This window comes from Rhipicephalus microplus, chromosome 1, assembly GCF_043290135.1.
Source record: "Rhipicephalus microplus isolate Deutch F79 chromosome 1, USDA_Rmic, whole genome shotgun sequence".
NCBI lineage: Eukaryota > Metazoa > Arthropoda > Arachnida > Ixodida > Ixodidae > Rhipicephalus > Rhipicephalus microplus.
The window spans coordinates 39,796,593-39,940,771 of record NC_134700.1 but is presented as its reverse complement, the minus strand read 5'-3'; positions in this window follow the sequence as shown (position 1 = coordinate 39,940,771).

The following is a 144,179-nucleotide window of genomic DNA, read 5'->3' as shown; positions in this document are numbered from 1 at the left end:
AGGCAGCTGATTATTTGTCCCTCTTATACAACCTAAACACACCAAGTCAGCCAGTACGAGGCCCTCGTTCAATGAAGTAAGGGAAAGAAGTGTATACCTAAGGGCTCGTTTTTCCGTGCTATGACACACTATTAATGAGGTCTAACAGACAGTAATGCCAAGGAATGTACAGGGGAAGTTATGAGAACCAATGGAATGTAAAGAAGAAAGAAAAGTGGATGAAAAAATAATCAGCCGTGAGCAGTAATCGAACCTACGACCTTCGAATAACGTGTTCGATGCTCTAACCACTGAGCTACCACTGCGGCCTTCCCGCCATCCACTTTTTTGAATTTATATCTGAATTTAGAAGTAGAAGCGACAGTCAGCGCCATCTATAGGCCAAACGACGAGTGTGAAAACACTCTTATGCGCATGTTTGGCGTCACATAGCACGTGAACTTATTATGAGTGGGCAGCTGATTAATTGTCCCTCTTATACAACCTAAACACACCAAGTCTGCCAGTACGAGACCCTAATTCAATGAAGTAAGGGAAAGAAGTGTATACATAAGGGCTCGTTTTTCCTTGTTTTAATACAATATTAATGAGGTCTAACAGACAGTAATGCCAAGGAATGTACGTAGAATTTATTAGAACCAATGGAATGTAAATAAGAAGAAAGAAAAGTGGATGAAAAAATAACCAGCCGTGAACCTACGACCTTCGAATAACGCGTTCGATGCTCTAATCACTGAGCTACCACAGCGGCCTTCCCTCCTTCTACTTTTTTTGGGTTTGTATGTGAATTTATTAGTAGTAGTGACAGTCAGCGCCATTTATAGGCCGAACGACGAGTGTGAAAACACTCTTATGCGCATGTTTGGCGTCACGTAGCACGTGAACCTATTATGAGCGGGCAGCTGAATAATTGTCCCTCTTATACAACCTAAACACACCAAGTCTGCCAGTACGAGACCCTCGTTCAATTAAATAAGGGGAAGAAGTGTATACCTAAGGGTTCGTTTTTCCTTGTTTTAACACAATATAATGAGGTCTAACAGACAGTAATGCCAAGGAATGTACAGGGGAAGTTATTAGAACCAATGAAATGTAAATAAGAAGAAAGAAAAGTGGATGAAAAAATAACCAGCCGTGAGCACGAATCGAACCTATGACCTTAGAATAACGCGTTTTATGCTCTAACCACTGAGCTACCACAGCGGCCTTCCCTACATCCACGTTTTTTGGGTTTATATGTGAATTTAGAAGTAGAAGCGACAGTCAGCGCCATCTATACGCCGAAAGACGAGTGTGAAAACACTCTTATGCGCATGTTTGGCGTCAAGTAGCACGTGAACCTATTAGGAGCGGGCAGCTTAAAAATTGTCCCTCTTATATAACCTAAACACACCAAGTCTGCCAGTACGAGACCCTCGTTCAATGAAATAAGGAAAAGAACTGTATACCCAAGGGCTCATTTTTCCGTGTTTTAACACAATATTAATGAGGTCTAACAGACAGTAATGCCAAGGAATGTACAGGGGAAGTTATTAGAACCTATGGAATGTAAATAAGAAGAAAGAAAATTGGATGAAAAATAACCAGCCGTGAGCAGGAATCGAACCTATGACCTTCGAATAACGCGTTTGTTGCTCTAACCACTGAGCTACCACAGCGGCCTTGCCTCCATCCACTTTTTTTGGGTTTATATGTGAACTTAGAAGTAGGAGTGACAGTCAGCGCCATCTATAGGCCAAACAACGAGTGTGAAAACACTCTTATGCGCATGTTTGGCGTCACGTAGCACGTGAACTTATTATGAGTGGGCAGCTGATTAATTGTCCCTCTTATACAACCTAAACACACCAAGTCTGCCAGTACGAGACCCTCGTTCAATGAAGTAAGGGAAAGAAGTGTATACATAAGGGCTCGTTTTTCCTTGTTTTAATACAATAATAATGAGGTCTAACAGACAGTAATGCCAAGGAATGTACGTAGAATTTATTAGAACCATTGGAATGTAAATAAGAAGAAAGAAAAGTGGATGAAAAAATAACCAGCCGTGAACCTACGACCTTCGAATAACGCGTTCGATGCTCTAATCACTGAGCTACCACAGCGGCCTTCCCTCCTTCTACTTTTTTTGGGTTTGTATGTGAATTTATTAGTAGGAGTGACAGTCAGCGCCATTTATAGGCCGAACGACGAGTGTGAAAACACTCTTATGCGCATGTTTGGCGTCACGTAGCACGTGAACCTATTATGAGCGGGCAGCTGAATAATTGTCCCTCTTATACAACCTAAACACACCAAGTCTGCCAGTACGAGACCCTCGTTCAATTAAATAAGGGAAAGAAGTGTATACCTAAGGGCTCGTTTTTCCTTGCTTTAACACAATATAATGAGGTCTAACAGACAGTAATGCCAAGGAATGTACAGGGGAAGTTATTAGAACCAATGGAATGTAGATAAGAAGAAAGAAAAGTGGATGAAAAAATAACCAGTCGTGAGCACGAATCGAACCTACGACCTTAGAATAACGCGTTTTATGCTCTAACCACTGAGCTACCACAGCGGCCTTCCCTACATCCACGTTTTTGGGTTTATATGTGAATTTAGAAGTAGAAGCGACAGTCAGCGCCATCTATACGCCGAACGACGAGTGTGAAAACACTCTTATGCGCATGTTTGGCGTCAAGTAGCACGTGAACCTATTAGGAGCGGGCAGCTTAAAAATTGTCCCTCTTATATAACCTAAACACACCAAGTCTGCCAGTACGAGACCCTCGTTCAATGAAATAAGGGAAAGAACTGTATACCCAAGGGCTCATTTTTCCGTGTTTTAACACAATATTAATGAGGTCTAACAGACAGTAATGCCAAGGAATGTACAGGGGAAGTTATTAGAACCTATGGAATGTAAATAAGAAGAAAGAAAATTGGATAAAAAATAACCAGCCGTGAGCAGGAATCGAACCTATGACCTTCGAATAACGCGTTTGATGCTCTAACCACTGAGCTACCACAGCAGCCTTCCCTCCATTCGCTTTTTTGTGTTTATATGTGAATGTAGAAGTAGGAGTGCCAGTCAGCGCCATCTATAGGCCAAACGAGAGCGTGAAAACACTCTTATTCGCATGTTTGGCGTCACGTAGCATGTGAACTTATTATGAGCAGGCAGCTGATTATTTGTCCCTCTTATACAACCTAAACACACCAAGTCAGCCAGTACGAGACCCTCGTTCAATGAAGTAAGGGAAAGAAGTGTATACCTAAGGGCTCGTTTTTCCGTGCTATGACACACTATTAATGAGGTCTAACAGACAGTAATGCCAAGGAATGTACAGGGGAAGTTATGAGAACCAATGGAATGTAAAGAAGAAAGAAAAGTGGATGAAAAAATAATCAGCCGTGAGCAGTAATCGAACCTACGACCTTCGAATAACGTGTTCGATGCTCTAACCACTGAGCTACCACTGCGGCCTTCCCGCCATCCACTTTTTTGAATTTATATCTGAATTTAGAAGTAGAAGCGACAGTCAGCGCCATCTATAGGCCAAACAACGAGTGTGAAAACACTCTTATGCGCATGTTTGGCGTCACGTAGCACGTGAACTTATTATGAGTGGGCAGCTGATTAATTGTCCCTCTTATACAACCTAAACACACCAAGTCTGCCAGTACGAGACCCTCGTTCAATGAAGTAAGGGAAAGAAGTGTATACATAAGGGCTCGTTTTTCCTTGTTTTAATACAATATTAATGAGGTCTAACAGACAGTAATGCCAAGGAATGTACGTAGAATTTATTAGAACCAATGGAATGTAAATAAGAAGAAAGAAAAGTGGATGAAAAAATAACCAGCCGTGAACCTACGACCTTCGAATAACGCGTTCGATGCTCTAATCACTGAGCTACCACAGCGGCCTTACCTCCTTCTACTTTTTTTGGGTTTGTATGTGAATTTATTAGTAGGAGTGACAGTCAGCGCCATTTATAGGCCGAACGACGAGTGTGAAAACACTCTTATGCGCATGTTTGGCGTCACGTAGCACGTGAACCTATTATTTATTTATTTATTTATACAAATACCCTAAGGGCCCAAAGAGGGCATTACATAGGGGGGGATGCAAGTGAGTTTACAAAAACGAGGTGTGTACATATAATGGTAAAAAATGCACACAAAAACCATGAAATACTTTAGGTGACATTATAAAAATAGAGCACAATGCGAAGTGGTAACGAGAAAGTTTGGGACAAAAATACACAAGGCAAATACAACAGTAGTGACAAGTTCACAAGATATGCGAATATATTGGGCTAAGGAGGGTTTCCATCGAAAAACACTGTTAGAGCAGCTTGAAATAGAGTTGATTCTGTAAGCGACACTAGAGATGAGGGCAAGGAATTCCATTCTGTAATTGATAACACTAGCGGCGAATTTTGATACAAGTTCGTTCGTGCAAATATTGGTTTTATTTTATGAACATGGTCTCGCCGAGTAGATACATTGGGAGCAGGCAGAAGGTTAGCTCGAGCAAATGTGGAGTTTCCATGATGAAGATTATGAAAAAACACCAGACGTGCAAATTTTCTGCGTGAGCCAAGACTGACAAGATTTAGCCTTTTCTTCAAGGCAGATACACTTACGTAGTGAGAATATGAAGACATGATAAATCGGGCTGCTTTATTTTGAACTGATTCGAGTAGATTGGACAAGTAAGCGTGATGAGGGTGCCAAATTATAGAGGCATATTCCAAAGAAGGCCTTATGAGTGAGATATACGCACGAAGCCTCATATCAGTGTTTGCGACATGTAGGCGTCGTTTAAGGTATCCTAGTTTTTTGCATGCTTTGGAGGTGACGTGTTCAATGTGCGCATTCCAGTTTAAGTTTGACGTAAAAAGTACACCAAGGTATTTAATCGAGGATACTGAGCCAATGTTAGCACCACGTATTTTATATTGATTAGCGTTCTGGCGAATAGTTGAAGCGAATTGCACGTGTTTAGTCTTTGAAATATTGATTTCCATTTGCCATATGTTGCACCATTCTGTTAGCCTATTTAGGTCTAATTGTAGAGAAATGACGTCACTGTTGCTGGTTATGGGTTTGTAAATGACGCAATCGTCTGCGAAAAGGCGTATTTGAGATGCGAGATTAACGGCTATGTCATTTATGTATATCAAAAATAATAATGGGCCAAGGACGGAGCCTTGGGGAACTCCCGAGATGACGTCAGCACGGGTAGAAAAGCAATCTTGCAAACTGATTACCTGAAATCTATTACTAAGGAATTCTTCAATCCATCGCGTACAGTTGTAATCAAGTTGTAAATTTCTGATTTTAAGTTTGAGGCGATTGTGAGGCACGCGATCAAATGCTTTAGAAAAGTCAATGAAGATGGCGTCTATGTAAAGTTGATTGTGTATTGAAGTGTGAATATCTGTGACGAGTTCGAACAGTTGAGTTTGACATGAGCGATGTTGACGGAATCCATGTTGGTTATCAAGAAGCAAGTTGTTTTGGTTGAGGTAAGTTATAATGTGGGTATACAAAACATGCTCAAGCAGTTTGCAGGAGATGCATGTTAGAGAAATTGGTCTGTAGTTGGTGGGATCTGTGGAGTCACCTGATTTAAAAACTGGAATCACTAAGGCAGATTTCCAATCTTCTGGTACGCATCCTGTATCCAGCGATTGTTGAAATATTAAAGATAGCAATAAAGACGAGTATTGGGACGTAAATTTTAGAAGTTTGGCGCTTATACCATCCGGACCGGGGCTGGTTTTATTAGGGAGCCTGTCAATGGCACGAGATATGCCATTTTGTGATATTACGATGGGCAAGAAAGGGTACTGGATGAGCGGTTGATGAGATATATGAGCATCATGAAGTGCGTGTTCCCTAGTAAAAACGTCGGAAAAACATTTACGAAACTTGTTTGCGCTATCTATAATGCTCAAAGTCACGCCATTTTCAGTAAGTAAGGGAGCTGCATGATTATGTTTGGGGTTTACAACTTGCCAAAACTTTTTTGGGTCAGTTTTCAGCATATTTGGAAGGATAGAGTTGAAGAATTCGTTTTTGGCGTTAGCAATAGCTGTTTCTGTAAGACGTGATATGTTCTTGTAGTTTTCCCAGTCTGCTTGAGTCTTTGTCCGAGAAAACTTTCTGAAAGCTCTTTTTTTCTTGTTTATGCATTTTTTTACATCGTGGTTAAACCAGGGGTCGTTCGGCCTTGAGGTGATGGTTATCTTAGGTATACAGTTAGCTTCAACTTCCTTCAGTCTGTCTCGAAACAAACACCAATTGTCATTTGCAGATCTATTTTGGAATTCATTTGAAAAGTCTGCTGCAAATGGTGCTAAAATGGCCATCATTTTTTCAGTATTAGCGCGAGCGTAACTGAGAATACACTTCTTCATTTTCTTTTGTACGGTGGATTTCAGTGCAAACGAGCAGTGTACGACATTATGGTCACTTATTGGATCAAGCACTCGGACTTCACTGAATTCAGGATGATTTGTCAAGATTAAGTCTAAGATATGATTGCCTCGTGTTGGTTTTTGTACAACTTGAGATAAATGATGAAAATGCAGAGTATGCAAGAAATTAACACATTCAGATCTATTGCTGTTTTCTTTCAGAGAAGAGTTTGACCAGTCGATATAAGGGTAGTTAAAGTCTCCCCCTACTATCAAAATGCATTTCGGATATTGAGAAAAAATATGTTCAATGGCGGTATTAAATAAGTGTACAAAGTCTGACCGATTGTCAGGCGGGCGATAGCATGCAACAATCACACACTGCGCATGACCAATACGCGCGGTAATCGCAACTAGTTCTAGGGGAGTATCGACAATCAAAAGTGAAGGATTATAATCTCCTCTGATAGCAATGATAACTCCGCCTCCTCGAGAATTTTCCCTGTCTTTGCGAAATATCTTAAAAGACGGGTGCAGAGCTAGTTCACTGTCCGCGACGTCGCTGGATAGCCAGGTTTCAGTACCAATTATAACATCAGCAGAGCAAGTATGCATCAGTGCCTTTAAACTGTCTAGTTTGTGATACAGGCTGCGGAAGTTGGCCAAAAGTAACGAGACAGTATTTGAAGATACAGCTTTGGATTTTTCTGCAAGTTTTTGTCAAGTACGCGATGACTGGTTGCGTGTAGGAACTTCTACGATGTTATCTTTGACAGGGTCATATCGGTAGATGGAGCCTTTCAAGTGCAGAGAGTTATAACGTATAGAAAATGGTTCTGTTCCTTCACGATTACTCCTGGCATATTCACGCAATTTTCTGCGAGCCAACTGAACTTTGGGAGAAAAATCTTCTTCTATCCATACCTTCGGGAAATCGAGGTTTTTCAGTTTGGGGGCGTTCCGTAAAACTTCTGTTTTGGTTTTGAAATTGAGGAACTTAATGATGATAGGCCTATGAAAGCCAGGACGGCGCTGACCAATACGATGAGCGCGTTCGATGTCGCCAACGTTAATCTTCAAGTGGGTAGAACAGAAATCTTTCACGATGGTTTCGGATTCGGCATATCCCTCCTGACCATTTTCAGGTATGCCTTTAATTATTAGGTTGTTACGCCTCATTCTGTTACTGATATCGTCTACGACATCAATGAGCTCATCATTAGTTTTTCTTATGTTAGCCTTAACTTCATGAACGGATGTCCTGACTGCGTCAAAGTGATCCTGTATTTCTTGTACACTACTAATTTTGCTTTCAATAGCGGTGATCCGGGTGTTTAGATTAGCAACTTGTTCTTTCACATCGTTTATGTCTGTCGCGACTTCTTCACGAAACTCCCTAAGGAAGACTAGGACGTCGTCAATCTTGGGACCTGGATTGGTTTCAACGTCTCCCGCTTGGAGCAGTAGCAAGGCGAAGCATACTGATAGTAATCCTAGCGAAGGTCTAGGGCAAAGAGCGAGGATGAAGTGCGAACTGTCACTGAAGGGAACGACACTGCTGTACCGGGGCTTATGGCGCACAGAGAACAGACCAATGCGTGCCCGGTGAGTGCACAGATCAACACCCATTTGAACAACAATCAAAGTACAGGAAGGGGGATAAGCAGCCACAAACAATTGCACTTAGCTAAGTCACAATAACAAGCACAAAATTCCTACCTATGATAGAAAAGTGCACAACTTAGCACATGCTGCGTGTGGCCGCAAATCCCGATGAATTCCCGTTGAGGCGATGCTTTTATAGGCGTAGGTGGCACTGTTTCTGATGGCGCAGGCGCAGACTCCGTGAGGTTATCTCCGCAGTCAGCAGGTTCTTTACGTCATGCAGATGCGCGGAAGAAGTTGATGACGGACGGCCAGGCAGCGTACAGCGGCAAGCACGAGTCAACCTATGATAGAAAAGTGCACAACTTAGCACATGCTGCGTGTGGCCGCAAATCCCGATGAATTCCCGTTGAGGCGATGCTTTTATAGGCGTAGGTGGCACTGTTTCTGATGGCGCAGGCGCAGACTCCGTGAGGTTATCTCCGCAGTCAGCAGGTTCTTTACGTCATGCAGATGCGCGGAAGAAGTTGATGACGGACGGCCAGGCAGCGTACAGCGGCAAGCACGAGTCAACCTATGATAGAAAAGTGCACAACTTAGCACATGCTGCGTGTGGCCGCAAATATGAGCGGGCAGCTGAATAATTGTCCCTCTTATACAACCTAAACACACCAAGTCTGCCAGTACGAGACCCTCGTTCAATTAAATAAGGGAAAGAAGTGTATACCTAAGGGCTCGTTTTTCCTTGTTTTAACACAATATAATGAGGTCTAACAGACAGTAATGCCAAGGAATGTACAGGGGAAGTTATTAGAACCAATGGAATGTAAATAAGAAGAAAGAAAAGTGGATGAAAAAATAACCAGCCGTGAGCACGAATCGAACCTACGACCTTAGAATAACGCGTTTTATGCTCTAACCACTGAGCTACCACAGCGGCCTTCCCTACATCCACGTTTTTTGGGTTTATATGTGAATTTAGAAGTAGAAGCGACAGTCAGCGCCATCTATACGCCGAACGACGAGTGTGAAAACACTCTTATGTGCATGTTTGGCGTCAAGTAGCACGTGAACCTATTAAGAGCGGGCAGCTTAAAAATTGTCCCTCTTATATAACCTAAACACACCAAGTCTGCCAGTACGAGACCCTCGTTCAATGAAATAAGGGAAAGAACTGTATACCCAAGGGCTCATTTTTCCGTGTTTTAACACAATATTAATGAGGTCTAACAGACAGTAATGCCAAGGAATGTACAGGGGAAGTTATTAGAACCTATGGAATGTAAATAAGAAGAAAGAAAATTGGATGAAAAATAACCAGCCGTGAGCAGGAATCGAACCTATGACCTTCGAATAACGCGTTTGTTGCTCTAACCACTGAGCTACCACAGCGGCCTTGCCTCCATCCACTTTTTTTGGGTTTATATGTGAACTTAGAAGTAGGAGTGACAGTCAGCGCCATCTATAGGCCAAACGACGAGTGTGAAAACACTCTTATGCGCATGTTTGGCGTCACGTAGCACGTGAACCTATTAGGAGCGGGCATCTGAAAAATTGTCCCTCTTATACAACCTAAACACACCAAATCTGCCAGTACCCGACCCTCGTTCAATGAAATAAGGGCAAGAAGTGTACACCTAAGGGCTCGTTTTTTCGTGCTTTGACACACTATTAATGAGGTCTAACAGACAGTAATGCCAAGGAATGTACAGAGGAAGTTTTAAGAACAAATGGAATGTAAATAAGAAGAAAGAAAAGTGGATAAAAAAATAACCAGCCGTGAGCAGGAATCGAACCTATGACCTTCGAATAACGCGTTCGATGCTCTAACCACTGAGCTTCCACAGCGGCCTTCCCTCCATCCACTTTTTTTGGGATTATTTGTGAACTTAGCAGTAGGAGTGACAGCCAGCGCCATCTATAGGCCAAACGACGAGTGTGAAAACACTCTTATGCGCATGTTTGGCGTCACGTAGCCGGTGAACTTATTATGAGCGGGCAGCTGATTGATTGTCCCTGTTATACAACCTAAACACACCAAGTCTGCCAGTACAAGACCCTCGTTAATTGAAATAGGGAAAGAAGTGTATACCTAAGGGCTCGTTTTTCCGTGTTTTAACACAATATTATTGAGGTCTAACAGACAGTAATGCCAAGAAATGTACAGGGGAAGTTATTAAAACCAATGGAATGTAAATAATAAGAAAGAAAAGTGGATGAAAAAATAACCAGCCGTGAGCAGGAATCGAACCTACGACCTTCGAATAACGCGTTTGATGCTATAACCTCTGAGCTACCACAGCAGCCTTCCCTCCATTCGCTTTTTTGTGTTTATATGTGAATGTAGAAGTAGGAGTGCCAGTCAGCGCCATCTATAGGCCAAACGGGAGCGTGAAAACACTCTTATTCGCATGTTTGGCGTCCCATAGCACGTGAACCTATTAGGAGCGGGCAGCTGGAAAATTGCCCCTCTTATATAACCTAAACACACCAAGTCTGCCAGTACGAGACCCTCGTTCAATGAAATAAGGGAAAGAACTGTATACTCAAGGGCTCATTTTTCCGTGTTTTAACACAATATTATCGAGGTCTAACAGACAGTACTGCCAAGGAATGTACAGGGGAAGTTATTAGAACCTATGGAATGTAAATAAGAAGAAAGAAAATTGGATAAAAAATAACCAGCCGTGAGCAGGAATCGAACCTATGACCTTCGAATAACGCGTTTGATGCTCTAACCACTGAGCTACCACAGCAGCCTTGCCTCCATCCACTTTTTTTGGGTTTATATGTGAACTTAGAAGTAGGAGTGACAGTCAGCGCCATCTATAGGCCAAACGACGAGTGTGAAAACACTCTTATGCGCATGTTTGGCGTCACGTAGCACGTGAACCTATTAGGAGCGGGCATCTGAAAAATTGTCCCTCTTATACAACCTAAACACACCAAATCTGCCAGTACCCGACCCTCGTTCAATGAAATAAGGGCAAGAAGTGTACACCTAAGGGCTCGTTTTTCCGTGCTTTGACACACTATTAATGACGTCTAAAAGACAGTAATGCCAAGGAATGTACAGAGGAAGTTATAAGAACAAATGGAATGTAAATAAGAAGAAAGAAAAGTGGATAAAAAAATAACCAGCCGTGAGCTGGAATCGAACCTATGACCTTCGAATAACGCGTTCGATGCTCTAACCACTGAGCTTCCACAGCGGCCTTCCCTCCATCCACTTTTTTTGGGTTTATATGTGAACTAAAAAGTAGGAGTGACAGCCAGCGCCATCTATAGGCCAAACGACGAGTGTGGAAACATTCTTATGCGCATGTTTGGCGTCACGTAGCCGGTGAACTTATTATGAGCGGGCAGCTGATTGATTGTCCCTGTTATACAACCTAAACACACAAAGTCTGCCTGTACAAGACAATCGTTAATTGAAATAGGGAAAGAAGTGTATACCTAAGGGCTCGTTTTTTCGTGTTTTAACACAATATTATTGAGGTCTAACAGACAGTAATGCCAAGAAATGTACAGGGGAAGTTATTAGAACCAATGGAATCTAAATAAGAAGAAAGAAAAGTGGATGAAAAAATAACCAGCCGTGAGCAGGAATCGAACCTACGACCTTCGAATAACGCGTTTGATGCTATAACCTCTGAGCTACCACAGCAGCCTTCCCTCCATTCGCTTTTTTGTGTTTATATGTGAATGTAGAAGTAGGAGTGCCAGTCAGCACTTCTATAGGCCAAACGAGAGCGTGAAAACACTCTTTTCGCATGTTTGGCGTCACGTAGCATGTGAACTTATTATGAGCAGGCAGCTGATTATTTGTCCCTCTTATACAACCTAAACACACCAAGTCAGCCAGTACGAGACCCTCGTTCAATGAAGTAAGGGAAAGAAGTGTATACCTAAGGGCTCGTTTTTCCGTGCTATGACACACTATTAATGAGGTCTAACAGACAGTAATGCCAAGGAATGTACAGGGGAAGTTATGAGAACCAATGTAATGTAAAGAAGAAAGAAAAGTGGATGAAAAAATAATCAGCCGTGAGCAGTAATCGAACCTACGACCTTCGAATAACGTGTTCGATGCTCTAACCACTGAGCTACCACTGCGGCCTTCCCGCCATCCTTTTTTTTGGGGTTTATATGTGAACTAAAAAGTAGGAGTGACAGCCAGCGCCATCTATAGGCCAAACGACGAGTGTGAAAACATTCTTATGCGCATGTTTGGCGTCACGTAGCCGGTGAACTTATTATGAGCGGGCAGCTGATTGATTGTCCCTGTTATACAACCTAAACACACCAAGTCTGCCTGTACAAGACCCTCGTTAATTGAAATAGGGAAAGAAGTGTATACCTAAGGGCTCGTTTTTCCTTGTTTTAATACAATATTAATGAGGTCTAACAGACAGTAATGCCAAGGAATGTACGTAGAATTTATTAGAACCAATGGAATGTAAATAAGAAGAAAGAAAAGTGGATGAAAAAATAACCAGCCGTGAACCTACGACCTTCGAATAACGCGTTCGATGCTCTAATCACTGAGCTACCACAGCGGCCTTACCTCCTTCTACTTTTTTTTGGGTTTGTATGTGAATTTATTAGTAGGAGTGACAGTCAGCGCCATTTATAGGCCGAACGACGAGTGTGAAAACACTCTTATGCGCATGTTTGGCGGCACGTAGCACGTGAACCTATTATGAGCGGGCAGCTGACTAATTGTCCCTCTTATACAACCTAAACACACCAAGTCTGCCAGTACGAGACCCTCGTTCAATTAAATAAGGGAAAGAAGTGTATACCTAAGGGCTCGTTTTTCCTTGTTTTAACACAATATAATGAGGTCTAACAGACAGTAATGCCAAGGAATGTACAGGGGAAGTTATTAGAACTAATGGAATGTAAATAAGAAGAAAGAAAAGTGGATGAAAAAATAACCAGCCGTGAGCACGAATCGACCCTACGACCTTAGAATAACGCGTTTTATGCTCTAACCACTGAGCTACCACAGCGGCCTTCCCTACATCCACGTTTTTTGGGTTTATATGTGAATTTAGAAGTAGAAGCGACAGTCAGCGCCATCTATACGCCGAACGACGAGTGTGAAAACACTCTTATGCGCATGTTTGGCGTCAAGTAGCACGTGAACCTATTAAGAGCGGGCAGCTTAAAAATTGTCCCTCTTATATAACCTAAACACACCAAGTCTGCCAGTACGAGACCCTCGTTCAATGAAATAAGGGAAAGAACTGTATACCCAAGGGCTCATTTTTCCGTCTTTTAACACAATATTAATGAGGTCTAACAGACAGTAATGCCAAGGAATGTACAGGGGAAGTTATTACAACCTATGGAATGTAAATAAGAAGAAAGAAAATTGGATGAAAAATAACCAGCCGTGAGCAGGAATCGAACCTATGACCTTCGAATAACGCGTTTGTTGCTCTAACCACTGAGCTACCACAGCGGCCTTGCCTCCATCCACTTTTTTTGGGTTTATATGTGAACTTAGAAGTAGGAGTGACAGTCAGCGCCATCTATAGGCCAAACGACGAGTGTGAAAACACTCTTATGCGCATGTTTGGCGTCACGTAGCACGTGAACCTATTAGGAGCGGGCATCTGAAAAATTGTCCCTCTTATACAACCAAAACACACCAAATCTGCCAGTACCCGACCCTCGTTCAATGAAATAAGGGCAAGAAGTGTACACCTAAGGGCTCGTTTTTCCGTGCTTTGACACACTATTAATGAGGTCTAACAGACAGTAATGCCAAGGAATGTACAGAGGAAGTTATAAGAACAAATGGAATGTAAATAAGAAGAAAGAAAAGTGGATAAAAAAATAACCAGCCGTGAGCAGGAATCGAACCTATGACCTTCGAATAACGCGTTCGATGCTCTAACCACTGAGCTTCCACAGCGGCCTTCCCTCCATCCACTTTTTTTGGGTTTATATGTGAACTTAAAAGTAGGAGTGACAGCCAGCGCCATCTATAGGCCAAACGACGAGTGTGAAAACATTCTTATGCGCATGTTTGGCGTCACGTAGCCGGTGAACTTATTATGAGCGGGCAGCTGATTGATTGTCCCTGTTATACAACCTAAACACACCAAGTCTACCTGTACAAGACCCTCGTTAATTGAAATAGGGAAAGAAGTGTATACCTAAGGGCTCGTTTTTCCGTGTTTTAACACAATATTATTGAGGTCTAACAGACAGTAATGCCAAGAAATGTACAGGGGAAGTTATTAGAACCAATGGAATGTAAATAAGAAGAAAGAAAAGTGGATGAAAAAATAACCAGCCGTGAGCAGGAATCGAACCTACGACCTTCGAATAACGCGTTTGATGCTCTAACCACTGAGCTACCACAGCGGCCTTCCCTACATCCACGTTTTTTGGGTTTATATGTGAATTTAGAAGTAGAAGCGACAGTCAGCGCCATCTATACGCCGAACGACGAGTGTGAAAACACTCTTATGCGCATGTTTGGCGTCAAGTAGCACGTGAACCTATTAAAAGCGGGCAGCTTAAAAATTGTCCCTCTTATATAACCTAAACACACCAAGTCTGCCAGTACGAGACCCTCGTTCAATGAAATAAGGGAAAGAACTGTATACCCAAGGGCTCATTTTTCCGTGTTTTAACACAATATTAATGAGGTCTAACGGACAGTAATGCCAAGGAATGTACAGGGGAAGTGATTAGAACCTATGGAATGTAAATAAGAAGAAAGAAAAATGGATGAAAAATAACCAGCCGTGAGCAGGAATCGAACCTATGACCTTCGAATAACGCGTTTGTTGCTCTAACCACTGAGCTACCACAGCGGCCTTCCTTCCCTCCATCCACTTTTTTTGGGTTTATATGTGAACTTAGAAGTAGGAGTGACAGTCAGCGCCATCTATAGGCCAAACGACGAGTGTGAAAACACTCTTATGCGCATGTTTGGCGTCACGTAGCACGTGAACCTATTAAGAGCGGGCAGCTGAAAAATTGTCCCTCTTATACAACCTAAACACACCAAATCTGCCAGTACTCGACCCTCGTTCAATGAAATAAGGGCAAGAAGTGTACACCTAAGAGCTCGTTTTTCTGTGCTTTGACACACTATTAATGAGGTCTAACAGACAGTAATGCCAAGGAATGTACAGAGGAAGTTATAAGAACAAATGGAATGTAAATAAGAAGAAAGAAATGTGGATGAAAAGATAACCAGCCGTGAGCAGTAATCGAACCTACGACCTTCGAATAACGCGTTCGATGTTCTAATCACTGAGCTACCACAGCGGCCTTCCCTCCTTCTACTTTTTTGGGTTTGTATGTGAATTAATTAGTAGGAGTGACAGTCAGCGCCATTTATAGGCCGAACGACGAGCGTGAAAACACTCTTATGCGCATGTTTGGCGTCACGTAGCACGTGAACCTATTATGAGCGGGCAGCTGAATTATTGTCCCTCTTATACAACCTAAACACACCAAGTCTGCCAGTACGAGACCCTCGTTCAAATAAATGAGGGAAAGAAGTGTATACCTAAGGGCTCGTTTTTCCTTGTTTTAACACAATATAATGAGGTCTAACAGACAGTAATGCCAAGGAATGTACAGGGGAAGTTATTAGAACCAATGGAATGTAAATAAGAAGAAAGAAAAGTGGATGAAAAAATAACCAGCCGTGAGCACAAATCGAACCTACGACCTTAGAATAACGCGTTTTATGCTCTAACCACTGAGCTACCACAGCGGCCTTCCCTACATCCACGTTTTTTGGGTTTATATGTGAATTTAGAAGTAGAAGCGACAGTCAGCGCCATCTATACGCCGAACGACGAGTATGAAAACACTCTTATGCGCATGTTTGGCGTCAAGTAGCACGTGAACCTATTAAGAGCGGGCAGCTTAAAAATTGTCCCTCTTATATAACCTAAACACACCAAGTCTGCCAGTACGAGACCCTCGTTCAATGAAATAAGGGAAAGAACTGTATACCCAAAGGCTCATTTTTCCGTGTTTTAACACAATATTAATGAGGTCTAACAGACAGTAATGCCAAGGAATGTACAGGGGAAGTTATTAGAACCTATGGAATGTAAATAAGAAGAAAGAAAATTGGATGAAAAATAACCAGCCGTGAGAAGGAATCGAACCTATGACCTTCGAATAACGCGTTTGTTGCTCTAACCACTGAGCTACCACAGCGGCCTTGCCTCCATCCACTTTTTTTGGGTTTATATGTGAACTTAGAAGTAGGAGTGACAGTCAGCGCCATCTATAGGCCAAACGACGAGTGTGAAAACACTCTTATGCGCATGTTTGGCGTCACGTAGCACGTGAACCTATTAAGAGTGGGCAGCTGAAAAATTGTCCCTCTTATACAACCTAAACACACCAAATCTGCCAGTACTCGACCCTCGTTCAATGAAATAAGGGCAAGAAGTGTACACCTAAGGGCTCGTTTTTCCGTGCTTTGACACACTATTAATGAGGTCTAACAGACAGTAATGCCAAGGAATGTACAGAGGAAGTTATAAGAACAAATGGAATGTAAATAAGAAGAAAGAAAAGTGGATGAAAAGATAACCAGCCGTGAGCAGTAATCGAACCTACGACCTTCAAATAACGCGTTCGGTGCTCTAACCACTGAGCTACCACAGCGGCCTTCCTTCCCTCCATCCACTTTTTTGGGTTTATATGTGAATTTAGAAGTAGGAGTGACAGTCAGCGCCATCTATAGGCCAAACGACGAGTGTGAAAACACTCTTATGCGCATGTTTGGCGTCACGTAGCACGTGAACTTATTATGAGCGGGCAGCTGAATAATTGTCCCTCTTATACAAACTAAACACACCAGGTCTGCCAGTACGAGACCCTCGTTCAATGAAATAAGGGAAAAAGGTGTATACCTAAGGGCTAGTTTTTCCGTGTTTTAACAAAATATTAATGAGGTCTAACAGAAAGTAATGCCAAGGAATGTACGGGGGAAGTTATTAGAACGAATGGAATGTAAATATGATACAGAAAAGTGGATGAAAAAATAACCGTCCTTTAGCAGGAATCGAACCTACGACCTTCAAATAACGCGTTCGATGCTCTAACCACTGAGCTACCACAGCAGCCTTCCCTCCATCCACTGTTTTGGGTTTATATGTGAATTTAGAAGTAGGAGTGACATTCAGCGCCGTCTATAGGCCGAACGACGAGTGTGAAAACACTCTTATGCGCATGTTTGGCGTCACGTAGCACGTGAACCTATTAGGAGCGGGCGGCTGAAAAATTGCCCCTCTTATATAACCTAAACACACCAAGTCTGCCAGTACGAGACCCTCGTTCAATGAAATAAGGGAAAGAACTGTATACTCAAGGGCTCATTTTTCCGTGTTTTAACACAATATTATCGAGGTCTAACAGACAGTAATGCCAAGGAATGTACAGGGGAAGTTATTAGAACCTATGGAATGTAAATAAGAAGAAAGAAAATTGGATAAAAAATAACCAGCCGTGAGCAGGAATCGAACCTATGACCTTTGAATAACGCGTTTGATGCTCTAACCACTGAGCTACCACAGCGGCCTTGCCTCCATCCACTTTTTTTGGGTTTATATGTGAACTTAGATGTAGGAGTGACAGTCAGCGCCATCTATAGGCCAAACGACGAGTGTGAAAACACTCTTATGTGCATGCTTGGCGTCACGTAGCACGTGAACCTATTAGGAGCGGGCAGCTGAAAAATTGTCCCTCTTATACAACCTAAACACACCAAATCTGCCAGTACCCGACCCTCGTTCAATGAAATAAGGACAAGAAGTGTACACCTAAGGGCTCGTTTTTCCGTGCTTTGACACACTAATAATGAGGTCTAACAGACAGTAATGCCAAGAAATGTACAGAGGAAGTTATAAGAACAAATGGAATGTAAATAAGAAGAAAGAAAAGTGGATGAAAAGATAAGCAGCCGTGAGCAGTAATCGAACCTACGACCTTCAAATAACGCGTTCGACGCTCTAACCACTGAGCTACCACAGCGGCCTTCCCTACATCCACGTTTTTTGGGTTTAAATGTGAATTTAGAAGTAGGAGTGACATTCAGCGCCGTCTATAGGCCGAACGACGAGTGTGAAAACACTATTATGCGCATGTTTGGCGTCACGTACCACGTGAACCTATTATGAGCGGGCAGCTGATTAATTGTCCCTGTTATACAACCTAAGCACACCAAGTCTGCCAGTACGAGACCCTCGTTAATTGAAATAGGGAAAGAAGTGTATACCTAAGGGCTCGTTTTTCCGTGTTTTAACACAATATTATTGAGGTCTAACAGACAGTAATGCCAAGAAATGTACAGGGGAAGTTATTAGAACCAATAGAATGTAAATAAGAAGAAAGAAAAGTGGATGAAAAAATAACCAGACATGAGCAGGAATCGAAACTACGACCTTCGAATAACGCGTTTGATGCTATAACCTCTGAGCTACCACAGCAGCCTTCCCTTCATCCGCTTTTTTGTGTTTATATGTGAATGTAGAAGTAGGAGTGCCAGTCAGCGCCATCTATAGGCCAAACGAGAGCGTGAAAACACTCTTATTCGCATGTTTGGCGTCACGTAGCATGTGAACTTATTATGAGCAGGCAGCTGATTATTTGTCCCTCTTATACAACCTAAACACACCAAGTCAGCCAGTACGAGACCCTCGTTCAATGAAGTAAGGGAAAGAAGTGTATACCTAAGGGCTCGTTTTTCCGTGCTATGACACACTATTAATGAGGTCTAACAGACAGTAATGCCAAGGAATGTACAGGGGAAGTTATGAGAACCAATGGAATGTGAAGAAGAAAGAAAAGTGGATGAAAAAATAATCAGCCGTGAGCAGTAATCGAACCTACGACCTTCGAATAACGCGTTCGATGCTCTAACCACTGAGCTACCACTGCGGCCTTCCCGCCATCCACTTTTTTGAATTTATATCTGAATTTAGAAGTAGAAGCGACAGTCAGCGCCATCTATAGGCCGAACGACGAGTGTGAAAACACTCTTATGCGCATGTTTGGCGTCACGTAGCACGTGAACTTATTATGAGTGGGCAGCTGATTATATTCCCTCTTATACAACCTAAACACACCAAGTCTGCCAGTACGAGACCCTCATTCAATGAAATAAGGGAAAGAAGTGTATACAGAAGGGCTCGTTTTTCCTTGTTTTAATACAATAATTATGAGGTCTAACAGACAGTATTGCCAAGGAATGTACGTAGAATTTATTAAAACCAATGGAATGTAAATAAGAAGAAAGAAAAGTGGATGAAAAAATAACCAGCCGTGAATCTACGACCTTCGAATAACGCGTTCAATGCTCTAAACACAGAGCTACCACAGCGGCCTTCCCTCCTTCTACTTTTTTGGGTTTGTATGTGAATTTATTAGTAGGAGTGACAGTCAGCGCCATCTATAGGCCAAACGACGAGTGTGAAAACACTCTTATGCGCATGTTTGGCGTCACGTAGCACGTGAACCTATTATGAGCGGGCAGCTGAATAATTGTCCCTCTTATACAACCTAAACACACCAAGTCTGCCAGTACGAGACCCTCGTTCAATTAAATAAGGGAAAGAAGTGTATACCTAAGGGCTCGTTTTTCCTTGTTTTAACACAATATAATGAGGTCTAACAGACAGTAATGCCAAGGAATGTACAGGGGAAGTTATTAGAACCAATGGAATGTAAATGAGAAGAAAGAAAATTGGATAAAAAATAACCAGCCGTGAGCAGGAATCGAACCTATGACCTTCGAATAACGCGTTTGATGCTCTAACCACTGAGCTACCACAGCGGCCTTCCCTCCATCCACTTTTTTTTTGGTTTATATGTGAACTTAGAAGTAGGAGTGACAGTCAGCGCCATCTATAGGCCAAACGACAAGGGTGAAAACACTCTTATGCGCATGTTTGGCGTCACGTAGCACGTGAACTTATTATGAGCGGGCAGCTGATTATTTGTCCCTCTTATGCAACCTGAACCCACCAAGTCTGCCATTACGAGACCCTCATTAAATGAAATAGGGAAAGAAGGGTATACCTAAGGGCTCGTTTTTCCGTGTTTTAACACAATCTTATTGAGGTCTAACAGACAGTAATGCCAAGGAATGTACAGGGGAAGTTATAAAAACCAATGGAATGTAAAGAAAAAGAAAGAAAAGTGGATGAAAAAATAACCAGCCGTGAGCACGAATCCAACCTACGACCTTCCAATAACGCGTTCGATGCTCTAACTACTGAGCTACCACAGCGGCCTTCCCTCCATCCACTGTTTTGCGTTTATATGTGAATTTAGAATTAGAAGTAACAGTCAGCGCCATCTATAGGCCGAACGACGAGTGTGAAAACACTCTTATGCGCATGTTTGGCGTCACGTAGCACGTAAACTTATCATGAGTGGGCAGCTGTATAATTGTCCCTCTTATACAACCTAAACACACCAAGTCTGCCAGTACGAGACCGTCGTTCAATGAAATAGGGGAAAGAAGTGTATACATAAGAGCTCGTTTTTCCTTGTTTTAACACAACATTAATGAGGTCTAACAGACAGTAATGCCAAAGAATGTACAGTAGAATTTATTAGAACCAATGAAATGTAAATAAGAAGAAAGAAAAGTGGATGAAAAAATAACCAGCCTTGAACCTACGACCTTCGAATAACGCGTTCGATGCTCTAACCACTGAGCTACCACAGCGGCCTTCCCTCCATCCACTTTTTGAGTGTACATGTGAATTTAAAAGTAGGAGTGACAGTCAGCACCATCTATAGGCCAAACGACGAGTGGGAACTCTCATGCGCAAGTTTGGCGTCACGTAGCACGTGAACCTATTATGAGCGGGCACTGAATAATAGTCCCTCTTATACAACCTAAACACACCAAGTCTGCCAGTACGAGACCCTCGTTCAATGAAATAAGGGAAATAAGTGTATACCTAAAGGTTCGTTCTTCCTTGTTTTAACACAATATAATGAGGTCTAAAAGACAGTAATGCCAAGGAATGTACAGGGGAAGTTATTAGAACCAATGGAATGTAAAGAAGAAGAAAGAAAAGTGGAAGAAAAAATAATCAGTCGTGAGCACGAATCGAACGTACGACCTTCCAATAACGCGTTCGGCGCTCTAACCACTGAGCTACCACAGCGGCATTCCCTACACCCACGTTTTTTGGTTTATATGTGAATTTAGAAGTAGGAGTGACAGTCAGCGCCATCTATAGGCCAAACGACGAGTGTGAAAACACTCTTATGCGCATGTTTGGCGTCACGTACCACGTGAACCTATTATGAGCGGGCAGCTGGTTAATTGTCCCTTTTATACAACCTAAATACACCAAGTCTGCCAGTACGAGACCCTCGTTTATTGAAATAAGGAAAATAAGTGTATACCTAAGGGCTCGTTTTTCCGTGTTTTGACACACTATTAATGATGCCTAACAGACAGTAATGCCAAGGAATGTACAGGGGAAGTAATGAGAACCAATGGAATGTAAATAGGAAGACAGAAAAGTGGATGAAAAAATAACCAGCCGTCAGCAGTAATCGAACCTACGACCTTCGAATAACGCGTTCAGTGCTCTAACCACTGAGCTACCACAGCGGCCTTCCCTCCATTCACTTTTTTGGGTTTATATGTGAATTTAGAATTAGGAGTGACAGTCAGCGCCATCTATAGGCCAAACGACGAGTGTGAAAACACTCTTATGCGCATGTTTGGCGTCACGTAGCACGTGAACTTATTATGAGTGGGCAGCTGATTAATTGTCCCTCTTATACAACCTAAACACACCAAGTCTGCCAGTACGAGACCCTCGTTCAATGAAATAAGGGAAAGAACTGTATACTCAAGGGCTCATTTTTTCGTGCTTTAACACAATATTATCGAGGTCTAACAGACAGTAATGCCAAGGAATGTACAGGGGATGTTATTAGAACCTATGGAATGTAAATAGGAAGAAAGAAACTTGGATAAAAAATAACCAGCCGTGAGCAGGAATCGAACCTATGACCTTCGAATAACGCGTTTGATGCTCTAACCACTGAGCTACCACAGCGGCCTTGCCTCCATCCACTTTTTTTGGGTTTATATGTGAACTTAGAAGTAGGAGTGACAGTCAGCGCCATCTATAGGCCAAACGACGAGTGTGAAAACACTCTTATGCGCATGTTTGGCGTCACGTAGCACGTGAACCTATTAGGAGCGGGCTGCTGAAAACTTGTCTCTCTTATACAACCTAAACACACCAAATCTGCCAGTACCCGACCCTCGTTCAATGAAATAAGGGCAAGAAGTGTACACCTAAGGGCTCGTTTTTCCGTGCTTTGACACACTATTAATGAGGTCTAACAGACAGTAATGCCAAGGAATGTACAGAGGAAGTTATAGGAACAAATGAAATGTAAATAAGAAGAAAGAAAAGTGGATGAAAAGATAACCAGCCGTGAGCAGTAATCGAACCTACGACCTTCAAATAACGCGTTCGACGCTCTAACCACTGAGCTACCACAGCGGCCTTCCCTACATCCACGTTTTTTGGGTTTAAATGTGAATTTAGAAGTAAGAGTGACATTCAGCGCCGTCTATGGGCCGAACGACGAGTGTGAAAACACTCTTATGCGCATGATTGGCGTCACGTAGCACGTGAACCTATTATGAGCGGGCATCTGATTAATTGTCCCTCTTATACAACCTAAACACACCAAATCTGCCAGTACGAGACATTCGTTCAAGGAAATAAGGGAAAGAAGTGTATACCTAAGGGCTCATTTTTCCGTGTTTTAACAAAATATTATTCAGGTCTAACAGACAGTAATGCCAAGGAATGTACAGGGAAAGTTATTAGAACCTATGGAATGTAAATAGGAAGAAAGAAAAGTGGATAAAAAAATAACCAGCTGTAAGCAGGAATCGAACCTATCACCTTCGAATAACGCGTTCGATGCTCTAACCACTGAGCTTCCACAGCGCCCTTCCCTCCATCCACTTTTTTGGGTTTATATGTGAACTTAGAAGTAGGAGTGACAGCCAGCGCCATCTTTAGGCCAAACGACGAGTGTGAAAACACTCTTATTCGCATGTTTGGCGTCACGTAGCATGTGAACTTATTATGAGCAGGCAGCTGATTATTTGTCCCTCTTATACAACCTAAACACACCAAGTCAGCGAGTACGAGACCCTCGTTCAATGAAATAAGGGAAAGAAGTGTATACCTAAGGGCTCGTTTTTCCGTAATTTAACACAGTAATTATGAGGTCTAACAGAAAGTAATGCCAAGGAATGTACAGTGGAAGTTATTAGAACCAATGACGTGTAAATAAGAAGAAAGAAAAGTGGATGAAAAAATAACCAGCCGTGAACCTACGACCTTCGAATAACGTGTTCGATGCTCTAACTACTGAGCTACCACAGCGGCCTTCCCACCATTCACTTTTTTGGGGTTTATATGTGAATTTAGAAGTAGGAGTGACAGTCAGCGCCATCTATAGGCCAAACAACGAGTGTGAAAACACTCTTATGCGCATGTTTGGCGTCACGTAGCACGTGAACTTATTATGAGTGGGCAGCTGATTAATTGTCCCTCTTATACAACCTAAACACACCAAGTCTGCCAGTACGAGACCCTCGTTCAATGAAATAAGGGAATGAAGTGTATACATAAGGGCTCGTTTTTCCTTGTTTTAATACAATAATTATGAGGTCTAACAGACAGTAATGCCAAGGAATGTACGTAGAATTTATTAGAACCAATGGAATGTAAATAAGGAGAAAGAAAAGTGGATGAAAAAATAACCAGCCGTGAACCTACGACCTTCGAATAACGCGTTCGATGCTCTAATCACTGAGCTACCACAGCGGCCTTCCCTCCTTCTACTTTTTTTGGGTTTGTATGTGAATTTATTAGTAGGAGTGACAGTCAGCGCCATCTATAGGCCAAACGATGAGTGTGAAAACACTCTTATGCGCATGTTTGGCGTCACATAGCACGTGAACCTATTAAGAGCGGGCAGCTGAAAAATTGTCCCTCTTATATAACCTAAACACACCAAGTCTGCCAGTACGAGACCCTCGTTCAAATAAATAAGGGAAAGAAGTGTATACCTAAGGGCTCGTTTTTCCTTGTTTTAACACAATATAATGAGGTCTAACAGACAGTAATGCCAAGGAATGTACGGGGGAAGTTATTAGAACGAATGGAATGTAAATAGGAGGACAGAAAAGTGGATGAAAAAATAACCGTCCTTTAGCAGGAATCGAACCTACGACCTTCGAATAACGCGTTCGATGCTCTAACCACTGAGCTACCACAGCGGCCTTCCCTCCATTCACTGTTTTGGGTTTATATGTGAATTTAGAAGTAGAAGTTACAGTCAGCGCCATCTATAGGCCGAACGACGAGTGTGAAAACACTCTTATGCGCATGTTTGGCGTCACATAGCACGTGAACCTATTAAGAGCGGGCAGCTGAAAAATTGTCCCTCTTATATAACCTAAACACACCAAGTCTGCCAGTACGAGACCCTCGTTCAATTAAATAAGGGAAAGAAGTGTATACCTGAGGGCTCGTTTTTCCTTGTTTTAACACAATATAATGAGGTCTAACAGACAGTAATGCCAAGGAATGTACAGGGGAAGTTATTAGAACCAATGGAATGTAAATAAGAAGAAAGAAAAGTGGATGAAAAAATAACCAGCCGTGAGCACGAATCGAACCTACGACCTTAGAATAACGCGTTTTATGCTCCAACCACTGAGCTACCACAGCAGCCTTCCTTACATCCACGTTTTTTGGGTTTATATGTGAATTTAGAAGTAGGAGTGACAGTCAGCGCCATTTATAGGCCGAACGACGAGTGTGAAAACACTCTTATGCGCATGTTTGGCGTCACGTAGCACGTGAACTTATTATGAGCGGCAGCTGAATAATTGTCCCTCTTATAAAAACTAAACACACCAGGTCTGCCAGTACGAGACCCTCGTTCAATGAAATAAGGGAAAAAAGTGTATACCTAAGGGCTCGTTTTTCCGTGTTTTAACAAAATATTATTGAGGTCTAACGGAATGTAATGCCAAGGAATGTACGGGGGAAGTTATTAGAACCAATGGAATGTAAATAAGAGGACAGAAAAGTGGATGAAAAAATAACCGTCCTTTGAAAGGAATCGAACCTACGACCTTCGAGTAACGCGTTCGATGCTCTAACCACTGAGCTACCACTGCGACCTTCCCTCCATTCACTTTTTTGAATTTATATGTGAATTTAGAAGTAGAAGCGACAGTCAGCGCCATCTATAGGCCGAACGACGAGTGTGAAAACACTCTTATGCGCATGTTTGGCGTCACATAGCACGTGAACCTAATAAGAGCGGGCAGCTGAAAAATTGTCCCTCTTATATAACCTAAACACACCAAGTCTGCCAGTACGAAACCCTCGTTCAATGAACTAAGGGCAAGAAGTGTACACCTAAGGGCTCGTATTTCCGTGCTTTGACACACTAATTATGAGGTCTAACAAACAGTAATGCCAAGGAATGTACAGAGGAAGTTATAAAAACAAATGGAATGTAATTAAGAAGAAAGAAACGTGGATAAAAAATAACCAGCCGTGAGCAGGAATCGAACCTATGACCTTCGAATAACGCGTTTGATGCTCTGACCACTGAGCTACCACAGCGGCCTTGCCTCCATCCACTTTTTTTGGGTTTATATGTGAACTTGGAAGTAGGAGTGACAGTCAGCGCCATCTATAGGCCAAACGACGAGTGTGAAAACACTCTTATGCGCATGTTTGGCGTCACGTAGCACGTGAACCTATTAAGAGCGGGCAGCTGAAATATTGTCCCTCTTATACAACCTAAACACACCAAATCTGCCAGTACCCGACCCTCGTTCAATGAAATAAGGGCAAGAAGTGTACACCTAAGGGCTCGATTTTCCGTGCTTTGACACACTAATTATGAGGTCTAACAGACAGTAATGCCAAGGAATGTACAGAGGAAGTTATAAGAACAAATGTAATGTAATTAAGAAGAAAGAAAAGTGGATGAAAAGATAACCAGCCGTGAGCAGTAATCGAACCTACGACTTTCAAATAACGCGTTCGACGCTCTAACCACTGAGCTACCACAGCGGCCTTCCCTACATCCACGTTTTTTGGGTTTAAATGTGAATTTAGAAGTAGGAGTGACAGTCAGCGCCGTCTATAGGCCGAACGACGAGTGTGAAAACACTCTTATGCGCATGTTTGGCGTCACGTAGCACGTGAACCTATTATGAGCGGGCAGCTGATTAATTGTCCCTCTTATACAACCTAAACACACCAAGTCTGCAAGTACGAGACCCTCGTTAATTGAAATAGGGAAAGAAGTGTATACCTAAGGGCTCATTTTTCCGTGTTTTAACACAACATTATTGAGGTCTAACAGACAGTAATGCCAAGAAATGTACAGGGGAAGTTATTAGAACCAATGGAATGTAAATAAGAAGAAAGAAAAGTGGATGAAAAAATAACCAGCCGTGAGCAGGAATCGAACCTACAACCTTCGAATAACGCGTTTGATGCTATAACCTCTGAGCTACCACAGCAGCCTTCCCTCCATCCACTTTTTTGTGTTTATATGTGAATTTAGAAGTAGGAGTGCCAGTCAGTGCCATCTATAGGCCAAACTAGAGCGTGAAAACACTCTTATTCGCAAGTTTGGCGTCACGTAGCATGTGAACCTATTATGAGCAGGCAGCTGATTATTTGTCTCTCTTATACAACCTAAACACACCAAGTCAGCCAGTACGAGACCCTCGTTCAATGAAGTAAGGGAAAGAAGTGTATACCTAAGGGCTCGTTTTTTTGTGCTATGACACACTATAATGAGGTATAACAGACAGTAATGCCAAGGAATGTACAGGAAAAGTTATGAGAACCAATGGAATGTAAAGAAGAAGAAAGAAAAGTGGAAAAAAAAGTAACCAGCCGTGAGCACGAATCGAACCTACGACCTTCCAATAACGCGTTCGACGCTCTAACCACTGAGCTACCACAGCGGCCTTCCCTCCATCCACTGTTTGGGTTTATATGTGAATTTAGAAGTAGAAGTGACAGTCAGCGCCATCTATAGGCCGAACGACGAGTGTGAAAACACTCTTATGCGCATGTTTGGCATCAGGTAGCACGTGAACCTATCAAGAGCGGGCAGCTGAAAAATTGCCCCTCTTATACTACCTAAACACACCAAGTCTGCCAGTACGAGACATTCGTTCAATGAAATAAGAGAAAGAAGTGTATACCTAAGGGCTCATTTTTCTGTGTTTTAACACAATATTATTCAGGTCTAACAGACAGTAATGCCAAGGAATGTACAGGGAAAGTTATTAGAACCTATGGAATGTAAATAGGAAGAAAGAAAAGTGGATAAAAAAATAACCAGCCGTGAGCAGCAATCGAACCTATGACCTTCGAATAACGCGTTCGATGCTCTAACCAATGAGCTTCCACAGCGGCCTTCCCTCCATCCACTTTTTTTGGGTTTATATGTGAACTTAGAAGTAGGAGTGACAGCCAGAGCCATCTATAGGCCAAACGACGAGTGTGAAAACACTCTTATGCGCATGTTTGGCGTCACGTAGCCGGTGAACTTATTAGGAGCGGGCAGCTGATTAATTGTCCCTGTTATACAACCTAAACACACCAAGTCTGCCAGTACGAGACCCTCGTTAATTGAAATAGGGAAAGAAGTGTATACCTAAGGGCTCGTTTTTCCGTGTTTTAACACAATATTATTGAGGTCTAACAGACAGTAATGCCAAGAAATGTACAGGGGAAGTTATTAGAACCAATGGAATGTAAATAAGAAGTAAGTAAAGTGGATGAAAAAATAACCAGCCGTGAGCAGGAATCGAACCTACGACCTTCGAATAACGCGTTTGATGCTATAACCTCTGAGCTACCACAGCAGCCTTCCCTCCATCCACTTTTTTGTGTTTATATGTGAATTTAGAAGTAGGAGTGCCAGTCAGTGCCATCTATAGGCCAAACGAGAGCGTGAAAACACTCTTATTCGCATGTTTGGCGTCACGTAGCATGTGAACTTATTATGAGCAGGCAGCTGATTAATTGTCCCTCTTATACAACCTAAACACACCAAGTCAGCCAGTACGAGACCCTCGTTCAATGAAGTAAGGGAAAGAAGTTTATACCTAAGGGCTCGTTTTTCCGTGCTATGACACACTATTAATGAGGTCTAACAGACAGTAATGCCAAGGAATGTACAGGGGAAGTTATGAGAACCAATGAAATGTAAAGAAGAAAGAAAAGTGGTTGAAAAAATAACCAGCCGTGAGCAGTAATCGAACCTACGACATTCGAATAATGCGTTCGATGCTCTAACCACTGAGCTACCACTGCGGCCTTCCCTCCATCCACTTTTTTGAATTTATATGTGAATTTAGAAGTAGAAGCGACAGTCAGCGCCATCTATAGGCCGAACGACGAGTGTGAAAACGCTCTTATGCGCATGTTTGGCGTCAAGTAGCACGTGAACCTATTAAGAGCGGGCAGCTGAAAAATTATCCCTCTTATATAACCTAAACACACCAAGTCTGCCAGTACGAGACCCTCGTTCAATGAAATAAGGGAAAGAACTGTATACTCAAGGGCTCATTTTCCGTGTTTTAACACAATAATAAGGAGGTCTAGCAGACAGTAATGCCAAGGAATGTACAGGGGAAGTTATTAGAACCTCTGGAATGTAAATAAGAAGAAAGAAAATTGGATAAAAAATAACCAGCCGTGAACAAGAATCGAACCTATGACCTTTGAATAACGCGTTTGATGCTCTAACCACTGAGCTACCACAGCGGCCTTGCCTCCATCCACTTTTGTTGGGTTTATATGTGAACTTAGAAGTAGGAGTGACAGTCAGCGCCATCTATAGGCCAAACGACGAGGGTGAAAACACTCTTATGCGCATGTTTGGCGTCACGTAGCACGTGAACTTAATATGAGCGGGCAGCTGATTATTTGTCCCTCTTATGCAATCTGAACACACCAAGTCTGCCATTACGAGACCCTCGTTAAATGAAATAGGGAAAGAAGGGTATACCTAAGGGCTCGTTTTTCCGTGTTTTAACACAATCTTATTGAGGTCTAACAGAAAGTAATGCCAAAGAATGTACGGGGGAAGTTATTAGAACGAATGGAATGTAAATAAGAGGAGAGAAAAGTGGATGAAAAAATAACCGTCCTTTAGCAGGAATCAAATCTACGACCTTCGAATAACGCGATCGATGCTCTAACCACTGAGCTACCACAGCGGCTTTCCTTTCATCCACTGTTTTGGGTTTATATGTGAATTTAGAAGTAGATGTGACAGTCAGCGCCATCTATAGGCCGAACGACGAGTGTGAAAACACTCTTATGCGCATGTTTGGCGTCACGTACCACGTGAACCTATTCTGAGCGGGCAGCTGATTAATTGTCCCTCTTATACAACCTAAACACACCAAGTCTGCCAGTACGAGACATTCGTTCAATGAACTAAGGGCAAGAAGTGTACACCTAAGGGCTCGTTTTTCCGTGCTTTGACACACTAATTATGAGGTCTAACAGACAGTAATGCCAAGGAATGTACAGAGGAAGTTATAAAAACAAATGGAATGTAATTAAGAAGAAAGAAAAGTGGATAAAAAATAACCAGCCGTGAGCAGGAATCGAACCTATGACCTTCGAATAACGCGTTTGATGCTCTAACCACTGAGCTACCACAGCGGCCTTGCCTCCATCCACTTTTTTTGGGTTTATATGTGAACTTGGAAGTAGGAGTGACAGTCAGCGCCATCTATAGGCCAAACGACGAGTGTGAAAACACTCTTATGCGCATGTTTGGCGTCACGTAGCACGTGAACCTATTAAGAGCGGGCAGCTGAAATATTGTCCCTCTTATACAACCTAAACACACCAAATCTGCCAGTACCCGACCCTCGTTCAATGAAATAAGGGCAAGAAGTGTACACCTAAGGGCTCGTTTTTCCGTGCTTTGACACACTAATTATGAGGTCTAAAAGACAGTAATGCCAAGGAATGTACAGAGGAAGTTATAAGAACAAATGGAATGTAATTAAGAAGAAAGAAAAGTGGATGAAAAGATAACCAGCCGTGAGCAGTAATCGAACCTACGACTTTCAAATAACGCGTTCGAAGCTCTAACCACTGAGCTACCACAGCGGCCTTCCCTACATCCACGTTTTTTGGGTTTAAATGTGAATTTAGAAGTAGGAGTGACAGTCAGCGCCGTCTATAGGCCGAACGACGAGTGTGAAAACACTCTTATGCGCATGTTTGGCGTCACGTAGCACGTGAACCTATTATGAGCGGGCAGCTGAATATTTGTCCCTCTTATACAACCTAAACACACCAAGTCTGCAAGTACGAGACATTCGTTCAATGAAATAAGAGAAAGAAGTGTATACCTAAGGGCTCATTTTTCCGTGTTTTAACACAATATTATTCAGGTCTAACAGACAGTAATGCCAAGGAATGTACAGGGAAAGTTATTAGAACCTATGGAATGTATATAGGAAGAAAGAAAAGTGGATAAAAAAATAACCAGCCGTGAGCAGGCATCGAACCTATGACCTTCGAATAACGCGTTCGATGCTCTAACCACTGAGCTTCCACAGCGGCCTTCCCTCCATCCACTTTTTTTGGGTTTATATGTGAACTTAGAAGTAGGAGTGACAGCCTGCGCCATCTATAGGCCAAACGACGAGTGTGAAAACACTCTTATGCGCATGTTTGGCGTCACGTAGCCGGTGAACTTATTATCAGCGGGCAGCTGATTAATTGTCCCTGTTATACAACCTAAACACACCAAGTCTGCCACTACGAGACCCTCGTTAATTGAAATAGGGAAAGAAGTGTATACCTAAGGGCTCGTTTTTCCGTGTTTTAACACAATATTATTGAGGTCTAACAGACAGTAATGCCAAGAATAGTACAGGGGAAGTTATTAGAACCAATGGAATGTAAATAAGAAGTAAGTAAAGTGGATGAAAAAATAACCAGCCGTGAGCAGGAATCGAACTTACGACCTTCGAATAACGCGTTTGATGCTATAACCTCTGAGCTACCACAGCAGCCTTCCCTCCATCCACTTTTTTGTGTTTATATGTGAATTTAGAAGTAGGAGTGCCAGTCAGTGCCATCTATAGGCCAAACGAGAGCGTGAAAACACTCTTATTCGCATGTTTGGCGTCACGTAGCATGTGAACTTATTATGAGCAGGCAGCTGATTAATTGTCCCTCTTATACAACCTAAACACACCAAGTCAGCCAGTACGAGACCCTCGTTAATTGAAATAGGGAAAGAAGTGTATACCTAAGGGCTCGTTTTTCCGTGTTTTAACACAATATTATTGAGGTCTAACAGACAGTAATGCCAAGAAATGTACAGGGGAAGTTATTAGAACCAATGGAATGTAAATAAGAAGAAAGAAAAGTGGATGAAAAAATAACCAGCCGTGAGCAGGAATCGAACCTACAACCTTCGAATAACGCGTTTGATGCTATAACCTCTGAGCTACCACAGCAGCCTTCCCTCCATCCACTTTTTTGTGTTTATATGTGAATTTAGAAGTAGGAGTGCCAGTCAGTGCCATCTATAGGCCAAACTAGAGCGTGAAAACACTCTTATTCGCAAGTTTGGCGTCACGTAGCATGTGAACCTATTATGAGCAGGCAGCTGATTATTTGTCCCTCTTATACAACCTAAACACACCAAGTCAGCCAGTACGAGACCCTCGTTCAATGAAGTAAGGGAAAGAAGTATATACCTAAGGGCTCGTTTTTCCGTGCTATGACACACTATAATGAGGTCTAACAGACAGTAATGCCAAGGAATGTACAGGAAAAGTTATGAGAACCAATGGAATGTAAAGAAGAAGAAAGAAAAGTGGAAAAAAAAATAACCAGCCGTGAGCACGGATCGAACCTACGACCTTCCAATAACGCGTTCGACGCTCTAACCACTGAGCTACCACAGCGGCCTTCCCTCCATCCACTTTTTTGGGGTTTATATGTGAACTTAGAAGTAGGAGTGACAGCCAGCGCCATCTATAGGCCAAACGACGAGTGTGAAAACACTCTTATGCGCATGTTTGGCGTCACGTAGCCGGTGAACTTATTATGAGCGGGCAGCTGATTAATTGTCCCTGTTATACAACCTAAACACACCAAGTCTGCCAGTACGAGACCCTCGTTAATTGAAATAGGGAAAGATGTGTATACCTAAGGGCTCGTTTTTCCGTGTTTTAACACAATATTATTGAGGTCTAACAGACAGTAATGCCAAGAAATGTACAGGGGAAGTTATTAGAACCAATGGAATGTAAATAAGAAGTAAGTAAAGTGGATGAAAAAATAACCAGCCGTGAGCAGGAATCGAACCTACGACCTTCGAATAACGCGTTTGATGCTATAACCTCTGAGCTACCACAGCAGCCTTCCCTCCATCCACTTTTTTGTGTTTATATGTGAATTTAGAAGTAGGAGTGCCAGTCAGTGCCATCTATAGGCCAAACGAGAGCGTGAAAACACTCTTATTCGCATGTTTGGCGTCACGTAGCATGTAAACTTATTATGAGCAGGCAGCTGATTAATTGTCCCTCTTATACAACTTAAACACACCAAGTCAGCCAGTACGAGACCCTCGTTCAATGAAGTAAGGGAAAGAAGTGTATACCTAAGGGCTTGTTTTTCCGTGCTATGACACACTATTAATGAGGTCTAACAGACAGTAATGCCAAGGAATGTACAGGGGAAGTTATGAGAACCAATGAAATGTAAAGAAGAAAGAAAAGTGGATGAAAAAATAACCAGCCGTGAGCAGTAATCGAACCTACGACCTTCGAATAACGCGTTCGATGCTCTAACCACTGAGCTACCACTGCGGCCTTCCCTCCATCCACTTTTTTGAATTTATATGTGAATTTAGAAGTAGAAGCGACAGTCAGCGCCATCTATAGGCCGAACGACGAGTGTGAAAACACTCTTATGCGCATGTTTGGCGTCACGTAGCACGTGAACCTATTAAGAGCGGGCAGCTGAAAAATTGTCCCTCTTATACAACCTAAACACACCAAATCTGCCAGTACCCGACCCTCGTTCAATGAAATAAGGGAAAGAAGTGTATACCTAAGGGCTCGTTTTTCTGTGCTTTGACACACTAATAATGAGGTCTAACAGACAGTAATGCCAAGGAGTGTACAGAGGAAGTTATAAGAACCAATGGAATGTAAATAAGAAGAAAGAAAAGTGGATGAAAAGATAACCAGCCGTGAGCAGTAATCGAACCTACGACCTTCAAATAACGCGTTCGGTGCTCTAAACACTGAGCTTCCACAGCGGCCTTCCCTCCATCCACTTTTTTGGGTTTATATGTGAACTTAGTAGGAGTGACAGCCAGCGCCATCTGTAGGCCATACGACGAGTGTGAAAACACTCTTATGCGCATGTTTGGCGTCACGTAGCACGTGAACTTATTATGAGCGGGCAGCTGAATAATAGTCCCTCTTATACTAACTAAACACACCAGATCTGCCAGTACGAGACCCTCGTTCAATTAAATAAGGGAAAAAAGTGTATACCAAAGGGCTTGTTTTTCCGTGTTTTAACAAAATATTAGTGAGGTCTAACAGAAAGTAATGCCAAAGAATGTACGGGGGAAGTTATTAGAACGAATGGAATGTAAATAAGAGGAGAGAAAAGTGGATGAAAAAATAACCGTCCTTTAGCAGGAATCGAATCTACGACCTTCGAATAACGCGATCGATGCTCTAACCACTGAGCTACCACAGCGGCCTTCCTTCCATCCACTGTTTTGGGTTTATATGTGAATTTAGAAGTAGATGTGACAGTCAGCGCCATCTATAGGCCGAACGACGAGTGTGAAAACACTCTTATGCGCATGTTTGGCGTCAAGTAGCACGTGAACCTATTAAGAGCGGGCAGCTGAAAAATTGTCCCTCTTATATAACCTAAACACACCAAGTCTGCCAGTACGAGACCCTCGTTCAATGAAATAATGGAAAGAACTGTATACCTAAGGGCTCATTTCTCCGTGTTTTAACAAAATATTAATGAGGTCTAACAGACAGTAATGCAAAGGAATGTACAGGGGAAGTTATTAGAACCTATAGAATCTAAATAAGAAGAAAGAAAAGTGGATAAAAAATAACCAGCCGTGAGCTGGAATCGTACCTATGACCTTCGAATAACGCGTTTGATGATCTAACCACTGACCTACCACAGCGGCCTTGCCTCTATCCACTTTTTTTGGGTTTATATGTGAACTTAGAAGTAGGAGTGACAGTCAGCGCCATCTATAGGCCAAACGACGAGGGTGAAAACACTCTTATGCGCATGTTTGGCGTCACGTAGCACGTGAACCTATTATCAGCGGGCAGCTGATTAATTGTCCCTCTTATACAACCTAAACACACCAAGTCTGCCATTACGAGAACCTCGGTAAATGAAATAGGAAAAGAAGGGTATACCTAAGGGCTCGTTTTTCCATGTTTTACCACAATCTTATGGAGGTCTAACAGACAGTAATGCCAAGGAATGTACAGGGGAAGTTATAAAAACCAACGGAATGTAAAGAAGAAGAAAGAAAAGTTGATAAAAAAATAACCAGCCGTGAGCACGAATCGAACCTACGACCTTCCAATAACGCGTTCGACGCTCTAACCACTGAGCTACCACAGCGGCCTTCCCTACATCCACGTTTTTTGGGTTTAAATGTGAATTTATAAGTAGGAGTGACAGTCAGCGCCGTCTATAGGCCGAATGACGAGTGTGAAAACACTCTTATGCGCATGTTTGGCGTCACGTAGCACGTGAACCTATTCTGAGCGGGCAGCTGATTAATTGTCCCTCTTATACAACCTAAACACACCAAGTCTGCCAGTACGAGACATTCGTTCAATGAAATAAGAGAAAGAAGTGTATACCTAAGGGCTCATTTTTCCGTGTTTTAACACAAGATTATTCAGGTCTAACAGACAGTAATGCCAAGGAATGTACAGGGAAAGTTATTAGAACCTATGGAATGTAAATAAGAAGAAAGAAAAGTGGATGAAGAAATAACCAGCCGTGAGCAGGAATCGAACCTACGACCTTCGAATAACGCGTTTGATGCTATAACCTCTGAGCTACCACAGAAGCCTTCCCTCCATCCACTTTTTTGGGTTTATATGTGAACTTAGAAATAGGAGTGACAGCCAGCGCCATCTATAGGCCATACGACGAGTGTGAAAACACTCTTATGCGCATGTTTGGCGTCACGTAGCACGTGAACTTATTACGAGTGGGCAGCTGAATAATTGTCCCTCTTATACAAACTAAACACACCAGGTCTGCCAGTACGAGACCCTCGTTCAATTAAATAAGGGAAAAAAGTGTATACCAAAGGGCTTGTTTTTCTGTGTTTTAACAAAATATTAGTGAGGTCTAACAGAAAGTAATGCCAAAGAATGTACGGGGGAAGTTATTAGAACGAATGGAATGTAAATAAGAGGAGAGAAAAGTGGATAAAAAAATAACGAGCCGTGAGCTGGAATCGTACCTATGACCTTCGAATAACGCGTTTGATGCTCTAACCACTGATCTACCACAGCGGCCTTGCCTCTATCCACTTTTTTGGGGTTTATATGTGAACTTAGAAGTAGGAGTGACAGTCAGCGCCATCTATAGGCCAAACGACGAGGGTGAAAACACTCATATGCGCATGTTTGGCGTCACGTAGCACGTGAACTTATTATCAGCGGGCAGCTGATTAATTGTCCCTCTTATACAACCTAAACACACCAAGTCTGCCATTACGAGAACCTCGGTAAATGAAATAGGAAAAGAAGGATATACCTAAGGGCTCGTTTTTCTATGTTTTACCACAATCTTATGGAGGTCTAAGAGACAGTAATGCCAAGGAATGTACAGGGGAAGTTATAAAAACCAACGGAATGTAAAGAAGAAGAAAGAAAAGTTGATGAAAAAATAACCAGCCGTGAGCACGAGTCGAACCTACGACCTTCCAATAACGCGTTCGACGCTCTAACCACTGAGCTACCACAGCGGCCTTCCCTACATCCACGTTTTTTGGGTTTAAATGTGAATTTAGAAGTAGGAGTGACAGTCAGCACCGTCTATAGGCCGAACGACGAGTGTGAAAACACTCTTATGTGCATGTTTGGCGTCACGTAGCACGTGAACCTATTCTGAGCGGGCAGCTGAATAATTGTCCCTCTTATACAACCTAAACACACCAAGTCTGCCAGTACGAGACATTCGTTCAATGAAATAAGAGAAAGAAGTGTATACCTAAGGGCTCATTTTTCCGTGTTTTAACACAATATTATTCAGGTCTAACAGACAGTAATGCCAAGGAATGTACTGGGAAAGTTATTAGAACCTATAGAATGTAAATAGGAAGAAAGAAAAGTGGATGAAAAAATAACCAGCCGTGAGCAGGAATCGAACCTACGACCTTCGAATAACGCGTTTGATGCTAAAACCTCTGAGCTACCACAGAAGCCTTCCCTCCATCCACTTTTTTTGGGTTTATATGTGAACTTAGAAGTAGGAGTGACAGTCAGCGCCATCTATAGGCCAAACGACGAGGGTGAAAACACTCTTATGCGCATGTTTGGCGTCACGTAGCACGTGAACTTATTATGAGCGGGCAGCTGATTATTTGTCCCTCTTATGCAATCTGAACACACCAAGTCTGCCATTACGAGACCCTCGTTAAATGAAATAGGGAAAGAAGGGTATACCTAAGGGCTCGTTTTTCCGTGTTTTAAAACAATCTTATTGAGGTCTAACAGACAGTAATGCCAAGGAATGTACAGGGGAAGGTATAAAAACCAATGAAATGTAAAGAAGAAGAAAGAAAAGTGGATGAAAAAATAACCAGCCGTGAGCACGAATCGAACCTACGACCTTCCAATCACGCGTTCGATGCTCTAACCACTGAGCTACCACAGCGGCCTTCCCTCCATCCACTGTTTGGGTTTATATGTGAATTTAGAAGTAGAAGTGACAGTCAGCGCCATCTATAGGCCGAACGACGAGTGTGAAAACACTCTTATGCGCATGTTTGGCGTCACGTAGCACGTGAACCTATTAAGAGCGGGCAGCTGAAAAATTGTCCCTCTTATACAACCTAAACACACCAAATCTGCCAGTACCCGACCCTCGTTCAATGAAATAAGGGAAAGAAGTGTATACCTAAGGGCTCGTTTTTCTGTGCTTTGACACACTATTAATGAGGTCTAACAGACAGTAATGCCAAGGAGTGTACAGAGGAAGTTATAAGAACCAATGGAATGTAAATAAGAAGAAAGAAAAGTGGATGAAAAGATAACCAGCCGTGAGCAGTAATCGAACCTACGACCTTCAAATAACGCGTTCGGTGCTCTAAACACTGAGCTTCCACAGCGGCCTTCCCTCCATCCACTTTTTTGGGTTTATGTGTGAACTTAGTAGGAGTGACAGCCAGCGCCATCTGTAGGCCATACGACGAGTGTGAAAACACTCTTATGCGCATGTTTGGCGTCACGTAGCACGTGAACTTATTATGAGCGGGCAGCTGAATAATAGTCCCTCTTATACTAACTAAACACACCAGATCTGCCAGTACGAGACCCTCGTTCAATTAAATAAGGGAAAAAAGTGTATACCAAAGGGCTTGTTTTTCCGTGTTTTAACAAAATATTAGTGAGGTCTAACAGAAAGTAATGCCAAAGAATGTACGGGGGAAGTTATTAGAACGAATGGAATGTAAATAAGAGGAGAGAAAAGTGGATGAAAAAATAACCGTCCTTTAGCAGGAATCGAACCTACGACCTTCGAATAACGCGATCGATGCTCTAACCACTGAGCTACCACAGCGGCCTTCCTTCCATCCACTGTTTTGGGTTTATATGTGAATTTAGAAGTAGATGTGACAGTCAGCGCCATCTATAGGCCGAACGACGAGTGTGAAAACACTCTTATGCGCATGTTTGGCGTCAAGTAGCACGTGAACCTATTAAGAGCGGGCAGCTGAAAAATTGTCCCTCTTATATAACCTAAACACACCAAGTCTGCCAGTACGAGACCCTCGTTCAATGAAATAATGGAAAGAACTGTATACCTAAGGGCTCATTTCTCCGTGTTTTAACAAAATATTAATGAGGTCTAACAGACAGTAATGCAAAGGAATGTACAGGGGAAGTTATTAGAACCTATAGAATCTAAATAAGAAGAAAGAAAAGTGGATAAAAAATAACCAGCCGTGAGCTGGAATCGTACCTATGACCTTCGAATAACGCGTTTGATGATCTAACCACTGACCTACCACAGCGGCCTTGCCTCTATCCACTTTTTTTGGGTTTATATGTGAACTTAGAAGTAGGAGTGACAGTCAGCGCCATCTATAGGCCAAACGACGAGGGTGAAAACACTCTTATGCGCATGTTTGGCGTCACGTAGCACGTGAACCTATTATCAGCGGGCAGCTGATTAATTGTCCCTCTTATACAACCTAAACACACCAAGTCTGCCATTACGAGAACCTCGGTAAATGAAATAGGAAAAGAAGGGTATACCTAAGGGCTCGTTTTTCCATGTTTTACCACAATCTTATGGAGGTCTAACAGACAGTAATGCCAAGGAATGTACAGGGGAAGTTATAAAAACCAACGGAATGTAAAGAAGAAGAAAGAAAAGTTGATAAAAAAATAACCAGCCGTGAGCACGAATCGAACCTACGACCTTCCAATAACGCGTTCGACGCTCTAACCACTGAGCTACCACAGCGGCCTTCCCTACATCCACGTTTTTTGGGTTTAAATGTGAATTTATAAGTAGGAGTGACAGTCAGCGCCGTCTATAGGCCGAATGACGAGTGTGAAAACACTCTTATGCGCATGTTTGGCGTCACGTAGCACGTGAACCTATTCTGAGCGGGCAGCTGATTAATTGTCCCTCTTATACAACCTAAACACACCAAGTCTGCCAGTACGAGACATTCGTTCAATGAAATAAGAGAAAGAAGTGTATACCTAAGGGCTCATTTTTCCGTGTTTTAACACAAGATTATTCAGGTCTAACAGACAGTAATGCCAAGGAATGTACAGGGAAAGTTATTAGAACCTATGGAATGTAAATAAGAAGAAAGAAAAGTGGATGAAGAAATAACCAGCCGTGAGCAGGAATCGAACCTACGACCTTCGAATAACGCGTTTGATGCTATAACCTCTGAGCTACCACAGAAGCCTTCCCTCCATCCACTTTTTTGGGTTTATATGTGAAATTAGAAGTAGGAGTGACAGCCAGCGCCATCTATAGGCCATACGACGAGTGTGAAAACACTCTTATGCGCATGTTTGGCGTCACGTAGCACGTGAACTTATTACGAGTGGGCAGCTGAATAATTGTCCCTCTTATACAAACTAAACACACCAGGTCTGCCAGTACGAGACCCTCGTTCAATTAAATAAGGGAAAAAAGTGTATACCAAAGGGCTTGTTTTTCTGTGTTTTAACAAAATATTAGTGAGGTCTAACAGAAAGTAATGCCAAAGAATGTACGGGGGAAGTTATTAGAACGAATGGAATGTAAATAAGAGGAGAGAAAAGTGGATAAAAAAATAACGAGCCGTGAGCTGGAATCGTACCTATGACCTTCGAATAACGCGTTTGATGCTCTAACCACTGATCTACCACAGCGGCCTTGCCTCTATCCACTTTTTTGGGGTTTATATGTGAACTTAGAAGTAGGAGTGACAGTCAGCGCCATCTATAGGCCAAACGACGAGGGTGAAAACACTCATATGCGCATGTTTGGCGTCACGTAGCACGTGAACTTATTATCAGCGGGCAGCTGATTAATTGTCCCTCTTATACAACCTAAACACACCAAGTCTGCCATTACGAGAACCTCGGTAAATGAAATAGGAAAAGAAGGATATACCTAAGGGCTCGTTTTTCTATGTTTTACCACAATCTTATGGAGGTCTAAGAGACAGTAATGCCAAGGAATGTACAGGGGAAGTTATAAAAACCAACGGAATGTAAAGAAGAAGAAAGAAAAGTTGATGAAAAAATAACCAGCCGTGAGCACGAGTCGAACCTACGACCTTCCAATAACGCGTTCGACGCTCTAACCACTGAGCTACCACAGCGGCCTTCCCTACATCCACGTTTTTTGGGTTTAAATGTGAATTTAGAAGTAGGAGTGACAGTCAGCACCGTCTATAGGCCGAACGACGAGTGTGAAAACACTCTTATGTGCATGTTTGGCGTCACGTAGCACGTGAACCTATTCTGAGCGGGCAGCTGAATAATTGTCCCTCTTATACAACCTAAACACACCAAGTCTGCCAGTACGAGACATTCGTTCAATGAAATAAGAGAAAGAAGTGTATACCTAAGGGCTCATTTTTCCGTGTTTTAACACAATATTATTCAGGTCTAACAGACAGTAATGCCAAGGAATGTACTGGGAAAGTTATTAGAACCTATAGAATGTAAATAGGAAGAAAGAAAAGTGGATGAAAAAATAACCAGCCGTGAGCAGGAATCGAACCTACGACCTTCGAATAACGCGTTTGATGCTATAACCTCTGAGCTACCACAGAAGCCTTCCCTCCATCCACTTTTTTGGGTTTATATGTGAACTTAGAAGTAGGAGTGACAGTCAGCGCCATCTATAGGCCAAACGACGAGGGTGAAAACACTCTTATGCGCATGTTTGGCGTCACGTAGCACGTGAACTTATTATGAGCGGGCAGCTGATTATTTGTCCCTCTTATGCAACCTGAATACACCAAGTCTGCCATTACGAGACCCTCGTTAAATGAAATAGGGAAAGAAGGGTATACCTAAGGGCTCGTTATTCCGTGTTTTAACACAATCTTATTGAGGTCTAACAGACAGTAATGCCAAGGAATGTACAGGGGAAGTTATCAAAACCAATGAAACGTAAAGAAGAAGAAAGAAAAGTGGATGAAAAAATAACCAGCCGTGAGCACGAATCGAACCTACCACCTTGCAATCACGCGTTCGATGCTCTAACCACTGAGCTACCACAGCGGCCTTCCCTCCATCCACTGTTTGGGTTTATATGTGAATTTAGAAGTAGAAGTGACAGTCAGTGCTATCTATAGGCTGAACGACGAGTGTGAAAACACTCTTATGCGCATGTTTGGCGTCACGTAGCACGTGAACCTATTAAGAGCGGGCAGCTGAAAAATTGTCCCTCTTATACAACCTAAACACACCAAATCTGCCAGTACCCGACCCTCGTTCAATGAAATAAGGGAAAGAAGTGTATACCTAAGGGCTCGTTTTTCCGTGCTTTGACACACTATTAATGAGGTCTAACAGACAGTAATGCCAAGGAGTGTACAGAGGAAGTTATAAGAACCAATGGAATGTAAATAAGAAGAAAGAAAAGTGGATGAAAAGATAACCAGCCGTGAGCAGTAATCGAACCTACGACCTTCAAATAACGCATTCGGTGCTCTAAACACTGAGCTTCCACAGCGGCCTTCCCTCCATCCACTTTTTTGGGTTTATATGTGAACTTAGAAGTAGGAGTGACAGCCAGCGCCATCTATAGGCCATACGACGAGTGTGAAAACACTCTTATGCGCATGTTTGGCGTCACGTAGCACGTGAACCTATTATGAGCGGGCAGCTGAATAATTGTCCCTCTTATACAAACTAAACACACCAGGTCTGCCAGTACGAGACCCTCGTTCAATTAAATAAGGGAAAAAAGTGTATACCAAAGGGCTTGTTTTTCCGTGTTTTAACAAAATATTAGTGAGGTCTAACAGAAAGTAATGCCAAAGAATGTACGGGGGAAGTTATTAGAACGAATGGAATGTAAATAAGAGGAGAGAAAAGTGGATGAAAAAATAACCGTCCTTTAGCAGGAATCGAATCTACGACCTTCGAATAACGCGATCGATGCTCTAACCACTGAGCTACCACAGCGGCCATCGCTCCATCCACTGTTTTGGGTTTATATGTGAATTTAGAAGTAGATGTGACAGTCAGCGCCATCTATAGGCCGAACGACGAGTGTGAAAACACTCTTATGCGCATGTTTGGAGTCACATAGCACGTGAACCTATTAGGAGCGGGCAGCTGAAAAATTGTCCCTCTTATATAACCTAAACACACCAAGTCTGCCAGTACGAGACCCTCGTTCAGTGAAATAAGGGAAAGAACTGTATACTCAAGGGCTCATTTTTTCGTGTTTTAACACAATATTATCGAGGTCTAACAGACAGTAATGCCAAGGAATGTACAGGGGATGTTATTAGAACCTTAGGAATGTAAATAGGAAGAAAGAAAATTGGATAAAAAATAACCAGCCGTGAGCAGGAATCAAACCTATGACCTTCGAATAACGCGTTTGATGCTCTAACCACTGAGCTACCACAGCGGCCTTGCCTCCATCCACTTTTTTTGGGTTTATATGTGAACTTAGAAGTAGGAGTGACAGTCAGCGCCATCTATAGGCCAAACGACGAGTGTGAAAACACTCTTATGCGCATGTTTGGCGTCACGTAGCACGTGAACCTATTAAGAGCGGGCTGCTGAAAAATTGTCCCTCTTATACAACCTAAACACACCAAATCTGCCAGTACCCGACCCTCGTTCAATGAAATAAGGGCAAGAAGTGTACACCTAAGGGCTCGTTTTTCCGTGCTTTGACACACTATTAATGAGGTCTAACAGACAGTAATGCCAAGGAATGTACAGAGGAAGTTATAGGAACAAATGGAATGTAAATAAGAAGAAAGAAAAGTGGATGAAAAGATAACCAGCTGTGAGCAGTAATCGAACCTACGACCTTCAAATAACGCGTTCGACGCTCTAACCACTGAGCTACCACAGCGGCCTTCCCTACATCCACGTTTTTTGGGTTTAAATGTGAATTTAGAAGTAAGAGTGACATTCAGCGCCGTCTATGGTCCGAACGACGAATGTGAAAACACTCTTATGCGCATGATTGGCGTCACGTAGCACGTGAACCTATTATGAGCGGGCAGCTGATTGATTGTCCCTCTTATACAACCTAAACACACCAAATCTGCCAGTACGAGACATTCGTTCAAGGAAATAAGGGAAAGATGTGTACCTAAGGGCTCATTTTTCCGTGTTTTAACAAAATATTATTCAGGTCTAACAGACAGTAATGCCAAGGAATGTACAGGGAAAGTTATTAGAACCTATGGAATGTAAATAGGAAGAAAGAAAAGTGGATAAAAAAATAACCAGCTGTGAGCAGGAATCGAACCTATGACCTTCGAATAACGCGTTCGATGCTCTAACCACTGAGCTTCCACAGCGGCCTTCCCTCCATCCACTTTTTTTGGGTTTATATGTGAACTTAGAAGTAGGAGTGACAGCCAGCGCCATATTTAGGCCAAACGACGAGTGTGAAAACACTCTTATGCGCATGTTTGGCGTCAAGTAGCACGTGAACCTATTAAGAGCGGGCAGCTGAATAATTGTCCCTCTTACACAACCTAAGCACACCAAGTCTGCCTGTACGAGACCCTCGTTCAATGAAATAAGGGAAAGAAGTGTATACCTAAGGGCTCGTTTTTCCGTAATTTAACACAGTAATTATGAGGTCTAACAGAAAGTAATGCCAAGGAATGTACAGTGGAAGTTATTAGAACCAATGACGTGTAAATAAGAAGAAAGAAAAGTGGATGAAAAAATAACAAGCCGTGAACGTACGACCTTCGAATAACGCGTTCGATGCTCTAACTGCTGAGCTACCACAGCGGCCTTCCCTTCATTCACTTTTTTGGGGTTTATATGTGAATTTAGAAGTAGGAGTGACAGTCAGCGCCATCTATAGGCCAAACAACGAGTGTGAAAACACTCTTATGCGCATGTTTGGCATCACGTAGCACGTGAACTTATTATGAGTGGGCAGCTGATTAATTGTCCCTCTTATACAACCTAAACACACCAAGTCTGCCATTACGAGACCCTCGTTCAATGAAATAAGGGAAAGAAGTGTATACATAAGGGCTCGTTTTTCCTTGTTTTAATACAATAATTATGAGGTCTAACAGACAGTAATGCCAAGGAATGTACGTAGAATTTATTAGAACCAATGGAATGTAAATAAGGAGAAAGAAAAGTGGATGAAAAAATAACCAGCCGTGAACCTACGACCTTCGAATAACGCGTTCGATGCTCTAATCACTGAGCTACCACAGCGGCCTTCCCTCCTTCTACTTTTTTTGGGTTTGTATGTGAATTTATTAGTAGGAGTGACAGTCAGCGCCATCTATAGGCCAAACGACGAGTGTCAAAACACTCTTATGCGCAAGTTTGGCGTCACATAGCACGTGAACCTATTAAGAGCGGGCAGCTGAAAAATTGTCGCTCTTATATAACCTAAACACACCAAGTCTGCCAGTACGAGACCCTCGTTCAATTAAATAAGGGAAAGAAGTGTATACCTAAGGGCTCGTTTTTCCTTGTTTTAACACAATATAATGAGGTCTAACAGACAGTAATGCCAAGGAATGTACAGAGGAAGTTATAGGAACAAATGGAATGTAAATAAGAAGAAAGAAAAGTGGATGAAAAGATAACCAGCCGTGAGCAGTAATCGAACCTACGACCTTCAAATAACGCGTTCGACGCTCTAACCACTGAGCTACCACAGCGGCCTTCCCTACATCCACGTTTTTTGGGTTTAAATGTGAATTTAGAAGTAAGAGTGACATTCAGCGCCGTCTATGGGCCGAACGACGAGTGTGAAAACACTCTTATGCGCATGATTGGCATCAAGTAGCACGTGAACCTATTATGAGCGGGCAGCTGATTAATTGTCCCTCTTATACAACCTAAACACACCAAATCTGCCAGTACGAGACATTCGTTCAAGGAAATAAGGGAAAGAAGTGTATTCCTAAGGGCTCATTCTTCCGTGTTTTAACAAAATATTATTCAGGTCTAACAGACAGTAATGCCAAGGAATGTACAGGGAAAGTTATTAGAACCTATGGAATGTAAATAGGAAGAAAGAAAAGTGGATAAAAAAATAACCAGCTGTGAGCAGGAATCGAACCTATGACCTTCGAATAACGCGTTCGATGCTCTAACCACTGAGCTTCCACAGCGGCCTTCCCTCCATCCACTTTTTTTTGGGTTTATATGTGAACATAGAAGTAGGAGTGACAGCCAGCGCCATCTTTAGGCCAAACGACGAGTGTGAAAACACTCTTATGCGCATGTTTGGCGTCAAGTAGCACGTGAACCTATTAAGAGCGGGCAGCTGAATAGTTGTCCCTCTTACACAACCTAAGCACACCAAGTCTGCCTGTACGAGACCCTCGTTCAATGAAATAAGGGAAAGAAGTGTATACCTAAGGGCTCGTTTTTCCGTAATTTAACACAGTAATTATGAGGTCTAACAGAAAGTAATGCCAAGGAATGTACAGTGGAAGTTATTAGAACCAATGACGTGTAAATAAGAAGAAAGAAAAGTGGATGAAAAAATAACCAGCCGTGAACGTACGACCTTCGAATAACGCGTTCGATGCTCTAACTGCTGAGCTACCACAGCGGCCTTCCCTCCATTCACTTTTTTGGGGTTTATATGTGAATTTAGAAGTAGGAGTGACAGTCAGCGCCATCTATAGGCCAAACAACGAGTGTGAAAACACTCTTATGCGCATGTTTGGCATCACGTAGCACGTGAACTTATTATGAGTGGGCAGCTGATTAATTGTCCCTCTTATACAACCTAAACACACCAAGTCTGCCAGTACGAGACCCTCGTTCAATGAAATAAGGGAAAGAAGTGTATACATAAGGGCTCGTTTTTCCTTGTTTTAATACAATAATTATGAGGTCTAACAGACAGTAATGCCAAGGAATGTACGTAGAATTTATTAGAACCAATGGAATGTAAATAAGGAGAAAGAAAAGTGGATGAAAAAATAACCAGCCGTGAACCTACGACCCTCGAATAACGCGTTCGATGCTCTAATCACTGAGCTACCACAGCGGCCTTCCCTCCTTCTACTTTTTTTGGGTTTGTATGTGAATTTATTAGTAGGAGTGACAGTCAGCGCCATCTATAGGCCAAACGACGAGTGTGAAAACACTCTTATGCGCAAGTTTGGCGTCACATAGCACGTGAACCTATTAGGAGCGGGCAGCTGAAAAATTGTCCCTCTTATATAACCTAAACACACCAAGTCTGCCAGTACGAGACCCTCGTTCAATTAAATAAGGGAAAGAAGTGTATACCTAAGGGCTCGTTTTTCCTTGTTTTAGCACAATATAATGAGGTCTAACAGACAGTAATGCCAAGGAATGTACGCGGGAAGTTATTAGAACGAATGGAATGTAAATAAGAGGACAGAAAAGTGGATGAAAAAATAACCGTCCTTTAGCAGGAATCGAACCTACGACCTTCGAATGACGCGTTCGATGCTCTAACCACTGAGCTACCACAGCGGCCTTCCCTCCATTCACTGTTTTGGGTTTATATGTGAATTTAGAAGTAGAAGTTACAGTCAGCGCCATCTATAGGCCAAACGACGAGTGTGAAAACACTCTTATGCGCATGTTTGGCGTCACATAGCACGTGAACCTATTAAGAGCGGGCAGCTGAAAAATTGTCGCTCTTATATAACCTAAACACACCAAGTCTGCCAGTACGAGACCCTCGTTCAATTAAATAAGGGAAAGAAGTGTATACCTAAGGGCTCGTTTTTCCTTGTTTTAACACAATATAATGAGGTCTAACAGACAGTAATGCCAAGGAATGTACAGGGGAAGTTATTAGAACCAATGGAATGTAATAAGAAGAAAGAAAAGTGGATGAAAAAATAACCAGCTGTGAGCACGAATCGAACCTACGACCTTAGAATAACGCGTTTTATGCTCTAACCACTGAGCTACCACAGCGGCCTTCCCTACATCCACGTTTTTGGGTTTATATGTGAATTTAGAAGTAGGAGTGACAGTCAGCGCCATTTATAGGCCGAACGACGAGTGTGAAAACACTCTTATGCGCATGTTTGGCGTCACGTAGCACGTGAACTTATTATGAGCGGCAGCTGAATAATTGTCCCTCTTATAAAAACTAAACACACCAGGTCTGCCAGTACGAGACCCTCGTTCAATGAAATAAGGGAAAAAAGTGTATACCTAAGGGCTCGTTTTTCCGTGTTTTAACAAAATATTATTGAGGTCTAAAGGAATGTAATGCCAAGGAATGTACGGGGGAAGTTATTAGAACCAATGGAATGTAAATAAGAGGACAGAAAAGTGGATGAAAAAATAACCGTCCTTTAGCAGGAATCGAACCTACGACCTTCGAATAACGCGTTCGATGCTCTAACCACTGAGCTACCACTGCGGCCTTCCCTCCATTCACTTTTTTGAATTTATATGTGAATTTAGAAGTAGAAGCGACAGTCAGCGCCATCTATAGGCCGAACGACGAGTGTGAAAACACTCTTATGCGCATATTTGGCGTCACATAGCACGTGAACCTATTAAGAGCGGGCAGCTGAAAAATTGTCCCTCTTATATAACCTAAACACACCAAGTCTGCCAGTACGAGACCCTCGTTCAATGAAATAAGGGTAAGAACTGTATACTCAAGGGCTCATTTTTCCGTGTTTTAACACAATATTATCGAGGTCTAACAGACAGTAATGCCAAGAAATGTACAAGGGAAGTTATTAGAACCTATGGAATGTAAATAAGAAGAAAGAAAATTGGATAAAAAATAACCAGCCGTGAGCAGGAATCGAACCTATGACCTTCGAATAACGCGTTTGATGCTCTAACCACTGAGCTACCACAGCGGCCTTGCCTCCATCCACTTTTTTTGGGTTTATATGTGAACTTGGAAGTAGGAGTGACAGTCAGCGCCATCTAAAGGCCAAACGACGAGTGTGAAAACACTCTTATGCGCATGTTTGGCGTCACGTAGCACGTGAACCTATTAAGAGCGGGCAGCTGAAATATTGTCCCTCTTATACAACCTAAACACACCAAATCTGCCAGTACCCGACCCTCGTTCAATGAAATAAGGGCAAGAAGTGTACACCTAAGGGCTCGTTTTTCCGTGCTTTGACACACTAATTATGAGGTCTAACAGACAGTAATGCCAAGGAATGTACAGAGGAAGTTATAAGAACAAATGAAATGTAATTAAGAAGAAAGAAAAGTGGATGAAAAGATAACCAGCCGTGAGCAGTAATCGAACCTACGACTTTCAAATAACGCGTTCGACGCTCTAACCACTGAGCTACCACAGCGGCCTTCCCTCCATCCACTGTTTTGGGTTTATATGTGAATTTAGAAGTAGAAGTTACAGTCAGCGCCATCTATAGGCCGAACGACGTGTGTGAAAACACTCTTATGAGCATGTTTGGCGTCACATAGCACGTGAACTTATTAGGAGCGGGCAGCTGAAAAATTGTTCCTCATATATAACCTAAAAACACCAAGTCTGCCTGTACGAGACCCTCGTTCAATGAAATAAGGGAAAGAAGTGTATACCTAAGGGCTTGTTTTTCCGTAATTTACCACAGTAATTATGAGGTCTAACAGAAAGTAATGCCAAGGAATGTACAGTGGAAGTTATTAGAACCAATGACGTGTAAATAAGAAGAAAGAAAAGTGGATGAAATAATAACCAGCCGTGAACCTACGACCTTCGAATAACGCGTTCGATGCTCTAATCACTGAGCTACCACAGCGGCCTTCCCTCCTTCTACTTTTTTTGGGTTTGTATGTGAATTTATTAGTAGGACTGACAGTCAGCGCCATCTATAGGCCAAACAACGAGTGTGAAAACACTCTTATGCGCATGTTTGGCGTCACGTAGCACGTGAACTTATTATGAGTGGGGAGCTGATTAATTGTCCCTCTTATACAACCTAAACACACCAAGTCTGCCAGTACGAGACCCTCGTTCAATGAAATAAGGGAAAGAAGTGTATACATAAGGGCTCGTTTTTCCTTGTTTTAATACAATAATTATGAGGTCTAACAGAGAGTAATGCCAAGGAATGTACGTAGAATTTATTAGAACCAATGGAATGTAAATAAGGAGAAAGAAAAGTGGATGAAATAATAACCAGCCGTGAACCTACGACCTTCGAATAACGCGTTCGATGCTCTAATCACTGAGCTACCACAGCGGCCTTCCCTCCTTCTACTTTTTTTGGGTTTGTATGTGAATTTATTAGTAGGACTGACAGTCAGCGCCATCTATAGGCCAAACGACGAGTGTGAAAACACTCTTATGCGCATGTTTGGCGTCACGTAGCACGTGAACTTATTATGAGCGGCAGCTGAATAATTGTCCCTCTTATAAAAACTAAACACACCAGGTCTGCCAGTACGAGACCCTCGTTCAATGAAATAAGGGAAAAAAGTGTATACCTAAGGGCTCGTTTTTCCGTGCTTTGACACACTAATTATGAGGTCTAACAGACAGTAATGCCAAGGAATGTACAGAGGAAGTTATAAGAACAAATGGAATGTAATTAAGAAGAAAGAAAAGTGGATAAAAAATAACCAGCCGTGAGCAGGAATCGAACCTATGACCTTCGAATAACGCGTTTGATGCTCTAACCACTGAGCTACCACAGCGGCCTTGCCTCCATCCACTTTTTTTGGGTTTATATGTGAACTTGGAAGTAGGAGTGACAGTCAGCGCCATCTATAGGCCAAACGACGAGTGTGAAAACACTCTTATGCGCATGTTTGGCGTCACGTAGCACGTGAACCTATTAAGAGCGGGCAGCTGAAATATTGTCCCTCTTATACAACCTAAACACACCAAATCTGCCAGTACCCGACCCTCGTTCAATGAAATAAGGGCGAGAAGTGTACTCCTAAGGGCTCGTTTTTCCGTGCTTTGACACACTAATTATGAGGTCTAACAGACAGTAATGCCAAGGAATATACAGAGGAAGTTATAAGAACAAATGGAATGTAATTAAGAAGAAAGAAAAGTGGATGAAAAGATAACCAGCCGTGAGCAGTAATCGAACCTACGACTTTCAAATAACGCGTTCGACGCTCTAACCACTGAGCTACCACAGCGGCCTTCCCTACATCCACGTTTTTTGGGTTTAAATGTGAATTTAGAAGTAGGAGTGACAGTCAGCGCCGTCTATAGGCCGAACGACGAGTGTGAAAACACTCTTATGCGCATGTTTGGCATCACGTAGCACGTGAACCTATTATGAGCGGGCAGCTGATTAATTGTCCCTCTTATACAACCTAAACACACCAAGTCTGCAAGTACGAGACATTCGTTCAATGAAATAAGAGAAAGAAGTGTATACCTAAGGGCTCATTTTTCCGTGTTTTAACACAATATTATTCAGGTCTAACAGACAGTAATGCCAAGGAATGTACAGGGAAAGTTATTAAACCTATGGAATGTAAATAGGAAGAAAGAAAAGTGGATAAAAAAATAACCAGCCGTGAGCAGGAATCCAACCTACAACCTTCGAATAACGCGTTTGATGCTATAACCTCTGAGCTACCACAGCAGCCTTCCCTCCATCCACTTTTTTGTGTTTATATGTGAATTTAGAAGTAGGAGTGCCAGTCAGTGCCATCTATAGGCCAAACTAGAGCGTGAAAACACTCTTATTCGCAAGTTTGGCGTCACGTAGCATGTGAACCTATTATGAGCAGGCAGCTGATTATTTGTCCCTCTTATACAACCTAAACACACCAAGTCAGCCAGTACGAGACCCTCGTTCAATGAAGTAAGGGAAAGAAGTGTATACCTAAGGGCTCGTTTTTCCGCGCTATGACACACTATAATGAGGTCTAACAGACAGTAATGACAAGGAATGTACAGGAAAAGTTATGAGAACCAATGGAATGTAAAGAAGAAGAAAGAAAAGTGGATAACAAAATAACCAGCCGTGAGCACGAATCGAACCTACGACCTTCCAATAACGCGTTCGACGCTCTAACCACTGAGCTACCACAGCGGCCTTCCCTCCATCCACTGTTTGGGTTTATATGTGAATTTAGAAGTAGAAGTGACAGTCAGCGCCATCTATAGGCCGAACGACGAGTGTGAAAACACTCTTATGCGCATGTTTGGCATCAGGTAGCACGTGAACCTATCAAGAGCGGGCAGCTGAAAAATTGTCCCTCTTATACTACCTAAACACACCAAGTCTGCCAGTACGAGACATTCGTTCAATGAAATAAGAGAAAGAAGTGTATACCTAAGGGCTCATTTTTCTGTGTTTTAACACAATATTATTCAGGTCTAACAGACAGTAATGCCAAGGAATGTACAGGGAAAGTTATTAAAACCTATGGAATGTAAATAGGAAGAAAGAAAAATGGATAAAAAAATAACCAGTCGTGAGCAGGAATCGAACCTATGACCTTCGAATAACGCGTTCGATGCTCTAACCACTGAGCTTCCACAGCGGCCTTCCCTCCATCCACTTTTTTTGGGTTTATATGTGAACTTAGAAGTAGGAGTGACAGCCAGCGCCATCTATAGGCCGAACGACGAGTGTGAAAACACTCTTATGCGCATGTTTGGCGTCACGTAGCACGTGAACCTATTAAGAGCGGGCAGCTGAAAAATTGTCCCTCTTATACAACCTAAACACACCAAATCTGCCAGTACCCGACCCTCGTTCAATGAAATAAGGGAAAGAAGTGTATACCTAAGGGCTCGTTTTTCTGTGCTTTGACACACTATTAATGAGGTCTAACAGAAAGTAATGCCAAGGAGTGTACAGAGGAAGTTTTAAGAACCAATGGAATGTAAATAAGAAGAAAGAAAAGTGGATGAAAAGATAACCAGCCGTGAACAGTAATCGAACCTACGACCTTCAAATAACGCGTTCGGTGCTCTAAACACTGAGCTTCCACAGCGGCCTTCCCTCCATCCACTTTTTTGGGTTTATATGTGAACTTAGAAGTAGGAGTGACAGCCAGCGCCATCTGTAGGCCATACGACGAGTGTGAGAACACTCTTATGCGCATGTTTGGCGTCACGTAGCACGTGAACTTATTATGAGCGGGCAGCTGAATAATAGTCCCTCTTATACTAACTAAACACACCAGATCTGCCAGTACGAGACCCTCGTTCAATTAAATAAGGGAAAAAAGTGTATACCAAAGGGCTTGTTTTTCCGTGTTTTAACAAAATATTAGTGAGGTCTAACAGAAAGTAATGCCAAAGAATGTACGGGGGAAGTTATTAGAACGAATGGAATGTAAATAAGAGGAGAGAAAAGTGGATGAAAAAATAACCGTCCTTTAGCAGGAATCGAATCTACGACCTTCGAATAACGCGATCGATGCTCTAACCACTGAGCTACCACAGCGGCCTTCCTTCCATCCACTGTTTTAAGTTTATATGTGAATTTAGAAGTAGATGTGACAGTCAGCGCCATCTATAGGCCGAACGACGAGTGTGAAAACACTCTTATGCGCATGTTTGGCGTCAAGTAGCACGTGAACCTATTAAGAGCGGGAAGCTGAAAAATTGTCCCTCTTATATAACCTAAACACACCAAGTCTGCCAGTACGAGACCCTCGTTCAATTAAATAAGGGAAAGAAGTGTATACCTAAGGGCTCGTTTTTCCTTGTTTTAACACAATATAATGAGGTCTAACAGACAGTAATGCCAAGGAATGTACAGGGGAAGTTATTAGAACCAATGGAATGTAAATAAGAAGAAAGAAAAGTGGATGAAAAAATAACCAGCCGTGAGCACGAATCGAACCTACGACCTTAGAATAACGCGTTTTATGCTCTAACCACTGAGCTACCACAGCAGCCTTCCCTACATCCACGTTTTTTGGGTTTATATGTGAATTTAGAAGTAGGAGTGACAGTCAGCGCCATTTATAGGCCGAACGACGAGATGCGCATGTTTGGCGTCACGTAGCACGTGAACTTAATATGAGCGGCAGCTGAATAATTGTCCCTCTTATAAAAACTAAACACACCAGGTCTGCCAGTACGAGACCCTCGTTCAATGAAATAAGGGAAAAAAGTGTATACCTAAGGGCTCGTTTTTCCGTGTTTTAACAAAATATTATTGAGGTCTAACAGAATGTAATGCCAAGGAATGTACGGGGGAAGTTATTAGAACCAATGGAATGTAAATAAGAGGACAGAAAAGTGGATGAAAAAATAACCGTCCTTTAGCAGGAATCGAACCTACGACCTTCGAATAACGCGTTCGATGCTCTAACCACTGAGCTACCACTGCGGCCTTCCCTCCATTCACTTTTTTGAATTTATATGTGAATTTAGAAGTAGAAGCGACAGTCAGCGCCATCTATAGGCCGAACGACGAGTGTGAAAACACTCTTATGCGCATGTTTGGCGTCACATAGCACGTGAACCTATTAAGAGCGGGCAGCTGAAAAATTGTCCCTCTTATATAACCTAAACACACCAAGTCTGCCAGTACGAGACCCTCGTTCAATGAAATAAGGGCAAGAAGTGTACACCTAAGGGCTCGTTTTTCCGTGCTTTGACACACTAATTATGAGGTCTAACAGACAGTAATGCCAAGGAATGTACAGAGGAAGTTATAAGAACAAATGGAATGTAATTAAGAAGAAAGAAAAGTGGATGAAAAGATAACCAGCCGTGAGCAGTAATCGAACCTACGACTTTCAAATAACGCTTTCGACGCTCTAACCACTGAGCTACCACAGCGGCCTTCCCTACATCCACGTTTTTTGGGTTTATATGTGAACTTAGAAGTAGGAGTGACAGTCAGCGCCATCTATAGGCCAAACGACGAGGGTGAAAACACTCTTATGCGCATGTTTGGCGTCACGTAGCACGTGAACCTATTATGAGCGGGCAGCTGATTAATTGTCCCTCTTATACAACCTAAACACACCAAGTCTGCAAGTACGAGACATTCGTTCAATGAAATAAGAGAAAGAAGTGTATACCTAAGGGCTCATTTTTCCGTGTTTTAACACAATATTATTCAGGTCTAACAGACAGTAATGCCCAGGAATGTACAGGGAAAGTTATTAGAACCTATGGAATGTAAGTAGGAAGAAAGAAAAGTGGATAAAAAAATAACCAGCCGTGAGCAGGAATCGAACCTATGACCTTCGAATAACGCGTTCGATGCTCTAACCACTGAGCTTCCACAGCGGCCTTCCCTCCATCCACTTTTTTTGGGTTTATATGTGAACTTAGAAGTAGGAGTGACAGCCTGCGCCATCTATAGGCCAAACGACGAGTGTGAAAACACTCTTATGCGCATGTTTGGCGTCACGTAGCCGGTAAACTTATTATGAGCGGGCAGCTGATTAATTGTCCCTGTTATACAACTTAAACACACCAAGTCTGCCAGTACGAGACCCTCGTTAATTGAAATAGGGAAAGAAGTGTATACCTAAGGGCTCGTTTTTCCGTGTTTTAGCACAATATTATTGAGGTCTAACAGACAGTAATGCCAAGAAATGTACAGGGGAAGTTATTAGAACCAATGGAATGTAAATAAGAAGAAAGAAAAGTGGATGAAAAAATAACCAGCCGTGAGCAGGAATCGAACCTACAACCTTCGAATAACGCGTTTGATGCTATAACCTCTGAGCTACCACAGCAGCCTTCCCTCCATCCACTTTTTTGTGTTTATATGTGAATTTAGAAGTAGGAGTGCCAGTCAGTGCCATCTATAGGCCAAACTAGAGCGTGAAAACACTCTTATTCGCAAGTTTGGCGTCACGTAGCATGTGAACCTATTATGAGCAGGCAGCTGATTATTTGTCCCTCTTATACAACCTAAACACACCAAGTCAGCCAGTACGAGACCCTCGTTCAATGAAGTAAGGGAAAGAAGTGTATACCTAAGGGCTCGTTTTTCCGCGCTATGACACACTATAATGAGGTCTAACAGACAGTAATGACAAGGAATGTACAGGAAAAGTTATGAGAACCAATGGAATGTAAAGAAGAAGAAAGAAAAGTGGATAACAAAATAACCAGCCGTGAGCACGAATCGAACCTACGACCTTCCAATAACGCGTTCGACGCTCTAACCACTGAGCTACCACAGCGGCCTTACCTCCATCCACTGTTTGGGTTTATATGTGAATTTAGAAGTAGAAGTGACAGTCAGCGCCATCTATAGGCCGAACGACGAGTGTGAAAACACTCTTATGCGCATGTTTGGCATCAGGTAGCACGTGAACCTATCAAGAGCGGGCAGCTGAAAAATTGTCCCTCTTATACTACCTAAACACACCAAGTCTGCCAGTACGAGACATTCGTTCAATGAAATAAGACAAAGAAGTGTATACCTAAGGGCTCATTTTTCTGTGTTTTAACACAATATTATTCAGGTCTAACAGACAGTAATGCCAAGGAATGTACAGGGAAAGTTATTAGAACCTATGGAATGTAAATAGGAAGAAAGAAAAGTGGATAAAAAAATAACCAGCCGTGAGCAGGAATCGAACCTATGACCTTCGAATAACGCGTTCGATGCTCTAACCACTGAGCTTCCACAGCGGCCTTCCCTCCATCCACTTTTTTTGGGTTTATATGTGAACTTAGAAGTAGGAGTGACAGCCAGCGCCATCTATAGGCCGAACGACGAGTGTGAAAACACTCTTATGCGCATGTTTCGCGTCACGTAGCACGTGAACCTATTAAGAGCGGGCAGCTGAAAAATTGTCCCCCTTATACAACCTAAACACACCAAATCTGCCAGTACCCGACCCTCGTTCAATGAAATAAGGGAAAGAAGTGTATACCTAAGGGCTCGTTTTTCTGTGCTTTGACACACTATTAATGAGGTCTAACAGACAGTAATGCCAAGGAGTGTACAGAGGAAGTTTTAAGAACCAATGGAATGTAAATAAGAAGAAAGAAAAGTGGATGAAAAGATAACCAGCCGTGAACAGTAATCGAACCTACGACCTTCAAATAACGCGTTCGGTGCTCTAAACACTGAGCTTCCACAGCGGCCTTCCCTCCATCCACTTTTTTGGGTTTATATGTGAACTTAGAAGTAGGAGTGACAGCCAGCGCCTTCTGTAGGCCATACGACGAGTGTGAAAACACTCTTATGCGCATGTTTGGCGTCACGTAGCACGTGAACTTATTATGAGCGGGCAGCTGAATAATAGTCCCTCTTATACTAACTAAACACACCAGATCTGCCAGTACGAGACCCTCGTTCAATTAAATAAGGGAAAAAAGTGTATACCAAAGGGCTTGTTTTTCCGTGTTTTAACAAAATATTTGTGAGGTCTAACAGAAAGTAATGCCAAAGAATGTACGGGGGAAGTTATTAGAACGAATGGAATGTAAATAAGAGGAGAGAAAAGTGGATGAAAAAATAACCGTCCTTTAGCAGGAATCGAATCTACGACCTTCGAATAACGCGATCGATGCTCTAACCACTGAGCTACAACAGCGGCCTTCCTTCCATCCACTGTTTTGGGTTTATATGTGAATTTAGAAGTAGATGTGACAGTCAGCGCCATCTATAGGCCGAACGACGAGTGTGAAAACACTCTTATGCGCATGTTTGGCGTCAAGTAGCACGTGAACCTATTAAGAGCGGGCAGCTGAAAAATTGTCCCTGTTATATAACCTAAACACACCAAGTCTGCCAGTACGAGACCCTCGTTCAATTAAATAAGGGAAAGAAGTGTATACCTAAGGGCTCGTTTTTCCTTGTTTTAACACAATATAATGAGGTCTAACAGACAGTAATGCCAAGGAATGTACAGGGGAAGTTATTAGAACCAATGGAATGTAAATAGGAAGAAAGAAAAGTGGATGAAAAAATAACCAGCCGTGAGCACGAATTGAACCTACGACCTTAGAATAACGCGTTTTATGCTCTAACCACTGAGCTACCACAGCAGCCTTCCCTACATCCACGTTTTTTGGGTTTATATGTGAATTTAGAAGTAGGAGTGACAGTCAGCGCCATTTATAGGCCGAACGACGAGTGTGAAAACACTCTTATGCGCATGTTTGGCGTCACGTAGCACGTGAACTTATTATGAGCGGCAGCTGAATAATTGTCCCTCTTATAAAAACTAAACACACCAGGTCTGCCAGTACGAGACCCTCGTTCAATGAAATAAGGGAAAAAAGTGTATACCTAAGGGCTCGTTTTTCCGTGTTTTAACAAAATATTATTGAGGTCTAACAGAATGTAATGCCAAGGAATGTACGGGGGAAGTTATTAGAACCAAAGGAATGTAAATAGGAGGACAGAAAAGTGGATGAAAAAATAACCGTCCTTTAGCAGGAATCGAACCTACGACCTTCGAATAACGCGTTCGATGCTCTAACCACTGAGCTACCACTGCGGCCTTCCCTCCATTCACTTTTTTGAATTTATATGTGAATTTAGAAGTAGAAGCGACAGTCAGCGCCATCTATAGGCCGAACGACGAGTGTGAAAACACTCTTATGCGCATGTTTGGCGTCACATAGCACGTGAACCTATTAAGAGCGGGCAGCTGAAAAATTGTCCCTCTTATATAACCTAAACACACCAAGTCTGCCAGTACGAGACCCTCGTTCAATGAAATAAGGGCAAGAAGTGTACACCTAAGGGCTCGTTTTTCCGTGCTTTGACACACTAATTATGAGGTCTAACAGACAGTAATGCCAAGGAATGTACAGAGGAAGTTATAAGAACAAATGGAATGTAATTAAGAAGAAAGAAAAGTGGATAAAAAATAACCAGCCGTGAGCAGGAATCGAACCTATGACCTTCGAATAACGCGTTTGATGCTCTAACCACTGAGCTACCACAGCGGCCTTGCCTCCATCCACTTTTTTTGGGTTTATATGTGAACTTGGAAGTAGGAGTGACAGTCAGCGCCATCTATAGGCCAAACGACGAGTGTGAAAACACTCTTATGCGCATGTTTGGCGTCACGTAGCACGTGAACCTATTAAGAGCGGGCAGCTGAAATATTGTCCCTCTTATACAACCTAAACACACCAAATCTGCCAGTACCCGACCCTCGTTCAATGAAATAAGGGCGAGAAGTGTACACCTAACGGCTCGTTTTTCCGTGCTTTGACACACTAATTATGAGGTCTAACAGACAGTAATGCCAAGGAATGTACAGAGGAAGTTATAAGAACAAATGGAATGTAATTAAGAAGAAAGAAAAGTGGATGAAAAGATAACCAGCCGTGAGCAGTAATCGAACCTACGACTTTCAAATAACGCGTTCGACGCTCTAACCACTGAGCTACCACAGCGGCCTTCCCTACATCCACGTTTTTTGGGTTTAAATGTGAATTTAGAAGTAGGAGTGACAGTCAGCGCCGTCTATAGGCCGAACGACGAGTGTGAAAACACTCTTATGCGCATGTTTGGCGTCACGTAGCACGTGAACCTATTATGAGCGGGCAGCTGAATAATTGTCCCTCTTATACAACCTAAACACACCAAGTCTGCAAGTACGAGACATTCGTTCAATGAAATAAGAGAAAGAAGTGTATACCTAAGGGCTCATTTTTCCGTGTTTTAACACAATATTATTCAGGTCTAACAGACAGTAATGCCAAGGAATGTACAGGGAAAGTTATTAGAACCTATGGAATGTAAATAGGAAGAAAGAAAAGTGGATAAAAAAATAACCAGCCGTGAGCAGGAATCGAACCTATGACCTTCGAATAACGCGTTCGATGCTCTAACCACTGAGCTTCCACAGCGGCCTTCCCTCCATCCACTTTTTTGGGTTTATATGTGAACTTAGAAGTAGGAGTGACAGCCTGCGCCATCTATAGGCCAAACGACGAGTGTGAAAACACTCTTATGCGCATGTTTGGCGTCACGTAGCCGGTAAACTTATTATGAGCGGGCAGCTGATTAATTGTCCCTGTTATACAACCTAAACACACCAAGTCTGCCAGTACGAGACCCTCGTTAATTGAAATAGGGAAAGAAGTGTATACCTAAGGGCTCGTTTTTCCGTGTTTTAACACAATATTATTGAGGTCTAACAGACAGTAATGCCAAGAAATGTACAGGGGAAGTTATTAGAACCAATGGAATGTAAATAAGAAGAAAAAAAAGTGGATGAAAAAATAACCAGCCGTGAGCAGGAATCGAACCTACAACCTTCGAATAACGCGTTTGATGCTATAACCTCTGAGCTACCACAGCAGCCTTCCCTCTATCCACTTTTTTTGGGTTTATATGTGAACTTAGAAGTAGGAGTGACAGTCAGCGCCATCTATAGGCCAAACGACGAGGGTGAAAACACTCTTATGCGCATGTTTGGCGTCACGTAGCACGTGAACTTATTATCAGCGGGCAGCTGATTAATTGTCCCTCTTATACAACCTAAACACACCAAGTCTGCCATTACGAGAACCTCGGTAAATGAAATAGGAAAAGAAGGGTATACCTAAGGGCTCGTTTTTCCATGTTTTACCACAATCTTATGGAGGTCTAACAGACAGTAATGCCAAGGAATGTACAGGGGAAGTTATAAAAACCAACGGAATGTAAAGAAGAAGAAAGAAAAGTTGATAAAAAAATAACCAGCCGTGAGCACGAATCGAACCTACGACCTTCCAATAACGCGTTCGACGCTCTAACCACTGAGCTACCACAGCGGCCTTCCCTCCATCCACTGTTTGGGTTTATATGTGAATTTAGAAGTAGAAGTGACAGTCAGCGCCATCTATAGGCCGAACGACGAGTGTGAAAACACTCTTATGCGCATGTTTGGCATCAGGTAGCACGTGAACCTATCAAGAGCGGGCAGCTGAAAAATTGTCCCTCTTATACTACCTAAACACACCATGTCTGCCAGTACGAGACATTCGTTCAATGAAATAAGAGAAAGAAGTGTATACCTAAGGGCTCATTTTTCTGTGTTTTAACACAATATTATTCAGGTCTAACAGACAGTAATGCCAAGGAATGTACAGGGAAAGTTATAAGAACAAATGGAATGTAATTAAGAAGAAAGAAAAGTGGATGAAAAGATAACCAGCCGTGAGCAGTAATCGAACCTACGACTTTCAAATAACGCGTTCGACGCTCTAACCACTGAGCTACCACAGCGGCCTTCCCTACATCCACGTTTTTTGGGTTTAAATGTGAATTTAGAAGTAGGAGTGACAGTCAGCGCCGTCTATAGGCCGAACGACGAGTGTGAAAACACTCTTATGCGCATGTTTGGCGTCACGTAGCACGTGAACCTATTATGAGCGGGCAGCTGATTAATTGTCCCTCTTATACAACCTAAACACACCAAGTCTGCAAGTACGAGACATTCGTTCAATGAAATAAGAGAAAGAAGTGTATACCTAAGGGCTCATTTTTCCGTGTTTTAACACAATATTATTCAGGTCTAACAGACATTATTGCCAAGGAATGTACAGGGAAAGTTATTAGAACCTATGGTATGTAAATAGGAAGAAAGAAAAGTGGATAAAAAAATAACCAGCCGTGAGCAGGAATCGAACCTATGACCTTCGAATAACGCGTTCGATGCTCTAACCACTGAGCTTCCACAGCGGCCTTCCCTCCATCCACTTTTTTTGGGTTTATATGTGAACTTAGAAGTAGGAGTGACAGCCTGCGCCATCTATAGGCCAAACGACGAGTGTGAAAACACTCTTATGCGCATGTTTGGCGTCACGTAGCCGGTAAACTTATTATGAGCGGGCAGCTGATTAATTGTCCCTGTTATACAACCTAAACACACCAAGTCTGCCAGTACGAGACCCTCGTTAATTGAAATAGGGAAAGAAGTGTATACCTAAGGGCTCGTTTTTCCGTGTTTTAACACAATATTATTGAGGTCTAACAGACAGTAATGCCAAGAAATGTACAGGGGAAGTTATTAGAACCAATGGAATGTAAATAAGAAGAAAGAAAAGTGGATAAAAAAATAACCAGCCGTGAGCAGGAATCGAACCTACAACCTTCGAATAACGCGTTTGATGCTATAACCTCTGAGCTACCACAGCAGCCTTCCCTCCATCCACTTTTTTGTGTTTATATGTGAATTTAGAAGTAGGAGTGCCAGTCAGTGCCATCTATAGGCCAAACTAGAGCGTGAAAACACTCTTATTCGCAAGTTTGGCGTCACGTAGCATGTGAACCTATTATGAGCAGGCAGCTGATTATTTGTCCCTCTTATACAACCTAAACACACCAAGTCAGCCAGTACGAGACCCTCGTTCAATGAAGTAAGGGAAAGAAGTGTATACCTAAGGGCTCGTTTTTCCGCGCTATGACACACTATAATGAGGTCTAACAGACAGTAATGACAAGGAATGTACAGGAAAAGTTATGAGAACCAATGGAATGTAAAGAAGAAGAAAGAAAAGTGGATAACAAAATAACCAGCCGTGAGCACGAATCGAACCTACGACCTTCCAATAACGCGTTCGACGCTCTAACCACTGAGCTACCACAGCGGCCTTCCCTCCATCCACTGTTTGGGTTTATATGTGAATTTAGAAGTAGAAGTGACAGTCAGCGCCATCTATAGGCCGAACGACGAGTGTGAAAACACTCTTATGCGCATGTTTGGCATCAGGTATCACATGAACCTATCAAGAGCGGGCAGCTGAAAAATTGTCCCTTTTATACTACCTAAACACACCAAGTCTGCCAGTACGAGACATTCGTTCAATGAAATAAGAGAAAGAAGTGTATACCTAAGGGCTCATTTTTCTGTGTTTTAACACAATATTATTCAGGTCTAACAGACAGTAATGCCAAGGAATGTGGAGGGAAAGTTATTAGAACCTATGGAATGTAAATAGGAAGAAAGAAAAGTGGATAAAAAAATAACCAGCCGTGAGCAGGAATCGAACCTATGACCTTCGAATAACGCGTTCGATGCTCTAACCACTGAGCTTCCACAGCGGCCTTCCCTCCATCCACTTTTTTTGGGTTTATATGTGAACTTAGAAGTAGGAGTGACAGCCAGCGCCATCTATAGGCCGAACGACGAGTGTGAAAACACTCTTATGCGCATGTTTGGCGTCACGTAGCACGTGAACCTATTAAGAGCGGGCAGCTGAAAAATTGTCCCTCTTATACAACCTAAACACACCAAATCTGCCAGTACCCGACCCTCGTTCAATGAAATAAGGGAAAGAAGTGTATACCTAAGGGCTCGTTTTTCTGTGCTTTGACACACTATTAATGAGGTCTAACAGACAGTATTGCCAAGGAGTGTACAGAGGAAGTTATAAGAACCAATGGAATGTAAATAAGAAGAAAGAAAAGTGCATGAAAAGATAACCAGCCGTGAACAGTAATCGAACCTACGACCTTCAAATAACGCGTTCGGTGCTCTAAACACTGAGCTTCCACAGCGGCCTTCCCTCCATCCACTTTTTTGGGTTTATATGTGAACTTAGAAGAAGGAGTGACAGCCAGCGCCATCTGTAGGCCATACGACAAGTGTGAAAACACTCTTATGCGCATGTTTGGCGTCACGTAGCACGTGAACTTATTATGAGCGGGCAGCTGAATAATAGTCCCTCTTATACTAACTAAACACACCAGATCTGCCAGTACGAGACCCTCGTTCAATTAAATAAGGGAAAAAAGTGTATACCAAAGGGCTTGTTTTTCCGTGTTTTAACAAAATATTAGTGAGGTCTAACAGAAAGTAATGCCAAAGAATGTACGGGGGAAGTTATTAGAACGAATGGAATGTAAATAAGAGGAGAGAAAAGTGGATGAAAAAATAACCGTCCTTTAGCAGGAATCGAATCTACGACCTTCGAATAACGCGATCGATGCTCTAACCACTGAGCTACCACAGCGGCCTTCCTTCCATCCACTGTTTTGGGTTTATATGTGAATTTAGAAGTAGATGTGACAGTCAGCGCCATCTATAGGCCGAACGACGAGTGTGAAAACACTCTTATGCGCATGTTTGGCGTCAAGTAGCACGTGAACCTATTAAGAGCGGGCAGCTGAAAAATTGTCCCTCTTATATAACCTAAACACACCAAGTCTGCCAGTACGAGACCCTCGTTCAAAAAAATAAGGGAAAGAAGTGTATACCTAAGGGCTCGTTTTTCCTTGTTTTAACACAATATAATGAGGTCTAACAGCCAGTAATGCCAAGGAATGTACAGGGGAAGTTATTAGAACCAATGGAATGTAAATAAGAAGAAAGAAAAGAGGATGAAAAAATAACCAGCCGTGAGCACGAATCGAACCTACGACCTTAGAATAACGCGTTTTATGCTCTAACCACTGAGCTACCACAGCAGCCTTCCCTACATCCACGTTTTTTGGGTTTATATGTGAATTTAGAAGTAGGAGTGACAGTCAGCGCCATTTATAGGCCGAACGACGAGTGTGAAAACACTCTTATGCGCATGTTTGGCGTCACGTAGCACGTGAACTTATTATGAGCGGCAGCTGAATAATTGTCCCTCTTATAAAAACTAAACACACCAGGTCTGCCAGTACGAGACCCTCGTTCAATGAAATAAGGGAAAAAAGTGTATACCTAAGGGCTCGTTTTTCCGTGTTTTAACAAAATATTATTGAGGTCTAACAGAATGTAATGCCAAGGAATGTACGGGGGAAGTTATTAGAACCAATGGAATGTAAATAAGAGGACAGAAAAGTGGATGAAAAAATAACCGTCCTTTAGCAGGAATCGAACCTACGACCTTCGAATAACGCGTTCGATGCTCTAACCACTGAGCTACCACTGCGGCCTTCCCTCCATTCACTTTTTTGAATTTATATGTGAATTTAGAAGTAGAAGCGACAGTTAGCGCCATCTATAGGCCGAACGACGAGTGTGAAAACACTCTTATGCGCATGTTTGGCGTCACATAGCACGTGAACCTATTAAGAGCGGGCAGCTGAAAAATTGTCCCTCTTATATAACCTAAACACACCAAGTCTGCCAGTACGAGACCCTCGTTCAATAAAATAAGGGCAAGAAGTGTACACCTAAGGGCTCGTTTTTCCGTGCTTTGACACACTAATTATGAGGTCTAACAGACAGTAATGCCAAGGAATGTACAGAGGAAGTTATAAGAACAAATGGAATGTAATTAAGAAGAAAGAAAAGTGGATAAAAAATAACCAGCCGTGAGCAGGAATCGAACCTATGACCTTCGAATAACGCGTTTGATGCTCTAACCACTGAGCTACCACAGCGGCCTTGCCTCCATCCACTTTTTTTGGGTTTATATGTGAACTTGGAAGTTGGAGTGACAGTCAGCGCCATCTATAGGCCAAACGACGAGTGTGAAAGCACTCTTATGCGCATGTTTGGCGTCACGTAGCACGTGAACCTATTAAGAGCGGGCAGCTGAAATATTGTCCCTCTTATACAACCTAAACACACCAAATCTGCCAGTACCCGACCCTCGTTCAATGAAATAAGGGCGAGAAGTGTACACCTAAGGGCTCGTTTTTCCGTGCTTTGACACACTAATTATGAGGTCTAACAGACAGTAATGCCAAGGAATGTACAGAGGAAGTTATAAGAACAAATGGAATGTAATTAAGAAGAAAGAAAAGTGGATGAAAAGATAACCAGCCGTGAGCAGTAATCGTACCTACGACTTTCAAATAACGCGTTCGACGCTCTAACCACTGAGCTACCACAGCGGCCTTCCCTACATCCACGTTTTTTGGGTTTAAATGTGAATTTAGAAGTAGGAGTGACAGTCAGCGCCGTCTATAGGCCGAACGACGAGTGTGAAAACACTCTTATGCGCATGTTTGGCGTCACGTAGCACGTGAACCTATTATGAGCGGGCAGCTGATTAATTGTCCCTCTTATACAACCTAAACACACCAAGTCTGCAAGTACGAGACATTCGTTCAATGAAATAAGAGAAAGAAGTGTATACCTAAGGGCTCATTTTTCCGTGTTTTAACACAATATTATTCAGGTCTAACAGACAGTAATGCCAAGGAATGTACAGGGAAAGTTATTAGAACCTATGGAATGTAAATAGGAAGAAAGAAAAGTGGATAAAAAAATAACCAGCCGTGAGCAGGAATCGAACCTATGACCTTCGAATAACGCGTTCGATGCTCTAACCACTGAGCTTCCACAGCGGCCTTCCCTCCATCCACTTTTTTGGGTTTATATGTGAACTTAGAAGTAGGAGTGACAGCCTGCGCCATCTATAGGCCAAACGACGAGTGTGAAAACACTCTTATGCGCATGTTTGGCGTCACGTAGCCGGTAAACTTATTATGAGCGGGCAGCTGATTAATTGTCCCTGTTATACAACCTAAACACACCAAGTCTGCCAGTACGAGACCCTCGTTAATTGAAATAGGGAAAGAAGTGTATACCTAAGGGCTCGTTTTTCCGTGTTTTAACACAATATTATTGAGGTCTAACAGACAGTAATGCCAAGAAATGTACAGGGGAAGTTATTAGAACCAATGGAATGTAAATAAGAAGAAAGAAAAGTGGATGAAAAAATAACCAGCCGTGAGCAGGAATCGAACCTACAACCTTCGAATAACGCGTTTGATGCTATAACCTCTGAGCTACCACAGCAGCCTTCCCTCTATCCACTTTTTTTGGGTTTATATGTGAACTTAGAAGTAGGAGTGACAGTCAGCGCCATCTATAGGCCAAACGACGAGGGTGAAAACACTCTTATGCGCATGTTTGGCGTCACGTAGCACGTGAACTTATTATCAGCGGGCAGCTGATTAATTGTCCCTCTTATACAACCTAAACACACCAAGTCTGCCATTACGAGAACCTCGGTAAATGAAATAGGAAAAGAAGGGTATACCTAAGGGCTCGTTTTTCCATGTTTTACCACAATCTTATGGAGGTCTAACAGACAGTAATGCCAAGGAATGTACAGGGGAAGTTATAAAAACCAACGGAATGTAAAGAACAAGAAAGAAAAGTTGATAAAAAAATCACCAGCCGTGAGCACGAATCGAACCTACGACCTTCCAATAACGCGTTCGACGCTCTAACCACTGAGCTACCACAGCGGCCTTCCCTACATCCACGTTTTTTGGGTTTAAATGTGAATTTAGAAGTAGGAGTGACAGTCAGCGCCGTCTATAGGCCGAATGACGAGTGTGAAAACACTCTTATGCGCATGTTTGGCGTCACGTAGCACGTGAACCTATTCTGAGCGGGCAGCTGATCAATTGTCCCTCTTATACAACCTAAACACACCAAGTCTGCCAGTACGAGACATTCGTTGAATGAACTAAGGGCAAGAAGTGTACACCTAAGGGCTCGTTTTTCCGTGCTTTGACACACTAATTATGAGGTCTAACAGACAGTAATGCCAAGGAATGTACAGAGGAAGTTATAAAAACAAATGGAATGTAATTAAGAAGAAAGAAAAGTGGATAAAAAATAACCAGCCGTGAGCAGGAATCGAACCTATGACCTTCGAATAACGCGTTTGATGCTCTAACCACTGAGCTACCACAGCGGCCTTGCCTCCATCCACTTTTTTTGGGTTTATATGTGAACTTGGAAGTAGGAGTGACAGTCAGCGCCATCTATAGGCCACACGACGAGTGTGAAAACACTCTTATGCGCATGTTTGGCGTCACGTAGCACGTGAACCTATTAAGAGCGGGCAGCTGAAATATTGTCCCTCTTATACAACCTAAACACACCAAATCTGCCAGTACCCGACCCTCGTTCAATGAAATAAGGGCAAGAAGTGTACACCTAAGGGCTCGTTTTTCCGTGCTTTGACACACTAATTATGAGGTCTAACAGACAGTATTGCCAAGTAGTGTACAGAGGAAGTTATAAGAACCAATGGAATGTAAATAAGAAGAAAGAAAAGTGGATGAAAAGATAACCAGCCGTGAGCAGTAATCGAACCTACGACCTTCAAATAACGCGTTCGGTGCTCTAAACACTGAGCTTCCACAGCGGCCTTCCCTCCATCCACTTTTTTGGGTTTATATGTGAACTTAGAAGTAGGAGTGACAGCCAGCGCCATCTGTAGGCCATACGACGAGTGTGAAAACACTCTTATGCGCATGTTTGGCGTCACGTAGAACGTGAACTTATTATGAGCGGGCAGCTGAATAATAGTCCCTCTTATACTAACTAAACACACCAGATCTGCCAGTACGAGACCCTCGTTCAATTAAATAAGGGAAAAAAGTGTATACCAAAGGGCTTGTTTTTCCGTGTTTTAACAAAATATTAGTGAGGTCTAACAGAAAGTAATGCCAAAGAATGTACGGGGGAAGTTATTAGAACCTATGGAATGTAAATAGGAAGAAAGAAAAGTGGATAAAAAAATAACCAGCCGTGAGCAGTAATCGAACCTACGACCTTCGAATAACGCGTTCGATCCTCTAACCACTGAGCTACCACTGCGGCCTTCCCTCCATCCACTTTTTTGAATTTATATGTGAATTTAGAAGTAGAAGCGACAGTCAGCGCCATCTATAGGCCGAACGACGAGTGTGAAAACACTCTTATGCGCATGTTTGGCGTCAAGTAGCACGTGAACCTATTAAGAGCGGGCAGCTGAAAAATTATCCCTCTTATATAACTTAAACACACCAAGTCTGCCAGTACGAGACCCTCGTTCAATGAAATAAGGGAAAGAACTGTATACTCAAGGGCTCAATTTTCCGTGTTTTAACACAATAATAAGGAGGTCTAACAGACAGTAATGCCAAGGAATGTACAGGGGAAGTTATTAGAACCTATGGAATGTAAATAAGAAGAAAGAAAATTGGATAAAAAATAACCAGCCGTGAACAAGAATCGAACCTATGACCTTTGAATAACGCGTTTGATGCTCTAAACACTGAGCTTCCACAGCGGCCTTCCCTCCATCCACTTTTTTGGGTTTATATGTGAACTTAGAAGTAGGAGTGACAGCCAGCGCCATCTGTAGGCCATACGACGAGTGTGAAAACACTCTTATGCGCATGTTTGGCGTCACGTAGCACGTGAACTTATTATGAGCGGGCAGCTGAATAATAGCCCCTCTTATACTAACTAAACACACCAGATCTGCCAGTACGAGACCCTCGTTCAATTAAATAAGGGAAAAAAGTGTATACCAAAGGGCTTGTTTTTCCGTGTTTTAACAAAATATTAGTGAGGTCTAACAGAAAGTAATGCCAAAGAATGTACGGGGGAAGTTATTAGAACGAATGGAATGTAAATAAGAGGAGAGAAAAGTGGATGAAAAAATTACCGTCCTTTAGCAGGAATCGAATCTACGACCTTCGAATAACGCGATCGATGCTCTAACCACTGAGCTACCACAGCGGCCTTCCTTCCATCCACTGTTTTGGGTTTATATGTGAATTTAGAAGTAGATGTGACAGTCAGCGCCATCTATAGGCCGAACGACGAGTGTGAAAACACTCTTATGCGCATGTTTGGCGTCAAGTAGCACGTGAACCTATTAAGAGCGGGCAGCTGAAAAATTGTCCCTCTTATATAACCTAAACACACCAAGTCTGCCAGTACGAGACCCTCGTTCAATGAAATAATGGAAAGAACTGTATACCTAAGGGCTCATTTCTCCGTGTTTTAACAAAATATTAATGAGGTCTAACATACAGTAATGCAAAGGAATGTACAGGGGAAGTTATTAGAACCTATGGAATCTAAATAAGAAGAAAGAAAAGTGGATAAAAAAATAACCAGCCGTGAGCTGGAATCGTACCTATGACCTTCGAATAACGCGTTTGATGCTCTAACCACTGAGCTACCACAGCGGCCTTGCCTCTATCCACTTTTTTTGGGTTTATATGTGAACTTAGAAGTAGGAGTGACAGTCAGCGCCATCTATAGGCCAAACGACGAGGGTGAAAACACTCTTATGCGCATGTTTGGCGTCACGTAGCACGTGAACCTATTATCAGCGGGCAGCTGATTAATTGTCCCTCTTATACAACCTAAACACACCAAGTCTGCCATTACGAGAACCTCGGTAAATGAAATAGGAAAAGAAGGGTATACCTAAGGGCTCGTTTTTCCATGTTTTACCACAATCTTATGGAGGTCTAACAGACAGTAATGCCAAGGAATGTACAGGGGAAGTTATAAAAACCAACGGAATGTAAAGAAGAAGAAAGAAAAGTTGATAAAAAAATAACCAGCCGTGAGCACGAATCGAACCTACGACCTTCCAATAACGCGTTCGACGCTCTAACCACTGAGCTACCACAGCGGCCTTCCCTACATCCACGTTTTTTGGGTGTAAATGTGAATTTAGAAGTAGGAGTGACAGTCAGCGCCGTCTATAGGCCGAATGACGAGTGTGAAAACACTCTTATGCGCATGTTTGGCGTCACGTAGCACGTGAACCTATTCTGAGCGGGCAGCTGATTAATTGTCCCTCTTATACAACCTAAACACACCAAGTCTGCCAGTACGAGACATTCGTTCAATGAAATAAGAGAAAGAAGTGTATACCTAAGGGCTCATTTTTCCGTGTTTTAACACAAGATTATTCAGGTCTAACAGACAGTAATGCCAAGGAATGTACAGGGAAAGTTATTAGAACCTATGGAATGTAAATAAGAAGAAAGAAAAGTGGATGAAGAAATAACCAGCCGTGAGCAGGAATCGAACCTACGACCTTCGAATAACGCGTTTGATGCTATAACCTCCGAGCTACCACAGAAGCCTTCCCTCCATCCACTTTTTTTGGGTTTATATGTGAACTTAGAAGTAGGAGTGACAGTCAGCGCCATCTATAGGCCAAATGACGAGGGTGAAAACACTCTTATGCGCATGTTTGGCGTCACGTAGCACGTGAACTTATTATGAGCGGGCAGCTGATTATTTGTCCCTCTTATGCAACCTAAACACACCAAGTCTGCCATTACGAGAACCTCGGTAAATGAAATAGGAAAAGAAGGGTATACCTAAGGGCTCGTTTTTCCATGTTTTACCACAATCTTATGGAGGTCTAACAGACAGTAATGCCAAGGAATGTACAGGGGAAGTTATAAAAACCAACGGAATGTAAAGAAGAAGAAAGAAAAGTTGATGAAAAAATAACCAGCCGTGAGCACGAATCGAACCTACGACCTTCCAATAACGCGTTCGACGCTCTAACCACTGAGCTACCACAGCGGCCTTCCCTACATCCACGTTTTTTGGGTTTAAATGTGAATTTAGAAGTAGGAGTGACAGTCAGCGCCGTCTATAGGCCGAATGACGAGTGTGAAAACACTCTTATGCGCATGTTTGGCGTCACGTAGCACGTGAACCTATTCTGAGCGGGCAGCTGATCAATTGTCCCTCTTATACAACCTAAACACACCAAGTCTGCCAGTACGAGACATTCGTTGAATGAACTAAGGGCAAGAAGTGTACACCTAAGGGCTCGTTTTTCCGTGCTTTGACACACTAATTATGAGGTCTAACAGACAGTAATGCCAAGGAATGTACAGAGGAAGTTATAAAAACAAATGGAATGTAATTAAGAAGAAAGAAAAGTGGATAAAAAATAACCAGCCGTGAGCAGCAATCGAACCTATGACCTTCGAATAACGCGTTTGATGCTCTAACCACTGAGCTACCACAGCGGCCTTGCCTCCATCCACTTTTTTTGGGTTTATATGTGAACTTGGAAGTAGGAGTGACAGTCAGCGCCATCTATAGGCCACACGACGAGTGTGAAAACACTCTTATGCGCATGTTTGGCGTCACGTAGCACGTGAACCTATTAAGAGCGGGCAGCTGAAATATTGTCCCTCTTATACAACCTAAACACACCAAATCTGCCAGTACCCGACCCTCGTTCAATGAAATAAGGGCAAGAAGTGTACACCTAAGGGCTCGTTTTTCCGTGCTTTGACACACTAATTATGAGGTCTAACAGACAGTATTGCCAAGGAGTGTACAGAGGAAGTTATAAGAACCAATGGAATGTAAATAAGAAGAAAGAAAAGTGGATGAAAAGATAACCAGCCGTGAGCAGTAATCGAACCTACGACCTTCAAATAACGCGTTCGGTGCTCTAAACACTGAGCTTCCACAGCGGCCTTCCCTCCATCCACTTTTTTGGGTTTATATGTGAACTTAGAAGTAGGAGTGACAGCCAGCGCCATCTGTAGGCCATACGACGAGTGTGAAAACACTCTTATGCGCATGTTTGGCGTCACGTAGAACGTGAACTTATTATGAGCGGGCAGCTGAATAATAGTCCCTCTTATACTAACTAAACACACCAGATCTGCCAGTACGAGACCCTCGTTCAATTAAATAAGGGAAAAAAGTGTATACCAAAGGGCTTGTTTTTCCGTGTTTTAACAAAATATTAGTGAGGTCTAACAGAAAGTAATGCCAAAGAATGTACGGGGGAAGTTATTAGAACCTATGGAATGTAAATAGGAAGAAAGAAAAGTGGATAAAAAAATAACCAGCCGTGAGCAGTAATCGAACCTACGACCTTCGAATAACGCGTTCGATCCTCTAACCACTGAGCTACCACTGCGGCCTTCCCTCCATCCACTTTTTTGAATTTATATGTGAATTTAGAAGTAGAAGCGACAGTCAGCGCCATCAGATTATAGGCCGAACGACGAGTGTGAAAACACTCTTATGCGCATGTTTGGCGTCAAGTAGCACGTGAACCTATTAAGAGCGGGCAGCTGAAAAATTATCCCTCTTATATAACTTAAACACACCAAGTCTGCCAGTACGAGACCCTCGTTCAATGAAATAAGGGAAAGAACTGTATACTCAAGGGCTCATTTTTCCGTGTTTTAACACAATAATAAGGAGGTCTAACAGACAGTAATGCCAAGGAATGTACAGGGGAAGTTATTAGAACCTATGGAATGTAAATAAGAAGAAAGAAAATTGGATAAAAAATAACCAGCCGTGAACAAGAATCGAACCTATGACCTTTGAATAACGCGTTTGATGCTCTAAACACTGAGCTTCCACAGCGGCCTTCCCTCCATCCACTTTTTTGGGTTTATATGTGAACTTAGAAGTAGGAGTGACAGCCAGCGCCATCTGTAGGCCATACGACGAGTGTGAAAACACTCTTATGCGCATGTTTGGCGTCACGTAGCACGTGAACTTATTATGAGCGGGCAGCTGAATAATAGTCCCTCTTATACTAACTAAACACACCAGATCTGCCAGTACGAGACCCTCGTTCAATTAAATAAGGGAAAAAAGTGTATACCAAAGGGCTTGTTTTTCCGTGTTTTAACAAAATATTAGTGAGGTCTAACAGAAAGTAATGCCAAAGAATGTACGGGGGAAGTTATTAGAACGAATGGAATGTAAATAAGAGGAGAGAAAAGTGGATGAAAAAATTACCGTCCTTTAGCAGGAATCGAATCTACGACCTTCGAATAACGCGATCGATGCTCTAACCACTGAGCTACCACAGCGGCCTTCCTTCCATCCACTGTTTTGGGTTTATATGTGAATTTAGAAGTAGATGTGACAGTCAGCGCCATCTATAGGCCGAACGACGAGTGTGAAAACACTCTTATGCGCATGTTTGGCGTCAAGTAGCACGTGAACCTATTAAGAGCGGGCAGCTGAAAAATTGTCCCTCTTATATAACCTAAACACACCAAGTCTGCCAGTACGAGACCCTCGTTCAATGAAATAATGGAAAGAACTGTATACCTAAGGGCTCATTTCTCCGTGTTTAACAAAATATTAATGAGGTCTAACATACAGTAATGCAAAGGAATGTACAGGGGAAGTTATTAGAACCTATGGAATCTAAATAAGAAGAAAGAAAAGTGGATAAAAAAATAACCAGCCGTGAGCTGGAATCGTACCTATGACCTTCGAATAACGCGTTTGATGCTCTAACCACTGAGCTACCACAGCGGCCTTGCCTCTATCCACTTTTTTTGGGTTTATATGTGAACTTAGAAGTAGGAGTGACAGTCAGCGCCATCTATAGGCCAAACGACGAGGGTGAAAACACTCTTATGCGCATGTTTGGCGTCACGTAGCACGTGAACCTATTATCAGCGGGCAGCTGATTAATTGTCCCTCTTATACAACCTAAACACACCAAGTCTGCCATTACGAGAACCTCGGTAAATGAAATAGGAAAAGAAGGGTATACCTAAGGGCTCGTTTTTCCATGTTTTACCACAATCTTATGGAGGTCTAACAGACAGTAATGCCAAGGAATGTACAGGGGAAGTTATAAAAACCAACGGAATGTAAAGAAGAAGAAAGAAAAGTTGATGAAAAAATAACCAGCCGTGAGCACGAATCGAACCTACGACCTTCCAATAACGCGTTCGACGCTCTAACCACTGAGCTACCACAGCGGCCTTCCCTACATCCACGTTTTTTGGGTTTAAATGTGAATTTAGAAGTAGGAGTGACAGTCAGCGCCGTCTATAGGCCGAATGACGAGTGTGAAAACACTCTTATGCACATGTTTGGCGTCACGTAGCACGTGAACCTATCCTGAGCGGGCAGCTGATTCATTGTACCTCTTATACAACCTAAACACACCAAGTCTGCCAGTACGAGACATTCGTTCAATGAAATAAGAGAAAGAAGTGTATACCTAAGGGCTCATTTTTCCGTGTTTTAACACAATATTATTCAGGTCTAACAGACAGTAATGCCAAAGAATGTACGGGAGAAGTTATTAGAACGAATGGAATGTAAATAAGAGGAGAGAAAAGTGGATGAAAAAATAACCGTCCTTTAGCAGGAATCGAATCTACGACCTTCGAATAACGCGATCGATGCTCTAACCAACGAGCTACCACAGCGGCCTTGCCTCTATCCACTTTTTTTGGGTTTATATGTGAACTTAGAAGTAGGAGTGACAGTCAGCGCCATCTATAGGCCGAACGACGAGTGTGAAAACACTCTTATGCGCATGTTTGGCGTCACGTAGCACGTGAACTTATTATGAGCGGCAGCTGAATAATTGTCCCTCTTATAAAAACTAAACACACCAGGTCTGCCAGTACGAGACCCTCGTTCAATGAAATAAGGGAAAAAAGTGTATACCTAAGGGCTCGTTTTTCCGTGTTTTAACAAAATATTATTGAGGTCTAACAAAATGTAATGCCAAGGAATGTACGGGGGAAGTTATTAGAACCAATGGAATGTAAATAAGAGGACAGAAAAGTGGATGAAAAAATAACCGTCCTTTAGCAGGAATCGAACCTACGACCTTCGAATAACGCGTTCGATGCTCTAACCACTGAGCTACCACTGCGGCCTTCCCTCCATTCACTTTTTTGAATTTATATGTGAATTTAGAAGTAGAAGCGACAGTCAGCGCCATCTATAGGCCGAACGACGAGTGTGAAAACACTCTTATGCGCATGTTTGGCGTCACATAGCACGTGAACCTATTAAGAGCGGGCAGCTGAAAAATTGTCCCTCTTATATAACCTAAACACACCAAGTCTGCCAGTACGAGACCCTCGTTCAATAAAATAAGGGCAAGAAGTGTACACCTAAGGGCTCGTTTTTCCGTGCTTTGACACACTAATTATGAGGTCTAACAGACAGTAATGCCAAGGAATGTACAGAGGAAGTTATAAGAACAAATGGAATGTAATTAAGAAGAAAGAAAAGTGGATAAAAAATAACCAGCCGTGAGCAGGAATCGAACCTATGACCTTCGAATAACGCGTTTGATGCTCTAACCACTGAGCTACCACAGCGGCCTTGCCTCCATCCACTTTTTTTGGGTTTATATGTGAACTTGGAAGTAGGAGTGACAGTCAGCGCCATCTATAGGCCAAACGACGAGTGTGAAAGCACTCTTATGCGCATGTTTGGCGTCACGTAGCACGTGAACCTATTAAGAGCGGGCAGCTGAAATATTGTCCCTCTTATACAACCTAAACACACCAAATCTGCCAGTACCCGACCCTCGTTCAATGAAATAAGGGCGAGAAGTGTACACCTAAGGGCTCGTTTTTCCGTGCTTTGACACACTAATTATGAGGTCTAACAGACAGTAATGCCAAGGAATGTACAGAGGAAGTTATAGGAACAAATGGAATGTAATTAAGAAGAAAGAAAAGTGGATGAAAAGATAACCAGCCGTGAGCAGTAATCGTACCTACGACTTTCAAATAACGCGTTCGACGCTCTAACCACTGAGCTACCACAGCGGCCTTCCCTACATCCACGTTTTTTGGGTTTAAATGTGAATTTAGAAGTAGGAGTGACAGTCAGCGCCGTCTATAGGCCGAACGACGAGTGTGAAAACACTCTTATGCGCATGTTTGGCGTCACGTAGCACGTGAACCTATTATGAGCGGGCAGCTGATTAATTGTCCCTCTTATACAACCTAAACACACCAAGTCTGCAAGTACGAGACATTCGTTCAATGAAATAAGAGAAAGAAGTGTATACCTAAGGGCTCATTTTTCCGTGTTTTAACACAATATTATTCAGGTCTAACAGACAGTAATGCCAAGGAATGTACAGGGAAAGTTATTAGAACCTATGGAATGTAAATAGGAAGAAAGAAAAGTGGATAAAAAAATAACCAGCCGTGAGCAGGAATCGAACCTATGACCTTCGAATAACGCGTTCGATGCTCTAACCACTGAGCTTCCACAGCGGCCTTCCCTCCATCCACTTTTTTGGGTTTATATGTGAACTTAGAAGTAGGAGTGACAGCCTGCGCCATCTATAGGCCAAACGACGAGTGTGAAAACACTCTTATGCGCATGTTTGGCGTCACGTAGCCGGTAAACTTATTATGAGCGGGCAGCTGATTAATTGTCCCTGTTATACAACCTAAACACACCAAGTCTGCCAGTACGAGACCCTCGTTAATTGAAATAGGGAAAGAAGTGTATACCTAAGGGCTCGTTTTTCCGTGTTTTAACACAATATTATTGAGGTCTAACAGACAGTAATGCCAAGAAATGTACAGGGGAAGTTATTAGAACCAATGGAATGTAAATAAGAAGAAAGAAAAGTGGATGCAAAAATAACCAGCCGTGAGCAGGAATCGAACCTACAACCTTCGAATAACGCGTTCGATGCTATAACCTCTGAGCTACCACAGCAGCCTTCCCTCTATCCACTTTTTTTGGGTTTATATGTGAACTTAGAAGTAGGAGTGACAGTCAGCGCCATCTATAGGCCAAACGACGAGGGTGAAAACACTCTTATGCGCATGTTTGGCGTCACGTAGCACGTGAACTTATTATCAGCGGGCAGCTGATCAATTGTCCCTCTTATACAACCTAAACACACCAAGTCTGCCAGTACGAGACATTCGTTCAATGAACTAAGGGCAAGAAGTGTACACCTAAGGGCTCGTTTTTCCGTGCTTTGACACACTAATTATGAGGTCTAACAGACAGTAATGCCAAGGAATGTACAGAGGAAGTTATAAAAACAAATGGAATGTAATTAAGAAGAAAGAAAAGTGGATAAAAAATAACCAGCCGTGAGCAGGAATCGAACCTATGACCTTCGAATAACGCGTTTGATGCTCTAACCACTGAGCTACCACAGCGGCCTTGCCTCCATCCACTTTTTTTGGGTTTATATGTGAACTTGGAAGTAGGAATGACAGTCAGCGCCATCTATAGGCCAAACGACGAGTGTGAAAACACTCTTATGCGCATGTTTGGCGTCACGTAGCACGTGAACCTATTAGGAGCGGGCAGCTGAAATATTGTCCCTCTTATACAACCTAAACACACCAAATCTGCCAGTACCCGACCCTCGTTCAATGAAATAAGGGCAAGAAGTGTACACCTAAGGGCTCGTTTTTCCGTGCTTTGACACACTAATTATGAGGTCTAACAGACAGTATTGCCAAGGAGTGTACAGAGGAAGTTATAAGAACCAATGGAATGTAAATAAGAAGAAAGAAAAGTGGATGAAAAGATAACCAGCCGTGAGCAGTAATCGAACCTACGACCTTCAAATAACGCGTTCGGTGCTCTAAACACTGAGCTTCCACAGCGGCCTTCCCTCCATCCACTTTTTTGGGTTTATATGTGAACTTAGAAGTAGGAGTGACAGCCAGCGCCATCTGTAGGCCATACGACGAGTGTGAAAACACTCTTATGCGCATGTTTGGCGTCACGTAGAACGTGAACTTATTATGAGCGGGCAGCTGAATAATAGTCCCTCTTATACTAACTAAACACACCAGATCTGCCAGTACGAGACCCTCGTTCAATTAAATAAGGGAAAAAAGTGTATACCAAAGGGCTTGTTTTTCCGTGTTTTAACAAAATATTAGTGAGGTCTAACAGAAAGTAATGCCAAAGAATGTACGGGGGAAGTTATTAGAACCTATGGAATGTAAATAGGAAGAAAGAAAAGTGGATAAAAAAATAACCAGCCGTGAGCAGGAATCGAACCTATGACCTTCGAATAACGCGTTCGATGCTCTAACCACTGAGCTTCCACAGCGGCCTTCCCTCCATCCACTTTTTTGGGGTTTATATGTGAACTTAGAAGTAGGAGTGACAGCCAGCGCCATCTATAGGCCAAACGACGAGTGTGAAAACACTCTTATGCGCATGTTTAGCGTCACGTAGCAGGTGAACTTATTATGAGCGGGCAGCTGATTAATTGTCCCTGTTATACAACCTAAACACACCAAGTCTGCCAGTACGAGACCCTCGTTAATTGAAATAGGGAAAGAAGTGTATACCTAAGGGCTCGTTTTTCCGTGTTTTAACACAATATTATTGAGGTCTAACAGACAGTAATGCCAAGAAAGGTACAGGGGAAGTTATTAGAACCAATGGAATGTAAATAAGAAGTAAGTAAAGTGGATGAAAAAATAACCAGCCGTGAGCAGGAATCGAACCTACGACCTTCGAATAACGCGTTTGATGCTATAACGTCTGAGCTACCACAGCAGCCTTCCCTCCATCCACTTTTTTGTGTTTATATGTGAATTTAGAAGTAGGAGTGCCAGTCAGTGTTATCTATAGGCCAAACGAGAGCGTGAAAACACTCTTATTCGCATGTTTGGCGTCACGTAGCATGTGAACTTATTATGAGCAGGCAGCTGATTAATTGTCCCTCTTATACAACCTAAACACACCAAGTCAGCCAGTACGAGACCCTCGTTCAATGAAGTAAGGGAAAGAAGTGTATACCTAAGGGCTCGTTTTTCCGTGCTATGACACACTATTAATGAGGTCTAACAGACAGTAATGCCAAGGAATGTACAGGGGAAGTTATGAGAACCAATGAAATGTAAAGAAGAAAGAAAAGTGGATGAAAAAATAACCAGCCGTGAGCAGTAATCGAACCTACGACCTTCGAATAACGCGTTCGATCCTCTAACCACTGAGCTACCACTGCGGCCTTCCCTCCATCCACTTTTTTGAATTTATATGTGAATTTAGAAGTAGAAGCGACAGTCAGCGCCATCTATAGGCCGAACGACGAGTGTGAAAACACTCTTATGCGCATGTTTGGCGTCAAGTAGCACGTGAACCTATTAAGAGCGGGCAGCTGAAAAATTATCCCTCTTATATAACTTAAACACACCAAGTCTGCCAGTACGAGACCCTCGTTCAATGAAATAAGGGAAAGAACTGTATACTCAAGGGCTCATTTTTCCGTGTTTTAACACAATAATAAGGAGGTCTAACAGACAGTAATGCCAAGGAATGTACAGGGGAAGTTATTAGAACCTATGGAATGTAAATAAGAAGAAAGAAAATTGGATAAAAAATAACCAGCCGTGAACAAGAATCGAACCTATGACCTTTGAATAACGCGTTTGATGCTCTAAACACTGAGCTTCCACAGCGGCCTTCCCTCCATCCACTTTTTTGGGTTTATATGTGAACTTAGAAGTAGGAGTGACAGCCAGCGCCATCTGTAGGCCATACGACGAGTGTGAAAACACTCTTATGCGCATGTTTGGCGTCACGTAGCACGTGAACTTATTATGAGCGGGCAGCTGAATAATAGTCCCTCTTATACTAACTAAACACACCAGATCTGCCAGTACGAGACCCTCGTTCAATTAAATAAGGGAAAAAAGTGTATACCAAAGGGCTTGTTTTTCCGTGTTTTAACAAAATATTAGTGAGGTCTAACAGAAAGTAATGCCAAAGAATGTACGGGGGAAGTTATTAGAACGAATGGAATGTAAATAAGAGGAGAGAAAAGTGGATGAAAAAATAACCGTCCTTTAGCAGGAATCGAATCTACGACCTTCGAATAACGCGATCGATGCTCTAACCACTGAGCTACCACAGCGGCCTTCCTTCCATCCACTGTTTTGGGTTTATATGTGAATTTAGAAGTAGATGTGACAGTCAGCGCCATCTATAGGCCGAACGACGAGTGTGAAAACACTCTTATGCGCATGTTTGGCGTCAAGTAGCACGTGAACCTATTAAGAGCGGGCAGCTGAAAAATTGTCCCTCTTATATAACCTAAACACACCAAGTCTGCCAGTACGAGACCCTCGTTCAATGAAATAATGGAAAGAACTGTATACCTAAGGGCTCATTTCTCCGTGTTTTAACAAAATATTAATGAGGTCTAACAGACAGTAATGCAAAGGAATGTACAGGGGAAGTTATTAGAACCTATGGAATCTAAATAGGAAGAAAGAAAAGTGGATAAAAAAATAACCAGCCGTGAGCTGGAATCGTACCTATGACCTTCGAATAACGCGTTTGATGCTCTAACCACTGAGCTACCACAGCGGCCTTGCCTCTATCCACTTTTTTGGGTTTATATGTGAACTTATAAGTAGGAGTGACAGTCAGCGCCATCTATAGGCCAAACGACGAGGGTGAAAACACTCTTATGCGCATGTTTGGCGTCACGTAGCACGTGAACTTATTATCAGCGGGCAGCTGATTAATTGTCCCTCTTATACAACCTAAACACACCAAGTCTGCCATTACGAGAACCTCGGTAAATGAAATAGGAAAAGAAGGGTATACCTAAGGGCTCGTTTTTCCATGTTTTACCACAATCTTATGGAGGTCTAACAGACAGTAATGCCAAGGAATGTACAGGGGAAGTTATAAAAACCAACGGAATGTAAAGAAGAAGAAAGAAAAGTTGATAAAAAAATAACCAGCCGTGAGCACGAATCGAACCTACGACCTTCCAATAACGCGTTCGACGCTCTAACCACTGAGCTACCACAGCGGCCTTCCCTACATCCACGTTTTTTGGGTTTAAATGTGAATTTAGAAGTAGGAGTGACAGTCAGCGCCGTCTATAGGCCGAATGACGAGTGTGAAAACACTCTTATGCGCATGTTTGGCGTCACGTAGCACGTGAACCTATTCTGAGCGGGCAGCTGATTAATTGTCCCTCTTATACAACCTAAACACACCAAGTCTGCCAGTACGAGACATTCGTTCAATGAACTAAGGGCAAGAAGTGTACACCTAAGGGCTCGTTTTTCCGTGCTTTGACACACTAATTATGAGGTCTAACAGACAGTAATGCCAAGGAATGTACAGAGGAAGTTATAAAAACAAATGGAATGTAATTAAGAAGAAAGAAAAGTGGATAAAAAATAACCAGCCGTGAGCAGGAATCGAACCTATGACCTTCGAATAACGCGTTTGATGCTCTAACCACTGAGCTACCACAGCGGCCTTGCCTCCATCCATTTTGTTTGGGTTTATATGTGAACTTGGAAGTAGGAGTGACAGTCAGCGCCATCTATAGGCCAAACGACGAGTGTGAAAACACTCTTATGCGCATGTTTGGCGTCACGTAGCACGTGAACTTATTATGAGCGGGCAGCTGAATAATAGTCCCTCTTATACTAACTAAACACACCAGATCTGCCAGTACGAGACCCTCGTTCAATTAAATAAGGGAAAAAAGTGTATACCAAAGGGCTTGTTTTTCCGTGTTTTAACAAAATATTAGTGAGGTCTAACAGAAAGTAATGCCAAAGAATGTACGGGGGAAGTTATTAGAACGAATGGAATGTAAATAAGAGGAGAGAAAAGTGGATGAAAAAATAACCGTCCTTTAGCAGGAATCGAATCTACGACCTTCCAATAACGCGTTCGACGCTCTAACCACTGAGCTACCACAGCGGCCTTCCCTACATCCACGTTTTTTGGGTTTAAATGTGAATTTAGAAGTAGGAGTGACAGTCAGCGCCGTCTATAGGCCGAATGACGAGTGTGAAAACACTCTTATGCGCATGTTTGGCGTCACGTAGCACGTGAACCTATTCTGAGCGGGCAGCTGATTAATTGTCCCTCTTATACAACCTAAACACACCAAGTCTGCCAGTACGAGACATTCGTTCAATGAAATAAGAGAAAGAAGGGTATACCTAAGGGCTCGTTTTTCCATGTTTTACCACAATCTTATGGAGGTCTAACAGACAGTAATGCCAAGGAATGTACAGGGGAAGTTATAAAAACCAACGGAATGTAAAGAAGAAGAAAGAAAAGTTGATGAAAAAATAACCAGCCGTGAGCACGAATCGAACCTACGACCTTCCAATAACGCGTTCGACGCTCTAACCACTGAGCTACCACAGCGGCCTTCCCTACATCCACGTTTTTTGGGTTTAAATGTGAATTTAGAAGTAGGAGTGACAGTCAGCGCCATCTATAGGCCAAACGACGAGTGTGAAAACACTCTTATGCGCATGTTTGGCGTCACGTAGCACGTGAACTTATTATGAGCGGGCAGCTGAATAATAGTCCCTCTTATACTAACTAAACACACCAGATCTGCCAGTACGAGACCCTCGTTCAATTAAATAAGGGAAAAAAGTGTATACCAAAGGGCTTGTTTTTCCGTGTTTTAACAAAATATTAGTGAGGTCTAACAGAAAGTAATGCCAAAGAATGTACGGGGGAAGTTATTAGAACGAATGGAATGTAAATAAGAAGAAAGAAAAGTGGATGAAGAAATAACCAGCCGTGAGCAGGAATCGAACCTACGACCTTCGAATAACGCGTTTGATGCTATAACCTCTGAGCTACCACAGAAGCCTTCCCTCCATCCACTTTTTTGGGTTTATATGTGAACTTAGAAGTAGGAGTGACAGTCAGCGCCATCTATAGGCCAAACGACGAGGGTGAAAACACTCTTATGCGCATGTTTGGCGTCACGTAGCACGTGAACTTATTATGAGCGGGCAGCTGATTATTTGTCCCTCTTATGCAACCTAAACACACCAAGTCTGCCATTACGAGAACCTCGGTAAATGAAATAGGAAAAGAAGGGTATACCTAAGGGCTCGTTTTTCCATGTTTTACCACAATCTTATGGAGGTCTAACAGACAGTAATGCCAAGGAATGTACAGGGGAAGTTATAAAAACCAACGGAATGTAAAGAAGAAGAAAGAAAAGTTGATGAAAAAATAACCAGCCGTGAGCACGAATCGAACCTACGACCTTCCAATAACGCGTTCGACGCTCTAACCACTGAGCTACCACAGCGGCCTTCCCTACATCCACGTTTTTTGGGTTTAAATGTGAATTTAGAAGTAGGAGTGACAGTCAGCGCCGTCTATAGGCCGAATGACGAGTGTGAAAACACTCTTATGCGCATGTTTGGCGTCACGTAGCACGTGAACCTATTCTGAGCGGGCAGCTGATTCATTGTCCCTCTTATACAACCTAAACACACCAAGTCTGCCAGTACGAGACATTCGTTCAATGAAATAAGAGAAAGAAGTGTATACCTAAGGGCTCATTTTTCCGTGTTTTAACACAATATTATTCAGGTCTAACAGACAGTAATGCCAAGGAATGTACAGGGAAAGTTATTAGAACCTATGGAATGTAAATAAGAAGAAAGAAAAGTGGATGAAGAAATAACCAGCCGTGAGCAGGAATCGAACCTACGACCTTCGAATAACGCGATCGATGCTCTAACCACTGAGCTACCACAGCGGCCTTCGCTCCATCCACTGATTTGGGTTTATATGTGAATTTAGAAGTAGATGTGACAGTCAGCGCCATCTATAGGCCGAACGACGAGTGTGAAAACACTCTTATGCGCATGTTTGGCGTCAACTAGCACGTGAACCTATTAAGAGCGGGCAGCTGAAAAATTGTCCCTCTTATATAACCTAAACACACCAAGTCTGCCAGTACGAGACCCTCGTTCAATGAAATAATGGAAAGAACTGTATACCTAAGGGCTCATTTCTCCGTGTTTTAACAAAATATTAATGAGGTCTAACAGATAGTAATGCAAAGGAATGTACAGGGGAAGTTATTAGAACCTATGGAATCTAAATAAGAAGAAAGAAAAGTGGATAAAAAAATAACCAGCCGTGAGCTGGAATCGTACCTATGACCTTCGAATAACGCGTTTGATGCTCTAACCACTGAGCTACCACAGCGGCCTTGCCTCTATCCACTTTTTTTGGGTTTATATGTGAACTTAGAAGTAGGAGTGACAGTCAGCGCCATCTATAGGCCAAACGACGAGGGTGAAAACACTCTTATGCGCATGTTTGGCGTCACGTAGCACGTGAACTTATTATCAGCGGGCAGCTGATTAATTGTCCCTCTTATACAACCTAAACACACCAAGTCTGCCATTACGAGAACCTCGGTAAATGAAATAGGAAAAGAAGGGTATACCTAAGGGCTCGTTTTTCCATGTTTTACCACAATCTTATGGAGGTCTAACAGACAGTAATGCCAAGGAATGTACAGGGGAAGTTATAAAAACCAACGGAATGTAAAGAAGAAGAAAGAAAAGTTGATAAAAACATAACCAGCCGTGAGCACGAATCGAACCTACGACCTTCCAATAACGCGTTCGACGCTCTAACCACTGAGCTACCACAGCGGCCTTCCCTACATCCACGTTTTTTGGGTTTAAATGTGAATTTAGAATTAGGAGTGACAGTCAGCGCCGTCTATAGGCCGAATGACGAGTGTGAAAACACTCTTATGCGCATGTTTGGCGTCACGTAGCACGTGAACCTATTCTGAGCGGGCAGCTGATTCATTGTCCCTCTTATACAACCTAAACACACCAAGTCTGCCAGTACGAGACATTCGTTCAATGAACTAAGGGCAAGAAGTGTACACCTAAGGGCTCGTTTTTCCGTGCTTTGACACACTAATTATGAGGTCTAACAGACAGTAATGCCAAGGAATGTACAGAGGAAGTTATAAAAACAAATGGAATGTAATTAAGAAGAAAGAAAAGTGGATGAAGAAATAACCAGCCGTGAGCAGGAATCGAACCTACGACCTTCGAATAACGCGATCGATGCTCTAACCACTGAGCTACCACAGCGGCCTTCGCTCCATCCACTGTTTTGGGTTTATATGTGAATTTAGAAGTAGATGTGACAGTCAGCGCCATCTATAGGCCGAACGACGAGTGTGAAAACACTCTTATGCGCATGTTTGGCGTCACGTAGCACGTGAACCTATTAAGAGCGGGCAGCTGAAATATTGTCCCTCTTATACAACCTAAACACACCAAATCTGCCAGTACCCGACCCTCGTTCAATGAAATAAGGGCAAGAAGTGTACACCTAAGGGCTCGTTTTTCCGTGCTTTGACACACTAATTATGAGGTCTAACAGACAGTAATGCCAAGGAATGTACAGAGGAAGTTATAAGAACAAATGGAATGTAATTAAGAAGAAAGAAAAGTGGATGAAAAGATAACCAGCCGTGAGCAGTAATCGAACCTACGACTTTCAAATAACGCGTTCGACGCTCTAACCACTGAGCTACCACAGCGGCCTTCCCTACATCCACGTTTTTTGGGTTTAAATGTGAATTTAGAAGTACGAGTGACAGTCAGCGCCATCTATAGGCCAAACGACGAGGGTGAAAACACTCTTATGCGCATGTTTGGCGTCACGTAGCACGTGAACCTATTCTGAGCGGGCAGCTGATTAATTGTCCCTCTTATACAACCTAAACACACCAAGTCTGCAAGTACGAGACATTCGTTCAATGAAATAAGAGAAAGAAGTGTATACCTAAGGGCTCATTTTTCCGTGTTTTAACACAATATTATTGAGGTCTAACAGACAGTAATGCCAAGAAATGTACAGGGGAAGTTATTAGAACCAATGAAATGTAAATAAGAAGAAAGAAAAGTGGATGAAAAAATAACCAGCCGTGAGCAGGAATCGAACCTACAACCTTCGAATAACGCGTTTGATGCTATAACCTCTGAGCTACCACAGCAGCCTTCCCTCCATCCACTTTTTTGTGTTTATATGTGAATTTAGAAGTAGGAGTGCCAGTCAGTGCCATCTATAGGCCAAACTAGAGCGTGAAAACACTCTTATTCGCAAGTTTGGCGTCACGTAGCATGTGAACCTATTATGAGCAGGCAGCTGATTATTTGTCCCTCTTATACAACCTAAACACACCAAGTCAGCCAGTACGAGACCCTCGTTCAATGAAGTAAGGGAAAGAAGTGTATACCTAAGGGCTCGTTTTTCCGTGCTATGACACACTATAATGAGGTCTAACAGACAGTAATGCCAAGGAATGTACAGGAAAAGTTATGAGAACCAATGGAATGTAAAGAAGAAGAAAGAAAAGTGAAAAAAAAAATAACCAGCCGTGAGCACGAATCGAACCTACGACCTTCCAATAACGCGTTCGACGCTCTAACCACTGAGCTACCACAGCGGCCTTCCCTCCATCCACTGTTTGGGTTTATATGTGAATTTAGAAGTAGAAGTGACAGTCAGCGCCATCTATAGGCCGAACGACGAGTGTGAAAACACTCTTATGCGCATGTTTGGCATCAGGTAGCACGTGAACCTATCAAGAGCGGGCAGCTGAAAAATTGTCCCTCTTATACTACCTAAACACACCAAGTCTGCCAGTACGAGACATTCGTTCAATGAAATAAGAGAAAGAAGTGTATACCTAAGGGCTCATTTTTCTGTGTTTTAACACAATATTATTCAGGTCTAACAGACAGTAATGCCAAGGAATGTACAGGGAAAGTTATTAGAACCTATGGAATGTAAATAGGAAGAAAGAAAAGTGGATAAAAAAATAACCAGCCGTGAGCAGGAATCGAACCTATGACCTTCGAATAACGCGTTCGATGCTCTAACCACTGAGCTACCACTGCGGCCTTCCCTCCATCCACTTTTTTGAATTTATATGTGAATTTAGAAGTAGAAGCGACAGTCAGCGCCATCTATAGGCCGAACGACGAGTGTGAAAACACTCTTATGCGCATGTTTGGCGTCAAGTAGCACGTGAACCTATTAAGAGCGGGCAGCTGAAAAATTATCCCTCTTATATAACCTAAACACACCAAGTCTGCCAGTACGAGACCCTCGTTCAATGAAATAAGGGAAAGAACTGTATACTCAAGGGCTCATTTTTCCGTGTTTTAACACAATAATAAGGAGGTCTAACAGACAGTAATGCCAAGGAATGTACAGGGGAAGTTATTAGAACCTATGGAATGTAAATAAGAAGAAAGAAAATTGGATAAAAAATAACCAGCCGTGAACAAGAATCGAACCTATGACCTTTGAAAAACGCGTTTGATGCTCTAACCACTGAGCTACCACAGCGGCCTTGCCTCCATCCACTTTTGTTGGGTTTATATGTGAACTTAGAAGTAGGAGTGACAGTCAGCGCCATCTATAGGCCAAACGACGAGGGTGAAAACACTCTTATGCGCATGTTTGGCGTCACGTAGCACGTGAACTTATTATGAGCGGGCAGCTGATTATTTGTCCCTCTTATGCAATCTGAACACACCAAGTCTGCCATTACGAGACCCTCGTTAAATGAAATAGGGAAAGAAGGGTATACCTAAGGGCTCGTTTTTCCGTGTTTTAACACAATCTTATTGAGGTCTAACAGACAGTAATGCCAAGGAATGTACAGGGGAAGTTATAAAAACCAACGGAATGTAAAGAAGAAGAAAGAAAAGTTGATGAAAAAATAACCAGCCGTGAGCACGAATCGAACCTACGACCTTCCAATAACGCGTTCGACGCTCTAACCACTGAGCTACCACAGCGGCCTTCCCTACATCCACGTTTTTTGGGTTTAAATGTGAATTTAGAAGTAGGAGTGACAGTCAGCGCCGTCTATAGGCCGAATGACGAGTGTGAAAACACTCTTATGCGCATGTTTGGCGTCACGTAGCACGTGAACCTATTCTGAGCGGGCAGCTGATTCATTGTCCCTCTTATACAACCTAAACACACCAAGTCTGCCAGTACGAGACATTCGTTCAATGAAATAAGAGAAAGAAGTGTATACCTAAGGGCTCATTTTTCCGTGTTTTAACACAATATTATTCAGGTCTAACAGACAGTAATGCCAAGGAATGTACAGGGAAAGTTATTAGAACCTATGGAATGTAAATAAGAAGAAAGAAAAGTGGATGAAGAAATAACCAGCCGTGAGCAGGAATCGAACCTACGACCTTCGAATAACGCATTTGATGCTATAACCTCTGAGCTACCACAGAAGCCTTCCCTCCATCCACTTTTTTTGGGTTTATATGTTAACTTAGAAGTAGGAGTGACAGCCAGCGCCATCTATAGGCCATACGACGAGTGTGAAAACACTCTTATGCGCATGTTTGGCGTCACGTAGCACGTGAACTTATTATGAGCGGGCAGCTGAATAATTGTCCCTCTTATACAAACTAAACACACCAGGTCTGCCAGTACGAGACCCTCGTTCAATTAAATAAGGGAAAAAAGTGTATACCAAAGGGCTTGTTTTTCCGTGTTTTAACAAAATATTAGTGAGGTCCAACAGAAAGTAATGTCAAAGAATGTACGGGGGAAGTTATTAGAACGAATGGAATGTAAATAAGAGGAGAGAAAAGTGGATGAAAAAATAACCGTCCTTTAGCAGGAATCGAATCTACGACCTTCGAATAACGCGATCGATGCTCTAACCACTGAGCTACCACAGCGGCCTTCGCTCCATCCACTGTTTTGGGTTTATATGTGAATTTAGAAGTAGATGTGACAGTCAGCGCCATCTATAGGCCGAACGACGAGTGTGAAAACACTCTTATGCGCATGTTTGGCGTCAAGTAGCACGTGAACCTATTAAGAGCGGGCAGCTGAAAAATTGTCCCTCTTATATAACCTAAACACACCAAGTCTGCCAGTACGAGACCCTCGTTCAATGAAATAATGGAAAGAACTGTATACCTAAGGGCTCATTTCTCCGTGTTTTAACAAAATATTAATGAGGTCTAACAGATAGTAATGCAAAGGAATGTACAGGGGAAGTTATTAGAACCTATGGAATGTAAATAAGAAGAAAGAAAAGTGGATAAAAAAATAACCAGCCGTGAGCTGGAATCGTACCTATGACCTTCGAATAACGCGTTTGATGCTCTAACCACTGAGCTACCACAGGGGCCTTGCCTCTATCCACTTTTTTTGGGTTTATATGTGAACTTAGAAGTAGGAGTGACAGTCAGCGCCATCTATAGGCCATACGACGAGGGTGAAAACACTCTTATGCGCATGTTTGGCGTCACGTAGCACGTGAACTTATTATCAGCGGGCAGCTGATTAATTGTCCCTCTTATACAACCTAAACACACCAAGTCTGCCATTACGAGAACCTCGGTAAATGAAATAGGAAAAGAAGGGTATACCTAAGGGCTCGTTTTTCCATGTTTTACCACAATCTTATGGAGGTCTAACAGACAGTAATGCCAAGGAATGTACAGGGGAAGTTATAAAAACCAACGGAATGTAAAGAAGAAGAAAGAAAAGTTGATAAAAACATAACCAGCCGTGAGCACGAATCGAACCTACGACCTTCCAATAACGCGTTCGACGCTCTAACCACTGAGCTACCACAGTGGCCTTCCCTACATCCACGTTTTTTGGGTTTAAATGTGAATTTAGAAGTAGGAGTGACAGTCAGCGCCGTCTATAGGCCGAATGACGAGTGTGAAAACACTCTTATGCGCATGTTTGGCGTCACGTAGCACGTGAACCTATTCTGAGCGGGCAGCTGATTAATTGTCCCTCTTATACAACCTAAACACACCAAGTCTGCCAGTACGAGACATTCGTTCAATGAACTAAGGGCAAGAAGTGTACACCTAAGGGCTCGTTTTTCCGTGCTTTGACACACTAATTATGAGGTCTAACAGACAGTAATGCCAAGGAATGTACAGAGGAAGTTATAAAAACAAATGGAATGTAATTAAGAAGAAAGAAAAGTGGATAAAAAATAACCAGCCGTGAGCAGGAATCGAACCTATGACCTTCGAATAACGCGTTTGATGCTCTAACCACTGAGCTACCACAGCGGCCTTGCCTCCATCCACTTTTTTTGGGTTTATATGTGAACTTGGAAGTAGGAGTGACAGTCAGTGCCATCTATAGGCCAAACGACGAGTGTGAAAACACTCTTATGCGCATGTTTGGCGTCACGTAGCACGTGAACCTATTAAGAGCGGGCAGCTGAAATATTGTCCCTCTTATACAACCTAAACACACCAAATCTGCCAGTACCCGACCCTCGTTCAATGAAATAAGGGCAAGAAGTGTACACCTAAGGGCTCGTTTTTCCGTGCTTTGACACACTAATTATGAGGTCTAACAGACAGTAATGCCAAGGAATGTACAGAGGAAGTTATAAGAACAAATGGAATGTAATTAAGAAGAAAGAAAAGTGGATGAAAAGATAACCAGCCGTGAGCAGTAATCGAACCTACGACTTTCAAATAACGCGTTCGACGCTCTAACCACTGAGCTACCACAGCGGCCTTCCCTACATCCACGTTTTTTGGGTTTAAATGTGAATTTAGAAGTAGGAGTGACAGTCAGCGCCGTCTATAGGCCGAACGACGAGTGTGAAAACACTCTTATGCGCATGTTTGGCGTCACGTAGCAAGTGAACCTATTATGAGCGGGCAGCTGATTAATTGTCCCTCTTATACAACCTAAACACACCAAGTCTGCAAGTACGAGACATTCGTTCAATGAAATAAGAGAAAGAAGTGTATACCTAAGGGCTCATTTTTCCGTGTTTTAACACAATATTATTGAGGTCTAACAGACAGTAATGCCAAGAAATGTACAGGGGAAGTTATTAGAACCAATGAAATGTAAATAAGAAGAAAGAAAAGTGGATGAAAAAATAACCAGCCGTGAGCAGGAACCGAACCTACAACCTTCGAATAACGCGTTTGATGCTATAACCTCTGAGCTACCACAGCAGCCTTCCCTCCAACCACTTTTTTGTGTTTATATGTGAATTTAGAAGTAGGAGATCCAGTCAGTGCCATCTATAGGCCAAAGTAGAGCGTGAAAACACTCTTATTCGCAAGTTTGGCGTCATGTAGCATGTGAACCTATTATGAGCAGGCAGCTGATTATTTGTCCCTCTTATACAACCTAAACACACCAAGTCAGCCAGTACGAGACCCTCGTTCAATGAAGTAAGGGAAAGAAGTGTATACCTAAGGGCTCGTTTTTCCGTGCTATGACACACTATAATGAGGTCTAACAGACAGTAATGCCAAGGAATGTACAGGAAAAGTTATGAGAACCAATGGAATGTAAAGAAGAAGAAAGAAAAGTGGAAAAAAAAATAACCAGCCGTGAGCACGAATCGAACCTACGACCTTCCAATAACGCGTTCGACGCTCTAACCACTGAGCTACCACAGCGGCCTTCCCTCCATCCACTGTTTGGGTTTATATGTGAATTTAGAAGTAGAAGTGACAGTCAGCGCCATCTATAGGCCGAACGACGAGTGTGAAAACACTCTTATGCGCATGTTTGGCGTCACGTAGCATGTGAACTTATTATGAGCAGGCAGCTGATTATTTGTCCCTCTTATACAACCTAAACACACCAAGTCAGCCAGTACGAGACCCTCGTTCAATGAAGTAAGGGAAAGAAGTGTATACCTAAGGGCTCGTTTTTCCGTGCTATGACACACTATAATAAGGTCTAACAGACAGTAATGCCAAGGAATGTACAGGGAAAGTTATTAGAACCTATGGAATGTAAATAGGAAGAAAGAAAAGTGGATAAAAAAATAACCAGCCGTGAGCAGGAATCGAACCTATGACCTTCGAATAACGCGTTCGATGCTCTAACCACTGAGCTACCACTGCGGCCTTCCCTCCATCCACTTTTTTGAATTTATATGTGAATTTAGAAGTAGAAGCGACAGTCAGCGCCATCTATAGGCCGAACGACGAGTGTGAAAACACTCTTATGCGCATGTTTGGCGTCAAGTAGCACGTGAACCTATTAAGAGCGGGCAGCTGAAAAATTATCCCTCTTATATAACCTAAACACACCAAGTCTGCCAGTACGAGACCCTCGTTCAATGAAATAAGGGAAAGAACTGTATACTCAAGGGCTCATTTTTCCGTGTTTTAACACAATAATAAGGAGGTCTAACAGACAGTAATGCCAAGGAATGTACAGGGGAAGTTATTAGAACCTATGGAATGTAAATAAGAAGAAAGAAAATTGGATAAAAAATAACCAGCCGTGAACAAGAATCGAACCTATGACCTTTGAATAACGCGTTTGATGCTCTAACCACTGAGCTACCACAGCGGCCTTGCCTCCATCCACTTTTGTTGGGTTTATATGTGAACTTAGAAGTAGGAGTGACAGTCAGCGCCATCTATAGGCCAAACGACGAGGGTGAAAACACTCTTATGCGCATGTTTGGCGTCACGTAGCACGTGAACTTATTATGAGCGGGCAGCTGATTATTTGTCCCTCTTATGCAATCTGAACACACCAAGTCTGCCATTACGAGACCCTCGTTAAATGAAATAGGGAAAGAAGGGTATACCTAAGGGCTCGTTTTTCCGTGTTTTAACACAATCTTATTGAGGTCTAACAGACAGTAATGCCAAGGAATGTACAGGGGAAGGTAAAAAAACCAATGAAATGTAAAGAAGAAGAAAGAAAAGTGGATGAAAAAATAACCAGCCGTGAGCACGAATCGAACCTACGACCTTCCAATCACGCGTTCGATGCTCTAACCACTGAGCTACCACAGCGGCCTTCCCTCCATCCACTGTTTGGGTTTATATGTGAATTTAGAAGTAGAAGTGACAGTCAGCGCCATCTATAGGCCGAACGACGAGTGTGAAAACACTCTTATGCGCATGTTTGGCGTCACGTAGCACGTGAACCTATTAAGAGCGGGCAGCTGAAAAATTGTCCCTCTTATACAACCTAAACACACCAAATCTGCCAGTACCCGACCCTCGTTCAATGAAATAAGGGAAAGAAGTGTATACCTAAGGGCTCGTTTTTCTGTGCTTTGACACACTATTAATGAGGTCTAACAGACAGTAATGCCAAGGAGTGTACAGAGGAAGTTATAAGAACCAATGGAATGTAAATAAGAAGAAAGAAAAGTGGATGAAGAAATAACCAGCCGTGAGCAGGAATCGAACCTACGACCTTCGAATAACGCGTTTTATGCTATAACCTCCGAGCTACCACAGAAGCCTTCCCTCCATCCACTTTTTTTGGGTTTATATGTGAACTTAGAAGTAGGAGTGACAGCCAGCGCCATCTATAGGCCATACGACGAGTGTGAAAACACTCTTATGCGCATGTTTGGCGTCACGTAGCACGTGAACTTATTATGAGCGGGCAGCTGAATAATTGTCCCTCTTATACAAACTAAACACACCAGGTCTGCCAGTACGAGACCCTCGTTCAAATAAATAAGGGAAAAAAGTGTATACCAAAGGCCTTGTTTTTCCGTGTTTTAACAAAATATTAGTGAGGTCTAACAGAAAGTAATGCCAAAGAATGTACGGGGGAAGTTATTAGAACGAATGGAATGTAAATAAGAGGAGAGAAAAGTGGATGAAAAAATAACCGTCCTTTAGCAGGAATCGAATCTACGACCTTCGAATAACGCGATCGATGCTCTAACCACTGAGCTACCACAGCGGCCTTCGCTCCATCCACTGTTTTGGGTTTATATGTGAATTTAGAAGTAGATGTGACAGTCAGCGCCATCTATAGGCCGAACGACGAGTGTGAAAACACTCTTATGCGCATGTTTGGCATCAAGTAGCACGTGAACCTATTAAGAGCGGGCAGCTGAAAAATTTTCCCTCTTATATAACCTAAACACACCAAGTCTGCCAGTACGAGACCCTCGTTCAATGAAATAATGGAAAGAACTGTATACCTAAGGGCTCATTTCTCCGTGTTTTAACAAAATATTAATGAGGTCTAACAGACAGTAATGCAAAGGAATGTACAGGGGAAGTTATTAGAACCTATGGTATCTAAATAGGAAGAAAGAAAAGTGGATAAAAAAATAACCAGCCGTGAGCTGGAATCGTACCTATGACCTTCGAATAACGCGTTTGATGCTCTAACCGCTGAGCTACCACAGCGGCCTTGCCTCTATCCACTTTTTTTGGGTTTATATGTGAACTTAGAAGTAGGAGTGACAGTCAGCGCCATCTATAGGCCAAACGACGAGGGTGAAAACACTTTTATGCGCATGTTTGGCGTCACGTAGCACGTGAACTTATTATCAGCGGGCAGCTGAATAATTGTCCCTCTTATACAACCTAAACACACCAAGTCTGCCATTACGAGAACCTCGGTAAATGAAATAGGAAAAGAAGGGTACACCTAAGGGCTCGTTTTTCCATGTTTTACCACAATCTTATGGAGGTCTAACAGACAGTAATGCCAAGGAATGTACAGGGGAAGTTATAAAAACCAACGGAATGTAAAGAAGAAGAAAAGTTGATGAAAAAATAACCAGCCGTGAGCACGAATCGAACCTACGACCTTCCAATAACGCGTTCGACGCTCTAACCACTGAGCTACCACAGCGGCCTTCCCTACATCCACGTTTTTTGGGTTTAAATGTGAATTTAGAAGTAGAAGTGACAGTCAGCGCCGTCTATAGGCCGAATGACGAGTGTGAAAACACTCTTATGCGCATGTTTGGCGTCACGTAGCACGTGAACCTATTCTGAGCGGGCAGCTGATTCATTGTCCCTCTTATACAACCTAAACACACCAAGTCTGCCAGTACGAGACATTCGTTCAATGAAATAAGAGAAAGAAGTGTATACCTAAGGGCTCATTTTTCCGTGTTTTAACACAATATTATTCAGGTCTAACAGACAGTAATGCCAAGGAATGTACAGGGAAAGTTATTAGAACCTATGGAATGTAAATAAGAAGAAAGAAAAGTGGATGAAGAAATAACCAGCCGTGAGCAGGAATCGAACCTACGACCTTCGAATAACGCGTTTGATGCTATAACCTCTGAGCTACCACAGAAGCCTTCCCTCCATCCACTTTTTTTGGGTTTATATGTTAACTTAGAAGTAGGAGTGACAGCCAGCGCCATCTATAGGCCATACGACGAGTGTGAAAACACTCTTATGCGCATGTTTGGCGTCACGTAGCACGTGAACTTATTATGAGCGGGCAGCTGAATAATTGTCCCTCTTATACAAACTAAACCCACCAGGTCTGCCAGTACGAGACCCTCGTTCAATTAAATAAGGGAAAAAAGTGTATACCAAAGGGCTTGTTTTTCCGTGTTTTAACAAAATATTAGTGAGGTCTAACAGAAAGTAATGCCAAAGAATGTACGGGGGAAGTTATTAGAACGAATGGAATGTAAATAAGAGGAGAGAAAAGTGGATGAAAAAATAACCGTCCTTTAGCAGGAATCGAATCTACGACCTTGGAATAACGCGATCGATGCTCTAACCACTGAGCTACCACAGCGGCCTTCGCTCCATCCACTGTTTTGGGTTTATATGTGAATTTAGAAGTAGATGTGACAGTCAGCGCCATCTATAGGCCGAACGACGAGTGTGAAAACACTCTTATGCGCATGTTTGGCGTCAAGTAGCACGTGAACCTATTAAGAGCGGGCAGCTGAAAAATTTTCCCTCTTATGTAACCTAAACACACCAAGTCTGCCAGTACGAGACCCTCGTTCAATGAAATAATGGAAAGAACTGTATACCTAAGGGCTCATTTCTCCGTGTTTTAACACAATATTATCGAGGTCTAACAGACAGTAATGCCAAGGAATGTACAGGGGATGTTATTAGAACCTATGGAATGTAAATAGGAAGAAAGAAAATTGGATAAAAAATAACCAGCCGTGAGCAGGAATCGAACCTATGACCTTCGAATAACGCGTTTGATGCTCTAACCACTGAGCTACCACAGCGGCCTTGCCTCCATCCACTTTTTTTGGGTTTATATGTGAACTTAGAAGTAGGAGTGACAGTCAGCGTCATCTATAGGCCAAACGACGAGTGTGAAAACACTCTTATGCGCATGTTTGGCGTCACGTAGCACGTGAACCTATTAAGAGCGGGCTGCTGAAAAATTGTCCCTCTTATACAACCTAAACACACCAAATCTGCCAGTACCCGACCCTCGTTCAATGAAATAAGGGCAAGAAGTGTACACCTAAGGGCTCGTTTTTCCGTGCTTTGACACACTATTAATGAGGTCTAACTGACAGTAATGCCAAGGAATGTACAGAGGAAGTTATAGGAACAAATGGAATGTAAATAAGAAGAAAGAAAAGTGGATGAAAACATAACCAGCCGTGAGCAGTAATCGAACCTACGACCTTCAAATAACGCGTTCGACGCTCTAACCACTGAGCTACCAGAGCGGCCTTCCCTACATCCACGTTTTTTGGGTTTAAATGTGAATTTAGAAGTAAGAGTGACATTCAGCGCCGTCTATGGGCCGAACGACGAGTGTGAAAACACTCTTATGCGCATGATTGGCGTCACGTAGCACGTGAACCTATTATGAGCGGGCAGCTGATTAATTGTCCCTCTTATACAACCTAAACACACCAAATCTGCCAGTACGAGACATTCGTTCAAGGAAATAAGGGAAAGAAGTGTATACCTAAGGGCTCATTTTTCCGTGTTTTAACAAAATATTATTCAGGTCTAACAGACAGTAATGCCAAGGAATGTACAGGGAAAGTTATTAGAACCTATGGAATGTAAATAGGAAGAAAGAAAAGTGGAAAAAAATAACCAGCTGTGAGCAGGAATCGAACCTATGACCTTCGAATAACGCGTTCGATGCTCTAACCACTGAGCTTCCACAGCGGCCTTCCCTCCATCCACTTTTTTAGGGTTTATATGTGAACTTAGAAGTAGGAGTGACAGCCAGCGCCATCTTTAGGCCAAACGACGAGTGTGAAAACACTCTTATGTGCATGTTTGGCGTCAAGTAGCACGTGAACCCATTAAGAGCGGGCAGCTGAATAATTGTCCCTCTTACACAACCTAAGCACACCAAGTCTGCCTGTACGAGACCCTCGTTCAATGAAATAAGGGAAAGAAGTGTATACCTAAGGGCTCGTTTTTCCGTAATTTAACACAGTAATTATGAGGTCTAACAGAAAGTAATGCCAAGGAATGTACATTGGAAGTTATTAGAACCAATGACGTGTAAATAAGAAGAAAGAAAAGTGGATGAAAAAATAACCATCCGTGAACCTAGACCTTCGAATAACGCGTTCGATGCTCTAACTACTGAGCTACCACAGCGGCCTTCCCTCCATTCACTTTTTTGGTGTTTATATGTGAATTTAGAAGTAGGAGTGACAGTCAGCGCCATCTATAGGCCAAACAACGAGTGTGAAAACACTCTTATGCGCATGTTTGGCATCACGTAGCACGTGAACTTATTATGAGTTGGCAGCTGATTAATTGTCCCTCTTATACAACCTAAACACACCAAGTCTGCCAGTACGAGACCCTCGTTCAATGAAATAAGGGAAAGAAGTGTATACATAAGGGCTCGTTTTTCCTTGTTTTAATACAATAATTATGAGGTCTAACAGACAGTAATGCCAAGGAATGTACGTAGAATTTATTAGAACCAATGGAATGTAAATAAGGAGAAAGAAAAGTGGATGAAAAAAATAACCAGCCGTGAACCTACGACCTTCGAATAACGCGTTCGATGCTCTAATCACTGAGCTACCACAGCGGCCTTCCCTCCTTCTACTTTTTTTGGGTTTGTATGTGAATTTATTAGTAGGAGTGACAGTCAGCGCCATTCATAGGCCAAACGACGAGTGTGAAAACACTCTTATGCGCAAGTTTGGCGTCACATAGCACGTGAACCTATTAAGAGCGGGCAGCTGAAAAATTGTCCCTCTTATATAACCTAAACACACCAAGTCTGCCAGTACGAGACCCTCGTTCAATTAAATAAGGGAAAGAAGTGTATACCTAAGGGCTCGTTTTTCCTTGTTTTAACACAATATAATGAGGTCTAACAGACAGTAATGCCAAGGAATGTACGCGGGAAGTTATTAGAACGAATGGAATGTAAATAAGAGGACAGAAAAGTGGATAAAAAAATAACCGTCCTTTAGCAGGAATCGAACCTACGACCTTCGAATAACGCGTTCGATGCTCTAACCACTGAGCTACCACAGCGGCCTTCCCTACATCCACGTTTTTTGGGTTTATATGTGAATTTAGAAGTAGGAGTGACAGTCAGCGCCATTTATAGGCCGAACGACGAGTGTGAAAACACTCTTATGCGCATGTTTGGCGTCACGTAGCACGTGAACTTATTATGAGCGGCAGCTGAATAATTGTCCCTCTTATAAAAACTAAACACACCAGGTCTGCCAGTACGAGACCCTCGTTCAATGAAATAAGGGAAAAAAATGTATACCTAAGGGCTCGTTTTTCCGTGTTTTAACAAAATATTATTGAGGTCTAAAAGAATGTAATGCCAAGGAATGTACGGGGGAAGTTATTAGAACCAATGGAATGTAAATAAGAGGACAAAAAAGTGTATGAAAAAATAACCGTCCTTTAGCAGGAATCGAACCTACGACCTTCGAATAACGCGTTCGATGCTCCAACCACTGAGCTACCACTGCGGCCTTCCCTCCATTCACTTTTTTGAATTTATATGTGAATTTAGAAGTAGAAGCGACAGTCAGCGCCATCTATAGGCCGAACGACGAGTGTGAAAACACTCTTATGCGCATGTTTGGCGTCACATAGCACGTGAACCTATTAAGAGCGGGCAGCTGAAAAATTGTCCATCTTATATAACCTAAACACACCAAGTCTGCCAGTACGAGACCCTCGTTCAATGAAATAAGGGAAAGAACTGTATACTCAAGGGCTCATTTTTCCGTGTTTTAACACAATATTATCGAGGTCTAACAGACAGTAATGCCAAGAAATGTACAGGGGAAGTTATTAGAACCTATGGAATGTAAATAAGAAGAAAGAAAATTGGATAAAAAATAACCAGCCGTGAGCAGGAATCGAACCTATGACCTTCGAATAACGCGTTTGATGCTCTAACCACTGAGCTACCACAGCGGCCTTGCCTCCATCCACTTTTTTTGGGTTTATATGTGAACTTGGAAGTAGGAGTGACAGTCAGCGCCATCTATAGGCCAAACGACGAGTGTGAAAACACTCTTATGCGCATGTTTGGCGTCACGTAGCACGTGAACCTATTAAGAGCGGGCAGCTGAAATATTGTCCCTCTTATACAACCTAAACACACCAAATCTGCCAGTACCCGACCCTCGTTCAATGAAATAAGGGCAAGAAGCGTACACCTAAGGGCTCGTTTTTCCGTGCTTTGACACACTAATTATGAGGTCTAACAGACAGTAATGCCAAGGAATGTACAGAGGAAGTTATAAGAACAAATGGAATGTAATTAAGAAGAAAGAAAAGTGGATGAAAAGATAACCAGCCGTGAGCAGTAATCGAACCTACGACTTTCAAATAACGCGTTCGACGCTCTAACCACTGAGCTACCACAGCGGCCTTCCCTCCATCCACTGTTTTGGATTTATATGTGAATTTAGAAGTAGAAGTTACAGTCAGCGCCATCTATAGGCCGAACGACGTGTGTGAAAACACTCTTCTGCGCATGTGTGGCGTCACATAGCACGTGAACCTATTAGGAGCGGGCAGCTGAAAAATTGTCCCTCTTATATAACCTAAACACACCAAGTCTGCCTGTACGAGACCCTCGTTCAATGAAATAAGGGAAAGAAGTGTATACCTAAGGGCTTGTTTTTCCGTAATTTACCACAGTAATTATGAGGTCTAACAGAAAGTAATGCCAAGGAATGTACAGTGGAAGTTATTAGAACCAATGACGTGTAAATAAGAAGAAAGAAAAGTGGATGAAAAAATAACCAGCCGTGAACCTACGACTTTCGAATAACGCGTTCGATGCTCTAACCACTGAGCTACCACAGCGGCCTTCCCTCCATTCACTTTTTTGGGGTTTATATGTGAATTTAGAAGTAGGAGTGACAGTCAGCGCCATCTATAGGCCAAACGACGAGTGTGAAAACACTCTTATGCGCATGTTTGGCGTCACATAGCACGTGAACCTATTAAGAGCGGGCAGCTGAAAAATTGTCCCTCTTATATAACCTAAACACACCAAGTCTGCCAGTACGAGACCCTCGTTCAATTAAATAAGGGAAAGAAGTGTATACCTAAGGGGTCGTTTTTCCTTGTTTTAACACAATATAATGATGTCTAACAGACAGTAATGCCAAGGAATGTACGGGGGAAGTTATTAGAACGAATGGAATGTAAATAAGAGGACAGAAAAGTGGATGAAAAAATAACCGTCCTTTAGCAGGAATCGAACCTACGACCTTCGAATAACGCGTTCGATGCTCTAACCACTGAGCTACCACAGCGGCCTTCCCTCCATTCACTGTTTTGGGTTTATATGTGAATTTAGAAGTAGAAGTTACAGTCAGCGCCATCTATAGGCCGAACGACGAGTGTGAAAACACTCTTATGCGCATGTTTGGCGTCACATAGCACGTGAACCTTTTAAGAGCGGGCAGCTGAAAAATTGTCCCTCTTATATAACCTAAACACACCAAGTCTGCCAGTACGAGACCCTCGTTCAATTAAATAAGGGAAAGAAGTGTATACCTAAGGGCTCGTTTTTCCTTGTTTTAACACAATATAATGAGGTCTAACAGACAGTAATGCCAAGGAATGTACAGGGGAAGTTATAAAACCAATGGAATGTAAATAAGAAGAAAGAAAAGTGGATGAAAAAATAACCAGCCGTGAGCACGAATCGAACCTACGACCTTAGAATAACGCGTTTTATGCTCTAACCACTGAGCTACCACAGCAGCCTTCCCTACATCCACGTTTTTTGGGTTTATATGTGAATTTAGAAGTAGGAGTGACAGTCAGCGCCATTTATAGGCCTAACGACGAGTGTGAAAACACTCTTATGCGCATGTTTGGCGTCACGTAGCACGTGAACTTATTATGAGCGGCAGCTGAATAATTGTCCCTCTTATAAAAACTAAACACACCAGGTCTGCCAGTACGAGACCCTCGTTCAATGAAATAAGGGAAAAAAGTGTATACCTAAGGGCTCGTTTTTCCGTGTTTTAACAAAATATTATTGAGGTCTAACAGAATGTAATGCCAAGGAATGTACGGGGGAAGTTATTAGAACCAATGGAATGTAAATAAGAGGACAGGAAAGTGGATGAAAAAATAACCGTCCTTTAGCAGGAATCGAACCTACGACCTTCGAATAACGCGTTCGATGCTCTAACCACTGAGCTACCACTGCGGCCTTCCCTCCATTCACTTTTTTGAATTTATATGTGAATTTAGAAGTAGAAGCGACAGTCAGCGCCATCTATAGGCCGAACGACGAGTGTGAAAACACTCTTATGCGCATGTTTGGCGTCACGTAGCACGTGAACCTATTAAGAGCGGGCTGCTGAAAAATTGTCCCTCTTATACAACCTAAACACACCAATTCTGCCAGTACCCGACCCTCGTTCAATGAAATAAGGGCAAGAAGTGTACACCTAAGGGCTCGTTTTTCCGTGCTTTGACACACTATTAATGAGGTCTAACAGACAGTAATGCCAAGGAATGTACAGAGGAAGTTATAGGAACAAATGGAATGTAAATAAGAAGAAAGAAAAGTCGATGAAAAGATAACCAGCCGTAAGCAGTAATCGAACCTACGACCTTCAAATAACGCGTTCGACGCTCTAACCACTGAGCTACCAGAGCGGCCTTCCCTACATCCACGTTTTTTGGGTTTAAATGTGAATTTAGAAGTAAGAGTGACATTCAGCGCCGTCTATGGGCCGAACGACGAGTGTGAAAACACTCTTATGCGCATAATTGGCGTCACGTAGCACGTGAACCTATTATGAGCGGGCAGCTGATTAATTGTCCCTCTTATACAACCTAAACACACCAAATCTGCCAGTACGAGACATTCGTTCAAGGAAATAAGGGAAAGAAGTGTATACCTAAGGGCTCATTTTTCCGTGTTTTAACAAAATATTATTCAGGTCTAACAGACAGTAATGCCAAGGAATGTACAGGGGAAGTTATTAGAACCAATGGAATGTAAATAAGAAGAAAGAAAAGTGGATGAAAAAATAACCAGCTGTGAGCACGAATCGAACCTACGACCTTAGAATAACGCGTTTCATGCTCTAACCACTGAGCTACCACAGCGGCCTTCCCTACATCCACGTTTTTTGGGTTTATATGTGAATTTAGAAGTAGGAGTGACAGTCAGCGCCATTTATAGGCCGAACGACGAGTGTGAAAACACTCTTATGCGCATGTTTGGCGTCACGTAGCACGTGAACTTATTATGAGCGGCAGCTGAATAATTGTCCCTCTTATAAAAACTAAACACACCAGGTCTGCCAGTACGAGACCCTCGTTCAATGAAATAAGGGAAAAAAATGTATACCTAAGGGCTCGTTTTTCCGTGTTTTAACAAAATATTATTGAGGTCTAAAAGAATGTAATGCCAAGGAATGTACGGGGGAAGTTATTAGAACCAATGGAATGTAAATAAGAGGACAAAAAAGTGTATGAAAAAATAACCGTCCTTTAGCAGGAATCGAACCTACGACCTTCGAATAACGCGTTCGATGCTCCAACCACTGAGCTACCACTGCGGCCTTCCCTCCATTCACTTTTTTGAATTTATATGTGAATTTAGAAGTAGAAGCGACAGTCAGCGCCATCTATAGGCCGAACGACGAGTGTGAAAACACTCTTATGCGCATGTTTGGCGTCACATAGCACGTGAACCTATTAAGAGCGGGCAGCTGAAAAATTGTCCCTCTTATATAACCTAAACACACCAAGTCTGCCAGTACGAGACCCTCGTTCAATGAAATAAGGGAAAGAACTGTATACTCAAGGGCTCATTTTTCCGTGTTTTAACACAATATTATCGAGGTCTAACAGACAGTAATGCCAAGAAATGTACAGGGGAAGTTATTAGAACCTATGGAATGTAAATAAGAAGAAAGAAAATTGGATAAAAAATAACCAGCCGTGAGCAGGAATCGAACCTATGACCTTCGAATAACGCGTTTGATGCTCTAACCACTGAGCTACCACAGCGGCCTTGCCTCCATCCACTTTTTTTGGGTTTATATGTGAACTTGGAAGTAGGAGTGACAGTCAGCGCCATCTATAGGCCAAACGACGAGTGTGAAAACACTCTTATGCGCATGTTTGGCGTCACGTAGCACGTGAACCTATTAAGAGCGGGCAGCTGAAATATTGTCCCTCTTATACAACCTAAACACACCGAATCTGCCAGTACCCGACCCTCGTTCAATGAAATAAGGGCAAGAAGCGTACACCTAAGGGCTCGTTTTTCCGTGCTTTGACACACTAATTATGAGGTCTAACAGACAGTAATGCCAAGGAATGTACAGAGGAAGTTATAAGAACAAATGGAATGTAATTAAGAAGAAAGAAAAGTGGATGAAAAGATAACCAGCCGTGAGCAGTAATCGAACCTACGACTTTCAAATAACGCGTTCGACGCTCTAACCACTGAGCTACCACAGCGGCCTTCCCTCCATCCACTGTTTTGGGTTTATATGTGAATTTAGAAGTAGAAGTTACAGTCAGCGCCATCTATAGGCCGAACGACGTGTGTGAAAACACTCTTATGCGCATGTGTGGCGTCACATAGCACGTGAACCTATTAGGAGCGGGCAGCTGAAAAATTGTCCCTCTTATATAACCTAAACACACCAAGTCTGCCTGTACGAGACCCTCGTTCAATGAAATAAGGGAAAGAAGTGTATACCTAAGGGCTTGTTTTTCCGTAATTTACCACAGTAATTATGAGGTCTAACAGAAAGTAATGCCAAGGAATGTACAGTGGAAGTTATTAGAACCAATGACGTGTAAATAAGAAGAAAGAAAAGTGGATGAAAAAATAACCAGCCGTGAACCTACGACTTTCGAATAACGCGTTCGATGCTCTAACCACTGAGCTACCACAGCGGCCTTCCCTCCATTCACTTTTTTGGGGTTTATATGTGAATTTAGAAGTAGGAGTGACAGTCAGCGCCATCTATAGGCCAAACGACGAGTGTGAAAACACTCTTATGCGCATGTTTGGCGTCACATAGCACGTGAACCTATTAAGAGCGGGCAGCTGAAAAATTGTCCCTCTTATATAACCTAAACACACCAAGTCTGCCAGTACGAGACCCTCGTTCAATTAAATAAGGGAAAGAAGTGTATACCTAAGGGGTCGTTTTTCCTTGTTTTAACACAATATAATGATGTCTAACAGACAGTAATGCCAAGGAATGTACGGGGGAAGTTATTAGAACGAATGGAATGTAAATAAGAGGACAGAAAAGTGGATGAAAAAATAACCGTCCTTTAGCAGGAATCGAACCTACGACCTTCGAATAACGCGTTCGATGCTCTAACCACTGAGCTACCACAGCGGCCTTCCCTCCATTCACTGTTTTGGGTTTATATGTGAATTTAGAAGTAGAAGTTACAGTCAGCGCCATCTATAGGCCGAACGACGAGTGTGAAAACACTCTTATGCGCATGTTTGGCGTCACATAGCACGTGAACCTTTTAAGAGCGGGCAGCTGAAAAATTGTCCCTCTTATATAACCTAAACACACCAAGTCTGCCAGTACGAGACCCTCGTTCAATTAAATAAGGGAAAGAAGTGTATACCTAAGGGCTCGTTTTTCCTTGTTTTAACACAATATAATGAGGTCTAACAGACAGTAATGCCAAGGAATGTACAGGGGAAGTTATAAAACCAATGGAATGTAAATAAGAAGAAAGAAAAGTGGATGAAAAAATAACCAGCCGTGAGCACGAATCGAACCTACGACCTTAGAATAACGCGTTTTATGCTCTAACCACTGAGCTACCACAGCAGCCTTCCCTACATCCACGTTTTTTGGGTTTATATGTGAATTTAGAAGTAGGAGTGACAGTCAGCGCCATTTATAGGCCGAACGACGAGTGTGAAAACACTCTTATGCGCATGTTTGGCGTCACGTAGCACGTGAACTTATTATGAGCGGCAGCTGAATAATTGTCCCTCTTATAAAAACTAAACACACCAGGTCTGCCAGTACGAGACCCTCGTTCAATGAAATAAGGGAAAAAAGTGTATACCTAAGGGCTCGTTTTTCCGTGTTTTAACAAAATATTATTGAGGTCTAACAGAATGTAATGCCAAGGAATGTACGGGGGAAGTTATTAGAACCAATGGAATGTAAATAAGAGGACAGGAAAGTGGATGAAAAAATAACCGTCCTTTAGCAGGAATCGAACCTACGACCTTCGAATAACGCGTTCGATGCTCTAACCACTGAGCTACCACTGCGGCCTTCCCTCCATTCACTTTTTTGAATTTATATGTGAATTTAGAAGTAGAAGCGACAGTCAGCGCCATCTATAGGCCGAACGACGAGTGTGAAAACACTCTTATGCGCATGTTTGGCGTCACGTAGCACGTGAACCTATTAAGAGCGGGCTGCTGAAAAATTGTCCCTCTTATACAACCTAAACACACCAAATCTGCCAGTACCCGACCCTCGTTCAATGAAATAAGGGCAAGAAGTGTACACCTAAGGGCTCGTTTTTCCGTGCTTTGACACACTATTAATGAGGTCTAACAGACAGTAATGCCAAGGAATGTACAGAGGAAGTTATAGGAACAAATGGAATGTAAATAAGAAGAAAGAAAAGTCGATGAAAAGATAACCAGCCGTAAGCAGTAATCGAACCTACGACCTTCAAATAACGCGTTCGACGCTCTAACCACTGAGCTACCAGAGCGGCCTTCCCTACATCCACGTTTTTTGGGTTTAAATGTGAATTTAGAAGTAAGAGTGACATTCAGCGCCGTCTATGGGCCGAACGACGAGTGTGAAAACACTCTTATGCGCATAATTGGCGTCACGTAGCACGTGAACCTATTATGAGCGGGCAGCTGATTAATTGTCCCTCTTATACAACCTAAACACACCAAATCTGCCAGTACGAGACATTCGTTCAAGGAAATAAGGGAAAGAAGTGTATACCTAAGGGCTCATTTTTCCGTGTTTTAACAAAATATTATTCAGGTCTAACAGACAGTAATGCCAAGGAATGTACAGGGAAAGTTATTAGAACCTATGGAATGTAAATAGGAAGAAAGAAAAGTGGGAAAAAATAACCAGCTGTGAGCAGGAATCGAACCTATGACCTTCGAATAACGCGTTCGATGCTCTAACCACTGAGCTTCCACAGCGGCCTTCCCTCCATCCACTTTTTTAGGGTTTATATGTGAACTTAGAAGTAGGAGTGACAGCCAGCGCCATCTTTAGGCCAAACGACGAGTGTGAAAACACTCTTATGTGCATGTTTGGCGTCAAGTAGCACGTGAACCTATTAAGAGCGGGCAGCTGAATAATTGTCCCTCTTACACAACCTAAGCACACCAAGTCTGCCTGTACGAGACCCTCGTTCAATGAAATAAGGGAAAGAAGTGTATACCTAAGGGCTCGTTTTTCCGTAATTTAACACAGTAATTATGCGGTCTAACAGAAAGTAATGCCAAGGAATGTACATTGGAAGTTATTAGAACCAATGACGTGTAAATAAGAAGAAAGAAAAGTGGATGAAAAAATAACCATCCGTGAACCTACGACCTTCGAATAACGCGTTCGATGCTCTGACTACTGAGCTACCACAGCGGCCTTCCCTCCATTCACTTTTTTGGTGTTTATATGTGAATTTAGAAGTAGAAGTTACAGTCAGCGCCATCTATAGGCCGAACGACGTGTGTGAAAACACTCTTATGCGCATGTGTGGCGTCACATAGCACGTGAACCTATTAGGAGCGGGCAGCTGAAAAATTGTCCCTCTTATATAACCTAAACACACCAAGTCTGCCTGTACGAGACCCTCGTTCAATGAAATAAGGGAAAGAAGTGTATACCTAAGGGCTTGTTTTTCCGTAATTTACCACAGTAATTATGAGGTCTAACAGAAAGTAATGCCAAGGAATGTACAGTGGAAGTTATTAGAACCAATGACGTGTAAATAAGAAGAAAGAAAAGTGGATGAAAAAATAACCAGCCGTGAACCTACGACTTTCGAATAACGCGTTCGATGCTCTAACCACTGAGCTACCACAGCGGCCTTCCCTCCATTCACTTTTTTGGGGTTTATATGTGAATTTAGAAGTAGGAGTGACAGTCAGCGCCATCTATAGGCCAAACGACGAGTGTGAAAACACTCTTATGCGCATGTTTGGCGTCACATAGCACGTGAACCTATTAAGAGCGGGCAGCTGAAAAATTGTCCCTCTTATATAACCTAAACACACCAAGTCTGCCAGTACGAGACCCTCGTTCAATTAAATAAGGGAAAGAAGTGTATACCTAAGGGGTCGTTTTTCCTTGTTTTAACACAATATAATGATGTCTAACAGACAGTAATGCCAAGGAATGTACGGGGGAAGTTATTAGAACGAATGGAATGTAAATAAGAGGACAGAAAAGTGGATGAAAAAATAACCGTCCTTTAGCAGGAATCGAACCTACGACCTTCGAATAACGCGTTCGATGCTCTAACCACTGAGCTACCACAGCGGCCTTCCCTCCATTCACTGTTTTGGGTTTATATGTGAATTTAGAAGTAGAAGTTACAGTCAGCGCCATCTATAGGCCGAACGACGAGTGTGAAAACACTCTTATGCGCATGTTTGGCGTCACATAGCACGTGAACCTTTTAAGAGCGGGCAGCTGAAAAATTGTCCCTCTTATATAACCTAAACACACCAAGTCTGCCAGTACGAGACCCTCGTTCAATTAAATAAGGGAAAGAAGTGTATACCTAAGGGCTCGTTTTTCCTTGTTTTAACACAATATAATGAGGTCTAACAGACAGTAATGCCAAGGAATGTACAGGGGAAGTTATAAAACCAATGGAATGTAAATAAGAAGAAAGAAAAGTGGATGAAAAAATAACCAGCCGTGAGCACGAATCGAACCTACGACCTTAGAATAACGCGTTTTATGCTCTAACCACTGAGCTACCACAGCAGCCTTCCCTACATCCACGTTTTTTGGGTTTATATGTGAATTTAGATGTAGGAGTGACAGTCAGCGCCATTTATAGGCCGAACGACGAGTGTGAAAACACTCTTATGCGCATGTTTGGCGTCACGTAGCACGTGAACTTATTATGAGCGGCAGCTGAATAATTGTCCCTCTTATAAAAACTAAACACACCAGGTCTGCCAGTACGAGACCCTCGTTCAATGAAATAAGGGAAAAAAGTGTATACCTAAGGGCTCGTTTTTCCGTGTTTTAACAAAATATTATTGAGGTCTAACAGAATGTAATGCCAAGGAATGTACGGGGGAAGTTATTAGAACCAATGGAATGTAAATAAGAGGACAGGAAAGTGGATGAAAAAATAACCGTCCTTTAGCAGGAATCGAACCTACGACCTTCGAATAACGCGTTCGATGCTCTAACCACTGAGCTACCACTGCGGCCTTCCCTCCATTCACTTTTTTGAATTTATATGTGAATTTAGAAGTAGAAGCGACAGTCAGCGCCATCTATAGGCCGAACGACGAGTGTGAAAACACTCTTATGCGCATGTTTGGCGTCACGTAGCACGTGAACCTATTAAGAGCGGGCTGCTGAAAAATTGTCCCTCTTATACAACCTAAACACACCAAATCTGCCAGTACCCGACCCTCGTTCAATGAAATAAGGGCAAGAAGTGTACACCTAAGGGCTCGTTTTTCCGTGCTTTGACACACTATTAATGAGGTCTAACAGACAGTAATGCCAAGGAATGTACAGAGGAAGTTATAGGAACAAATGGAATGTAAATAAGAAGAAAGAAAAGTCGATGAAAAGATAACCAGCCGTAAGCAGTAATCGAACCTACGACCTTCAAATAACGCGTTCGACGCTCTAACCACTGAGCTACCAGAGCGGCCTTCCCTACATCCACGTTTTTTGGGTTTAAATGTGAATTTAGAAGTAAGAGTGACATTCAGCGCCGTCTATGGGCCGAACGACGAGTGTGAAAACACTCTTATGCGCATAATTGGCGTCACGTAGCACGTGAACCTATTATGAGCGGGCAGCTGATTAATTGTCCCTCTTATACAACCTAAACACACCAAATCTGCCAGTACGAGACATTCGTTCAAGGAAATAAGGGAAAGAAGTGTATACCTAAGGGCTCATTTTTCCGTGTTTTAACAAAATATTATTCAGGTCTAACAGACAGTAATGCCAAGGAATGTACAGGGAAAGTTATTAGAACCTATGGAATGTAAATAGGAAGAAAGAAAAGTGGAAAAAAATAACCAGCTGTGAGCAGGAATCGAACCTATGACCTTCGAATAACGCGTTCGATGCTCTAACCACTGAGCTTCCACAGCGGCCTTCCCTCCATCCACTTTTTTAGGGTTTATATGTGAACTTAGAAGTAGGAGTGACAGCCAGCGCCATCTTTAGGCCAAACGACGAGTGTGAAAACACTCTTATGCGCATGTTTGGCGTCACGTAGCCGGTAAACTTATTATGAGCGGGCAGCTGATTAATTGTCCCTGTTATACAACCTAAACACACCAAGTCTGCCTGTACGAGACCCTCGTTCAATGAAATAAGGGAAAGAAGTGTATACCTAAGGGCTCGTTTTTCCGTAATTTAACACAGTAATTATGCGGTCTAACAGAAAGTAATGCCAAGGAATGTACATTGGAAGTTATTAGAACCAATGACGTGTAAATAAGAAGAAAGAAAAGTGGATGAAAAAATAACCATCCGTGAACCTACGACCTTCGAATAACGCGTTCGATGCTCTGACTACTGAGCTACCACAGCGGCCTTCCCTCCATTCACTTTTTTGGTGTTTATATGTGAATTTAGAAGTAGGAGTGACAGTCAGCGCCATCTATAGGCCAAACAACGAGTGTGAAAACACTCTTATGCGCATGTTTGGCATCACGTAGCACGTGAACTTATTATGAGTGGGCAGCTGATTAATTGTCCCTCTTATACAACCTAAACACACCAAGTCTGCCAGTACGAGACCCTCGTTCAATGAAATAAGGGAAAGAAGTGTATACATAAGGGCTCGTTTTTCCTTGTTTTAATACAATAATTATGAGGTCTAACAGACAGTAATGCCAAGGAATGTACGTAGAATTTATTAGAACCAATGGAATGTAAATAAGGAGAAAGAAAAGTGGATGAAAAAAATAACCAGCCGTGAACCTACGACCTTCGAATAACGCGTTCGATGCTCTAATCACTGAGCTACCACAGCGGCCTTCCCTCCTTCTACTTTTTTTGGGTTTGTATGTGAATTTATTAGTAGGAGTGACAGTCAGCGCCATTCATAGGCCAAACGACGAGTGTGAAAACACTCTTATGCGCATGTTTGGCGTCACATAGCACGTGAACCTATTAAGAGCGGGCAGCTGAAAAATTGTCCCTCTTATATAACCTAAACACACCAAGTCTGCCAGTACGAGACCCTCGTTCAATGAAATAAGGGCAAGAAGTGTACACCTAAGGGCTCGTTTTTCCGTGCTTTGACACACTAATTATGAGGTCTAACAGACAGTAATGCCAAGGAATGTACAGAGGAAGTTATAAGAACAAATGGAATGTAATTAGGAAGAAAGAAAAGTGGATAAAAAATAACCAGCCGTGAGCAGGAATCGAACCTATGACCTTCGAATAACGCGTTTGATGCTCTAACCACTGAGCTACCACAGCGGCCTTGATCCATCCACTTTTTTTGGGTTTATATGTGAACTTGGAAGTAGGAGTGACAGTCAGCGCCATCTATAGGCCAAACGACGAGTGTGAAAACACTCTTATGCGCATGTTTGGCGTCACGTAGCACGTGAACCTATTAAGAGCGGGCAGCTGAAATATTGTCCCTCTTATACAACCTAAACACACCAAATCTGCCAGTACCCGACCCTCGTTCAATGAAATAAGGGCAAGAAGTGTACACCTAAGGGCTCGTTTTTCCGTGCTTTGACACACTAATTATGAGGTCTAACAGACAGTAATGCCAAGGAATGTACAGAGGAAGTTATAAGAACAAATGGAATGTAATTAAGAAGAAAGAAAAGTGGATGAAAAGATAACCAGCCGTGAGCAGTAATCGAACCTACGACTTTCAAATAACGCGTTCGACGCTCTAACCACTGAGCTACCACAGCGGCCTTCCCTACATCCACGTTTTTTGGGTTTAAATGTGAATTTAGAAGTAGGAGTGACAGTCAGCGCCGTCTATAGGCCGAACGACGAGTGTGAAAACACTCTTATGCGCATGTTTGGCGTCACGTAGCACGTGAACCTATTATGAGCGGGCAGCTGATTAATTGTCCCTCTTATACAACCTAAACACACCAAGTCTGCAAGTACGAGACATTCGTTCAATGAAATAAGAGAAAGAAGTGTATACCTAAGGGCTCATTTTTCCGTGTTTTAACACAATATTATTCAGGTCTAACAGACAGTAATGCCAAGGAATGTACAGGGAAAGTTATTAGAACCTATGGAATGTAAATAGGAAGAAAGAAAAGTGGATAAAAAAATAACCAGCCGTGAGCAGGAATCGAACCTATGACCTTCGAATAACGCGTTCGATGCTCTAACCACTGAGCTTCCACAGCGGCCTTCCCTCCATCCACTTTTTTTGGGTTTATATGTGAACTTAGAAGTAGGAGTGACAGCCTGCGCCATCTATAGGCCAAACGACGAATGTGAAAACACTCTTATGCGCATGTTTGGCGTCACGTAGCCGGTAAACTTATTATGAGCGGGCAGCTGATTAATTGTCCCTGTTATACAACCTAAACACACCAAGTCTGCCAGTACGAGACCCTCGTTAATTGAAATAGGGAAAGAAGTGTATACCTAAGGGCTCGTTTTTCCGTGTTTTAACACAATATTATTGAGGTCTAACAGACAGTAATGCCAAGAAATGTACAGGGGAAGTTATTTGATACAATGGAATGTAAATAAGAAGAAAGAAAAGTGGATGAAAAAATAACCAGCCGTGAGCAGGAATCGAACCTACAACCTTCGAATAACGCGTTTGATGCTATAACCTCTGAGCTACCACAGCAGCCTTCCCTCCATCCACTTTTTTGTGTTTATATGTGAATTTAGAAGTAGGGGTGCCAGTCAGTGCCATCTATAGGCCAAACTAGAGCGTGAAAACACTCTTATTCGCAAGTTTGGCGTCACGTAGCATGTGAACCTATTATGAGCAGGCAGCTGATTATATGTCCCTCTTATACAACCTAAACACACCAAGTCAGCCAGTACGAGACCCTCGTTCAATGAAGTAAGGGAAAGAAGTGTATACCTAAGGGCTCGTTTTTCCGCGCTATGACACACTATAATGAGGTCTAACAGACAGTAATGACAAGGAATGTACAGGAAAAGTTATGAGAACCAATGGAATGTAAAGAAGAAGAAAGAAAAGTGGATAACAAAATAACCAGCCGTGAGCACGAATCGAACCTACGACCTTCCAATAACGCGTTCGACGCTCTAACCACTGAGCTACCACAGCGGCCTTCCCTCCATCCACTGTTTGGGTTTATATGTGAATTTAGAAGTAGAAGTGACAGTCAGCGCCATCTATAGGCCGAACGACGAGTGTGAAAACACTCTTATGCGCATGTTTGGCATCAGGTAGCACGTGAACCTATCAAGAGCGGGCAGCTGAAAAATTGTCCCTCTTATACTACCTAAACACACCAAGTCTGCCACTACGAGACATTCGTGCAATGAAATAAGAGAAAGAAGTGTATACCTAAGGGCTCATTTTTCTGTGTTTTAACACAATATTATTCAGGTCTAACAGACAGTAATGCCAAGGAATGTACAGGGAAAGTTATTAGAACCTATGGAATGTAAATAGGAAGAAAGAAAAGTGGATAAAAAAATAACCAGCCGTGAGCAGGAATCGAACCTATGACCTTCGAATAACGCGTTCGATGCTCTAACCACTGAGCTTCCACAGCGGCCTTCTCTCCATCCACTTTTTTTGGGTTTATATGTGAACTTAGAAGTAGGAGTGACAGCCAGCGCCATCTATAGGCCAAACGACGAGTGTGAAAACACTCTTATGCGCATGTTTGGCGTCACGTAGCCGGTAAACTTATTATGAGCGGGCAGCTGATTAATTGTCCCTGTTATACAACCTAAACACACCAAGTCTGCCAGTACGAGACCCTCGTTAATTGAAATAGGGAGAGAAGTGTATACCTAAGGGCTCGTTTTTCCGTGTTTTAATACAATATTATTGAGGTCTAACAGACAGTAATGCCAAGAAATGTACAGGGGAAGTTATTAGAACCAATGGAATGTAAATAAGAAGTAAGTAAAGTGGATGAAAAAATAACCAGCCGTGAGCAGGAATCGAACCTACGACCTTCGAATAACGCGTTTGATGCTATAACCTCTGAGCTACCACAGCAGCCTTCCCTCCATCCACTTTTTTGTGTTTATATGTGAATTTAGAAGTAGGAGTGCCAGTCAGTGCCATCTATAGGCCAAACGACAGCGTGAAAACACTCTTATTCGCATGTTTGGCGTCACGTAGCATGTGAACTTATTATGAGCAGGCAGCTGATTAATTGTCCCTCTTATACAACCTAAACACACCAAGTCAGCCAGTACGAGACCCTCGTTCAATGAAGTAAGGGAAAGAAGTGTATACCTAAGGGCTCGTTTTTCCGTGTTTTAACAAAATATTAGTGAGGTCTAACAGAAAGTAATGCCAAAGAATGTACGGGAGAAGTTATTAGAACGAATGGAATGTAAATAAGAGGAGAGAAAAGTGGATGAAAAAATAACCGTCCTTTAGCAGGAATCGAATCTACGACCTTCGAATAACGCGATCGATGCTCTAACCACTGAGCTACCACAGCGGCCTTCCTTCCATCCACTGTTTTGGGTTTATATGTGAATTTAGAAGTAGATGTGACAGTCAGCGCCATCTATAGGCCGAACGACGAGTGTGAAAACACTCTTATGCGCATGTTTGGCGTCAAGTAGCACGTGAACCTATTAAGAGCGGGCAGCTGAAAAATTGTCCCTCTTATATAACCTAAACACACCAAGTCTGCCAGTACGAGACCCTCGTTCAATGAAATAATGGAAAGAACTGTATACCTAAGGGCTCATTTCTCCGTGTTTTAACAAAATATTAATGAGGTCTAACAGACAGTAATGCAAAGAAATGTACAGGGGAAGTTATTAGAACCTATGGAATCTAAATAAGAAGAAAGAAAAGTGGATAAAAAAATAACCAGCCGTGAGCTGGAATCGTACCTATGACCTTCGAATAACGCGTTTGATGCTCTAACCACTGAGCTACCACAGCGGCCTTGCCTCTATCCACTTTTTTTGGGTTTATATGTGAACTTAGAAGTAGGAGTGACAGTCAGCGCCATCTATAGGCCAAACGACGAGGGTGAAAACACTCTTATGCGCATGTTTGGCGTCACGTAGCACGTGAACTTATTATCAGCGGGCAGCTGATTAATTGTCCCTCTTATACAACCTAAACACACCAAGTCTGCCATTACGAGAACCTCGGTAAATGAAATAGAAAAAGAAGGGTATACCTAAGGGCTCGTTTTTCCATGTTTTACCACAATCTTATGGAGGTCTAACAGACAGTAATGCCAAGGAATGTACAGGGGAAGTTATAAAAACCAACGGAATGTAAAGAAGAAGAAAGAAAAGTTGATGAAAAAATAACCAGCCGTGAGCACGAATCGAACCTACGACCTTCCAATAACGCGTTCAAAGCTCTAACCACTGAGCTACCACAGCGGCCTTCCCTACATCCACGTTTTTTGGGTTTAAATGTGAATTTAGAAGTAGGAGTGACAGTCAGCGCCGTCTATAGGCCGAATGACGCACTCTTATGCGCATGTTTGGCGTCACGTAGCACGTGAACCTATTCTGAGCGGGCAGCTGATTAATTGTCCCTCTTATACAACCTAAACACACCAAGTCTGCCAGTACGAGACATTCGTTCAATGAAATAAGAGAAAGAAGTGTACACCTAAGGGCTCATTTTTCCGTGTTTTAACACAAGATTATTCAGGTCTAACAGACAGTAATGCCAAGGAATGTACAAGGAAAGTTATTAGAACCTATGAAATGTAAATAAGAAGAAAGAAAAGTGGATGAAGAAATAACCAGCCGTGAGCAGGAATCGAACCTACGACCTTCGAATAACGCGTTTGATGCTGTAACCTCTGAGCTACCACAGAGGCCTTCCCTCCATCCACTTTTTTTGGGTTTATATGTGAACTTAGAAGTAGGAGTGACAGCCAGCGCCATCTATAGGCCATACGACGAGTGTGAAAACACTCTTATGCGCATGTTTGGCGTCACGTAGCACGTGAACTTATTATGAGCGGGCAGCTGAATAATTGTCCCTCTTATACAAACTAAACACACCAGGTCTGCCAGTACGAGACCCTCGTTCAATTAAATAAGGGAAAAAAGTGTATACCAAAGGGCTTGTTTTTCCGTGTTTTAACAAAATATTAGTGAGGTCTAACAGAAAGTAATGCCAAAGAATGTACGGGGGAAGTTATTAGAACGAATGGAATGTAAATAAGAGGAGAGAAAAGTGGATGAAAAAATAACCGTCCTTTAGCAGGAATCGAATCTACGACCTTCGAATAACGCGATCGATGCTCTAACCACTGAGCTACCACAGCGGCCTTCGCTCCATCCACTGTTTTGGGTTTATATTTGAATTTAGAAGTAGATGTGACAGTCAGCGCCATCTATAGGCCGAACGACGAGTGTGAAAACACTCTTATGCGCATGTTTGGCGTCAAGTAGCACGTGAACCTATTAAGAGCGGGCAGCTGAAAAATTTTCCCTCTTATATAACCTAAACACACCAAGTCTGCCAGTACGAGACCCTCGTTCAATGAAATAATGGAAAGAACTGTATACCTAAGGGCTCATTTCTCCGTGTTTTAACAAAATATTAATGAGGTCTAACAGACAGTAATGCAAAGGAATGTACAGGGGAAGTTATTAGAACCTATGGAATCTAAATAAGAAGAAAGAAAAGTGGTTAAAAAAAACCAGCCGTGAGCTGGAATCGTACCTATGACCTTCGAATAACGCGTTTGATGCTCTAACCGCAGAGCTACCACAGCGGCCTTGCATCTATCCACTTTTTTTGGGTTTATATGTGAACTTAGAAGTAGGAGTGACAGTCAGCGCCATCTATAGGCCAAACGACGAGGGTGAAAACACTCTTATGCGCATGTTTGGCGTCACGTAGCACGTGAACTTATTATCAGCGGGCAGCTGAATAAATGTCCCTCTTATACAACCTAAACACACCAAGTCTGCCTTTACGAGAACCTCGGTAAATGAAATAGGAAAAGAAGGGTATACCTAAGGGCTCGTTTTTCCATGTTTTACCACAATCTTATGGAGGTCTAACAGACAGTAATGCCAAGGAATGTACAGGGGAAGTTATAAAAACCAACGGAACGTAAAGAAGAAGAAAGAAAAGTTGATGAAAAAATAACCAGCCGTGAGCACGAATCGAACCTACGACCTTCCAATAACGCGTTAGACGCTCTAACCACTGAGCTACCACAGCGGCCTTCTCTACATCCACGTTTTTTGGGTTTAAATGTGAATTTAGAAGTAGGAGTGACAGTCAGCGCCGTCTATAGGCCGAACGACGAGTGTGAAAACACTCTTATGCGCATGTTTGGCGTCACGTAGCACGTGAACCTATTCTGAGCGGGCAGCTGATCAATTGTCCCTCTTATACAACCTAAACACACCAAGTCTGCCAGTACGAGACATTCGTTCAATGAAATAAGAGAAAGAAGTGTATACCTAAGGGCTCATTTTTCCGTGTTTTAACACAATATTATTCAGGTCTAACAGACAGTAATGCCAAGGAATGTACAGGGAAAGTTATTAGAACCTATGGAATGTAAATAAGAAGAAAGAAAAGTGGATGAAAAAATAACCAGCCGTGAGCAGGAATCGAACCTACGACCTTCGAATAACGCGTTTGATGCTATAACCTCTGAGCTACCACAGAAGCCTTCCCTCCATCCACTTTTTTGAGTTTATATGTGAACTTAGAAGTAGGAGTGACAGTCAGCGCCATCTATAGGCCAAACGACGAGGGTGAAAACACTCTTATGCGCATGTTTGGCGTCACGTAGCACGTGAACTTATTATGAGCGGGCAGCTGAATAATTGTCCCTCTTATACAAACTAAACACACCAGGTCTGCCAGTACGAGACCCTCGTTCAATTAAATAAGGGAAAAAAGTGTATACCAAAGGGCTTGTTTTTCCGTGTTTTAACAAAATATTAGTGAGGTCTAACAGAAAGTAATGCCAAAGAATGTACGGGGGAAGTTATTAGAACGAATGGAATGTAAATAAGAGGAGAGAAAAGTGGATGAAAAAATAACCGTCCTTTAGCAGGAATCGAATCTACGACCTTCGAATAACGCGATCGATGCTCTAACCACTGAGCTACCACAGCGGCCTTCGCTCCATCCACTGTTTTGGGTTTATATGTGAATTTAGAAGTAGATGTGACAGTCAGCGCCATCTATAGGCCGAACGACGAGTGTGAAAACACTCTTATGCGCATGTTTGGCGTCAAGTAGCACGTGAACCTATTAAGAGCGGGCAGCTGAAAAATTTTCCCTCTTATATAACCTAAACACACCAAGTCTGCCAGTACGAGACCCTCGTTCAATGAAATAATGGAAAGAACTGTATACCTAAGGGCTCATTTCTCCGTGTTTTAACAAAATATTAATGAGGTCTAACAGACAGTAATGCAAAGGAATGTACAGGGGAAGTTATTAGAACCTATGGAATCTAAATAAGAAGAAAGAAAAGTGGATAAAAAAATAACCAGCCGTGAGCTGGAATCGTACCTATGACCTTCGAATAACGCGTTTGATGCTCTAACCGCTGAGCTACCACAGCGGCCTTGCCTCTATCCACTTTTTTTGGGTTTATATGTGAACTTAGAAGTAGGAGTGACAGTCAGCGCCATCTATAGGCCAAACGACGAGGGTAAAAACACTCTTATGCGCATGTTTGGCGTCACGTAGCACGTGAACTTATTATCAGCGGGCAGCTGAATAATTGTCCCTCTTATACAACCTAAACACACCAAGTCTGCCTTTACGAGAACCTCGGTAAATGAAATAGGAAAAGAAGGGTATACCTAAGGGCTCGTTTTTCCATGTTTTACCACAATCTTATGGAGGTCTAACAGACAGTAATGCCAAGGAATGTACAGGGGAAGTTATAAAAACCAACGGAATGTAAAGAAGAAGAAAGAAAAGTTGATGAAAAAATAACCAGCCGTGAGCACGAATCGAACCTACGACCTTCCAATAACGCGTTAGACGCTCTAACCACTGAGCTACCACAGCGGCCTTCCCTACATCCACGTTTTTTGGGTTTAAATGTGAATTTAGAAGTAGGAGTGACAGTCAGCGCCGTCTATAGGCCGAACGACGAGTGTGAAAACACTCTTATGCGCATGTTTGGCGTCACGTAGCACGTGAACCTATTCTGAGCGGGCAGCTGATTAATTGTCCCTCTTATACAACCTAAACACACCAAGTCTGCCAGTACGAGACATTCGTTCAATGAAATAAGAGAAAGAAGTGCATACCTAAGGGCTCATTTTTCCGTGTTTTAACACAATATTATTCAGGTCTAACAGACAGTAATGCCAAGGAATGTACAGGGAAAGTTATTAGAACCTATGGAATGTAAATAAGAAGAAAGAAAAGTGGATGAAAAAATAACCAGCCGTGAGCAGGAATTGAACCTACGACCTTCGAATAACGCGTTTGATGCTATAACCTCTGAGCTACCACAGAATCCTTCCCTCCATCCACTTTTTTTGGGTTTATATGTGAACTTAGAAGTAGGAGTGACAGTCAGCGCCATCTATAGGCCAAACGACGAGGGTGAAAACACTCTTATGCGCATGTTTGGCGTCACGTAGCACGTGAACTTATTATGAGCGGGCAGCTGATTATTTGTCCCTCTTATGCAACCTAAACACACCAAGTCTGCCATTACGAGAACCTCGGTAAATGAAATAGGAAAAGAAGGGTATACCTAAGGGCTCGTTTTTCCATGTTTTACCACAATCTTATGGAGGTCTAACAGACAGTAATGCCAAGGAATGTACAGGGGAAGTTATAAAAACCAACGGAATGTAAAGAAGAAGAAAGAAAAGTTGATGAAAAAATAACCAGCCGTGAGCACGAATCGAACCTACGACCTTCCAATAACGCGTTCGACGCTCTAACCACTGAGCTACCACAGCGGCCTTCCCTACATCCACGTTTTTTGGGTTTAAATGTGAATTTAGAAGTAGGAGTGACAGTCAGCGCCGTCTATAGGCCGAATGACGAGTGTGAAAACACTCTTATGCGCATGTTTGGCGTCACGTAGCACGTGAACCTATTCTGAGCGGGCAGCTGATTCATTGTCCCTCTTATACAACCTAAACACACCAAGTCTGCCAGTACGAGACATTCGTTCAATGAAATAAGAGGAAGAAGTGTACACCTAAGGGCTCATTTTTCCGTGTTTTAACACAATATTATTCAGGTCTAACAGACAGTAATGCCAAGGAATGTACAGGGAAAGTTATTAGAACCTATGGAATGTAAATAAGAAGAAAGAAAAGTGGATGAAGAAATAACAAGCCGTGAGCAGGAATCGAACCTACGACCTTCGAATAACGCGTTTGATGCTATAACCTCTGAGCTACCACAGAAGCCTTCCCTCCATCCACTTTTTTTGGGTTTATATGTTAACTTAGAAGTAGGAGTGACAGCCAGCGCCATCTATAGGCCATACGACGAGTGTGAAAACACTCTTATGCGCATGTTTGGCGTCACGTAGCACGTGAACTTATTATGAGCGGGCAGCTGAATAATTGTCCCTCTTATACAAACTAAACACACCAGGTTTGCCAGTACGAGACCCTCGTTCAATTAAATAAGGGAAAAAAGTGTATACCAAAGGGCTTGTTTTTCCGTGTTTTTACAAAATATTAGTGAGGTCTAACAGAAAGTAATGCCAAAGAATGTACGGGGGAAGTTATTAGAACGAATGGAATGTAAATAAGAGGAGAGAAAAGTGGATGAAAAAATAACCGTCCTTTAGCAGGAATCGAATCTACGACCTTCGAATAACGCGATCGATGCTCTAACCACTGAGCTACCACAGCGGCCTCCGCTCCATCCACTGTTTTGGGTTTATATGTGAATTTAGAAGTACATGTGACAGTCAGCGCCATCTATAGGCCGAACGACGAGTGTGAAAACACTCTTATGCGCATGTTTGGCGTCAAGTAGCACGTGAACCTATTAAGAGCGGGCAGCTGAAAAATTTTCCCTCTTATATAACCTAAACACACCAAGTCTGCCAGTACGAGACCCTCGTTCAATGAAATAATGGAAAGAACTGTATACCTAAGGGCTCATTTCTCCGTGTTTTAACAAAATATTAATGAGTTCTAACAGACAGTAATGCAAAGGAATGTACAGGGGAAGTTATTAGAACCTATGGAATCTAAATAAGAAGAAAGAAAAGTGGATAAAAAAATAAACAGCCGTGAGCTGGAATCGTACCTATGACCTTCGAATAACGCGTTTGATGCTCTAACCACTGAGCTACCACAGCGGCCTTGCCTCTATCCACTTTTTTGGGTTTATATGTGAACTTAGAAGTAGGAGTGACAGTCAGCGCCATCTATAGGCCAAACGACGAGGGTAAAACACTCTTATGCGCATGTTTGGCGTCACGTAGCACGTGAACTTATTATCAGCGGGCAGCTGATTAATTGTCCCTCTTATACAACCTAAACACACCAAGTCTGCCATTACGAGAACCTCGGTAAATGAAATAGGAAAAGAAGGGTATACCTAAGGGCTCGTTTTTCCGTGTTTTAACACAATCTTATTGAGGTCTAACAGACAGTAATGCCAAGGAATGTACAGGGGAAGTTATAAAAACCAATGAAATGTAAAGAAGAAGAAAGAAAAGTGGATGAAAAAATAACCAGCCGTGAGCACGAATCGAACCTACGACCTTGCAATCACGCGTTCGATGCTCTAACCACTGAGCTACCACAGCGGCCTTCCCTCCATCCACTGTTTGGGTTTATATGTGAATTTAGAAGTAGAAGTGACAGTCAGCGCCATCTATAGGCCGAACGACTAGTGTGAAAACACTCTTATGCGCATGTTTGGCGTCACGTAGCACGTGAACCTTTTAAAAGCGGCCAGCTGAAAAATTGTCCCTCTTATACAACCTAAACACACCAAATCTGCCAGTAACCGACCCTCGTTCAATGAAATAAGGGAAAGAAGTTAATACCTAAGGGCTCGTTTTTCCGTGCTTTGACACACTATTAATGAGGTCTAACAGACAGTAATGCCAAGGAGTGTACAGAGGAAGTTATAAGAACCAATGGAATGTAAATAAGAAGAAAGAAAAGTGGATGAAAAGATAACCAGCCGTGAGCAGTAATCGAACCTACGACCTTCAAATAACGCGTTCGGTGCTCTAAACACTGAGCTTCCACAGCGGCCTTCCCTCCATCCACTTTTTTGGGTTTATATGTGAACTTAGAAGTAGGAGTGACAGCCAGCGCCATCTATAGGCCATACGACGAGTGTGAAAACACTCTTATGCGCATGTTTGGCGTCACGTAGCACGTGAACTTATTATGAGCGGGCAGCTGAATAATAGTCCCTCTTATACTAACTAAACACACCAGATCTGCCAGTAGAGACCCTCGTTCAATTAAATAAGGGAAAAAAGTGTATACCAAAGGGCTTGTTTTTCCGTGTTTTAACAAATAATTAGTGAGGTCTAACAGAAAGTAATGCCAAAGAATGTACGGGAGAAGTTATTAGAACGAATGGAATGTAAATAAGAGGAGAGAAAAGTGGATGAAAAAATAACCGTCCTTTAGCAGGAATCGAATCTACGACCTTCGAATAACGCGATCGATGCTCTAACCACTGAGCTACCACAGCGGCCTTCCTTCCATCCACTGTTTTGGGTTTATATGTGAATTTAGAAGTAGATGTGACAGTCAGCGCCATCTATAGGCCGAACGACGAGTGTGAAAACACTCTTATGCGCATGTTTGGCGTCAAGTAGCACGTGAACCTATTAAGAGCGGGCAGCTGAAAAATTTTCCCTCTTATATAACCTAAACACACCAAGTCTGCCAGTACGAGACCCTCGTTCAATGAAATATTGGAAAGAACTGTATACCTAAGGGCTCATTTCTCCGTGTTTTAACAAAATATTAATGAGGTCTAACAGACAGTAATGCAAAAGAATGTACAGGGGAAGTTATTAGAACCTATGGAATCTAAATAAGAAGAAAGAAAAGTGGATAAAAAAATAACCAGCCGTGAGCTGGAATCGTACCTATGACCTTCGAATAACGCGTTTGATGCTCTAACCACTGAGCTACCACAGCGGCCTTGCCTCCATCCACTTTTTTTGGGTTTATATGTGAACTTAGAAGTAGGAGTGACAGTCAGCGCCATCTATAGGCCAAACGACGAGGGTGAAAACACTCTTATGCGCATGTTTGGCGTCACGTAGCACGTGAACTTATTATCAGCGGGCAGCTGATTAATTGTCCCTCTTATACAACCTAAACACACCAAGTCTGCCATTACGAGAACCTCGGTAAATGAAATAGGAAAAGAAGGGTATACCTAAGGGCTCGTTTTTCCGTGTTTTAACACAATCTTATTGAGGTCTAACAGACAGTAATGCCAAGGAATGTACAGGGGAAGTTATAAAAACCAATGAAATGTAAAGAAGAAGAAAGAAAAGTGGATGAAAAAATAACCAGCCGTGAGCACGAATCGAACCTACGACCTTGCAATCACGCGTTCGATGCTCTAACCACTGAGCTACCACAGCGGCCTTCCCTCCATCCACTGTTTGGGTTTATATGTGAATTTAGAAGTAGAAGTGACAGTCAGCGCCATCTATAGGCCGAACGACTAGTGTGAAAACACTCTTATGCGCATGTTTGGCGTCACGTAGCACGTGAACCTTTTAAAAGCGGCCAGCTGAAAAATTGTCCCTCTTATACAACCTAAACACACCAAATCTGCCAGTAACCGACCCTCGTTCAATGAAATAAGGGAAAGAAGTTAATACCTAAGGGCTCGTTTTTCCGTGCTTTGACACACTATTAATGAGGTCTAACAGACAGTAATGCCAAGGAGTGTACAGAGGAAGTTATAAGAACCAATGGAATGTAAATAAGAAGAAAGAAAAGTGGATGAAAAGATAACCAGCCGTGAGCAGTAATCGAACCTACGACCTTCAAATAACGCGTTCGGTGCTCTAAACACTGAGCTTCCACAGCGGCCTTCCCTCCATCCACTTTTTTGGGTTTATATGTGAACTTAGAAGTAGGAGTGACAGCCAGCGCCATCTATAGGCCATACGACGAGTGTGAAAACACTCTTATGCGCATGTTTGGCGTCACGTAGCACGTGAACTTATTATGAGCGGGCAGCTGAATAATAGTCCCTCTTATACTAACTAAACACACCAGATCTGCCAGTAGAGACCCTCGTTCAATTAAATAAGGGAAAAAAGTGTATACCAAAGGGCTTGTTTTTCCGTGTTTTAACAAATAATTAGTGAGGTCTAACAGAAAGTAATGCCAAAGAATGTACGGGAGAAGTTATTAGAACGAATGGAATGTAAATAAGAGGAGAGAAAAGTGGATGAAAAAATAACCGTCCTTTAGCAGGAATCGAATCTACGACCTTCGAATAACGCGATCGATGCTCTAACCACTGAGCTACCACAGCGGCCTTCCTTCCATCCACTGTTTTGGGTTTATATGTGAATTTAGAAGTAGATGTGACAGTCAGCGCCATCTATAGGCCGAACGACGAGTGTGAAAACACTCTTATGCGCATGTTTGGCGTCAAGTAGCACGTGAACCTATTAAGAGCGGGCAGCTGAAAAATTTTCCCTCTTATATAACCTAAACACACCAAGTCTGCCAGTACGAGACCCTCGTTCAATGAAATATTGGAAAGAACTGTATACCTAAGGGCTCATTTCTCCGTGTTTTAACAAAATATTAATGAGGTCTAACAGACAGTAATGCAAAAGAATGTACAGGGGAAGTTATTAGAACCTATGGAATCTAAATAAGAAGAAAGAAAAGTGGATAAAAAAATAACCAGCCGTGAGCTGGAATCGTACCTATGACCTTCGAATAACGCGTTTGATGCTCTAACCACTGAGCTACCACAGCGGCCTTGCCTCCATCCACTTTTTTTGGGTTTATATGTGAACTTAGAAGTAGGAGTGACAGTCAGCGCCATCTATAGGCCAAACGACGAGGGTGAAAACACTCTTATGCGCATGTTTGGCGTCACGTAGCACGTGAACTTATTATCAGCGGGCAGCTGATTAATTGTCCCTCTTATACAACCTAAACACACCAAGTCTGCCATTACGAGAACCTCGGTAAATGAAATAGGAAAAGAAGGGTATACCTAAGGGCTCGTTTTTCCATGTTTTACCACAATCTTATGGAGGTCTAACAGACAGTAATGCCAAGGAATGTACAGGGGAAGTTATAAAAACCAATGAAAAGTAAAGAAGAAGAAAGAAAAGTTGATGAAAAAATAACCAGCCGTGAGCACGAATCGAACCTACGACCTTCCAATAACGCGTTCAAAGCTCTAACCACTGAGCTACCACAGCGGCCTTCCCTACATCCACGTTTTTTGGGTTTAAATGTGAATTTAGAAGTAGGAGTGACAGTCAGCGCCGTCTATAGGCCGAATGACGAGTGTGAAAACACTCTTATGCGCATGTTTGGCGTCACGTAGCACGTGAACCTATTCTGAGCGGGCAGCTGATTAATTGTACCTCTTATACAACCTAAACACACCAAGTCTGCCAGTACGAGACATTCGTTCAATGAAATAAGAGAAAGAAGTGTATACCTAAGGGCTCATTTTTCCGTGTTTTAACACAAGATTATTCAGGTCTAACAGACAGTAATGCCAAGGAATGTACAGGGAAAGTTATTAGAACCTACGGAATGTAAATAAGAAGAAAGAAAAGTGGATGAAGAAATAACCAGCCGTGAGCAGGAATCGAACCTACGACCTTCGAATAACGCGTTTGATGCTATAACCTCTGAGCTACCACAGAAGCCTTCCCTCCATCCACTTTTTTTGGGTTTATATGTGAACTTAGAAGTAGGAGTGACAGCCAGCGCCATCTATAGGCCATACGACGAGTGTGAAAACACTCTTATGCGCATGTTTGGCGTCACGTAGCACGTGAACTTATTATGAGTGGGCAGCTGAATAATTGTCCCTCTTATACAACCTAAACACACCAAGTCTGCCTTTACGAGAACCTCGGTAAATGAAATAGGAAAAGAAGGGTATACCTAAGGGCTCGTTTTTCCATGTTTACCACAATCTTATGGAGGTCTAACAGACAGTAATGCCAAGGAATGTACAGGGGAAGTTATAAAAACCAACGGAATGTAAAGAAGAAGAAAGAAAAGTTGATGAAAAAATAACCAGCCGTGAGCACGAATCGAACCTACGACCTTCCAATAACGCGTTAGACGCTCTAACCACTGAGCTACCACAGCGGCCTTCCCTACATCCACGTTTTTGGGGTTTAAATGTGAATTTAGAAGTAGGAGTGACAGTCAGTGCCGTCTATAGGCCGAACGACGAGTGTGAAAACACTCTTATGCGCATGTTTGGCGTAACGAAGCACGTGAACCTATTCTGAGCGGGCAGCTGATTAATTGTCCCTCTTATACAACCTAAACACACCAAGTCTGCCAGTACGAGACATTCGTTCAATGAAATAAGAGAAAGAAGTGTATACCTAAGGGCTCATTTCTCCGTGTTTTAACAAAATATTAATGAGTTCTAACAGACAGTAATGCAAAGGAATGTACAGGGGAAGTTATTAGAACCTATGGAATCTAAATAAGAAGAAAGAAAAGTGGATAAAAAAATAAACAGCCGTGAGCTGGAATCGTACCTATGACCTTCGAATAACGCGTTTGATGCTCTAACCACTGAGCTACCACAGCGGCCTTGCCTCTATCCACTTTTTTTGGGTTTATATGTGAACTTAGAAGTAGGAGTGACAGTCAGCGCCATCTATAGGCCAAACGACGAGGGTAAAACACTCTTATGCGCATGTTTGGCGTCACGTAGCACGTGAACTTATTATCAGCGGGCAGCTGATTAATTGTCCCTCTTATACAACCTAAACACACCAAGTCTGCCATCACGAGAACCTCGGTAAATGAAATAGGAAAAGAAGGGTATACCTAAGGGCTCGTTTTTCCGTGTTTTAACACAATCTTATTGAGGTCTAACAGACAGTAATGCCAAGGAATGTACAGGGGAAGTAATAAAAACCAATGAAATGTAAAGAAGAAGAAAGAAAAGTGGATGAAAAAATAACCAGCCGTGAGCACGAATCGAACCTACGACCTTGCAATCACGCGTTCGATGCTCTAACCACTGAGCTACCACAGCGGCCTTCCCTCCATCCACTGTTTGGGTTTATATGTGAATTTAGAAGTAGAAGTGACAGTCAGCGCCATCTATAGGCCGAACGACTAGTGTGAAAACACTCTTATGCGCATGTTTGGCGTCACGTAGCACGTGAACCTTTTAAAAGCGGCCAGCTGAAAAATTGTCCCTCTTATACAACCTAAACACACCAAATCTGCCAGTAACCGACCCTCGTTCAATGAAATAAGGGAAAGAAGTTAATACCTAAGGGCTCGTTTTTCCGTGCTTTGACACACTATTAATGAGGTCTAACAGACAGTAATGCCAAGGAGTGTACAGAGGAAGTTATAAGAACCAATGGAATGTAAATAAGAAGAAAGAAAAGTGGATGAAAAGATAACCAGCCGTGAGCAGTAATCGAACCTACGACCTTCAAATAACGCGTTCGGTGCTCTAAACACTGAGCTTCCACAGCGGCCTTCCCTCCATCCACTTTTTTGGATTTATATGTGAACTTAGAAGTAGGAGTGACAGCCAGCGCCATCTATAGGCCATACGACGAGTGTGAAAACACTCTTATGCGCATGTTTGGCGTCACGTAGCACGTGAACTTATTATGAGCGGGCAGCTGAATAATTGTCCCTCTTATACAAACTAAACACACCAGGTCTGCCAGTACGAGACCCTCGTTCAATTAAATAAGGGAAAAAAGTGTATACCAAAGGGCTTGTTTTTCCGTGTTTTTACAAAATATTAGTGAGGTCTAACAGAAAGTAATGCCAAAGAATGTACGGGGGAAGTTATTAGAACGAATGGAATGTAAATAAGAGGAGAGAAAAGTGGATGAAAAAATAACCGTCCTTTAGCAGGAATCGAATCTACGACCTTCGAATAACGCGATCGATGCTCTAACCACTGAGCTACCACAGCGGCCTTCGCTCCATCCACTGTTTTGGGTTTATATGTGAATTTAGAAGTAGATGTGACAGTCAGCGCCATCTATAGGCCGAACGACGAGTGTGAAAACACTCTTATGCGCATGTTTGGCGTCAAGTAGCACGTGAACCTATTAAGAGCGGGCAGCTGAAAAATTTTCCCTCTTATATAACCTAAACACACCAAGTCTGCCAGTACGAGACCCTCGTTCAATGAAATAATGGAAAGAACTGTATACCTAAGGGCTCATTTCTCCGTGTTTTAACAAAATATTAATGAGGTCTAACAGACAGTAATGCAAAGGAATGTACAGGGGAAGTTATTAGAACCTATGGAATCTAAATAAGAAGAAAGAAAAGTGGATAAAAAAATAACCAGCCGTGAGCTGGAATCGTACCTATGACCTTCGAATAACGCGTTTGATGCTCTAACCGCTGAGCTACCACAGCGGCCTTGCCTCTATCCACTTTTTTGGGTTTATATGTGAACTTAGAAGTAGGAGTGACAGTCAGCGCCATCTATAGGCCAAACGACGAGGGTAAAAACACTCTTATGCGCATGTTTGGCGTCACGTAGCACGTGAACTTATTATCAGCGGGCAGCTGAATAATTGTCTCTCTTATACAACCTAAACACACCAAGTCTGCCTTTACGAGAACCTCGGTAAATGAAATAGGAAAAGAAGGGTATACCTAAGGGCTCGTTTTTCCATGTTTTACCACAATCTTATGGAGGTCTAACAGACAGTAATGCCAAGGAATGTACAGGGGAAGTTATAAAAACCAACGGAATGTAAAGAAGAACAAAGAAAAGTTGATGAAAAAATAACCAGCCGTGAGCACGAATCGAACCTACGACCTTCCAATAACGCGTTAGACGCTCTAACCACTGAGCTACCACAGCGGCCTTCCCTACATCCACGTTTTTTGGGTTTAAATGTGAATTTAGAAGTAGGAGTGACAGTCAGCGCCGTCTATAGGCTGAACGACGAGTGTGAAAACACTCTTATGCGCATGTTTGGCGTCACGTAGCACGTGAACCTATTCTGAGCGGGCAGCTGATTAATTGTCCCTCTTATACAACCTAAACACACCAAGTCTGCCAGTACGAGACATTCGTTCAATGAAATAAGAGAAAGAAGTGTATACCTAAGGGCTCATTTTTCCGTGTTTTAACACAATATTATTCAGGTCTAACAGACAGTAATGCCAAGGAATGTACAGGGAAAGTTATTAGAACCTATGGAATGTAAATAAGAAGAAAGAAAAGTGGATGAAAAAATAACCAGCCGTGAGCAGGAATTGAACCTACGACCTTCGAATAACGCGTTTGATGCTATAACCTCTGAGCTACCACAGAATCCTTCCCTCCATCCACTTTTTTTGGGTTTATATGTGAACTTAGAAGTAGGAGTGACAGTCAGCGCCATCTATAGGCCAAACGACGAGGGTGAAAACACTCTTATGCGCATGTTTGGCGTCACGTAGCACGTGAACTTATTATGAGCGGGCAGCTGATTATTTGTCCCTCTTATGCAACCTAAACACACCAAGTCTGCCATTACGAGAACCTCGGTAAATGAAATAGGAAAAGAAGGGTATACCTAAGGGCTCGTTTTTCCATGTTTTACCACAATCTTATGGAGGTCTAACAGACAGTAATGCCAAGGAATGTACAGGGGAAGTTATAAAAACCAACGGAATGTAAAGAAGAAGAAAGAAAAGTTGATGAAAAAATAACCAGCCGTGAGCACGAATCGAACCTACGACCTTCCAATAACGCGTTCGACGCTCTAACCACTGAGCTACCACAGCGGCCTTCCCTACATCCACGTTTTTTGGGTTTAAATGTGAATTTAGAAGTAGGAGTGACAGTCAGCGCCGTCTATAGGCCGAATGACGAGTGTGAAAACACTCTTATGCGCATGTTTGGCGTCACGTAGCACGTGAACCTATTCTGAGCGGGCAGCTGATTCATTGTCCCTCTTATACAACCTAAACACACCAAGTCTGCCAGTACGAGACATTCGTTCAATGAAATAAGAGGAAGAAGTGTACACCTAAGGGCTCATTTTTCCGTGTTTTAACACAATATTATTCAGGTCTAACAGACAGTAATGCCAAGGAATGTACAGGGAAAGTTATTAGAACCTATGGAATGTAAATAAGAAGAAAGAAAAGTGGATGAAGAAATAACAAGCCGTGAGCAGGAATCGAACCTACGACCTTCGAATAACGCGTTTGATGCTATAACCTCTGAGCTACCACAGAAGCCTTCCCTCCATCCACTTTTTTTGGGTTTATATGTTAACTTAGAAGTAGGAGTGACAGCCAGCGCCATCTATAGGCCATACGACGAGTGTGAAAACACTCTTATGCGCATGTTTGGCGTCACGTAGCACGTGAACTTATTATGAGCGGGCAGCTGAATAATTGTCCCTCTTATACAAACTAAACACACCAGGTTTGCCAGTACGAGACCCTCGTTCAATTAAATAAGGGAAAAAAGTGTATACCAAAGGGCTTGTTTTTCCGTGTTTTTACAAAATATTAGTGAGGTCTAACAGAAAGTAATGCCAAAGAATGTACGGGGGAAGTTATTAGAACGAATGGAATGTAAATAAGAGGAGAGAAAAGTGGATGAAAAAATAACCGTCCTTTAGCAGGAATCGAATCTACGACCTTCGAATAACGCGATCGATGCTCTAACCACTGAGCTACCACAGCGGCCTCCGCTCCATCCACTGTTTTGGGTTTATATGTGAATTTAGAAGTACATGTGACAGTCAGCGCCATCTATAGGCCGAACGACGAGTGTGAAAACACTCTTATGCGCATGTTTGGCGTCAAGTAGCACGTGAACCTATTAAGAGCGGGCAGCTGAAAAATTTTCCCTCTTATATAACCTAAACACACCAAGTCTGCCAGTACGAGACCCTCGTTCAATGAAATAATGGAAAGAACTGTATACCTAAGGGCTCATTTCTCCGTGTTTTAACAAAATATTAATGAGGTCTAACAGACAGTAATGCAAAAGAATGTACAGGGGAAGTTATTAGAACCTATGGAATCTAAATAAGAAGAAAGAAAAGTGGATAAAAAAATAACCAGCCGTGAGCTGGAATCGTACCTATGACCTTCGAATAACGCGTTTGATGCTCTAACCACTGAGCTACCACAGCGGCCTTGCCTCCATCCACTTTTTTTGGGTTTATATGTGAACTTAGAAGTAGGAGTGACAGTCAGCGCCATCTATAGGCCAAACGACGAGGGTGAAAACACTCTTATGCGCATGTTTGGCGTCACGTAGCACGTGAACTTATTATCAGCGGGCAGCTGATTAATTGTCCCTCTTATACAACCTAAACACACCAAGTCTGCCATTACGAGAACCTCGGTAAATGAAATAGGAAAAGAAGGGTATACCTAAGGGCTCGTTTTTCCATGTTTTACCACAATCTTATGGAGGTCTAACAGACAGTAATGCCAAGGAATGTACAGGGGAAGTTATAAAAACCAATGAAAAGTAAAGAAGAAGAAAGAAAAGTTGATGAAAAAATAACCAGCCGTGAGCACGAATCGAACCTACGACCTTCCAATAACGCGTTCAAAGCTCTAACCACTGAGCTACCACAGCGGCCTTCCCTACATCCACGTTTTTTGGGTTTAAATGTGAATTTAGAAGTAGGAGTGACAGTCAGCGCCGTCTATAGGCCGAATGACGAGTGTGAAAACACTCTTATGCGCATGTTTGGCGTCACGTAGCACGTGAACCTATTCTGAGCGGGCAGCTGATTAATTGTACCTCTTATACAACCTAAACACACCAAGTCTGCCAGTACGAGACATTCGTTCAATGAAATAAGAGAAAGAAGTGTATACCTAAGGGCTCATTTTTCCGTGTTTTAACACAAGATTATTCAGGTCTAACAGACAGTAATGCCAAGGAATGTACAGGGAAAGTTATTAGAACCTACGGAATGTAAATAAGAAGAAAGAAAAGTGGATGAAGAAATAACCAGCCGTGAGCAGGAATCGAACCTACGACCTTCGAATAACGCGTTTGATGCTATAACCTCTGAGCTACCACAGAAGCCTTCCCTCCATCCACTTTTTTTGGGTTTATATGTGAACTTAGAAGTAGGAGTGACAGCCAGCGCCATCTATAGGCCATACGACGAGTGTGAAAACACTCTTATGCGCATGTTTGGCGTCACGTAGCACGTGAACTTATTATGAGTGGGCAGCTGAATAATTGTCCCTCTTATACAACCTAAACACACCAAGTCTGCCTTTACGAGAACCTCGGTAAATGAAATAGGAAAAGAAGGGTATACCTAAGGGCTCGTTTTTCCATGTTTACCACAATCTTATGGAGGTCTAACAGACAGTAATGCCAAGGAATGTACAGGGGAAGTTATAAAAACCAACGGAATGTAAAGAAGAAGAAAGAAAAGTTGATGAAAAAATAACCAGCCGTGAGCACGAATCGAACCTACGACCTTCCAATAACGCGTTAGACGCTCTAACCACTGAGCTACCACAGCGGCCTTCCCTACATCCACGTTTTTGGGGTTTAAATGTGAATTTAGAAGTAGGAGTGACAGTCAGTGCCGTCTATAGGCCGAACGACGAGTGTGAAAACACTCTTATGCGCATGTTTGGCGTAACGAAGCACGTGAACCTATTCTGAGCGGGCAGCTGATTAATTGTCCCTCTTATACAACCTAAACACACCAAGTCTGCCAGTACGAGACATTCGTTCAATGAAATAAGAGAAAGAAGTGTATACCTAAGGGCTCATTTCTCCGTGTTTTAACAAAATATTAATGAGTTCTAACAGACAGTAATGCAAAGGAATGTACAGGGGAAGTTATTAGAACCTATGGAATCTAAATAAGAAGAAAGAAAAGTGGATAAAAAAATAAACAGCCGTGAGCTGGAATCGTACCTATGACCTTCGAATAACGCGTTTGATGCTCTAACCACTGAGCTACCACAGCGGCCTTGCCTCTATCCACTTTTTTTGGGTTTATATGTGAACTTAGAAGTAGGAGTGACAGTCAGCGCCATCTATAGGCCAAACGACGAGGGTAAAACACTCTTATGCGCATGTTTGGCGTCACGTAGCACGTGAACTTATTATCAGCGGGCAGCTGATTAATTGTCCCTCTTATACAACCTAAACACACCAAGTCTGCCATCACGAGAACCTCGGTAAATGAAATAGGAAAAGAAGGGTATACCTAAGGGCTCGTTTTTCCGTGTTTTAACACAATCTTATTGAGGTCTAACAGACAGTAATGCCAAGGAATGTACAGGGGAAGTAATAAAAACCAATGAAATGTAAAGAAGAAGAAAGAAAAGTGGATGAAAAAATAACCAGCCGTGAGCACGAATCGAACCTACGACCTTGCAATCACGCGTTCGATGCTCTAACCACTGAGCTACCACAGCGGCCTTCCCTCCATCCACTGTTTGGGTTTATATGTGAATTTAGAAGTAGAAGTGACAGTCAGCGCCATCTATAGGCCGAACGACTAGTGTGAAAACACTCTTATGCGCATGTTTGGCGTCACGTAGCACGTGAACCTTTTAAAAGCGGCCAGCTGAAAAATTGTCCCTCTTATACAACCTAAACACACCAAATCTGCCAGTAACCGACCCTCGTTCAATGAAATAAGGGAAAGAAGTTAATACCTAAGGGCTCGTTTTTCCGTGCTTTGACACACTATTAATGAGGTCTAACAGACAGTAATGCCAAGGAGTGTACAGAGGAAGTTATAAGAACCAATGGAATGTAAATAAGAAGAAAGAAAAGTGGATGAAAAGATAACCAGCCGTGAGCAGTAATCGAACCTACGACCTTCAAATAACGCGTTCGGTGCTCTAAACACTGAGCTTCCACAGCGGCCTTCCCTCCATCCACTTTTTTGGATTTATATGTGAACTTAGAAGTAGGAGTGACAGCCAGCGCCATCTATAGGCCATACGACGAGTGTGAAAACACTCTTATGCGCATGTTTGGCGTCACGTAGCACGTGAACTTATTATGAGCGGGCAGCTGAATAATTGTCCCTCTTATACAAACTAAACACACCAGGTCTGCCAGTACGAGACCCTCGTTCAATTAAATAAGGGAAAAAAGTGTATACCAAAGGGCTTGTTTTTCCGTGTTTTTACAAAATATTAGTGAGGTCTAACAGAAAGTAATGCCAAAGAATGTACGGGGGAAGTTATTAGAACGAATGGAATGTAAATAAGAGGAGAGAAAAGTGGATGAAAAAATAACCGTCCTTTAGCAGGAATCGAATCTACGACCTTCGAATAACGCGATCGATGCTCTAACCACTGAGCTACCACAGCGGCCTTCGCTCCATCCACTGTTTTGGGTTTATATGTGAATTTAGAAGTAGATGTGACAGTCAGCGCCATCTATAGGCCGAACGACGAGTGTGAAAACACTCTTATGCGCATGTTTGGCGTCAAGTAGCACGTGAACCTATTAAGAGCGGGCAGCTGAAAAATTTTCCCTCTTATATAACCTAAACACACCAAGTCTGCCAGTACGAGACCCTCGTTCAATGAAATAATGGAAAGAACTGTATACCTAAGGGCTCATTTCTCCGTGTTTTAACAAAATATTAATGAGGTCTAACAGACAGTAATGCAAAGGAATGTACAGGGGAAGTTATTAGAACCTATGGAATCTAAATAAGAAGAAAGAAAAGTGGATAAAAAAATAACCAGCCGTGAGCTGGAATCGTACCTATGACCTTCGAATAACGCGTTTGATGCTCTAACCGCTGAGCTACCACAGCGGCCTTGCCTCTATCCACTTTTTTGGGTTTATATGTGAACTTAGAAGTAGGAGTGACAGTCAGCGCCATCTATAGGCCAAACGACGAGGGTAAAAACACTCTTATGCGCATGTTTGGCGTCACGTAGCACGTGAACTTATTATCAGCGGGCAGCTGAATAATTGTCTCTCTTATACAACCTAAACACACCAAGTCTGCCTTTACGAGAACCTCGGTAAATGAAATAGGAAAAGAAGGGTATACCTAAGGGCTCGTTTTTCCATGTTTTACCACAATCTTATGGAGGTCTAACAGACAGTAATGCCAAGGAATGTACAGGGGAAGTTATAAAAACCAACGGAATGTAAAGAAGAACAAAGAAAAGTTGATGAAAAAATAACCAGCCGTGAGCACGAATCGAACCTACGACCTTCCAATAACGCGTTAGACGCTCTAACCACTGAGCTACCACAGCGGCCTTCCCTACATCCACGTTTTTTGGGTTTAAATGTGAATTTAGAAGTAGGAGTGACAGTCAGCGCCGTCTATAGGCTGAACGACGAGTGTGAAAACACTCTTATGCGCATGTTTGGCGTCACGTAGCACGTGAACCTATTCTGAGCGGGCAGCTGATTAATTGTCCCTCTTATACAACCTAAACACACCAAGTCTGCCAGTACGAGACATTCGTTCAATGAAATAAGAGAAAGAAGTGTATACCTAAGGGCTCATTTTTCCGTGTTTTAACACAATATTATTCAGGTCTAACAGACAGTAATGCCAAGGAATGTACAGGGAAAGTTATTAGAACCTATGGAATGTAAATAAGAAGAAAGAAAAGTGGATGAAAAAATAACCAGCCGTGAGCAGGAATTGAACCTACGACCTTCGAATAACGCGTTTGATGCTATAACCTCTGAGCTACCACAGAATCCTTCCCTCCATCCACTTTTTTTGGGTTTATATGTGAACTTAGAAGTAGGAGTGACAGTCAGCGCCATCTATAGGCCAAACGACGAGGGTGAAAACACTCTTATGCGCATGTTTGGCGTCACGTAGCACGTGAACTTATTATGAGCGGGCAGCTGATTATTTGTCCCTCTTATGCAACCTAAACACACCAAGTCTGCCATTACGAGAACCTCGGTAAATGAAATAGGAAAAGAAGGGTATACCTAAGGGCTCGTTTTTCCATGTTTTACCACAATCTTATGGAGGTCTAACAGACAGTAATGCCAAGGAATGTACAGGGGAAGTTATAAAAACCAACGGAATGTAAAGAAGAAGAAAGAAAAGTTGATGAAAAAATAACCAGCCGTGAGCACGAATCGAACCTACGACCTTCCAATAACGCGTTCGACGCTCTAACCACTGAGCTACCACAGCGGCCTTCCCTACATCCACGTTTTTTGGGTTTAAATGTGAATTTAGAAGTAGGAGTGACAGTCAGCGCCGTCTATAGGCCGAATGACGAGTGTGAAAACACTCTTATGCGCATGTTTGGCGTCACGTAGCACGTGAACCTATTCTGAGCGGGCAGCTGATTCATTGTCCCTCTTATACAACCTAAACACACCAAGTCTGCCAGTACGAGACATTCGTTCAATGAAATAAGAGGAAGAAGTGTACACCTAAGGGCTCATTTTTCCGTGTTTTAACACAATATTATTCAGGTCTAACAGACAGTAATGCCAAGGAATGTACAGGGAAAGTTATTAGAACCTATGGAATGTAAATAAGAAGAAAGAAAAGTGGATGAAGAAATAACAAGCCGTGAGCAGGAATCGAACCTACGACCTTCGAATAACGCGTTTGATGCTATAACCTCTGAGCTACCACAGAAGCCTTCCCTCCATCCACTTTTTTTGGGTTTATATGTTAACTTAGAAGTAGGAGTGACAGCCAGCGCCATCTATAGGCCATACGACGAGTGTGAAAACACTCTTATGCGCATGTTTGGCGTCACGTAGCACGTGAACTTATTATGAGCGGGCAGCTGAATAATTGTCCCTCTTATACAAACTAAACACACCAGGTTTGCCAGTACGAGACCCTCGTTCAATTAAATAAGGGAAAAAAGTGTATACCAAAGGGCTTGTTTTTCCGTGTTTTTACAAAATATTAGTGAGGTCTAACAGAAAGTAATGCCAAAGAATGTACGGGGGAAGTTATTAGAACGAATGGAATGTAAATAAGAGGAGAGAAAAGTGGATGAAAAAATAACCGTCCTTTAGCAGGAATCGAATCTACGACCTTCGAATAACGCGATCGATGCTCTAACCACTGAGCTACCACAGCGGCCTCCGCTCCATCCACTGTTTTGGGTTTATATGTGAATTTAGAAGTACATGTGACAGTCAGCGCCATCTATAGGCCGAACGACGAGTGTGAAAACACTCTTATGCGCATGTTTGGCGTCAAGTAGCACGTGAACCTATTAAGAGCGGGCAGCTGAAAAATTTTCCCTCTTATATAACCTAAACACACCAAGTCTGCCAGTACGAGACCCTCGTTCAATGAAATAATGGAAAGAACTGTATACCTAAGGGCTCATTTCTCCGTGTTTTAACAAAATATTAATGAGTTCTAACAGACAGTAATGCAAAGGAATGTACAGGGGAAGTTATTAGAACCTATGGAATCTAAATAAGAAGAAAGAAAAGTGGATAAAAAAATAAACAGCCGTGAGCTGGAATCGTACCTATGACCTTCGAATAACGCGTTTGATGCTCTAACCACTGAGCTACCACAGCGGCCTTGCCTCTATCCACTTTTTTGGGTTTATATGTGAACTTAGAAGTAGGAGTGACAGTCAGCGCCATCTATAGGCCAAACGACGAGGGTAAAACACTCTTATGCGCATGTTTGGCGTCACGTAGCACGTGAACTTATTATCAGCGGGCAGCTGATTAATTGTCCCTCTTATACAACCTAAACACACCAAGTCTGCCATTACGAGAACCTCGGTAAATGAAATAGGAAAAGAAGGGTATACCTAAGGGCTCGTTTTTCCGTGTTTTAACACAATCTTATTGAGGTCTAACAGACAGTAATGCCAAGGAATGTACAGGGGAAGTTATAAAAACCAATGAAATGTAAAGAAGAAGAAAGAAAAGTGGATGAAAAAATAACCAGCCGTGAGCACGAATCGAACCTACGACCTTGCAATCACGCGTTCGATGCTCTAACCACTGAGCTACCACAGCGGCCTTCCCTCCATCCACTGTTTGGGTTTATATGTGAATTTAGAAGTAGAAGTGACAGTCAGCGCCATCTATAGGCCGAACGACTAGTGTGAAAACACTCTTATGCGCATGTTTGGCGTCACGTAGCACGTGAACCTTTTAAAAGCGGCCAGCTGAAAAATTGTCCCTCTTATACAACCTAAACACACCAAATCTGCCAGTAACCGACCCTCGTTCAATGAAATAAGGGAAAGAAGTTAATACCTAAGGGCTCGTTTTTCCGTGCTTTGACACACTATTAATGAGGTCTAACAGACAGTAATGCCAAGGAGTGTACAGAGGAAGTTATAAGAACCAATGGAATGTAAATAAGAAGAAAGAAAAGTGGATGAAAAGATAACCAGCCGTGAGCAGTAATCGAACCTACGACCTTACGATAACGCGTTCGGTGCTCTAAACACTGAGCTTCCACAGCGGCCTTCCCTCCATCCACTTTTTTGGGTTTATATGTGAACTTAGAAGTAGGAGTGACAGCCAGCGCCATCTATAGGCCATACGACGAGTGTGAAAACACTCTTATGCGCATGTTTGGCGTCACGTAGCACGTGAACTTATTATGAGCGGGCAGCTGAATAATAGTCCCTCTTATACTAACTAAACACACCAGATCTGCCAGTAGAGACCCTCGTTCAATTAAATAAGGGAAAAAAGTGTATACCAAAGGGCTTGTTTTTCCGTGTTTTAACAAATAATTAGTGAGGTCTAACAGAAAGTAATGCCAAAGAATGTACGGGAGAAGTTATTAGAACGAATGGAATGTAAATAAGAGGAGAGAAAAGTGGATGAAAAAATAACCGTCCTTTAGCAGGAATCGAATCTACGACCTTCGAATAACGCGATCGATGCTCTAACCACTGAGCTACCACAGCGGCCTTCCTTCCATCCACTGTTTTGGGTTTATATGTGAATTTAGAAGTAGATGTGACAGTCAGCGCCATCTATAGGCCGAACGACGAGTGTGAAAACACTCTTATGCGCATGTTTGGCGTCAAGTAGCATGTGAACCTATTAAGAGCGGGCAGCTGAAAAATTTTCCCTCTTATATAACCTAAACACACCAAGTCTGCCAGTACGAGACCCTCGTTCAATGAAATAATGGAAAGAACTGTATACCTAAGGGCTCATTTCTCCGTGTTTTAACAAAATATTAATGAGGTCTAACAGACAGTAATGCAAAAGAATGTACAGGGGAAGTTATTAGAACCTATGGAACCTAAATAAGAAGAAAGAAAAGTGGATAAAAAAATAACCAGCCGTGAGCTGGAATCGTACCTATGACCTTCGAATAACGCGTTTGATGCTCTAACCACTGAGCTACCACAGCGGCCTTGCCTCTATCCACTTTTTTTGGGTTTATATGTGAACTTAGAAGTAGGAGTGACAGTCAGCGCCATCTATAGGCCAAACGACGAGGGTGAAAACACTCTTATGCGCATGTTTGGCGTCACGTAGCACGTGAACTTATTATCAGCGGGCAGCTGATTAATTGTCCCTCTTATACAACCTAAACACACCAAGTCTGCCATTACGAGAACCTCGGTAAATGAAATAGGAAAAGAAGGGTATACCTAAGGGCTCGTTTTTCCATGTTTTACCACAATCTTATGGAGGTCTAACAGACAGTAATGCCAAGGAATGTACAGGGGAAGTTATAAAAACCAATGAAAAGTAAAGAAGAAGAAAGAAAAGTTGATGAAAAAATAACCAGCCGTGAGCACGAATCGAACCTACGACCTTCCAATAACGCGTTCAAAGCTCTAACCACTGAGCTACCACAGCGGCCTTCCCTACATCCACGTTTTTTGGGTTTAAATGTGAATTTAGAAGTAGGAGTGACAGTCAGCGCCGTCTATAGGCCGAATGACGAGTGTGAAAACACTCTTATGCGCATGTTTGGCGTCACGTAGCACGTGAACCTATTCTGAGCGGGCAGCTGATTAATTGTACCTCTTATACAACCTAAACACACCAAGTCTGCCAGTACGAGACATTCGTTCAATGAAATAAGAGAAAGAAGTGTATACCTAAGGGCTCATTTTTCCGTGTTTTAACACAAGATTATTCAGGTCTAACAGACAGTAATGCCAAGGAATGTACAGGGAAAGTTATTAGAACCTATGGAATGTAAATAAGAAGAAAGAAAAGTGGATGAAGAAATAACCAGCCGTGAGCAGGAATCGAACCTACGACCTTCGAATAACGCGTTTGATGCTATAACCTCTGAGCTACCACAGAAGCCTTCCCTCCATCCACTTTTTTTGGGTTTATATGTGAACTTAGAAGTAGGAGTGACAGCCAGCGCCATCTATAGGCCATACGACGAGTGTGAAAACACTCTTATGCGCATGTTTGGCGTCACGTAGCACGTGAACTTATTATGAGTGGGCAGCTGAATAATTGTCCCTCTTATACAACCTAAACACACCAAGTCTGCCTTTACGAGAACCTCGGTAAATGAAATAGGAAAAGAAGGGTATACCTAAGGGCTCGTTTTTCCATGTTTACCACAATCTTATGGAGGTCTAACAGACAGTAATGCCAAGGAATGTACAGGGGAAGTTATAAAAACCAACGGAATGTAAAGAAGAAGAAAGAAAAGTTGATGAAAAAATAACCAGCCGTGAGCACGAATCGAACCTACGACCTTCCAATAACGCGTTAGACGCTCTAACCACTGAGCTACCACAGCGGCCTTCCCTACATCCACGTTTTTTTGGTTTAAATGTGAATTTAGAAGTAGGAGTGACAGTCAGTGCCGTCTATAGGCCGAACGACGAGTGTGAAAACACTCTTATGCGCATGTTTGGCGTCACGTAGCACGTGAACCTATTCTGAGCGGGCAGCTGATTAATTGTCCCTCTTATACAACCTAAACACACCAAGTCTGCCAGTACGAGACATTCGTTCAATGAAATAAGAGAAAGAAGTGTATACCTAAGGGCTCATTTCTCCGTGTTTTAACAAAATATTAATGAGTCCTAACAGACAGTAATGCAAAGGAATGTACAGGGGAAGTTATTAGAACCTATGGAATCTAAATAAGAAGAAAGAAAAGTGGATAAAAAAATAAACAGCCGTGAGCTGGAATCGTACCTATGACCTTCGAATAACGCGTTTGATGCTCTAACCACTGAGCTACCACAGCGGCCTTGCCTCTATCCACTTTTTTTGGGTTTATATGTGAACTTAGAAGTAGGAGTGACAGTCAGCGCCATCTATAGGCCAAACGACGAGGGTAAAACACTCTTATGCGCATGTTTGGCGTCACGTAGCACGTGAACTTATTATCAGCGGGCAGCTGATTAATTGTCCCTCTTATACAACCTAAACACACCAAGTCTGCCATTACGAGAACCTCGGTAAATGAAATAGGAAAAGAAGGGTATACCTAAGGGCTCGTTTTTCCGTGTTTTAACACAATCTTATTGAGGTCTAACAGACAGTAATGCCAAGGAATGTACAGGGGAAGTAATAAAAACCAATGAAATGTAAAGAAGAAGAAAGAAAAGTGGATGAAAAAATAACCAGCCGTGAGCACGAATCGAACCTACGACCTTGCAATCACGCGTTCGATGCTCTAACCACTGAGCTACCACAGCGGCCTTCCCTCCATCCACTGTTTGGGTTTATATGTGAATTTAGAAGTAGAAGTGACAGTCAGCGCCATCTATAGGCCGAACGACTAGTGTGAAAACACTCTTATGCGCATGTTTGGCGTCACGTAGCACGTGAACCTTTTAAAAGCGGCCAGCTGAAAAATTGTCCCTCTTATACAACCTAAACACACCAAATCTGCCAGTAACCGACCCTCGTTCAATGAAATAAGGGAAAGAAGTTAATACCTAAGGGCTCGTTTTTCCGTGCTTTGACACACTATTAATGAGGTCTAACAGACAGTAATGCCAAGGAGTGTACAGAGGAAGTTATAAGAACCAATGGAATGTAAATAAGAAGAAAGAAAAGTGGATGAAAAGATAACCAGCCGTGAGCAGTAATCGAACCTACGACCTTCAAATAACGCGTTCGGTGCTCTAAACACTGAGCTTCCACAGCGGCCTTCCCTCCATCCACTTTTTTGGATTTATATGTGAACTTAGAAGTAGGAGTGACAGCCAGCGCCATCTATAGGCCATACGACGAGTGTGAAAACACTCTTATGCGCATGTTTGGCGTCACGTAGCACGTGAACTTATTATGAGCGGGCAGCTGAATAATAGTCCCTCTTATACTAACTAAACACACCAGATCTGCCAGTAGAGACCCTCGTTCAATTAAATAAGGGAAAAAAGTGTATACCAAAGGGCTTGTTTTTCCGTGTTTTAACAAAATATTAGTGAGGTCTAACAGAAAGTAATGCCAAAGAATGTACGGGAGAAGTTATTAGAACGAATGGAATGTAAATAAGAGGAGAGAAAAGTGGATGAAAAAATAACCGTCCTTTAGCAGGAATCGAATCTACGACCTTCGAATAACGCGATCGATGCTCTAACCACTGAGCTACCACAGCGGCCTTCCTTCCATCCACTGTTTTGGGTTTATATGTGAATTTAGAAGTAGATGTGACAGTCAGCGCCATCTATAGGCCGAACGACGAGTGTGAAAACAATCTTATGCGCATGTTTGGCGTCAAGTAGCACGTGAACCTATTAAGAGCGGGCAGCTGAAAAATTTTCCCTCTTATATAACCTAAACACACCAAGTCTGCCAGTACGAGACCCTCGTTCAATGAAATAATGGAAAGAACTGTATACCTAAGGGCTCATTTCTCCGTGTTTTAACATAATATTAATGAGGTCTAACAGACAGTAATGCAAAAGAATGTACAGGGGAAGTTATTAGAACCTATGGAATCTAAATAAGAAGAAAGAAAGTGGATAAAAAAATAACCAGCCGTGAGCTGGAATCGTACCTATGACCTTCGAATAACGCGTTTGATGCTCTAACCACTGAGCTACCACAGCGGCCTTGCCTCTATCCACTTTTTTTGGGTTTATATGTGAACTTAGAAGTAGGAGTGACAGTCAGCGCCATCTATAGGCCAAACGACGAGGGTGAAAACACTCTTATGCGCATGTTTGGCGTCACGTAGCACGTGAACTTATTATCAGCGGGCAGCTGATTAATTGTCCCTCTTATACAACCTAAACACACCAAGTCTGCCATTACGAGAACCTCGGTAAATGAAATAGGAAAAGAAGGGTATACCTAAGGGCTCGTTTTTCCATGTTTTACCACAATCTTATGGAGGTCTAACAGACAGTAATGCCAAGGAATGTACAGGGGAAGTTATAAAAACCAACGGAATGTAAAGAAGAAGAAAGAAAAGTTGATGAAAAAATAACCAGCCGTGAGCACGAATCGAACCTACGACCTTCCAATAACGCGTTAGACGCTCTAACCACTGAGCTACCACAGCGGCCTTCCCTACATCCACGTTTTTTGGGTTTAAATGTGAATTTAGAAGTAGGAGTGACAGTCAGCGCCGTCTATAGGCCGAACGACGAGTGTGAAAACACTCTTATGCGCATGTTTGGCGTCACGTAGCACGTGAACCTATTCTGAGCGGGCAGCTGATTAATTGTCCCTCTTATACAACCTAAACACACCAAGTCTGCCAGTACGAGACATTCGTTCAAGGAAATAAGAGAAAGAAGTGTATACCTAAGGGCTCATTTTTCCGTGTTTTAACACAATATTATTCAGGTCTAACAGACAGTAATGCCAAGGAATGTACAGGGAAAGTTATTAGAACCTATGGAATGTAAATAAGAAGAAAGAAAAGTGGATGAAAAAATAACCAGCCGTGAGCAGGAATCGAACCTACGACCTTCGAATAACGCGTTTGATGCTATAACCTCTGAGCTACCACAGAAGCCTTCCCTCCATCCACTTTTTTGGGTTTATATGTGAACTTAGAAGTAGGAGTGACAGTCAGCGCCATCTATAGGCCAAACGACGAGGGTGAAAACACTCTTATGCGCATGTTTGGCGTGACGTAGCACGTGAACTTATTATGAGCGGGCAGCTGATTATTTGTCCCTCTTATGCAACCTAAACACACCAAGTCTGCCATTACGAGAACCTCGGTAAATGAAATAGGAAAAGAAGGGTATACCTAAGGGCTCGTTTTTCCATGTTTTACCACAATCTTATGGAGGTCTAACAGACAGTAATGCCAAGGAATGTACAGGGGAAGTTATAAAAACCAACGGAATGTAAAGAAGAAGAAAGAAAAGTTGATGAAAAAATAACCAGCCGTGAGCACGAATCGAACCTACGACCTTCCAATAACGCGTTCGACGCTCTAACCACTGAGCTACCACAGCGGCCTTCCCTACATCCACGTTTTTTGGGTTTAAATGTGAATTTAGAAGTAGGAGTGACAGTCAGCGCCGTCTATAGGCCGAATGACGAGTGTGAAAACACTCTTATGCGCATGTTTGGCGTCACGTAGCACGTGAACCTATTCTGAGCGGGCAGCTGATTCATTGTCCCTCTTATACAACCTAAACACACCAAGTCTGCCAGTACGAGACATTCGTTCAATGAAATAAGAGAAAGAAGTGTACACCTAAGGGCTCATTTTTCCGTGTTTTAACACAATATTATTCAGGTCTAACAGACAGTAATGCCAAGGAATGTACAGGGAAAGTTATTAGAACCTATGGAATGTAAATAAGAAGAAAGAAAAGTGGATGAAGAAATAACCAGCCGTGAGCAGGAATCGAACCTACGACCTTCGAATAACGCGTTTGATGCTATAACCTCTGAGCTACCACAGAAGCCTTCCCTCCATCCACTTTTTTGGGTTTATATGTTAACTTAGAAGTAGGAGTGACAGCCAGCGCCATCTATAGGCCATACGACGAGTGTGAAAACACTCAATTGCGCATGTTTGGCGTCACGTAGCACGTGAACTTATTATGAGCGGGCAGCTGAATAATTGTCCCTCTTATACAAACTAAACACACCAGGTCTGCCAGTACGAGACCCTCGTTCAATTAAATAAGGGAAAAAAGTGTATACCAAAGGGCTTGTTTTTCCGTGTTTTAACACAATCTTATTGAGGTCTAACAGACAGTAATGCCAAGGAATGTACAGGGGAAGTTATAAAAACCAATGAAATGTAAAGAAGAAGAAAGAAAAGTGGATGAAAAAATAACC